Source organism: Sander vitreus, chromosome 16, assembly GCF_031162955.1.
Source record: "Sander vitreus isolate 19-12246 chromosome 16, sanVit1, whole genome shotgun sequence".
Lineage (NCBI taxonomy): Eukaryota > Metazoa > Chordata > Actinopteri > Perciformes > Percidae > Sander > Sander vitreus.
In genome coordinates, this window is record NC_135870.1 from 5,596,361 (window position 1) to 5,740,539 (window position 144,179).

At 39.3% G+C, this 144,179-nt stretch overlaps 5 protein-coding genes across 5 annotated transcripts; 1 reads left to right on the top strand and 4 right to left on the bottom strand.

The window, feature by feature from the left end:
* Positions 1-6,355: 6,355 nt before the first annotated feature.
* crhbp (corticotropin releasing hormone binding protein) lies at positions 6,356-12,042 on the bottom strand. The gene is made up of 7 exons (XM_078271355.1): positions 11,903-12,042; positions 11,694-11,787; positions 11,114-11,271; positions 10,387-10,597; positions 9,705-9,850; positions 7,730-7,847; positions 6,356-6,987 (listed from the first exon to the last, which is right to left on the bottom strand). Exons 1-7 carry the CDS (start codon positions 11,990-11,992, stop codon positions 6,833-6,835), a joined length of 972 nt encoding a protein of 323 aa, XP_078127481.1. The 5' UTR covers positions 11,993-12,042; the 3' UTR covers positions 6,356-6,832.
* Positions 12,043-32,448: 20,406 nt separating this feature from the next.
* On the top strand, positions 32,449-89,068 carry pde8b (phosphodiesterase 8B). The gene is made up of 22 exons (XM_078271131.1): positions 32,449-33,258; positions 45,477-45,533; positions 55,934-56,124; positions 59,854-59,913; positions 60,850-60,907; positions 61,208-61,296; positions 61,475-61,553; positions 62,722-62,862; positions 62,952-63,040; positions 63,129-63,183; positions 66,850-66,901; positions 68,616-68,693; positions 69,761-69,837; positions 75,134-75,298; positions 76,074-76,119; positions 77,264-77,393; positions 79,630-79,828; positions 80,858-81,075; positions 81,239-81,377; positions 81,931-82,098; positions 82,323-82,452; positions 86,034-89,068. The coding sequence occupies exons 1-22, from the start codon at positions 32,977-32,979 to the stop codon at positions 86,141-86,143; spliced, it is 2,613 nt and encodes an 870-aa protein (XP_078127257.1). The 5' UTR covers positions 32,449-32,976; the 3' UTR covers positions 86,144-89,068.
* A 5-nt stretch (positions 89,069-89,073) lies between these two features.
* wdr41 (WD repeat domain 41) lies at positions 89,074-103,099 on the bottom strand. The gene is made up of 14 exons (XM_078271132.1): positions 102,876-103,099; positions 102,694-102,764; positions 99,864-99,979; positions 98,904-98,952; positions 98,683-98,811; positions 98,501-98,563; positions 96,282-96,393; positions 96,085-96,147; positions 95,884-95,988; positions 95,587-95,771; positions 95,360-95,481; positions 92,735-92,820; positions 91,268-91,401; positions 89,074-91,175 (listed from the first exon to the last, which is right to left on the bottom strand). Exons 2-14 carry the CDS (start codon positions 102,739-102,741, stop codon positions 91,035-91,037), a joined length of 1,353 nt encoding a protein of 450 aa, XP_078127258.1. The 5' UTR covers positions 102,742-102,764; positions 102,876-103,099; the 3' UTR covers positions 89,074-91,034.
* Positions 103,100-115,711: 12,612 nt separating this feature from the next.
* otpa (orthopedia homeobox a) lies at positions 115,712-119,828 on the bottom strand. The gene is made up of 2 exons (XM_078271882.1): positions 119,265-119,828; positions 115,712-116,496 (listed from the first exon to the last, which is right to left on the bottom strand). Exons 1-2 carry the CDS (start codon positions 119,703-119,705, stop codon positions 115,978-115,980), a joined length of 960 nt encoding a protein of 319 aa, XP_078128008.1. The 5' UTR covers positions 119,706-119,828; the 3' UTR covers positions 115,712-115,977.
* Positions 119,829-126,364: 6,536 nt separating this feature from the next.
* Positions 126,365-142,295, bottom strand: tbca (tubulin cofactor a). Its single transcript, XM_078271595.1, has 4 exons — positions 142,157-142,295; positions 135,466-135,571; positions 130,252-130,338; positions 126,365-127,272 (listed from the first exon to the last, which is right to left on the bottom strand). Exons 1-4 carry the CDS (start codon positions 142,207-142,209, stop codon positions 127,192-127,194), a joined length of 327 nt encoding a protein of 108 aa, XP_078127721.1. The 5' UTR covers positions 142,210-142,295; the 3' UTR covers positions 126,365-127,191.
* Positions 142,296-144,179: the final 1,884 nt, after the last annotated feature.

Below are 144,179 nucleotides of genomic sequence, written 5' to 3' on the forward strand. Positions count from 1 at the left end.
AGAGTGAGTGAGCTCACACTCCCAATCCCAGTAAGCACAGACCACCTGGGTCCAGCAGCGTCAGCCAATCACACGGACACGTCTTTCCCTCAAGCAGAAATGCTGATATTGTCACCTTGGGGAGGACGAAAGTATAGACTCAAGCTGCTTTTTTTCTGAGGGTTTTCCTCTGAACGTCCCTGTTCCCAAAATACCCAAGCAGACAGTTAATTTGCGATGACATTCTCAGCTGTGATGTGAAGGAAAAATTACTGAAACTAAATACAGTGTGGTGCTTTTATGTGCGCAGATGGTGCTCGCACAAACCCTCACTGTTACAATGCAATGTGTCTGTGATTGGCTGTAATGGAGCAGGATAATCATCTCCCGTGAGAAGATGCTGTGCAGTAATTATGTTCTTTGTTTCATTTTCAAAAGGTTGCAATCAATCTTAAGTGTCACTTGATTATTTTGAAATGTGGATATTTATATTCTCATGCTCCACTTCCACACACACACTTTTCAAAGTAAGTGTCTATTCATTTCCTGTGACTCAACGTCATGTTCAGGAACTGGCTTTCAGCAGAGGAGACCCCCCCCTCCGATGACTGTAAAGTTTGAGTCATGTGTCGTGAGCATCTCTGATAGTTATCTGTATAATCATGACATCCTGTTAGTGTGGGGGACAATTACTGGCAATTAAGATATGCTTAAGTCAAAATTGCTTGCCGCTGAAGTCCACATGCAGCTCTTCAGGTGTGTGTGTGTGTGTGTGTGTGTGTGTGTGTGTGTGTGTGTGTGTGTGTGTGTGTGTGTGCGTGCGTGCATGTGGGGGTTACACAGCTGCAAGTATTAACAAGTTGGCTCTGTGTTTACAGTGTGTGTATGCATCTAAAATGGCTGTACAACAAACCAAACGACTTAAATGAAATGAAATTGTAAAGAGAGCGAAGATTAAAACCGACATGTAGCATATCAAATAAATACCATTCAAGAAAATCAAAGCAAAAAATACAATCAGATGCATGCGGATGAAAAAAAACAATGAAAAGGGCTGAAATGAATGTGTTTAATATTTATTCCTTTTTAGATTTACGTTTCATAACAAATAAAAAAGGAGACTTTAGAGAGTCAGGAGGACAGGATACACAGACCATATTAAAACAGCTGTGGATGCAGGCAGAGGTGAGGGAGGGATTTGTATGCATGTGTTAGCTGGGCTGGGCTAATGGCATCGATGTTTAAAGGATACTTGAGACACAGTGTTGACAGGATTTAGACACATTTATTGAGCAAAATGGGAGACGAGTGTTTTCTATAAAAAGTTAGGCTTACGAAATTGTTTCGCAGCATGTACTTCCCCGTGTGTACTCATAAGTTAACGATCTTTTAAACCTCCATTAAGGCATAATTAAGTGTTATTTTGGTTACTGCCCAGCTCTATTTTTAATGTACTAAAGATTTTGATATGAAAGAGGCATTTAAATTAAGGCTTTTTAACTTTGGACCTTTATTCTCTTTTAAGCATAGTTAAGTATTTAAGTAAATGTACTAAGGTGGGCTTTTTTACCACGCACTTTGTACTTCAGCTACACCACCTAAAAATCTTTCAACATCTACTAAAATACATTCAATATATGAGAAATACTTTTATAATTACTCTTAATGCCGATAATTAAGCACATACATCATTTTGCATGAAAACATAATAATATGTTACATACAACTAGAACACTCTACATGTAATAACAAACTCCAACAAGTACCTTTATTTTTAAAAACACATGCATAAATGATCTGCCAACCAATAGTTGCAAATAAAAAATAAAAAAACTAAATTAATATATTTAGTTTTGGTAGTTTTTACATTTCCACTCTGCATTTTATTTTCTATATATTTTTTTAATAAACTGTAGGAAAACTGAAAAAGAAGAATCAGTTGAAGTTGATGAATTATACAACATAAGACAAATGTAGATGCGTCAGGTGTTCCTCACAGTTTTATGCAGTAAGAAGAGTTGTGGAATTGAGGGGAAAAAAAAAAACATTGAAGCAAAGCTTTGCCAACTCTAATTATTTGTCTGAATGCCTTTACTGCTGCTTAGTAACAGATGGGGGAGGATCCTGTAATGAAGCACAGTACGTCAGGCAGAGCCAGATTTTCCACAGCAGCTTGCATTACCTTGGAAAACGGTGTTGCTATCCCTCGGGGGATGTTGACATGATCTCTCTCCCACATTGGGGGGAGGAAATGTGGGCTTTGCATCACCTGTAATCACTTCTGTGATTCAAACCAGACTGACATGATGTAAAAACAAACAAAGTTTGCTGCTGCACAGGAAGATTCATTAGAAAATAAATTGAAAAGTAGTTTGATCGTATTTATGAATTAATGATTAAAATTCATCCTGAGGACGACATACGTATGTTTGCACCAAATGTCATGGCAAGCCATTCAGTAGTTGGGGAGATATTTTAATCGGAGCTAAAAATGTCAACTTTGTTGATGGCGCTGAAAAAAGGATATCATCCTCATTTCCTTGAGTTTCATCCTCAGGGGACCATGAATGTCTGAACCAACTCCTTAGCGGTCTTATGTAATAGAATTGTTGACGAGAGATTTCACTAAAAGGCCGGACAAAACAAAAGGTTCTTTCAATTAATCTGCGATTAGAACCACCAATCACTGACCAAATATTCATGAAAGTCATTTCATAAATAGTGTCATTTCATAGAAAATAGAATAATTCAAAATATTTTTGATTAGAATAGACTTTATTGTCATTGCACAACCTTATGTACAACAACAAAAAATGTGTGCCTGAATATAACATATATTATAATAAATACACTAACATATACTCGTTCACAGTCATTTTCATTAAAAACCTAAACAGACTTATTAAAAATACCTTTCCTAAAATATGAACACAGCAGAGTATATTATTAAAGTAACAAATATAATTGTGTCATTAGTATGACAGTTTCTTGATTTTAGATGCACAGCACTCAAACATTAAGCATGCCCTTTAAGCCCCTGCTGAGTGATTGACAAAGTATTGATCATGTTGTCTCTCAGAAAGGCCAGATTCAAATGTCACACTTGATTTTCTCAATCTGTAGAGTAACAGAGGAGTTGAATCAAATTGTCATCATCACAATCAACCTGTCAGTCCAAAACACACTTCCTTTGAGCAACATTATAACTGTTTTGTATCACACAGGAATGTGAAGTGATTGACTCTACTGACAATTTATTAAGCCATATATGTATTCAATAAGTTACTATATATAATAATCCATAGAACATAACCTATAGACCATGTTGTCTTAGCTTGTTCATTGGTGTAGTGAATGCATCATCAGCAGGCTTATTCATTATCCTCATCACTGAGCACAGGGGGGATACACAGGACGCTGCCAGAGATAGTGAACAGATCTTCAAACATATGAGCATACGATATAGTATAATAACATGCAAGGATCGGATATGGCATATAATATAAATATACTGTATATATTTTTTTTTATAAACGGCGATGATATTTATCCTTTTAACAAAGTTTTATTTCAAAGCCTGATATATCGTCTATCTCTGTGCCATATAGCTCCATTGTTGTTTAAAACTGGGTGAGATGTTCCTTCTTTACCATAAAATACACACACTGTAGTTTATTTTGACTCAATCACACATTCACCATCCTGCCGCCACAAATACTCACTAGAGCAACTAATGTGGATTAAACCGCTGCTGAACATACAGTAGTCCCCAACAAATGCACAATTTTGTTTGATGAAAACTACAGCTGTTTTAGGACATAACTGAACCTCATTTTAAAATGAAAAGAATATATTTGTGACCCCTGTTTTAAGAGATTTTCCTCCTAAGAAGAAGAAACTCAAACTACATCTGTTTATATTCAAGTGACAAAAACCTCTATATTCCGTAAACGGGAGTAAAGGAGGAAGTCGTGACTATGTTAGTGTCACTACGCGCACATACTGGAAACCTGATCTGTTTTTAACCTATGCCCTGACCAATTTAAATTAGTGCAAGACCACTAGAGGCACTTATATACCCCACCACCACCACCACCACCACACACACACAAACACACAGATTTCTGATTACGTGGGTCGTCATCACACACTCGTTCATCACCAGCTGTGGCTGCCTGCAGGTGTCTGTCAACGATAATACACCTGCAGGCCTTTAATCACTGCTTGCCCCATTGGTTTGTTCCATTCAAGCCATCAATTTCGGAGATAACGCCCTCTGTTCTCCCTGTAGTGACAGTGAGGGCCGCTTATATACCAGAAACTGTGACATCATCCCACATCTGAAGGGGTGATGAAGTGGCACATGCTCCCCTGACAACTGAAAGGTCTCGTGGTTGTTTACCAAGACATGAGCCTGCAATGGGAATTACTTCTTATAAACAACACAGAACAGCTGAAATGTAACAGTTAATGGGTGTTTATTTGTATATTATTGCAAATAACTGAATTTGTGTAGCCTAAAGTATGATGTCAGCTGTTCAGTGACTGTTTACATCTTTAAACAACTAGAAGTAATTACAGCCACAGGAGCAGCTCTGCGAGGCTGTACTTTGGTGCATTAGTCCTTTGAGCTAAATGCTAATGTCAGCATGCTAACATGCTCACAATGACAATTGTGACTTGACAATTAGGACTTAACACAAAGTACAGCTAAGGCTGATGGGGATGGCATTAGTTTTGCAGGTATTTGGTCATAAACTGAAGTACTGGGCAAACTTAACCTGCTAGCCATCGCTAGAACCAATACTGCTAAACGGCTATAACAGTGATCCAGCGCGTAGAACACAGGAATGTTTTGATTGTCAGTATTAGAAATGGTTTAACTAGTCAGGATCAATGGAAGCACATTTCCAGGATAATTGCCTGACATTGAGCCGAAGGCGAGGACATCCCCTTGCGTTCGAAAACTGTTCGTTTCGGGAATCAACAACAAACTTCGAGCTAGCAAGCTACACGCTGAAACTGGCAAGTTTTGAAGTAAATTTGGATCCGGCAACAAGGCAGGCCTGCTTGGTTCTTTTGGGGAATGATTGTAAAGATTTACAAAGACTGTGTTTACGGCATATATTCTCTAACTGGGAAGTTTTGGGATCGATTGGCGGGGATTGCTATGGACTAAGTACACACGGAGATACACTGGTAAGAGCAAATGGCGTTTAACCATGTATCCAGCTAATTTAAATAGCTCACTTTACTGTATTGTGTGAGCAGTTGGTGTCATTTAATATTGTATGTGGCGTTTTCTTTTGCGGTGTGCAAATGTTCCACCAAAACAAGTTCCTTCCCGGGACTATTTAGCAGAGCCACCGTCGCTGCGTCCAGAGCTTAGCGCCGCCCAAGACGATTGTGATTGTTTTAAAGAGATGCAAACAACCCAGAGCAGTTTTTTTCTCCTATCCCAGTATGTATCTGTTGTGTAGCCGGACCTTACTCCACAGATACATGTCTGGCAATGTGAGACTATACATATGATGTACCCTACATTTAACTCCCATATACCACAATGCAGCGCGGTCGTGTTTTCCCAGAGGAGAAGAAGAAGCAAAAGCGAACCGCGAAAACTGAAAAGGAAAAATGGATCGGGCTTTCGTTTCTAAACAGTGGAAATGTAACATGCAACATATATACATATTTTTACTATTCTCCTGAGTGCTCGGTTTGCTTCAGGGAAGTATTAGAAGTATTTTTGTTTCGGTTTGTTTACATGTGGCTGGGCGCAGCCGCCTCCGTCACACAAATAACCGGCACATCTTCTGACACAAGTCACGCAACGATGTGTTTTCAGTGAGTGTCCGAAATCTTGTTTGGTCATTCTCTATGTAATTCACTATTTAATAAACACTATATAGTAACTGAGTGAATGAGGGTTTCGAACACAGCTCTCACTTACACATTTCAAAATGGCGGCAGAATGTGCCTTTAAAGATTGTGTAAGTGTCCCTCTACCTTGGTACGCTCGTGGCCAAACAGAAGCAGTCCTGTCTGGATAAGTGGAGCAATGAATACCTCCCATATGTGTTCCTCCATTGAAACTAATTGATTAAAAGTAATTTAATGGAGCTGTGCACAGAACAGACATAAATAGTTGCAGGAACTTCCGTTGAATACAGAGAGCCAGAAGAGGGGTGCATATCTAAATGTATTGGAAATGTATCTATAATATATATAATGTATCTATTATCTGATAAATGGATCAGATCACGGAAATAAATGTGAATGTAGTTCACAATAACTGTTCATGATTCTAAGTGGTGCAGTGCACTGCTTTGTTTCTCACTGTGGCACAAATGAAAACAGGAAACAGTTGAGTGCTTTGTCATGCAATATAATTTTATTACAAAAAGGTTTTATACAAATTTAACTGCATAATGGCAATGAACACTTGTATTTATTATACTGATAACACTTTACCTATTGCCCTCTATGTCATCTGTGGCAGGATGTGACTCAGCACATCGTGTATCATTCAGCAAAATAAACACCAGTAACATTCGTTTCAGCACCAGTCCCTTTCAAGAATGTTGGCCATGAACTCATATGTAACAAAATATCATAAGTCTTAATAAATACACATACTGTACACAAAGCAGAAATAAAAACAATAGCAACTCCAACTCAAACACAAAAGGACACTTCATATTTAGCAACGACCAGAATGAGAATAAAAATAAAAACGAGTCAGGGAATGACCAGGTGGATCTCTTGTTTTTTTTGTTTTTTTTTAATAAAATAATTGGAGAAAAACAATGTTTGCAGTCAAATGATCGTTTGTCACTTCATGATCTGTGTGGGATCAGTTGTTGAAGCAGAAATCCTCCACGTTGTTGAGTTTGATCGTCTGCAGTTCCTGGCTGTCCAGTAGCCTGTAGCTGAAAGACACTCGGCTGACAAACTTCCCGCTGGACACCATCCTCACCACTGTGTTATCACAGCCGACCTTCATGTGGGCTGCGGGGGAAAGGAGGAGAAATATTAAGTCTTAGTTCAATCAGTTTGGTAGTCTCGCATTGAGAAATCTCCACATCGCTGTGTGTACCCAGTGCTATAATTATGAGTCATATTTCTGTATTAATTGTAGTTGGGTATTGTTCTCTCTCTCTCTCTCTCTATCTCTCTCTCTCTCTCTCTCTCTCTCTCTCTCTATCTATCTATCTATCTATCTATCTATCTATCTATCTATCCTCCCCCCCCAACCTGGCTGCCCACCAAGAGCCAGGTACCGAGGTTTCTGCCTGTCAAAAGGAAATTTCTCCTCACCGCTGTCGCACCAAATGCATGCTCTTGGGGGAATTGTTGGGTTTTTGTAAATTATAGTTTGGTCTAGATGTACTCTATCTGGAAAGTGTCCTGAGATCACGTCTGTAATGATTTAATACTATAAATAAAATGTAATTAAATTGAATTGTGTCTGCGCTGAATTATGGTCTGGCTATACCGCTTATCTATTCTGGGATAAGGGGAAAAAAACACTCTGGCTTGGTTGTATTTCTTTAAACCAATCACAACCATCCTCGGCGGCACTAAGCCCCACATGCAGCGTGGTGCTCTTGTAAAACAGATAGCAGAAGGGGAGGGACATCTGGCGCGTGAGAGATGTGCTGGATGTCAGGCTTTATCCCAGCACTGTATATCCGGTAAGCCAGATTTCCTGTTTAATGAGGTGGAAGGGGGGAGATGCGTGTGTACTCACTGGGTCCAGTGAAGGAGATGCAGAGGTCTGTGATGGGCAGCAGCTTGGATGTGTCAATGCCGTTTCCTCCCAGCAGCTGCACAAAATCTCCTGATTCTGCACAACCAGGCATGGACCTCTGTGGAAATCAACACATGATGGCATTATGACATGTGGCAAATACTACTGACATTGAATTCATCACAGTGCATTGACGCAGATTTTTTTAAAGACCATGTTATCATTTTGTTTTAACTCTTAGAGCACTTGACCCATCAACAAGGGACCCTGACTGCGCTCTCAGAGCTGAGTTGATTGGTCACTTGTTTGTCATTCTAGCTCTTTTTTATAAGTCAATGCTATTGGTTACGCCTACATGTGTTTGTGGGTTTGACAAATATTTAAACAGTAATGAGTAGGAATCGATATCCTTAAAAAATGTTCGATAACGGTACCGATGCCAACACCGTGACTTCGATGCTGGTTCCTGAACGATGAGATTTACTCCTTAGGTATTGAAATTTGGTTTTGAATGACGAGGCATTTTTCGATACTTCTATACTACTTCTTAGTATCGATTCTCGATACTAAGGAGGCAATTCGGTTGGTGCCTAAAAAGTATTGAATTCGGTACCCAGCCCTAGTGATGAGGCGATTTCATCTGACTTCGTCTGAGGTAAATTGCTCAATAAAACGTTTTCAAATTAGCCTTTTTTCATTTCCTGAAAAACAACGGTTTAGGACATACAAGGTTTTCAACGACAGTGACAATATGATTATGTTCAGCAGCAAAAAAACAAAGTAGCTTGATATCCTTGGAACATAAGAAGTGTTAGGGAGCATCTGGATGGTTGAGTGTACAAAGCACGTGCAGGTCATGTCCTCTGATGGTCCTCTCACCTCAACCTTGCCATATAATTTATCTCTAACATTAAACCTGCATTAACTGAATTCTTGGCCACATGGGGGCAGCGGAAACGATCTGTAAACACTGACATATTATCGGCGTTTAAGTTGATCTGGTGAACTTGTTAGAAAACAGTTGCTTATTTACCGACCAGCAGATACAGAGCAACATTTTCTGGGTATTAATAGGCGAATAGCTGCCGTGTGACTATTCTCACCCGGGTGCAAATAGACACTCCCAATTATTTTTCAATTTCATTAACATTGAGAGACCATAACATGGTCTTGGCAAAGGTCTGTGCTCTGAATGATTTTCTAGTTTGGAGTTGTATATTTCTGCCCATCTGATGATTGAAAGCCCAACATTCACACTTCTTTTAGCTCTGGTTTTGGTCTCTACCAACTCCTGAGGGAAGTATCTGTCTCATTAGCTGCTCCACAATGATCACCAGCTCGTAGCTTATGGTCTGTGTCTGCTGTTTGCTGTTGGGCAGGTAGTGTATGGAGGGTTCTAGAGCTTTTTCACAAACAAAAACTACTGTAGAAATAACGCTGGCGAGAGCAGTAAGACTCAACCATAACAACGCATTCTAATGAACGGGTCCGTATGATATCGTACGAAAATGTATGCACACCAAAACGTGATGTGATATCCTACGAAATTAGGAGACTTTGAACCGGGTACAGAGCACCGTGAGCTGCCGCTCATTTCAAAAAAAACGTGCATGATTTAAAAGTCTTAATATCAGCAAGCAGGCAAAGCACGTGCAATTAATGTAGCATAAGAACTATAAAGTCAAGGTTTTAAAGAGTCAGTTCACTCAAATTACAACAGTTTTCAATCACTTTTTATAGAAAATGGGTAATAGTATGTAAGAGCTGCGATGTTTTGCGATTGCTGTTGTTTTCCTGATGTGATTTTTGGCTGCTTTGAGCACCCTGAACAAATTTCAATTGATCTCCCTCATACTGCAGTAGCGGAAAAACCTTGAGTAAAATGAGGTGAGGAGAATAATCAAAACATAGACAAGGACGAGGAAATGTTACCTGTGATATTGTACCGACATCAGTGTTTTATGTATTTGTTCACCTTGGGAAAGTTGTTGTAGTGTCCCAGGCTGAACTCAGAGACATCAATCTCCACTGGATAGATGATGGAGAAGCTGCAGTTCCTGTGCTGCTGCGGGATCACCATTGTGTAACTGCCCTCTGGTGACTGGGAGATGACATTACAGGCTGCGAGGAGACAGGGAATGGCAAAAACAGGGATGTTACAAGGATTTCCTGGATGGATTCTGAAGGTGAAGTAGGTGAAATACACACAGAAAAAGTACAAGCACAAACAGTTTAATGCAAATGACAAAGAACATAACCAAATGTAAAGGTGCTTTGATAATGAGCACCTGTTCTGACAGAGCAGATGGAATAAAACTCTTATTTATAAAAATGCTAGTTGTATTTCTGAGTGGAGTCAGGTCTTGTATCATGAAAGTAAATGAAGCGGTGGTTTTAATTTTAAAATCAACACATTTTAGTTTTAATTTGGCCCTTAAGATTTAGTTTTTTTGGTCTTGTCCCCTTATGTCATGGTCCTGATCCAGAACAGTGATGGCAAATTGTCCCATGTTGGTGCAATGGATGACTGAAGCACCTGCCAGGCTTGTATCATCACCAAAGACTCACACATTAATCACTCCACAAATGGGTGGAAGCTGAAGCGGCTGCATTTGTGTGCCTGTTTGCTTTTTTTTGTATGAATGTGATGTACTTACGGAAAGGATTGATGTGTTTCCTGACTGTCAGGGTGAAGCTGCTGCCAGCGTTGTGAATGCGGAAGAAGACCATGGCCACGTTCTGAGAGGAACGCACACTTCTTCTCACTGATCCTGAGTCGCAGTAATCCACATAACGCTCGTACAGAGGCAGCGGGTGATCCTGGGAGCTCGGGAACTTCTCTCCTTTCATCACCCAGCCGTCAAACACCTTCATGGGACACATTGACAGGGAAAGTAAGATTTTCAGTTACAGAGGCATTTGCACTCTGGCTGATCTTACTCTGTGGTAAACACATTGAACTAAGTAGCCTACTGAAGGTTTAGACCATCTTAAGTGTACTTAAGTGCTTGGTAAGTAAGCAGGTTATGTACAATTGCATTATGTTAAAAGGAGCTTTTTGTCTAATCAGGAAGTGTTTCTAAGCTTAGTCAAGCAAGTTGACTGATCCCAGTATGATGGCATGAAAACAAGCACAGGCTGTCACATTTCTTCACCAGAGATTACTGACTTTATACATAGTAATAGATTAAATAATAGACCTAAGAAGCTGTTTCTTTGTAACAGGAGTAAACAATATGTTACAACTAAGGCTGAAAATCTTAAAAATAAATCATTTTAATTTGATTTTTTAGCGCCACTTCCAAGAACTAGATGTTGTTTCATGCCTGACTGGAGTTTTAATAAAAGAAAATTATTATTTGTGGGACAAGTTTTATAGTTTACCGTGATTAAGTCCCCTCCCCTGCAGTCAATGTCAACATTGTCATATTCCACAGTGAGCACTTCGTTGGGCTCTGCCATGAAGAAAGCAGCACAGCTGAGCTGAGGACGCTCTGCTGTGAAGGTGAACTGACCCTCCACTGCAACCATGTCCAGACAACCTGAGGGACAGTCGCGCATCCGTCAGAGTACATATGCCAATCATAAACAAAACCAAAGACCAGGTTAGAAGATATATTTTGTTTCATTAAAACCTTACCAATAGATCAGTCTTTTTTATCCCCTTTTATTAACCTATTCCCTATTTCCCCTTTCCCCTATTTTACTCCTCTGCTATTCAAATACATTTGACATGTTATGCTAATAAAACCAATTGAAACTGGAAAACTGAATTAGAGAGAAAAGGAAGTGTCTTATAGCCTGTTTTATGTCCTGTTTAAAATTGACACTATCATTTTGTAGTGAAGACAGTGTATGTGAGAGATACATGGGTTATGTAAATGTGTCTATTTATCTCGTTCTCACATAGAAGTTGTGTCCTTTTGCAAGATATGGGCTAAAATATAGATTGCATATGACTTACGTAAAGGTCGTCGGTACATTAACACTTCAGGTGTTTCTCTCTTGAGTTCCGAGTTGAAAAATGAAAATAATTCATCTTTAGAGATCTCATTGGTCTGCAGAGAGAGAGACAGAGACAGAGAGAGACAGGGAGACAAAAGTGTGAATTCAAAGTTTAACAAGAATGTGAATATTTACAGAAGTGAATAACAACAAAGTTGAAGTACTTACCTCTATATATCTGGAGTCTCCCTTAAGTACAGACAGACACAACACCAGAAAGAACAGCTGCTCTCGGAAAGTGCGCTCCATAACGCGCATCTCTGTCTACAAGGCGCACCTGAGTGGAGAAAGTGTGGGCAGCTCTGCGACCAGCACTGCTTTTTATAGGACCAAGTGCGGGTCTGGTGTGTGACATGTCCGCTGTCACACACCGTGGATCCCCCCCTCCCCCCTCACTCCCTTCCCCGACCAATTACATGGTTGTGACGAAGGCAAGGATGGAGAAGCAAGTTGAGAGAGGGAGAGGGAGAGAGAGAGACCATCACAAACACACACACACACACACACACACACACACACACACACACACACACACACATACACACTATAGAGGTTGCATAAGAACGACGTATAAGCTGTTCTGTATATATAATATAAATCAATCCTAATTTTGTGTTAATTGTCATAGTTTGTGTGTATATATGTATATAGTAATGATGTAGAGGTTTTTTTATTTTCATATTGCTTAATAACTTTTGTTTTCATATGTGTGTTTCATATTTGCCATACAAATATATTTATATGATTAAGGTAAATCCTTCCTAATATTGTGTTAATGTTCACTGTTTGTCAGCCACAGCTGATGCCAAACGAGGCTCAAACAGCATAAATCAGGTATCAGTATCCGTCCTCAGTGCTGAGCATTAAACAGCTGACCCAACTTATTTTAATGCCACTACACTGTTTTGACTCTGACCGACCGGCCACTTTTTTTCTGCCTTCTGCAGGTCAAACGGAACAGACGATCGAGTGAATCCAGTGGAGCAATTCAACTTCAGTAAGCATTAGTATCTAACCCTACACAGGGCTTTCATCAAACCACCTACTGGGACAAAATAATCAGGACAAAGATTATATTTTATGTAGCCTAAATGTAAGGGGAGACACTACAGATGACTCTGGTGAAAAACTCAACTTCCCAAGTTGATTACTTACATTAGGACAATTTTTTTTTGTATTACAATTTAATACAATAAAATGTTATGTTTAAATGCAATGCTAACTTTTGGTGAATTTAGGAGAAATGTACAGACATAAATAGAAATAAAGTGTAGTAAAATAAACACCTAAATGTGTATTTTCTACTAGTCTGGAAGAACACGTTATGGAAGCAAAAATAGCCCAAAATCTACTACTAAAAACTAATATATTTGCCTGTAGTGTCTCACTTTCTTTACAGATCATGTGATATGATTGAAAGCTCCAGAACAGCTAGTAAATGGATCGTTAGGTGAGATTAGTATTCAGGAACAAAATGAAAGGGAAAATGTGATCCAAAGATATAAAATAAGCAGCGTGGCCAAGATAAAAAAACAACAAAAAAAACATCTAAGTAATAATAAAGTTTCCATCTGGGAGCCTCCATCATAGTGTCATGATGACAACAGCAAGTCTACTAAGAAATACAGTAGTTCTACTACTGCTGGCACTGCTTTAAATGAATACAATCAAACACAGCAAGCGGTCAAAGGTCAAACTTTTATTCTCTCCATATATATATCATACTCAGTATTCAGTTTAATGAAATTGCATTCCCTCAGGCCTACAGTGTACACTATAAAGACAGAGTACAGAACAGACAGTGGGCCTCATAAGGTAAAATACCGAACACACTGCAAGATTTAATTTGTCTAAGAGATTATGTAAAATATGGCAAATAAGAAGGAAATGCATTCCACTTGTTGTTGTTAGAGCTCAGGGATACACTCAGTGTGTTTTCGTTGTTTCCAAGAGCACTTCACAGGGCCCCTTTAAGAGATGTGGTGTGAGGATGTGTGGAGGAATGTATCGTACACCCATAAAACTCTTTGTGTTTATTAAATCATCAAATGCATTATTCTGCATTTTCTGTTAACTGTAATGTGTATTAATTTGTGAATGAAGAACAATCTTTTGCCAAAACTGCTGTTTGACTTTTCAAATCAATAAGTGAGTATTGCATGTCACAACTGCATACCGGTAGGCTGTATTTATCAGTGTTTTTTGCCATTCGTGAACACAAAAACATGACACAAGGAGAGCTGGGGCTAACACGTTCACACCTAAAGGTAATATAGAGTTTCTAATTAATCTTGAGCAAATGGGAGTACATCCATGTTAAAAATACAGTACATGAAGATAAGGAAAAGGAGAGATGGAGGATTGTGTATGTCTGGCTCAGTTGAGACCCCCCTGTATCTGTTTGACTGTCTGATAATAAAACTGGATGATGGAGTGTACATTCACACAACAGGGACATCATCAGGCAACAACCTGCTGGGATTTCTACAGCATTCACTTCACACCCACTAAGCTGCTCTCACGCCTGCTGTGTGTGTGTGTGTGTGTGTGTGTGTGTGTGTGTGTGTGTGTGGCAGCCCTAAAAAAAATTAAAAAAAACTGATCCCCCAGCGCTGTAGTATGGGAGAACAAACTACATCTCAAATTATGCACAAAATCATTGTCGTTGATTATGAACTGATCAAAAAGACAGGCAGGGTAATTTCTCTCATCATGCAAAACAAAAATTGTGATTGCGCTTCTACTGTACACATCTGGCTCCAAAACTCCACTGCAGCGTCTGTAAAAGAATTGTTTTTCTCGTTTATGGGCGTGAAAACAAAGCAGTGGTTTCATTAAATGCACTATCAACGAAATACTTGGTTGTTGAAAAGTTTTAAGTTACATTCATAGACTTTATTGAGAGTCAAGGGCACTCGTCTTCCACGTGTCCCTGAGGTTTGCAGGTGCCTCAGGCTGTTGAAAAGGTCACTGCATTCAAATGTTGAAATTGGCCCTCGGTGTAATTCACAGTCTTGGTGACGAGTTGGTAGCAAACATGTTTGCTACCAAGATAAGCTGGAGGATATACAGTATACACTTCACAATTCAGAGCATGGAAAATCCATTAAAATATGTTTCATACACCTAGAAGGCAAATTCAGATACAAGCTTGAGAAAATATAAGTTTTAGGTTAAAACTTCTCGCGACAAAAATTATGTCATTTGAACACCTGTGCATTTCCTATGACCATATCCTTGTGATGCCAATGATGCTTATGGAAGCCCTTCTCCGCCAATGTGATGGGAAAAATATCCTGTAAGTCATCATTATAATGACTTAGGTTCTGAAAATAATGACTAAATATCTCAAAATAATCTCAAAAATAATGACTAAATATCTGAAAATAATGACTTTGTATCTCAAAATAATGACTCAGTATCTGAAAATAATGACTTAGTATCTCAAAATAATGACTCAGTAGCTCAAAATAATGACTTTGTATCTCAAAATAATGACTTAATATCTCAAAATAGTGACTCAGTATCTCAAAATAATGACTAAATATCTCAAAATAATCTAAAAAATAATGACTAAATATCTCAAAATAATGACTTTGTATCTCAAAATAATGACTCAGTATCTCAAAATAATGACTAAATATCTCAAAATAATGACTTTGTATCTCAAAAATAATGACTCAGTATCTCAAAATAATCTCAAAAATAATGACTAAATATCTCAAAATAATCTCAAAAATAATGACTAAATATCTCAAAATAATGACTCAGTATCTCAAAATAATGACTAAATATCTCAAAATAGTGACTCAGTATCTCAAAATAATGACTCAGTATCTCAAAATAATGACTAAATATCTCAAAATAATAACTTAGTATCTCAAAATAATGACTCATTATTTCAAAATAATGCAAAGTCATTATGTAACATGATCCAATATGATAATATGATGATTTTGATTGTGCGAAATGTAGTTGCTGAGTCTGGCTCTTAAACCAAGATTTTAAAGGACGCAGTCAGTAATTAAAGATAATGACTAACATAGTGTCATTTACTGCAGCCCTCTCAGAGAGACACAGTTTTAGTTTAAGTCCAACAGTTTGGAGTATAGGCTGGGTTGCACTTCATATTTAAAGTACAAATGTATACTTCATGGGACTCTAAAATGCAACCAGATTACATCTTCATCTTTAGTTTCATTCAGTCATTTGTGCACTGCATTTAATTCAAGTGTTTATGTAAACTGTGTGTAAACAGTATAGGATGTAGAAAAACCACTCAGCAGATAAGAGGTGTCATAAACCTTAGATAGAGAAAGTAAACCCAACAATTGCACTGTGCCGGCTTTAATAGTTTTTATACGTTGTTTATTTTTATTAATGGTATGTCACACGTCATCCTCTATATGTGCCTCTACAACCTGATGTGTTTTGCAGGAACCAATTTGCTCACAAGGCCAAAGTGTTTTCCATCACAGCAAATATAGCAGTTTTATGGCATGATTTATATTAAAATACAAGCAACTTTTATTTTTTTTGAACTCACAGACACACTTTTCATTATGTCCACTAATCTGAGCTATTTTGAAATATGCATACAGGCCTTCTCTGTTTAAAACACTCATTAAAATTATTTTGTGGCTCTTGCGTATGTGTGTAGGACATTTTATTTGGCTTGTGGGTGAATTTGCAGAGATGCCGGTCATTTAACAGAGTCCTGTAGCCCTGAGAGGTCTGGCTGAATAGCAGAAGCCATTACTGGTGACGAAGCTTCATTAGGCTCCATCAAGTCAGATGCTCCCCATTGTGTCCTTTCTGGAAGTTATTTACATTATCTTTTAGTGGAGTGGGCTCTGACATAATTAATGTCCACTTTAGGCAAATTAGCTTTCTGATGTGCTTTGCGGGGAGGAAGTATTCACATCTGCATGAGTTGCAGCTCTCTGGACAAAAATGTCTCGGTTTAGCAGGAGTGCCACTTATGCTCGGTTGTGCTTTCAATGAGATTCATATTATAGGAGAAATCTGTTCCTTTTTTTCACAAGTGTATTTATTTCAGCATACTTTCTCTGACAACAGTGGCCTCAATACAAAAAATTAGAGCCAAATCATTTTTAAATAAGACTAACGGAGTGTGTTTAGACCGAACGGAGGGAAATTCTAGACATTGGTGTATAGATAGATAGATAGATAGATAGATAGATAGATAGAAAAGTAAACAGCAGTTTTTTTTTTTAATAAACATTACGGAACAAATGGAACTACATTGCGTTCTGCGCCACGTGCGTTATCTAACTTTAAAGGTGCAGTAAGTGATGCTGCGCAAAGATGGTTGATATTTGAACTCAACTGCCAAACAAATACAACCTCCCCTTCATAAGCTCCGCCCCCCAGATAACTACTGGCCAGCACATTCAAATGCTGCCTCCCCCCATTCCCCCCCCCCCCGCAATTGTATTGCTGCAAAATAGGATTGTCAAGCAGACAAACTGACTAACATATATATATATATATATATATATATATATATATATATATATATATATATATAATAGATCGATACTTGGCATCTGTGTATTGATACAGTATTGCCACGCAAAATATTGAGATACTATGCTGTATCCATTTTCCCCCCCACCCCTAGTAGGAATAATACCTATGGGAAATCATGTGTTTTATTAATTTGTACTGTCCCCTTTCATAAAATAAACTGAACTGAATAAACGACCTATATCGTTGTATGGTTTGGAGGACTTGTTGGTTTTCTTAGAGGTGTCCTCTGTCTGACATCTTTTAGACTAAAACCTAATAAATGTACCTGAAAACAACCAAAACCAATATGTATTCATCTGTTATTTTCAGATGACAATGCTTTATTTTTTTTATTAAAACTGAAACAAAAACAGACACCAGATAATCGCACCACACATGCCGATGTAGACGCTGATAAACAGCCCTCACATTCAGCAGAAATACATTGCATTTCTTATCACATGATAAACTGTCAGGTCTTATGGATCGCCTCCCGGCAATACATTTTGATGCTGGGACTAATATAAAATGTGGCAGAGGTAAGAAGACAGCAACCAGATCCAGGTTTGATCATATCATTTTGAGTTTACAGGTGCCGTCGCCCTACATCAGTGCTGACGTGCAAGATTTGCAGAGCAAGAGGCCTGAAGGAATTTTCTTTGTCCTAGTCTTGTATTGCCAGATCTTCCTCCGCGGCGCTGTGGAGGAAGGTCTGGCTAGTCCACACAGCATTCCGGGATGGGAGAAAAATGCGCTCTGGTTTATTGGCATTTCTTTAAACCAATCGCACTCGTCATGGGCGGCGTTGAGCACCGGGCAGAGCCACGGTGCCTCTGCAAAATAGCCTCAGGAAGGAACTTGTTTCGGTGGAACGTGTACGTTCAAAAGTTGTTTTAGTCGTGCAACAGAAAACTCAGATTGGACAGATAGTCTAGCTAGCTGTCTGGATTTACCCTGCAGAGATCTGAGGAGCAGTTAACCATAGTCCTCAGAAATCACCGGAGTTTAAAATTCCAACACAAAGAAAGCGGAAGGTAACGGACATCCTGCCGATCGGAGCAATCCCGGAAGTGGAACGTCTTGGATAAAGACTCTTTGTCCTGACATCCAGCTGCTTTGGTGGATAAGAAAAGTAAAAATCACAAACTTAGGGAGTCACTTTATACTTCATATATGTCACATATAACAACAAAACAAGATGAATATGAATGTATGCAGGCAAGACAACAACAAAAAACCTCATTTGTGAGAGACAAAGCGATGCAAATTAAACTAATCACTGATGAATGTGATCGGGTTTCACATGCAGCATTTACTTGACCATCTATTGAATTATGTGTACCGTATATACAATTTTGAAAACACTTTCAGGCTATAAAATAACTGCATCCGCTCCTCCATTTTCAATGTCCTTGTTGTTATGGATTCGTTGTTGGAATCAGTTGAAACGTTATTGACCTTGATGGTTGATGGTTGGTCATTGGTTGTACTGGTTTAGATTTGTAGGGATTGGTTGTAGTTTTATGTGTGATGGTACTTGTTGCTCAGATTTTATTAGTGATTGATAATGTTTTTTTTTATAGATGTCTGTATTTATTTATGTGGATTTTATTGCACTTGAACTTTATGATGGAATGAACTAATTTAAAAAAGGAACTCATTTAAATGATGTGATTTATGTATTCCATGTGCTTATTTTCAGTGCTCCACTTAATGTGGATTTCCTTTTGTAGTCTTTTGCTGTGCTGTGTGTCGGATTGTGTGATATCAATAAAGTTGAAGTTGTAGGCAGTAAAACAGCAGAGTTCTGCACTAAAAACAACAAGTAAGCCAAACATGTTAGCAGGATAAATTCAGATGGTTTGGCCTTTTTATAGGATTTGCAACATTTGGGAGAACGTATGGATGAAACCGACTGAAAGTGATAATGTGCAAATGTGTTTACTCAGACAGGTCTTCTGGTCACATAAGGTGTCATGGTGTTACAGTAATTGTATAGTAGGTGTGATTAGAGAGTCACTAGATGGAACAAAAGCTGTAATGAACTGCGACTCTTCAAACAAAGTCAAAGTCTGATCAAAGGTTTCTGTGACAATGAAGATGGGATCTCCACCAAAACATATTGTAATGACTAGTCAATTGTATTCACAATTCATATTCACTTTTATGTAATGTAATCATTTAATTTAAAAAGGACTGTTTACAACATGTCATTTGATGTATTGTACCAGAGTTGAAGCTACATTTAACAAACCTAAAGTTACTTATGTAAAGCTATTTTCATCAGCAGTCTCTTGGCAGATCACAGTTAGAACATAAACTCAAAACAGGAAATGTAATAGAAAATTACACATAGCAGTACATCACACACACACACACACACACACACACACACACACACACACACACACACACACACGTGCACGCACACACACACATATACACACACACCACAGTAAACCCTGTGAGAGAAATAAATCAGATAAACATTACACTACTGTTGTAGGCAGAGTAAGTGGTGAAAATCAAAAAGGCAATCCAGCAACTGAGCAAGCATAAATGATTGTACAGTGAGGGTTACATGGAGTATTTTTATTCAGACATCAAATGTCCTCATCAATTATATCAATTTTGCCCTTCACGTCTGCACACTGCCCTCATCTGTAACATCGCATTTCTCTGAAAATTCAAAAACATTTAGAAATGTTCTCATAACTAACAGGGGAAATGTGAATATCACTGTCGTCAGAACAAATTGCACATTTCTCTGACTTTTTCTTCACACCAACACAAGAAAGCTGATTTGAATGTACAGGAAAAAGGTCTGTGACAGCCTCATGACCTCAGACGTCATGTGTGTGTGCACACATGACTATACAGACAAACACAGCAAGTGTGAAAGCCTCCTTCTTGCATCAAAATGTAACACAAGCTGTGTGTGTGTCTGTGTGTGTGTGTGTGTGTGTGGGGGGGTGTGGGTGTGTGTGTGTGGGGGGGGGGGTGTTTGTGTCTGTGTGTGTGTCTGTGTGGGTCTGTGTGTGTAAGACGGATTCAGTTCAGCCATGCATAATTCAGATTTAGGAGAACAAAGGCCTGCTTATGTCATAACAGGGTAAGCTACACATTCTTGCAAGGTGAGCAGAAGAGACTGAAATCCAGCATCCTGGTAAACAGGATGAGAGCGCATTCAGCATCTTTAGCTATTATGTGTCTCCTACCTATTTTACACATTTATGTATCTAATAAACACACAAACATGAATACTTAGCATTCAATGTATTACTTTTTAGGAAATTATATTGGCTATAACTCAACAAGAATATCGCTTTGTTTCCTCTTTTTCGGTTTGTTTCATTTACCACCCAGCTGTTTTTTCTTCTTTTTTCCAGTTTACATTATTGTCTCCTATCAAAATGTGTCATCCCATTAACTCTGCTGCTGTGTGATTATTGACCAACATGAATCACTTTCTTTTGCATCTCATGTTTCTCTTCAGTTGTTTTCTTTGTTGTGATCTGCCTCTTTTGCCTCACGCTTTTTCACTGAGATAATCTTCATCTGTGTCACTTTTAGTCCAGTCATTTTAAGCCAAAATGGGGGTCAAGCTAGGCCAAATTGCAACAGAAGCTAACTAAATTGATTTTTGTATCCTCAATATGTCCTGAGTAAGGAACAAATAGCCCCAAAGAATCCCATTTGGCGAAAGTTTCGAAAAAGACCCAAATATAGCCTATTCATACGCCTATTCATTCTTTTTCTCACGTGAATAGGGTAACATTTTTAACCTTTAGATATCACCATGAAAATTACTAATCAGTAATTAATCAACCATAAGTTGATTACTTACACCAAGACAAACAAAAAATGTATTACAAGTTTTTTTGAAATTTTTTGTTAACATGGGCAAACGGTGCATAATCTAATTACATATGTGCTAATATGCATAAATACCACAACAGATCTAAACATTGTGTATAGCCAGGTGAAAATGTCTTGTTGAATCTTACAGTAAAATACTTAATGTTAAGGTCTATTTGGAATCCATTTGAGCATAAATACATAGAGGCAGTAAGAAGTACTTGAAACCAGCCTTTATTAATTATTATTGCAGAGATGTAAGGTGTCAACAAGATTAAACAAGGCATTTTCACCTGGCTATACCCAATGTTTAGATCTGTTGTGGTATTTATGCAAATTAGCACATATGTAATTAGATTATGCACCGTTTGCCCATGTTAACAAACAATTTCAAAAAACTTGTAATACATTTTTTGTTTGTCTTGATGTAAGTAATCAACTCAGTAATTTTAATGGTGATATCTAAAAGTTAAAATGTTTACCCTATTCACGTGAGAAAAATAATGAATAGGTGTATGAATAGGCTATATTTGGGTCTTTTTCAAAACTTTCCACTAATTGGATTCTTTGGGGCTTTTTTTATCCTTACTCAGGACATATTGAGGATACAAAATGAGTTGAGTTTGCTTCTGTTGCAATTTGGCCTACTTTTTTTTCATAAAATGACTAGACTATTTGTTGTGTTTTCTCACTTCCTTCTACACTTAGGCGTCCCCTCTTTTTCATTTTCAGATCACAATACAGAATAACAAGACAAGTTGTAAAAAATAAAGAAAGAAAGAGAAGAAACACAGCTGAATGGAGCTGATCAAATCTTATCTACCGTACTTCTCATGCCCTCTGCTGGCCAGCTGAGAAGCCTGGAAAGGAATTACATCCTTTCCAATAGAGCACTTTTTTACACTTTAACAGATTATGCTGATTATTAGAACTATCACACATCTATAGTGTTAAACCTTCTGATTAAACAAATAAAACAAATGCAACACAATCACAAAAAGTATCTGCCACATAATTTGATAAGAAGAGATAAAATCCTAATGCCTTATCATTGTAAAGACATAATAATAATAATAATAATAATAATAATAATAATAATAATAATAATAATAATAAGGGGTGCACAGGGTTGTGTAGAAGGGCCTTGCATAGCAAATGTGCACATTTCAGGGAATTGCTGATGTTATCCTATAAAATAAAAAATATATAAAAATATATATCATTCTGACATGCCACTCAACTGTGATTATCATCTACAGTTTAATTTACAGTACACATGAAGGGAGAAAAGTACATGTCAGTGGACCACACGTTTAGACTCTCGTGTCAACTGTTCAGGGTCAACAATGAACTGTCGACCTCGATGGACAGGAAGCCCTAACGGTGTTCAGAAACATTGCTGTGGATATCTATGGGTTGTATTTGATATGCTCATCCATATTTTGTATGTAAAAATAAGACAGTACGTATCATATTTATTAATCGAGCAACGCAAGGCAAGGCAGCTTTATTTCTGTAGCACATTTCAACAACAAGGCAATTCAAAGAGTTTAAATCAGTTAAAAACATCCATTAAAGTGAATATAAAAACAGCTGAAATAGAATAAGACGGGTATGAAATACATGAATAAAAGTTACAGTGCAGTAAGAAATAAACAATTCTTGTCGTCATCATCACCTGTTCTGTCTGTTGCCCTCTGGGAGGCACTACAGAGCACTCAAAGCTCACACCTCCAGACTGAAGGAGAGTTTTTATCCAAGAGCCATCATTTAACTGAACAAAATCAATCATTTCTCTACCTGGGTGTCATGATCTATATGTGCAATAATGCAACCCGTGCAATACTGTTTCCATGCTTTTACAATTGCTTGTTTATATATTTATTGACTGGGATGACTGGGCACGAGTGTATGTTGAAGTGTATGTTGGGGTGTATGTTTATGAGTATTTATTTGCGTATTTATTACTTTTAGTACTTTTATATTTGGGAACAGCAAATGTCGTTGTACTCAAGCTTGTGCAAAGACAATAAAGTCTATTCTATTCTATTAAAAAAAATGGCAGCATCAAAAAGAAAAGTCTTCAGCCTTGTTTTAAAAAAATTGAGTTGCAGTTAACGTGTAATGCAACACAAAATTGAAACGCACAAGTAAAATTGTACTTATAAACAGTTCTTTAGTAAATGAACTCACTCACTCAGTGCTGCCAAGTTGGAGTTGATGGATCTCCATACATACAGCAGCATTCACTGCATTCCAAATACTGTATAGTACAATACCATTAGTAGGGGTGGGGGGGAAATCGATACAGCATAGTATCGCGATATTTTCTGTGGCAATACTGTATCGATACACAGACGCCAAGTATCGATGTTTAATTATATGTGTTGGTCAGTTGGTCTGCTTGACAATCCTATTTTGCAGCAATACAATTGAGGTGAGATGAACAAACAGAGAAATGTATCTTTTTAGATAAAACGGATGTTGACAAAGTTTCCTTTTGGGGACATCATTTGAAATTTGGGAAAAATGTAAAGTTGGAAAAAAGGTAATACATTGCAATATATCGCAGAATTTCGCAAAATGTTTAAAGTCGCAATAATATGGTATCGTGACATAAGTATCGTGATGATATCGTATTGTGAGGCCTCTGGTGATTCCCACCCCTATCCATTAACTTCTTGCAGGTCTTGCAATTTCAATCTGCAACATGATTATGCACCACAATAGTCATGATTAAGATTCAGTTTTACTGTCTACTCAATTAAGAATGTAAATTTCTCTTTGTCTTCAAACTGCTTCACCATTTAAGGAGTATATAAATAGGTAAATATCATAGAGTCAGTAAAACAACACACAGCTTCTATGCCATTAAAAAGAACATTTGTTTATGTCTGGGAATGTTAGAAAACATAATTTACAGGGGGGATTGGGGGGTTACAACCCCCCAATAATCACCCCCTTAAAAAAAGCCTATTATAATTTCCTTTAAATGAATAAAGACATTTGCACCATAAATTGAAGCAGAAAAGGCACAAATTGTTGCAGAAAAAATCACCAGAATGCAAAAAAAATGAAATGTTTGACATTCAAAATTTCAATTTTGCTCAAAAGTGGAGCTCTGTGTTGACAGTGAGCATAAAACACGACAATCTCTAGTTATTCACGCCCCTCATCTCTTGTTTACGAGTGAGTCAGCCAACATCCACATTTCTTTGAATCCTCCCTCCAGAAACGTGTATAAACTGGGCCATGATCTGGACACACTGCAGGACATGAAACATATCCGTCGTGCTCCAGCTGCATTATGAAAAGCTCTTTGTTGACAATGTGTCTTCGTGTGAAAACAGCTTTTTGAGAAGAGATACGTTTATAACACCTCTTCATAATCATTCCCAGTTCTATGAATATATGCATATACCTCAAAAACATTTCACTACTGGTTGTTAACCTCAAAAAGGCAACTAATTGATGCACTCAGTGCCGCATCGGGTCATAGTGTTCTCTGCTGCTATACAGACAGATCCAAAATCTTGTTCATGAATTACAAAACCAGCCATTTTCCATTAAAGCAGGCCATTATTTCATTTGCCCACATGTCTGCACCCTGGACAAGACCTTTTCACAGATTTTCACAGATAAACATAAACATTCTAAATGGACCCAAGTTGATTTCCTGTTGCAGTGTAAGTGAATGGCATCAACTGACAGGAAGTTAACAAGGGGCCCAGCCTAGCAATGGAATTCCATTGAAAAGGTCTATAATGTCTGATGTTGATTTGAAATGCAGCCTTACAACTGAAACTATCTTCAGATCTCAAAATGAATGAATGAATGAAAAGCAACACTTTTGTTGAAGCCTTTTATCAATGTTTTTAACTTTTTCTTATGTTCTTGTCCATTTGTCAACACTTTTGATGCTTTTTTGAATATTTTGTGTTTTGTGTTTTCAACACTATGTAACACTAACTTAATAACTTTAGTTTTACACTTATTTTTGGAATTTATGGTCAATAAACCTCATTTAAAGGAAATTATACCTATTTTTTGAGTTAGAAAAGCAGAAATTAGGAATTATTTAGACTGAAATTAAAGGAATGTATGTTGATGGATAATCACAGACTGGAATATGTCAACTTTTACTCAATACTATGTTTTTTTTTTCAAATGCTATAAAATTGAATAAAACACCTCAAAATAAATGAAAGTAGAGATGTGTACTTGCCAAAGAGCGTTGTGTGGAATCATCCATGTTATTTTGGGTCATTAAAATTGGGTAGTTAAAAGTTAAAAAAACGGTTCAAATTTGACCCTAGGACAACATGAGGGTTAAAAGTGTCAATTCCTCAAGGTACAAATACTCCACTACAAGGACAAGTCCTGTATTGACAATTTCATGTAGGTAAAATAAGTCTTATTAGCAAAGTGTACTCCTCTGTTAGAATGGCTTCTGATGCAATAATACGTAAGCCAGAGTCACAAGTAGAAATAACTTCAATGGCGTTTTGTGTGTGTGTGTGTGTGTGTGTGTGTGTGTGTGTGTGTGTGTGTGTGTGTGTGTGTGTGTGTGTGTGTGTGTGTGTGTGTGTGTGTGTGTGTATGTGTGTGTATGGTAGTTTAATTATAAAATGCATCATATACTAAAAGTGGATATGTTTTGTACGGAAAATCCTAAATGTAGACTGCAATCTGCAAAGTATAGCTTTTAAATAAATATAGTTGCTTATATAGAATATTTACCTCTTAAATGTAGTGGAACTGAAGTATAGAGTAGTGTAAATTGGAAATACTTAAGTATCATTACCTCAAATTCTGACTTTACTTGAGTAAATGTAGGTACTTTTCACCATTGCGGAATACTTTCCAGATTAGGAGTTTGCACCCAAAATACATGCTGGTCTTATCAAATGTGATACTTTATAGTTTAGACTATACAACAATACATAACTGGACCTGCTTCAAACATTAAAATCAAATCAGGGGTGGAAGTAACAAATTACATTTACTCTCGTTACTGTAACAAAATCGTTTTTTCTACTTTTTGAGTCATTTAAAAAAATCAGTGGACTAGTACTTTTACTTGTACTTATTTATTTTTTTTATCTCAATAGGATGTTGAGCATTGCTGTAAAAAAACAAAACAGAAAGATTGCATATACCTTAATTAATCACTGATTTAACTCTTTTTTTGTTATTATTATTTGAAGAACAAAGGTACACCGCCAGCATAAATATGTTATGTTTAGATCAGGTGTGTGTGTGTGTGTGTGTGTGTGTGTGTGTGTGTGTGTGTGTGTGTGTGTGTGTGTGTGTGTGTGTGTGTGTGTGAGAGAGAGAGACGGAAAGGTGTGTCAGACGTTGTTGGGTGACCATACAGATGTGTTTTTTTTATGTTATCTGTTGACTGTTGGAGCAGACGATGCAAGGAAATGTCCCCTGTGAACAGACAATATTGTTTTATCTTATATTATCTTATGTACATACACAAAAAGTCAGTACCAGAGGTACAGAGAAAATATATGTAAAAAATAAATAAAGGTAATAGAAAATGTAATTAAATCAAATGTATCTTCGGTACATGAGAAATTTATCAAACACAAAATCAGTCTTAATTGCCTTCTTATTTTTAATGTCTCTTAAAGTGTTGCCGTATTGGTGCAGTTCTTGAAAAAAAGTGTTCAAAGTTTGGTTTGGAGTCCGGCCTTTTCTTCTTGTGAATGTGGATTTTTTTTTCCCAATAACAAGATTAACTGTACAAAATAAGCAATATCTTTGTCCATCTCATTGCCTTCAAAACAAATAACAATGTCTTTATCCTCAAACTGAATTGATTGCCCAGTTTTCCTTCTTATAAGATGTTGAACATCAATCCAATTTTTGTTTTAGTAGCCGTAGGCTACAGTGAAATAACAAGTGACAGATTGTTTCTTCTTCTAGTTCACAGAAAGTGCAAGAATATTCAATATCAAGTTTCAATCTCTTTAATATCCTTTTTGCTGTCGCTGATTTAACTCTGTGACGCAAATCCAACAAACCCACAACAGGTGCGTGCTGGATCTGGCTAGCATGGCTAACGTGCTGAATGCCAAAAAAAGAAAAGAAATGCCTGTTCACTTCACTGAGGAACTTTTACCTTCAGTGAGGAGTGTTTGTACAGTGGACAGTATGATAGTACAGAGAGGCTCAGGGGACTTTGGCAATGGAAAAAAATTGAACCTGGAGCAGATTTGAGAGGACTTCGACTCACGTTCTGACAGGTGAGTCGCTCATCTTGTGCAGAAACTGCAGTCTATCTTTTTGCTGTGATATGTGTGTGGATGCAGTGGAGTTTATAGTGCGTTGTCTGCTGTGCGATGTGTGTATCTGCTGTTGCTTCTATAAAACGACCGAGGAAGGTGGTTGTATACTAATAGTTCCATTTAGCTTCTGCCATGAAGTAAAGGCGCAGTATTTTAGCTCAACTGGTAGAGCGTTCGCCCCATGATCAGGTGTCTTACCTCCTACGACGCGGTTTCGACTCCGACTTGAAACTTGATTCTTTGCTGCGTGTCGTCCCCTCTCTCCTTCTTTTCCTGTTGATCTTGAGCTGTGCTGTCAAAAATAAATAGAGTCTGAAAAGGATAGTTATACCATCGTATACAAGTTTTCCCTTTCCCTTTTTAAGATAGACTAATGCTGTCATGTTTACTCAGAATAGCCCGCATTTAACTGACTTTTTTTTCTTTCTTTTTTTACTTGTATCTAAGTGCATTTTTAGCAAAGTCATTTTTGGGCTACTTGTATTTGAGTAAACATTATTTAAAGTAGCAGTAGGCCTACTGTTCATTGAGGATAATATTGTAGCTTTCTTTTTAAAATGTCAGTTTATCAGTAATAACAATTAGCCTAAATAATAGGGTACACTGAACATTTAACTGACAAAGTACTTTGATGCAGGACTTTGACTTGTATTTAAAGTGTTTGTTCTATACCTTTACTTAAAATATGATCTAAATAGGCTAGTTCACCCACCGCTGTTGTCATGTTGCTGCCGTACTGTGGGGACACTAGGGCCGCACGGACACCGAGCCTACTGGACGGTGCAGTTTGAACCGAGAGGGTTTGGAAGTTCAGAGGCCGAAATCTAACTAACTGTCCACCGCTAGGTACCTGTGGGACACCGCGTATCTCGGCAGCTATTAACGCGGTTATTAGATACAGTATTATACATATGCAGACCTATGTTTAGTGTAAACAGTTTATGTTACTCGTTATTTAGATTTTATATTGAAGGACAAAACTCCGTGGCTTTAAGACATGAGTGGACTATCATCAGAGGAAAGTGCTTTATTTCCAAATGGACCACAAAAGGTAGGAGCTTACTGCAGTAAGCAAAGTGCTGCTTCGTTCTTTCTGTGGAAAAACTGTAATATACGCTTCTTTTCCATTGAACTTTAATATTAGGCCTACATATTTTCTAAACAGGCCTAATTCATTTTCGGAATCATTAACAAAAGCCTACACACCTAAACCACTGCCACACTTCTTGCCTTTAACTTACAACTCATTAAGGAGCACAAAAAAGTAAGTAAAGTGGACGAGAGAGTGTGTAAGAGATGGCATGGAAAAATACAACAGCCTATTTTAGTGCCTAAATCTCCTAAAGTCTAAAACTTAAAAAAATTTTTTAAAAAAAAGTATTTTTTTTTATTTTTTATCAGGCTGTCCCATCTTTATAGTCCCATTTGCTGAACGTATATTTGCATTACTCTTTGTGTTCTGTGGACTGAGAAATATTTAAAGATATGCAACAACTCTAAAGCTCTATATAACTCTAGAAAAAAGCACATATGGAAAAGATTTATCAGCAGGTGGTTTAATGTGTGCGACTCTCATAATCGAGGTTAGTTAATATACAGTAGTTTGTTGTGTGGTCATAGTTTACATACTTGCTGAAATTTGTGGTTTGCCAAGACTGCCAACTAACATCTGGATGTTGAAGCGTAAAGCTATGGCTGTGATGGTGAACTCGGACATGTGTGAGGATATTTTAGATACATCAGCCTGTACATTAATGAGGAGCTTTAAAACAACCTGAGCACCAAATATCTGAGGCCTACCACCAGGGGGCTGTCTGCAGTCTCAACAGGAGAGTGCTGAAGTGTTAAATAAGATGTATTAGTGCTCTCGAATACAAATAACCACACAGACATAAGTTCATACTTAGAGTGAAATTAGTTTATACTTAAAGTGAAATAAGTATTTATATCATTTAATTAAGTAAAAGTAGCAATATCATATTGTATCAACTCCAGTATAAGTAACATCCCTGCATGTTCCTTTAGTAAAAATACATTTAAGTGTTATTAGCAAAATATACTTGAAGTATCGAAAGTAAAAGTATATTCACTGTAGAAAATATGGCCCCTGCCAATGTTAAACTATAATATACCATATCATTGGAGTATTTTTAGCCTTTTAATGTCGTAGCTGGTCGAGGTGGAGCTATTTCTTATGTTAAGTTGTATTAATCTAATGACTCATTTTATAAGCAAATCACATGTTCTGTATGTAAGATCTCAATTTGTAAAGTAGTTATAGCTGTTATGTGATGCAGTCAAAAGTCCAGTATTTCCCTCTGAAATGTAGTGCATTAGAAGCATAAAGTAGCAGAAAATGCAAATAATCAAGTAGTATAAAACTGGTATCTCAGAATTGTATTTGAGTACATGTTCTTAGTTCTTACTTTCCACTTCTGTGATCTTTCCCTCCTTCACGTTGTACACTGGAGTCATAGAAAGTTTTAGGACAACTTTTCCAGCTGTTATTTCCAAAGTATATGTCTCAGGGGATCCTCGGAGAGTCAATAAATCAACTCTCTATATTTATGTGGTTAAACTGTGGACGAAGTGATTCTGATAGTCTCCTCAGTGTCACTCACTGAAATGGTATGCTTTGCTAAATTCCCGACCTGCACACAAGCCAGGCCTGCAGTGTTGAATTAATTATTTTTTACTTGTTTCAGGGTAGAAAATATTGCATAATAAGTGTTTAGTTAAACACGTGACACATAATGTCCTGACAGATGAACTGTGTCTATAGGGAGGCACGTTGATCCAGTGTTCCCTGTGATGTACAGGAGATATTTAAGTTCATTCAAGCACCACTTTATAATAACTGATACTTTCTAAAGGGCCTATACATTGTAACTAAGTTTATAAATGGTTAATACATCATTTGTAATGCTTTATAGATCAGTAATAAGCAACAACAAAAAAAGGTCCACTTGGGTTGACGATGTGGAAAAAAGGTCTTGTCTTGGCACTAGTCGAGTGTATTTAAATGTTTTTGGCCACTTGAGGGCAGCAGAAACAACCTGTAAACATAACACTGTCTTTAAAGTTATGCGGTGAATGTTTACGTATTTGCACTCTCAGCAGATACCGAGCAACAGTGGCATCCATTTGGAGTCGTGTTTGTGTTCACTAGATGAATGTCAGTCCAATATTCACTCTCTTTTAGCTCTGTTATTGTTTTACACGAACTCCTATGAAAAAGATCTGACTCTTTAGCTGCTGAATGCTCCACTATGTTCACCAGCTAGTGGCTAACTGTGCTGTTTGGCGCTGAGCAGGTAGCGCACCGTGGATTTATCAGATCTTTTAGCTAAGAATTTGAATACGATTCTCCACAGTGCTGTGTCAGTGTTGCAGAAATGTCCGGCTGCACGAGTTATCATTCTGGTATCAAAAGACATTCTGGCTTGTTTGTATTTCTCTTGTTTATATTGCGCTAAGCCCTGGATGCAGCAATGTTGCCCATGCAGAATAGATAGCAGAGATAATGGGAGGAGAGGAGCATTCCTGCCATCAGGTGCTGGATTGGGGCAATCTTTATACATACATCCGGTAAAACAGACTAGTGGTAAATAACTGACTGATGAGATCGGTGAGAACAAAACAGTAAAGTTGTGGGCTGTAAAAACAAGTACAATGGGCTAAAAGATGCTAAAACGCTGTGCGGAGCTGCAGAGTCAAGTCATTCTTTGAGTTCATTCTTTGTCATATATGATATTTAGCTGAATATCTTTGGGTTTTGGGCAGACAAAACAAGCATTTGAAGACGTCTACTTAGGGTTCGTAAAATGGTGAAGCACCTCCGGTTAACCAAATGATTTAAGGGATACTTTGTGCAATCAGTATAGCCTGAGGGCCTGCCTCATTTATTTTGGTTGAATCGCACTAGAGTTCGTTTGCCCCGCTGGTGCGGTACATTTGGGCAGGTGTGAAAGCAGCAATCGCACTCGGGTGCGCGCCAAAAGAAACTTGCTTAATGAGGTGGTCTCAGTGCACTTTCAAAGAACTCTGGAGCGGTGAGTTTGTGGTGAGAACGTGATCCGACCTCGAACTGCACCAACTGTTTAGCCGCAAGTCTGAGCTTTAACGGCTCCTGTAGTCAAGTGTGCTTTGCAATCTGCGATGCGGCAGAGCATGCAAACTGCAGCCGCTTGCAGTGTTTCTCTCACAGAAATAGACTGCAGCCAAGCTCGCCGTCCGCCACTCGCATCTCCGTGGTCAAAGAGCCACCGCCAAAGTTGGAGACAGACACCGGCAGAGCAGAGCGAAGTCTTAGTAGAGCAGACATAGTAACGTCGCTCGCAAAACCATGTCTGATTATTTCGATGAAATGAGCTGGCTTGACCATGGAGATGTAAGAAATATGCACTAGTCCACACGGGACCTTCTTCCTGTATTTACTTTCTTGCTCCTGCCCCAGACACATCCGACCAATAAGAGGAGTGAATCAGCTGATTCGGACCAAAGCAAACAAACTACCGGTGTAAAAACGCCCTTAGACTTACGTATTCTATGCCCTTGTGGGATCTGCTTTATTTTTTTGTATGTCATTTTATAATTTCTTATATGTGCTGACATTTTATAGACCAAACAGTTAATCAATGAATCGACAAAATATCTTCCTAACTGCTTTGTCAAAGGTCAGATGTCAAAGGTCAGCCCGAGTCCTCCAGGACCACACACACACACACACACACACTAACACACACACACACTTGGACTGCTGCACAATTTTGGCAAAACAAATTAGATTATCTAAGTATCTTTTTATCAATAAATCTAATTAAAATAGAAGCTAAAAGAGAAGGATGGGAAGTGGTTTTTCATCGACCTTCCATTGCTTCTTTAATAACATTCAGCCTGACCCCTGGAGTCAGGGCATTGCCTCGGGGGAGGTATAGAGGGTCATGATGGACAGAAAGTAGTGATATAATGTTAGTGTGATGTAAAAAGAGAAAGGGGGGGGAGAGAGAGAGAGAGAGAGAGAGAGAGAGAGAGAGAGAGAGAGAGAGAGAGAGATGGACCGTGGCCAATGATCTGCAAGCAGAATAACTAAAGACAGAAGATATTTCATAAAACATGTCACAGAAGACGAGCGGAGAGACAAAGCCGGATAAAGAGGTTATGAAGAGCTGCCGGGTGGTAGTCCATTTAGTCATTTTATTCATTAGTCCGGGTCATTTCATAGATACGCTAGCGGATGGTACAGGCCATCATCAGTGAGGTTTAGATTCAAGCCTGAAACACCTTTTGTCCTGAATATGATATCGAAATCCAAGATCCTGCAATAGAGCTAAGCCTGAGGACGAACCGGATTCACGGCTCGCATGCCCCTCCTCCCCCTTAATGTACTCAAACGAAGGTGTGTGGAGGAAAGAGCGATTCGAGCGCGCAGCCGATGCCCGGAGAAAACGGCAGCCTGTGTGCAGGCAGCTGTGGACGACAGGAAGCTGGTACCCAAAAGCGTCGGTGTTTATTGTCTGGGATCTGGCTCTGGAGGCGCGTCGCCGCTGAGGTATGGGCTGCGCTCCCAGTATCCACGTCTCTCAGAGCGGGGTGATCTACTGCCGAGACTCGGACGAATCCAACTCGCCGCACCAGACCACCACCATCTCCCAGGGCACCGCGGCCACGCTCCACGGGCTCTTCATCAAGAGCGATGCGGCCGAGACCATCCCTTCCGTCATCGCCTACCAGAGCCGCCACTCGCGCAACAACTCGTGCCGGGATCGCAAGGAGAACAGCGGGGGACACATTCGCATCGAGGCCGAGACGCAGACCAGCCACACCAGCGTCAAGGTATGGCTATATACTGTGTAGCCTATACAGCCGGGGAGCGTTTAATAACGGAACCAAACACGATGATGCTGCTGTGACTGTGCCAGCAGCATCACCGGCTCGTGAGTGGAAATCACACGTGAGGAGGCCTGTCGGTTTGTCGGTTTGTTGGTTTGTTTGTTTGTTTGTTCGAGGCCCAAGCCTTTTGGTTCGTGCTTTTAATTAGTAATGACTTGAGTTCATTCAGTCTCCCCTCATTCACTGCCTTCACCAATCCCTCCCTGCAGCCACCATTGTGAAACAGTGATGATAATTGAATTGGCTATACATCTGTTATCACTGGCTCTCACTCTCATTGTTTCCCCAATGATGCATGCAATACATGACAGGTGGGCTAACAGGTTTAACTATTCCTTTAATGCAAATGATGTGCAGTTAGTCTTAGATCTGACCCATTTGACTGTAAACAATACAACAGATGCATGTCCAGTTCTACCATGGCAGCTCAAAAATGATAACACTTTAACTGTAACCCCCTCCCCATTTAGCATTCATTAGCACTAAATGGTTTATAACACACTATATTGTAGTTGTCAGCAAATATAAGGGCATCTTAAACAATTCTAACTGCTCACATGAAGACATTTGATATTATGATGACTACTATATTGCCATTTGTTGTCTGTTTATACACTCTGCTATGGGCGCTCGCATGAGGAGTTGTAGTTGTTAACAAAAATATTAATAAACACTTAAATCTGCTTACAACTAAAGTGAAATACCAGCTAGCAATAACAACAAACCATTATATATCAATCAATCAATCAATCAATCAATTGTAGGAGGTAAAGTGTTTCCATCCAAACTTGTTTTATAAAGAACAACTTTAACTCTGCTGGTGTGCTGAAGGTGAAGTTGTCCCAGAATTCCCTTTGCACGCTCTGCACTGTCAGCTCTCTCATGTGTGCTATAACAAAAGCCTGTTTACTGACTATTGTTTATTATCTCTAAGTGCAGCCCCAGGCAAAATGTTCCCAGAAACAGAATACATTGTCAGATGAGCAAATATATGCATCCAACTTTTTTCTTCGTTCTTAAGCAACAATGCAGAGAAAGTGTGCCTCAAAGGGCCAAGTGTCAAAGGATCATCTGTGGTTTGACAACTCTTAAATTCAGTTTACAACACAGGACACTTTATGGCCCTGACAGCTGTGCTTCAAAGCTAAAAGTATACCAAACTAGCTGGGAGACATTGTCCAATGCTGTGCATAATAAGCTATTAACATAAGAAAGATAAGGCCATAAAGGGAAAAAAAACAAGTTTGTTATTTAGTTAATAGCTCATTACATTCATCTTGGGAGATGCTACATGTAAAAGTCAAGTTGTTTGACAAAAAAAAGAACCTTAACTCAAGTTGCACTTACTTGCTTTTACCAAAAGTTCCAACCACATATTTGTGATGACAAATTAGCGGTCTGCATGATTAAAAAAAACAAACTGTAAATAAGTGGACCTTGAGTTAAGATTTTGTATGGCTTGTCAAAAGTCAAGTTGTTATGGGAGATGCTCTTAACGTAATAAACCAAATGAATAAGTAATAATAAGTTAGTGTGAAAATTAAGAATGACTATTGTCTGTCGGCAGCAGTTTTCATGTGGGGAATCAGAACCTCAGTACAAAGATCATAAGGTTGTGGAGTTGTGTACACGTCTTTTCATATCTTTTGTGTGCTTTTTACTTGTTGATGGATCCCTCTCATGAGGGAGCATGTGAACAGATACTTCTTCATATTTATGATCGAACCCCAGAGGATATAGCTGTGTTTTTTTAAGAAGTAGTGTAGCAGATGATCTTGTCATCAGACTTTCGGAATAGATTAACCCATTCAGGCCTAGATTTACAAAATGAAATAGACATATTATATGATTGTTTTACCCTTTTCTGTACGATTTGACTTTGCCAAACTATACTTTTTGGATCTTATGGTTTAAAAAACTGACATTATTTGGTATTTTTAATAAATATTATGTAATTAATATACTTCTGGACTGAGCTTTTAGCCTTCAGAGGCCAACCAGGGCCATGCTCTTTAATTCTCACATTTCATTAATTTATGATACTTGTCTCCTCTGACCCTAATATGGAATAAAATTGGCACAATATGAGTATCTGGATTGAATGAAAGTATTTAGTCTAACAGCTGAAATGAATACTCCAATAATATTTAGGTCCAGAAATGTAATAGCTTATATAGATTTGTGTCATTAGTTAAGTGTGTGTCTGTGTGTGTCTGTGTGTGTCTGTGTGTTTGTGTGTGCCCTGTGTGCCCTGTTCCTAAGCTCTTCCTCAGTTCCCCTCTTTCTCTGAGGACTGAGAGAGTATCTAATTATTATTAAACCCATCTGGCATTCCCTGCAGGATTTGGATAATCCTGTTGATCACACTCCTGTGTGTGTGTGTGTGTGTGTGTGTGTGTGTGTGTGTGTGTGTGTGTGTGTGTGTGTGTGTGTGTGTGTATATATATATGCACAAGTCATGTGTTTACCCCTCAGGTCAGTACGGCCTGAATTATCACTTTCTTCATCATCGTCGCAACTACCTCTAGTTTAGAAGCACAAAAGTTCAATGATCATTAACAATATAGCTTCTGTGTTTTGAAAAAGAAATGAAAAAAAAACTATCCTCTCGAATTCCATCATACAAATTTATAAAACAACCTTTAATATATCCTTCTTTCACATGAAAAAGAACTGTTTCCAAAGCCCCTTTAGCCTGTTGTGCAACTTAAGTTTCCTAATATTTCAATACTTAGGCTACAAAGCCCAACAAACATTTTGTTAACCATAAATCAAATGTAAATGTACACGTGCAAACGACACCCTTTGACCTCTTACGTCATGCAGAGGTTGTGTCCAGTCAGTGGCTTCTTCTCTGAATTAGCAGCTGCAATAGCAACATTTTCTAGTGGACTGTTTTTTTCAGTGTCCAACCTAAAAAACAACAACACATAAACATTGGCCGCTGTCATCGAATGGCATCTCATTTGCCGTTCTATTTACCCATTCTATTTCTATGATATGTACATACCAAAACTGAGTGCATAACCTTTGTGATGTACAGAGCAGTACAGGCATCGCATTCTCTCATGCACTTCCGTATTTATCCTCATCATACACTCAGATTATTGCACTTGTTTACACACATCAGTGGTATCACGTAGGGTATGTGATGTAACTATTCCTTGTGCTGTTTGAGAGAACATGCACGTCCACATTAGGCCAGAAAAATTCTCAAAACCTTATCTTTTCCTTACAGTTTCTGTGTGCGAATAATCTTGGGGAAAATAACTTTTGGAAAACATTGATGCACTCTGTGTTTTCTCACACAGTTGTGGGAGCAGTAATGTGAGGAAGACAACTATCTGTTGCTTCTAACCCTCCCGGTGAGCATCATTTTAAATGCCAGTGTTGAAAAAGAAATCCACAATCCTGTCATGCAGGCCTTTGTTTGCTGGAGCATGCTGAAGAATCTGCTATCACTGTTTAGTCTGACTGTAAATGGATGCATTCTGTGTGGAAGTTTGCATCAGTAATGATGTTAATGGTTATTAAATTGCCATTTAGCCTAATTGCTTGTTATTTCAGATTATTTATTTTTTTGCCAGTACGGAAGATTTTAAACTAGATGCAGCTATTAAAAATGACTTTCTTACAGTCAGTTTTACAGTTTTATGGTTTGTTTGTATCTTTGTACAGCAGTTAGGCAATAACAGTTAAACTGGTCAACAGCGAGTATATTTACGATTAAGAGATTTTGCCAGTGTTACTATTGTTTCAGCGTTTGAGTGTTGATTGATGGAGATCTTTACGAAAACAACGTCAAAGCAGTAAATTGAACGCACATTGTTTGGAGCAACATTTTCAGATAAAGCTGTTGAGTGTGGACACAGGCAGTCTGAGTTTTGGATGCAAGACGGGGGTGTGTGAGAACAGGAATGTCATCCCGGCTGTGAAGTGGAAAATAGTTTGACTGTTGGACCGGGACAACTGTTTACATGCAAAGAAGTTCCCGTAGGTGTGTGTTTGCATGCATGTTATCTCACTGGAGCATAGTTTTAATTTTTTATCAAGCGCAGTCAGGTTTCCATGCTCTTTTTTTGGTAGTTTTGAAATGTAGTGCATCAGAATGATCAGTACCAGGGATGGTGGCACTTAAATGTTGGAGGGCAAGTGAGTCCTGCCCCTTAAACTGTGGATTTGATTTCTTGAGACGTATTCGGATGCTGCAGATTTTTGGGAGGTTTCCAAACTAGATTCATGCAACGCAGTTGGGGGAATAACAGCCAATATCAAATCGGATAAATAAATATTAAAAGAGTCGAGCAGAATTGTATTCACCAGGATTAGCCTGGATACTCATTCAAAAATGAGTCATAAGTGAGTGATTGAAAGTATACGTCTTAAAAATACTTCTTTATTTTCCATGCCAGCCAGCGAGCTGATTTGCCATATTTGGACAAGAGCCCGAACAATACTGGATGTTTGACACTGCATTGTTTGAGAGTTTACATTTAGAACAGATAGAAAATGTGCGATTATTCACGAGTTAGCAATGGACAATCATGCGAATATTCTTGATTTAAACATTTGAATCGATTGACAGCCCTACATATAACTTAATCAAACATTAGTATACCATTTAAGTATACATTAAATTTGGTTATTTAAAAATTGTGACCAACATATGTCCCAAGTGAGACATTTTGCAGTTGTATAAATCCATCCTGGCGCCGTCAGGCTATACTTTGAGCTAAATGTTAATATCTGCATGCTAACATGCTCACAATAACAATGCTAACACGCTGATGAGGAGCTGATATGTTTACCTTGTAATTGAGACACTTTTCTAAATCACCACAAACATATCTTCAGCATTTTTGTAGTGCAATTTCTTGCTGGTAATTGGCCTATATGTTTTGCGAGGAGCTTTGAGCAGTGTCGGTCACTTTTAGTGGGTTAGCAGGCTAAACACAGTCAGTGTACATTATCTAATAAAGCAGAGTAGAATGTGTTAGCACTGTACTGGAGCTCATTGGCACCATTCGTCCATCCGTCCATCCATCGTCGTCCAATTATCTGGGATCGGGCTGCAGGGGGCAGCAGCTCCAGCAGGGGACCCAAACTTTCCTTTCCCGAGCCACGTTAACCAGCTCTGACTGAGGGATCCCGAAGCCTTCCCAGGCCAGGGTGGAGATATAATCTCTCCACTTAGTCCTGGGTCTTCCCGAGGCCTCCTCCCAGTTGGACATGCCTTGAACACCTCCCTAGGGAGGCACCCAGGGGTTCTGGCATCCACCTCTGCTGGCTCCTTTCGACGCAAAGGGGAAGTGGCTCTACTCGGAGTTCCTCACAGATGACTGAGCTCTTCAGCCTCATCTCTAAAGGCCAATTTATGCTTCTTTTTTTTATGCGTTAAATCGATGCCGTGGGTACGTACATAGGTACGGACCCTACGCCGTAGCCTGACGTGCACGTCTCAAAAGATTTAACTACACGTCCCAGCGACGCACACCGCAACAACTCTGATTGGTCCGCTTGGCTGTGGCTTGGTAGCGTCGCATTTCCCCCTACTCATTTCCCCCTACTCATTTCCCCCGACTCATTTCCGGGTTCTCCTTTTCCAAGCTAATCACTGTCACTCTTCGCTCACACACACACACACACACACACACACACACACACACACACACACACACACACACACACACACACACACACACACACACGCCGGCCCTGCTATTCTCTTAAAGAGATCGACGCACACACCAATGCACAAGTATAAACTTCAGGCCACTTACGTAGGCTACGGCGAAAGCTCTGCGTGGAGCCTCGGCAAAACCATAAATCCCGCTTAAGGGAGACGCCAGCCACTCTTCTAAGCTTCTACCCGAGATCTAGATCTTTCGGTCATAACCCAGCCTTCATGACCATAGGTGAGAGTAGGAACGAAAATTGACCGGTGGATCGAGAGCTTTGTACCAGAATTTTAACTTATTGTCAACTGTGAATGTTAGAAAACATAATAAAAAAAGAGGGATTGAATCTACTGCTGTTACTATGTATAATAATGTTCTCTACAGTGTGCTATTATTGGTACCGTGAACATCATGTTTGAAGGTTGCAGCCAGGAAGCCTGCTCACATGACAAAGTTGACGCACTTCACAATATCAGTTGATCAGTATGAGCTTAGCGTGACTTCATGCTGTGGAAAGAGGGCTAAAGAATAAGGTGCCAGTAGCAGGGTGCAGACTGAGGCTGACCTCAAGTCCATCCAGGCCCTACAAAAGGCCACCTGCACCGCAGATAAGACGAGGCCTTGTTGCAAGGACTGTGATTCCCGTGAACGCCATGGCCTGCTGCGAACAATGATGAGTAATACAATATGATAAAAGCTGACTGCTTGGTATTTATCTGGCATTCTACAAAATAAGTCAAATAACATTTCAGTGTGGTGCAGGACACAGATCAAAGGGACCTAATGCACAGGATCAGAATATTTAACCCCTGCATTGAAAGCCACAATGACGTCATACTGTATCATTTCTGATTTTTAAACAGTTTGTTGAGGTTTAAAGTAAGAGCCACGCAGGGTCAAATCTAGATGAGGAATACACCCATCTTTGTCACTTACTCAAAAATGATTAGACATTGGCCTGTAAGTGTAAACAACTCTTTCTGTTCTCCAGCCACAATGTAAACTTACTTGTCATCTTTATAATCTAACATCATTGTAAACAGTGAAAACACCTTCAAACGAATACATTTAAACATATAACTTTGTTGAGTTAATTGCATTCCGAAGAATAAACTGCAAAGAAATGGTGGAGCGGGCCTCCACAATGAAAGCAATGTTTAATCTGTATCCTAATGTGTATACAGTATAGGCAATGACATGATGTACCCAGTGAGTAATTAGAGGTTTATTTATACAGCACCTTTCAAAGCCAACGTTACTGAGTACCTCACAAAAGCAATAGAATGAGCTGGATTGACTCCAAGAGGACGGCAGGTCCAAAGCAAGAAAAGTTTTAGAAAGTTAGCAATTAGTTGAAGATCCAAGTCAGAGGTTTTACAAACGGAGTTAAAGTGGTGGTGCAGAGGGAGAGACGCGAGGCAAAGATACTGCTTAAGCTGCATGCTGGTGTTCTGAAAACAATGGCAAGTTAGTTATTGTAGTTTGGCTGCTGATTTTGCCCGTTTAACAAAACCCTTTTTTAGTGGCAGTAGTGGCTGTCACACACAGCTCAGTCAAATCAAACACACAGACGTGATGCATACTGTATATTTTTTAGATTCATTGTGACAAAGAGTGTTTTCACATATACTCGTCTTTAAAACTTGTGGACCAACAGAAAAGGGACTCAGTTCTTTGTGCGTTCACATTGTCCGTTTACTTTAAAGAGGACTCAGTTCTGTTTCTGGTCCACTTCAGCTCTGATGGGGTCTCAGGGCTAAAATACATTGACAAAAGGAGAAACGAACCCAAAGCAAGTTGTGTGCACAATTCACAGGTGAAGAGAACTGCAACGCGGACTTGAAGCAAACCATACTCCGACCAACTCCAGAGGAGGTTATGGGAAATGTAGTTCCAAAACGTAACCATTGCAGCTATATAGTAAAATACTTTTTATCAGTAGACCTGTCTCATCCATTGGAATAGAATTACTTTATTGTCATTTCACAACATTGTACAACGGAATTAAGCTGTAATCATGATGGTGCATTCACACATACCAAACAGTGATAAAAAGTAGAGAAAAGAATATATTATGTATATTAAAAAATATGAATTCTGTAAAACAGCTGTGATATTGCACATTTTCTGAGTTGTAGTGGCCCTATAATACAAGTAATACGTCACAAAGAATATACAAAGGTGCCATTGGAATGTAAACATCCGTGCTGTGTTCTATATATAACATATGAAGGTTGGAATGTAGCTGTAAGTATTGTAGTGCTGACAGCCAGTGAAGACAGTCGGTGTTGGTGTTTGGCAGTGGTCAGTTCTCATGTGGCTCTGCGATGGAAGCTTGTCTGTGATTTAAAGGACCTGAAGCGTCTACCATAGGGCAGCAGCAGGTCAAACAGATGGTGTCCAGGGTCAACATTATTAATGCATCAGACTTGCACTTCCGATGTATAGCATCTTACCAGGATTTATTATTGTAAATGTTTAGATACTACAGTTCTAGTTTCAGATTAGTTACATTGATAGTTGAACTTGTTTTTATCATTTATGTTCATTGTATTGCTTATCTACCTTTTTGAATGTTTTTGCAGTATGTTGTGCAATCTCTATATCAGATAACAGATATCTGCATATGAATGCAACGGGACAAGATTTTGGTATCTCACGTTTGAGTGTGCTTTGGTTGCAGGCAGGTAAACAGTCCATTTATAGAACAAAAGAGGCGAAACGAATTGACCGAAATGCATTCTTGGAACCTATCGGCTATTGTCTGATGACGATTTAGCTTTTTATTAGCTTTTTTTATTATTTTTTATTAGGTTTTATAACCTATTTATTTATCTTGCTGTAGTCTCGCTTTGCCAGATCTTCCTCCACAGCGCTGCGTTGGAGGGTCTGGCTAGTCCACACAGCATTCTGGGATGGGAGAAAAATGTGCTCTGGTTTATTGGCATTTCTTTAAACCAATCACAATTGTCATGGGCGGCGTTAAGCTCCGCGTGGAGCTGCTGCAAAATAGCCTCGGGAAGCAAACTAGTTTACTGTAACAGTGCGAATTACCATTGAGATTCATAAACTACTCCATCTTCTGTATTTTTTTTTATGTTAATATACATATTCAGAATTACTGAAAACAAAAATACCAACTAATCTGTAAACTGTCTTTGCAGTCTTTCTTTTTCTCTCTCCTCCAACTTTCTATACACTTTTTGTCCTCTTTGCTGTCTTTCCCCGCCTGTCCCTGGGTTGTCTGAATCCTTATGAATGAAGCGTACAAGCAAACTTCAAACTCATTCTTTTCCACCTCCATCCATCTTGCTTCTACCATTCATCTTAACTGTGAGTCCCTTTGTCTGTGAACTCCTAAATCTCCCTTCATATATTTCCCCTTCCTGTCTTTCCTTCAGGATTTTGTCTACTCTAAGAAGAGATGGTTTCCTACAGTATGACAGCTTCACCCAACACTTCCTCCATCATAGTCTTAACTCCACTGACTGATGTCTCTCCAAATTGTTCCTTTAGCAGTAATTACTGTATTGGCCCCATTTCCACTGCTTTCTTCCTGTTCTGTTTCACATCTGGCTGTGTCGTCCTCAAATTAAACACAGTTACTCATTTTCTCATGAAGCTCAACCCTCAACCCCGCTTTGACATCTTTGAAATCTGTGCTTCTTGTTGTTACTGAAGCACTCAACAACGATTCAGTCCCCTTTTGTCTTTTTATCTCACAAGTCTTTTGCCTTAAACACTGAGCATCTAGATGCTGCTTGCCTCTCTTACTGGCTTGGTGGCTCTCTGGTTCAGCACTCCCTTCATCATCTCTTACCAGATCATCTCCCTTGGGTCATCTCTTACCAGATCAACTCCCTTGGGTCATCTCTTACTAGATCAACTCCCTTGGGTCATCTCTTACTAGGTCAACTCCCTTGGGTCATCTCTTACTAGATCAACTCCCTTGGGTCATATCTTACTAGGTCGACTCCCTTGGGTCATTTCTTACTAGATCAACTCCCTTGGGTCATATCTTACTAGATCGACACCCTTGGGTCATCTCTTACTAGGTCGACTCCCTTGGGTCATCTCTTACTAGGTCAACTCCCTTGGGTCATCTCTTACTAGATCAACTCCCTTGGGTCATTTCTTACTAGATCAGCTCCCTTGGGTCATCTCTTACTAGATCGACACCCTTGGGTCATCTCTTACTAAATTGACATCATTACTTCGCCCCGTTAGACCTCAGTTTTTGCAGGGCAACCTAATAGAGGCACCCAAACTGTTATATGCTCCTGTAGCTCTTTGCTCAGAGCAAAATAAAATGTTTAAATGGACACCAAGTCTTCCAATTTAATGAAAATATAGTCTATATCCACGACGTTCCACTTCCGGGATTGCCTCCGGTGGAAATTCCACCGGATGCATGTATTTTCGCCGATGTTCGTTTCCTTCCGCTTTCTTTGTGTTGGAACTCTGGTGGATTTCTGAGGACTATGGTTAGCTGCTCCTCAGATCTCTGCAGGGTAAATCCAGACAGCTAGCTAGACTATCTGTACAATCTGAGTTTTTCTGTTGCACGACTAAAACTACTTTTGAACGTACACGTTCCACCAAAACAAGTTCCTTCCGGCTTAGCTCCGCCCATGACGATTGGTTTAAAGAAATGCCAATAAACCAGAGCATGTTTTTGTCCCATCACGGAATGCTGTGGGGACTAGCCAGACTCTCCTCTGCAGCGCCTTGGCGGATGGTCTGGCAAAGTGAGACTAATGAAAATAAATTGCACGTAGAGCACGCAGAGCAATTACCCTCCAACACATACAAACCTGTATACGTTTGCATTAACAGCATACAGACATCATAAACAGCCTTCACACCTGCTTCCTGATAACCATGATGCATTTTGTTTATGGTAGCAACAAAAAAATCTGGCAGGCCTATCTTTGATTTGGATTTTAAGGAAAAAGAAGATTTCTACACAGACGTCGAGACATATTACTGGGCACATTCAATCAGCTTCGTGAGTGATGGGTTCTATAGGAACAGACACTTTTGGTTAGTTTTTGTTATTTTACTTTTTTTTCCTCTTAACTTTGACATCCAACAATGCTCACTTTACATCTGCTCATTCAATCTGAAAGTGTGTGTGTGTGTGTGTGTGTGTGTGTGTGTGTGTGTGTGTGTGTGTGTGTGTGTGTGTGTGCTTCAACAGTTATTCTATATCTTTTAAAATGGCCTAATGTTTTATATAATATATATAAAGACAACATGAACACTACACAAAAAATTACCTTAAATGTGAATGAACTAAATCAGCATCACTGCCAAACATGTGGGTCATATTAAGTCACATGCCAATCACCAGTATTAGTCAACCTTAAATACCCTGAACTGTCTGTCATGGTGAGTGCAGTGCAGTTGGTGTTCCAATACTATTGCTCACAAATGCTGCAATTTCTTAGTATTATATTGCTCTATTGAAGCAACGTAGATGCATGCTATCCAGATGCATGTTAGTGGCAGGTTAAGGTTTGTCCACCTTTCAGCCTAATTACCACTGACAAATAATACTGACGTTAGGTTGAGTCACCATCCCGTGTTTACCTCACTGCTTTAGTCATACAGAGGCTTAAGTAGAGTTTGTGTGTCGCAAGCGTTATCATGAAGCTTGTGCCTCTAGTAGAATTACCTGAAATCCCCTCCCCCACCCTTTCTTTCTGTTTTTGTGGATGCCTCATGGATGTTTGTCTTCAGCTGGAAGGAGAAGTTAATCTAGAACATTCCCCATTGGGTTATGAGTGTGTGTTTACGAAGGCAAAACCACATGTTCTAACAAAGATTGTTCAATAAAAAAAAAAAAAAAAAAACTTACTCACTCTAAAATATGGTTAATTCCTGGGTATGACACACAGAGATGAAGTGGTGTCTACTATGAGACTGTACAACGCTGATTCATTGTGTGTTTTAAAGTGTGCTGTAAGAATGTGTTTGCGTACGTATGCTCAAAGCATGGGGTTAAGAGGCCGGCTGAAGCTGCCCAGGCAGGGAGCGTAAAACGCTCACATGCATACAGCTCAGATGCTCCTGCGGTGGGATTATGCAAGTAAACCTGTGAGTTCAATTGGCAGGTGGCTGCTAATACCTTCTAAAAGAGGTTTGCAGTGGACCGCTCCACTACATGTTTTATATCTACGTCTAAAGCGTAAGAAAAGGCGATCACAAAATCTGTGTTAAAGAACCCAGATAGTTGTTGTATTAGGAGGCTGTTTCTGTTTTACAAGGAATTACTTGTTTTATTGCTGCATGGACTCCTAAAACAAAGAGGGAGGTAAGAGAGAAGATTGAAGGTGGTGAAGTGCAACAGGGACAGACAGGTCGTGCAAGAAAAAAAAATGGTAAAATGGTAAGAAGTGTTCACAGCTTCTTTTGCTTTGTGTGTGTTATGTGTTTGGTTTGTGACAGCTATTCACACGCCGTCTCATCTGTTGCCTGCAGGTTTCATCTACAGAAGAATGTGTCGGACCTATGAGACTGACTCAAGAGCCCATTCAGGTAAGAAACAGACGTCTGGGATCATGTCACTTTTGTCATGTTTTGGAAGACCTGATGTTCAAACACAAGAAGCTAGTTTTGGTATTGCTTGATGCATGCACTGCATTTGACCAGGTTGACTTTCCTTGACATATTTTCACGTATATAATGCTGCAACCTTCATTATACCGATATCGATTAATCTGCAGATTATTTGAATGATTAACCAATTAATCTATTTGTATATGAAACGCCAAAAAAATTGTCAAATTCCCATTACAACTTTGCAGAGCCGAAATGTCTGTGAATGTCTTCGAATGGCTTGTTTTGTTTGACCAAATGACCTAAAACCCTTACTATCAGTTTTACATTGATATGTAACAATGAAAAGCAGTACTCCCTCTCATTTGAGATGCTGGAATCAAAGAATATTTGGCATTTTCTACTATTTTTGTTTGAAAAATGACCGGAACAATTAATTGATTAACAACATACAGGAGCTGCCGAATATTTCTCTGTCAATCAACTAACTGTTTCAGCTCTACATGAATAATAATGATGATTTTAGTTATTTCCCTAGTTTTGTATGCTTTGTTTTCTTCAGTTCAATAGAAATGTAGCACTCAATACGCAGCTATAGGAATAAAACAATCCCCAACCTTTGAATGGAAATAGGATTTGAAAATGTTATCAGTCCCACTCTCCTACTTTCAAATCTCCAGTTGTTTATACAGGACTTAGTTAGATACACTTTGCCATTTAAACAAGGGAGTGACCAATAAGACTGTTTGTTTGTACTCTTGTGCTATGTTCGGGTCACATTGGGAAATATGAGCTTTCTACTGGGAAACATTAACTTTCTAGTGGTAACTCACCTCCTATCTTGTTTTGCAGGATGATGTTTACATAAGATAATAATACAAACTTAAAGGAAAGGTGCCCATATGAAAACTGAAACAGGTTTTACTTGTTCATACTGGACATTAACATATCCTTTCATAATGTGATTCCAGTATATGTGATGCGGTACAAAAACAAGTCTTTGTTCTGTGCAAAAAAAAAGTATTCAAAAGTTTATGTGAAGCTAAGCGAGGCTTCAAGAGGATATCTCCCAAAGTTAGTCTTTAAGAACAAAATATCCTCTTGAAAAACAGTGAACCTATGCTTTGAAAAATATCTCCCCAATTTGTTTTGTGAATTAAAATTTATAAATACTAGGGCTGGGTATCGCCACTGATTTCCTGATACGATTGACTTAATGTCGATTTTGGGATATTTCAGTTGCAAAACCAATTTTCCTTGAATATGAAAGAGATTCTACAGTTGTACAAGGTTCCCTCTGACCTGGTGCATTATTAAAAGTAAGTGCTCATATTATGCTTTTTGTCTTTTTCCCTTTCCTTTATTGTGTTATATATCTTTCTTTGCATGTTATAGGTTAACAAAGCCCAAAGTCCACCCCAAAGGGACTTACCATCTCCAACAGAAAACACTGTTCACAAACTGCTCCAAACAGCTCTATTGTAGTCCAGCCTTTACTTCAGAGACAAACGTGGTCACTTTGTAACACGTTATAATGCTCGCCTAGCTGTTAGCGTGGCACGCCCTCATACTCTGCTTCTGACTGGCTAGTAGGCCTTACCTAGGTACTGTCAGGGCATGCCCTCATACTCTGCTTCTGACTGGCTAGTAGTCCTTACCTAGGTACTGTCAGGGCACGCCCTCATACTCTGCTTATGACTGGCTAGCAGTCCTTACCTAGCTACTACGCATGTGCAACTTCCAACAAAGATGGAACAGAAGTGAGATGTCTCACTCTGTAGCTAAAACAGAGAGCTCAACACACAGGGTGAAAAGAGGAGCTACAGCAATGTGCAGTACAACAAATATATGGTGTTTTTAGAAAATGAAACCATGTAAACCTATTCTGGTACAACCTCTAAGTACAATTATGAACCTGAAAATGAGCATAATATCAGCACTTTAAGAATTGACCCCAAAGCAGTTACATTAATACTCTTTTTATTTAACATGAACACACTACAGCAGTCAACACAATAAAGTGCAGCTTTACAGTACAGACTCTACAGTCAGAGTACTGAGCAACATTTCATTCAGATATCTTGAGTTGAGATGTCAAGGGACCCCTCTTAAAATGACCATGCCAGTTTTTCTCTCGCCAAAATGTAGCCTTCTATCTTTTGAGCATTTTTTAACCCCCCTCTTCCCAACAAGCTAGCATGACAGTCGGTACCAATTGATTCTTTAGGTCTTCTAGTTTCATATGATAAAGACAGAGATCCATTCTGGATTTTAAGAACCGATATTGGATCATTCAATTGAAAATCAATTTGAATCTGAAGATTGGAAAATGGCCCAAAACGGAAATCAGTCAGTATATGCCATATTACACTGTATGACCTATTTGCTGAGCTGAGCATACGTTCATTAACTTTACATCCATAACTTTGAGAGGATATTGTATTTGTTGCCTACAGACACCTTGTTTATACTCTTTGGTGTCAGTCCTGCTGGGATCTCGCCTCTCAGGTTCTTGGCTATGTTGCAAGGTTAGGTAGGGCTGAGTCAGGGATTGTCTGCGCTCATCCTCTGGTTAAGGATTAGGCCATGTGCTAGTCAGATTTATCCTTATGTAAGTTCATGGAGGTCACCAGCTGCTTGACATGCAGATACCACAAAGCACTCCTCTGTTATATATATATATATATATATATATATATATATATATATATATATATATATATATATATATATATATATATATAATATCGCAGGGGGGCACAATATTTGTTAAAGGCAAAATATTAGTGGTGGCGGAAATAGTCGATACAGCATAGTATTGCGATATTTTCCGTGGCAATACTGCATCGATACACAAACGCCAAGTATCGATCTTTTATTATATATGTGTTTGTCAGTTTTAGGATTGGGCGGTATCCAAATTTTGATACCGTCAAACCTCCTCCTTATTTTACCGCGGTATACGGTACTACCATGACTAATTAAACTAAACCAAACTGTTGGCTTGTGCACCGTTCAGAAACTGAATACCAAACACTAATACTGACACAATAATAACATAACAACAACTTACAAAAAACTACTTTCTCCTCCACACTGTCACGTGATGACAACCACACATAATTACATAAATTATATTTTGTGGAGTGCAAGCGGGGCAGACGTGTGCTGGGGGGGCAGCAGTGCGTGGACAAACTGCTGCCAGTTGGCGAGGAAAATCCTGTCTGCCTCCACAGCCAGCGCCCGATAGTCTCTGGAGGAAGAAAGGGGGGAGCAGGCCAGTGCGGTGCGCACGGGTGCTGGAAGCTGCCGCAGGAAATGTGGGCGAAGAGGAATGAGGGATCCGCCGCACCCAGCACAGCCAGCATCCTCTCCGTTAACTCGGCCTGTCGCCAAGGCCGTTCAGGGACAGCAGGCGGTCTGCTTTCTCCAGCTCCGACAGTTCAAAGAGTTCCAACAGGAATGTTTTGAGTGCGTCGTACTTGCTGTTAGCCGGAGGAGCCTCCAACAGCTCCATAGCCCTGGCTGTTGTTGAGACATCTAAGGCTGATACCACGTGGAAATACTTTGTAACGTCCTGTGTTATTCCTCTGAGCTGGAACTGGGCCTCGATGTGCTGAAACCACGGCCGTGGGTTGTGCTGCCAAAAGTCCGGTAACTTGATGGTGGCCGCGTAGATTGCACCGACATTAGCCGTGCCGCTAACAGCGGCCAGCGCCGCCGCAGCAACAGCATTTTCACCACCGTCGTTGTTTGACATAATTCAGCCGTTAACCCGGAACTCGTATATCATAACACCTCTCCCTTAAAAGTACAGTACCTTGGTGAATGTCTCTTTCAGTCTTACTTGTGGGTCACCACAATTTAATATTTAATCCTTGTCTCCTATATAAGTGCATTGCATTTTTTTTTATGACAGTATTGAAACAGATACCGTTGCTATTTTTAGACCCAGCGGTATACCGTATTACCGTATTACCGCCCAACCCTGGTCAGTTTGTCTGCTTGACAATCCCATTTTGCAGCAATAAAATTGAAGTGAGATGATCAAACAGAGAAATGTATCTTTTTAGATAAAACAGATGTTGACAAAGTTTCCATTTGGGGACATCATTGGAAAAAAGGTGATACACTGCAATATATCGCAGAATATTGCAATATGTATCATATCGTATCGTGACATAAGTATTGCGATGATATCATATCGTGAGTCCCACAAAATATTTGTCAAACCCTTCTGAATGAAGTGCGGCTGCAGAGACGTCCCAGCCTACCTTTGTTTTGTACAGATCTTCGCAAAAAATCACACTATAATCATTTTTCTTTTTTCTTTTTAAAATATTTTTCAATGAGCCCTACTTTGATTTAATTTAGGTTGGAGCTGTGCTGATGTGAGAGGCCTGGCATGCCACTCATGTTCAGTATCCTGCTCTCTCCCTTCGCCCTTCTCCTCCTCCTTATCCACCCTTGCCAAATAACATCGCACCAGGAATATGTGGCAGCGTGCCGGCAGTTGGAGGGATCTTTATTAAAAAAGCCTTGTAAGACCTCGTCTCATGCCCCATGATACCCTTAAACAGCTCTCCTAAAGTTGTACCTCCAGCCTTCTGCCGGATCCATGACCTAACCCGCCCGCTCTCCTGCTTCACTCCTTCCACTGGAAAAGAGAGATGAAAAGAGAGAGATAAAATGCTCTGCAGGAGAGAGTTATATATATAGTGAGTTTTCCTTGACATTTACTGTTACTGCCTCACAGCCCTGGAGAGTTTCAGGCTCTCCAGATACCTCCTCCTTCAGCTTATCTGATGATTCATGTGTTTCGCTCATTGCACGGATAAGTGAAGGTAAAGTAACTCACGTTGTGTGTCATTAAATTTCACGTACGTGTAGCTGAAGCGTTCATGTATCTTGTTTGAAAAAAGTTTTGTCATTCTTTTGCGACTTTAACCTTTTTAGTATCCACTGTTTTTCCTGCAGGATGCAAACACTATGTAGAAAGGTTACACAAATATGAACATGGTTCCAGTTTCGGGTTTTCTGGAGAAAATAATCAGAAGATTAATCGATAATAAAAAATAATCTATTGATGCAGCCTAAAGTCTCATCTTTAGTGTTATTGTGGTCATTTTCTAAAAGAACGATGTGTCTTAAAAGTAATCCAGATACAATGCACGGCAGAGTAAACAACTTCGAAGCATTCTGGCAGTCCAACAATGTACTAAATCCTTGAAAACCTTTTTTCCAAAATCCTGCAATGGTCTAACCATCCAAAGGAGGAATGGGTGTTGAAGGGAAAACAGCTTGATTTATAGCCTGTACAGTGTAGTGTGAGTGTAGCAAAACTCATCTGGGCTTTTATAAAATACTTTAGCTTTAAAGTTCATTCTTGAACTTAACAAAATAATCTTAACTCCAGGTCCACTCACTAGCTTTCACTGAGGTTTCAAATAGCGTTGTAACTAATGATTATTTTTATTAACAACTTTAAGATTATCTTGTAGATCAGGGGTCTGCAACCTGCGGCGCCGGAGCCACATGTGGCTCTTTAGCCCCTCTCCAATGGCTCCCTGGCTTTGACAAAAAGATTATGTGGAAATAAAAACGTCTATTTCTTTTTACATTTTAGTTTTAAGCTATCATTGTTGTATGTTTTTCTTACATTCTCTAATTGTGAAAATATTAACTGAATAAAAAGAAAAAAACATTTTTAAAATGTCATGACGTCAAGTCACTAACAGCTTGGTGCCTTTTCTTTTTTGCCGAATGGACCGAATCTTCGGTGGCCAGTCTAGCTAGGCTAGAAATGGATTCCACATTAAAAAAAAGAAAAATATCGGAGTGAAAAAGGGAATTTAATGAATGGAGGGATTGTGCCCTGCTACACCCTGCAGTGCCCTGCTACGCCCTGCAGTGCCCCGCTATGCCCTGCTATACCCTGAAGTGCCTGGCAATGCCCTGCTACGCCCTGCAGTGCCCTGCTACGCCCCGCTACACCCTGCTACGTCCTGCTACACCCTGTAATGCCCTGCTACACCCTGTAATGCCCTGCAATGCCCTGCTACACCATGAACTACTACAACTACTATTTCTAGTCATCTTACCCCCAACCGGCACCGTCAGACAACTGCCCACCAAGGTCTGTCTGAGGTTTCTCCCTAAAAGGAAGTTTTGAACTGGATAAAATCCCCCCAAAATGAGTTTAGCGGCTCCAGACAGATTTGATTTGTTGTTGTTTTTTTAGCCAAAATAGGCTCTTTTGATAGTTAAAGTTGCTGACCCCTATTTTAGATTAATTATTTGTCTCTATAAAATGCCACAAATAGTGAAAATTACAGTTTCCTAAAGCTCATGTTAACATGACTGCTTGTTTTAATCAATGACTGTTTTTTTTTTTTTGCTTAAAAAATTACTCTAATGATTCATCAATTATCAAAGTGGCTGCTGATAAATTTTTTTCGATAACACCTTTTGGACCTTGAGTTAAAATATAATTCTTTTTAACATGTTATGCAACATACATGTTATGTTATGTAACAAAATGTACAAATTACACAATAAAGAAAGCAAATCATGTTCAAAGTTTTCTTAATGTTTGAAAATTACTCCAAAGTTCTTTCACAACAGAACGTCGTATTGACAGGTGGATTACTGTATATAAATTAAGCTTACACTTTTCACACATTTTATTCATATTTTCCTACAACGTGCCCTGAAGGTACAGTGTGTTACACAACAACATGAAAACCTAAATCCTGACACAGGATCTCCTCTGTCATATAGTCTCTGACACGCTCGGACTCTGTTACGCTGCCTTAGATAAAGTGTTCAAAGCCAGTTAGCCCGAATGACGCCTCTCTGTGTTTGGGAATCTCCCGACGTCAGATGGCATCTGGTCTGGGTGTACAAACAGGGCGGATTAACCTCTGAACTGAAATGAAAATGTGAGTGAGCTCGCAGCAGCACTCAGGGAGAAGTCTCTGTGCCAACTAACTGTATGTGTTTTCATACACAGCCTGAAGCCAACAAGTGACTGTGTTGTCTGTGCAGCTAAATACATGTACACTAAAGTTTAAAATCACCTGTTATATTGATATCTTTCCTTCAATAATGGCTCTTTTAACAGAGAAAAAAACTTTATTATTTAGACATCAAGTGTATTATTTCCATTTGAAATAGTTTTGGCCCCAAAAGGAGAAGACTTGATTAAAACTTCTATTTCGTTCCCACAGTGTTGCATGACAGAAGAATACTGTTGGAACTATTTCTTCCCCCAAATACCTTTACCCAAATATTTCTATTGTGAACTTTGAAGAGGAGCTTTGCTAAAGCAACACGTTTCCTGTTAATTCCAGCTTGTTATCATCTGCATCATTGTGCACTTGACACTGAAACAGGAAGTGGTTCCCATTTAAATCTGCACACATTTGGATGCTAAGCTTCCAGTTTCTTTAACCAATGACTGGTGAGTTCTTCTCTTCTTATTCAGCTGTTGCTCAGAGGGATCTTTGTCTCGTTCTGCCCTTTCAATTGTCAGTCTGGGTGAACCATTGTACAGCGTTTTGTTCTCCATGAACGAAACAAAAATACTTCTATTTGTAAAGAGGACTTTCTACAACCTGAAAGCATCAAAAAAGATTCAGAAATATAGAGTATTCCTTTCAGACACAATAAAGAGTTCCTGGCAGAAGATTCCAAACTTTTGAACGGTAGTGTAAGTTAAAATTATGTATTTGCTTCAGGTAATTGTGTAAACATACATTCATTTGTGTATCATAAACAGTGAGTTACATCCAGGGAAGTGTGTGTCTAAGACAGACGTGATGGAGTGCAGCCATGTTTTTAAATGTGTTTGACTGTGTGCACATCAGTTGGGGTGTTAAGACGTTACGGCGCCTCCTACCAGGCTCGTTGCTGGTGACTTATTTGGGTGGCAGGTCAGAGAACTGTGCAGCCGGCGTCGTCCCAGGGTGGACTGGGTGCTGTGTGTGTGGAATTTCACATGTTAGCACCATGGTTACACAAAGCAGTGCCATGGTTACACAAGCCATCACAGGATCAAAGACTGTGGACTTTCACAAGCACTCACCAATAATAGCTCATTTTCTCCCTCTGTCCGCTTCTTCTTTTACATCTTCTTCTTCTGCCGTTCTCACCTGTTCTTTTCTATATTCCAGTCTGTGCTATCTCCAGGTGTGGAGGACTTCATAGATAGAAACACTATCCTGTGCCTGTTTAGAACGGGGTCGATTGCTTGGCCTGTGGTATTGCTGCTTGCACATTTCTCGAGAGCTGCTCTTCCAAACAACTTCCCACTCGACACTGCGCTTCTTCGGGCCCTGAGCAACACACCTGCAATGACATAGTTGCGTCCCCTAGCAATGCTACAGTATACGCATCATTTGCAAACCGCTAGCTATTTGGGACCAGCCTTTTTCCTGGGAACAAAAGCGTTAATTCTGAAAACAATGCATCACTGACGCTTTAAATTTTTAAGTTTGCTACAATGTGACATCTCCGGTCTCTCATTCATCATCTGCTCTGAATTTACTGTAGCGAGCGACGGAGAGCGAGCTGTACCCAGCATGCCATTTGGCAGTGCAACGGTTAATAAAAAAAAATCCCCTCTTAGTACACTACATAGTGTGCACAAAACACACTACTAATAAATATGTCCCATAGATCTCAAGCCCCCAATCGACACTGCATTTCAATGGGTCATTAGCAATACAGCCGCTAAGTGTGAAGTCGATCGGATTAACGGTTGTCGTGAAAATTGAAGGACAGACAGACTGAGACTCATTCCATTTTAGTCAAATGAAAACAAGAAGTGTGGGGAGTCTACTTCTTTCACCCGCTCACTTACTCTCTTTTCTCTCTCTCTCTCTCTCTCTCTCTCTCTCTCTCTCTCTCTCTCTCTCTCTCTCTCTCTCTCTCTCACCTCCATACACTCCCTCTGTCACTCTATCCTTTGTTGTCCTTAGAGGGAGCCAGGAGGTGATGCTGCTGCGAGGCAGAGCTGAGTACTGTTGGTTCTGGCTACAGCCCGTGTGTGTGTGTGTGTGTTACAGTATTTGTCTCTTACAGTGTTGCCTTTCGTTTCCTCACCACTGTACCAAAGGTGGCTGGTGTGTTTGTGGTCAAAACACAGTGTGGGATCGAAAACATGAGTCCGCTCTCCGCAGGCTTCATGTCTGTTGGTGTAAAACACAGCTCTCAGTTGTGATTATGTGCCGCTCAGTTTATATTGAAGGAATAATTCACGATGAGAAGACATGATGTTTACATGACGTAGTCTGTTGTCACCTAGTTGCAGTGTTTAATACGACCATATGTCCAGAGGGTGAAGGAGAGGGTCAGTGGATTGGAAGTAAAGTAGAGCATGTTTTTGTCCCATAGATATTGTTTCCAAGAACAAAACTTGTTGGCAATGATTCATAACCAGGACTGTCTTGCTGTGAGACAACAAAGCTAACCACTTAGCCAGCGTGATTTCTTTACTTCACCAGCACTTATTTTTCTCTGGTTTTGATATTTGTTTTTAATTCTCTGTCAGTAAGAGGTTTTGTAACATGCCCTCCACATCAATATCAAATTATTTGTATTCATAACCATTCATTTTAACATTTTGACACATCTGATAAGCTCTTAATATTTAACAAAATGCTTGTGGTTTTCATGCATCTATCAATCTAATCCACACCAAATTAGCACCAAATGCTGGTAAATATATATATATATATATATATATGCAATATGCAAGTGGCCGGTAGATTTGCTTAACTAACCAGCCAAAGGAACAATAGTAATCTATTGAGTGGCTGATCAAATGTGAACATTCACTAGCCATGTGGCCAGTGGAATAAAAAAGTATATTTTGCACACTGATCAACACTATCAAAAGTATTGGAATTATTTTGTCATTGTGGTTGTCTTCAAAGTCTACACCCTGTTGTAAAAATGTTCTAGATACAATGCCCCACAAAGTATAACTCTAACCCTAAAAATATGGAGTCTCGCTAATGTTAAAAAATAGTCTACTCTCAAAAGGGAGGTGGGTGTTTAAGGGTTAAATATCTCTTGCTGAGTTGCTGTCAATCCAATCGCAAATGTACGTCTTTTAGGTCTTAAAGGTTTGGCAGTTGGAGCAGTTACTGTATTATTCAGGCCCATAAATGTCAGTAACCTTAGTAGGACTGGAGCCTTGGTGTCAGAAGTGTATATTGCAGCTGAAGTCTGGTTCTTGGATGTCTGCTGCTCTGGAGAATGTCCTGTCTGAGTAATAAATGTCGTTGGGACCTACTAACATAGATATCCTATAATTATCACTGTAGTAGCAGCACTATCCCACCCAGGCGTCCATTCCTTCCTTGTCTCCTCAGGTCCTGCTGGTGTTCGCCAAGGAGGACAGCCAAAGCGATGCCTTCTGGTGGGCCTGCGACCGCGCTGGCTTCAGGTGTAAAATCGCGCGGACGCCCGAGTCTGCCGTCGAGTGTTTCCTGGACAAGCACCATGAGATTATAGTCATTGATGGACGGCACTCGCGCTACTTTGACCCCGAAGCTGTATGCAGGTGAGCCTCACCCGTGTGTCTGCTGTCACTGCTTCTGTGGTTTGTTTCTTATTTCGTCTTTGATGCAGAATGTCTGCTCTGACAAAGGTTGCTTAAAGCAAAGATCCTCTATATTAAAGATAGCGCATTTCGGGCAGCGCCAATGGTATGAAACGGTACACACTTCCTGTCTCCTAAAGAGGCGTGGCCTCATTTGAAAGTGTAGTGAACTTCATGTGGATGGATGAAAAGCTATATTTGTATAATTTATTAATATTTTCGTTTGCTAACGTTAGATATTTACGCGGCTAAAAAACATATTTAGCATCACGGAGATTAGCTTTGTTGGGGTGTTCACCAACGTTATCTGACGTTAGCTTCTCTCTGTTGCCAGATTTCACGAGGGTTTGGTCCTGAGACAATTTTAGTATCCGAATGTTCTGGAGATATGTGGCTTGTGAAAAATGGGTCCAATATCTACTTTGGTGACTATGGAGAATAATAATCACTCATAATCTGTGTTCACGTTCACTTCTCCCATTGGAATCAATACACTCAGGACCTGCGGCTAGTGTCCTAAAGAGGCGTGGCTGTGGCGGAGCCCACGTGACACAGATACAGGAAACTACTCTGAGTTGGTTCTAAACCGTCTCTGCTTAAAGCTTTAGTGCGTAACATGTTGATATTAATAAACGTCCGTTACATTCAAGCAATTGCCAAATGCGTTGCTACAAAGCTAACTAAGACTTTCAGCTCCACACAACTCTCTCTGTATTTCTCAGTATGACTATGTTCAGAAGATTGTGTCATCCAGTGACTTTCCTGCGCAGAAACTCGAGTAAAGATAATTACCTCTTCTGAAGAGCCCATCATGTTTTTTTTAATCCTCCATGTCCTCCTTAATAATAAGTAATAAGTAATTAAGTATAAGTACATAAGTATATATAATAAGTAATAGTTGGACATCTTTCTGAGATTTGCATGAAGAGATTGATACCACAGTCATGTCTTTACAGTACATATGAAGAGACAGACGGTTAGCTTAGCACAAAGAATGGAAACAGGTGGAAACAGCTAGCCTGGCTCTCTCAAAAGGTCAATAAAATCTACTTTCCAGCTCCTCTAAAACTCACTAATTAACAGACGTCCAACCAAGATATAGTCTGGCACACAAACAGCCATATAACTCGTAACTACCACTGCTGAGGAGGTTATAGTTTCGGTTTTGTTTTGTTTGTTTATTTGTTTGTCATTAGGATTATGGAAAAAGTAGTGCCGCAATTTAAGGAAACTTGGTAAATTTGTTGAATGGGCCAAGAAAGAACCCACTAAATTTAGCAACGGATCTGAATCACGGGACAGATACACAGATTATCTTTTCATTTTTATTAACATTACGAGATAGAGCATGGCCTTGGCCGAGGTATGCGCTCTTGAGTGCCCTTCTAGTTTGTCATGTGTTAGTTAGAGGTGCTGGTCCGTGGATTTTGTTGCCTTTTGACAGAGCTGGCTAGCTGTTTCCTCCTGTTTCCAGTCTCTATGTTAAGCTAAGCTAAGCTAACCAACTGCTGGCTGTAGCTTTATATTTACTGTACAGACATGGGAGCGATATCTATATTTTGATCTCTCAGCACGAAAACATTATTTCTCAATATATCTACTTTAAGTATGAAATTGTACTGTGATTTCCTAAAGGACTTGAACTGCTACAGTAATCTGGTTTCTTTACTGTTTGAAAGGGCTTCATCTGCCAAAAGGTTCAGATCATTACCTGTAACACCGATCATGTAATTCTTCACTTCAATCACAAAACAATCAATACGTAAATTATGAGGGTTGTACCTAAAACCAGTTACATACAATAATGTCCAGAGTTCAGTCTGTCTAAAGTAGTTCTGCTGTAAATAGCTTTGGGACGCTGCAGTCGAGGGCTTGTTGGTGCCATCTGGTGTTCCCTGAGGGCACCACAGACATCTGCAACCTGAAACGGCACTCTGAGTTAGTCCGGTAACTGTTGCCCAGTTCAGTGTTTTGCTTTAAGAAGAAGAAGCAGTGGACATTGGATGTCACAATTCATAAGTGGCCATTAAAGTAGAGTGGCACTTGAGTGAGTCTGAACGACAAATTGTAAGTTTGTTTGTTGACATGAAAGCTGGATGGTGGCCCAGGGGAACCAAGAGTAATACACTTGCAGAAGCCTTTCCTCCTTCTTTCTTGTCCTGTTTTTCCACAGAAAAAGCCCCACTGGCCACTTTTCAGAAACCCCCTTTTGATTGTAGAATAACCTCAGTCCTTCCTTGTTCTTGCAAGGTGTCAAGTTAAGTTCATACTGGCATTACTGGTCTGTGCTAAGTTTGTCCCCTGTTACTTTCTGGAGTTATTCAGGAAGTTTTGCTAGTCCTATATTTTTCACAAATTTGTACATTGTAAACTGTTTCTTCCCACATATAGGTGACATTTAAATTCTAATCAATCTCTGATTTTTAGGGCTGGGATACTTTTAGGCACCGATCGAATGGCTTCCATAGTATTGAGCATTGAAAAAATGCCTTGCCATTCAATACCAAATTTCAGTACCTAAGGAGTAAATCTGATCAGCGTTAGTGAGCCAATAAGCATGCAGCATGCTTCTACAAAGATGCAGGAAAAACTATGTAACGCACAGAGACGGGGCTCACGTGTGTTGTTGTATTTTGAGAGGCTTGACTACAGTGTGTGTCACATAGGTGTAAAAGAGCTGAAAAATAACAAAAAAGAGTTCTACTGTAATGTTGTAATTTGTTTTTGTTCAAATTGATTTTATAAAATTGGTATGAAAAAAAGTTTAGGAACTGGCATTGAAGTCAAATTCTTGAAGTTAATATTGGTATCGAAAACTTTTGAACGATACCCTACTGATTATTACAAATAACTTATAAAAGATGGATATTCTTCTTACTTTTTAACATCTGTGAACAAAGGACTTGTGTTTAGAGCATTTCAATGGGGATTCCCATGGCTCAAAGAGTTTAATGTGTGTCCCATGGTTGTCTTAATGCTGTGTGAATACCCTCTAGACATCATTACAAGGTCTGTAAAGTGCTTTTATTGTGTTGCCTGTGATATAGTGCATATTCTTCATCTTTAGCTAAGACTACTTCTGTGTTTATTGCTGTCATGATTTTTAGCAGACTTTTTGGCTTTAGTTATTGTTCGATACAGTGCCAGCCCATCCAAAGTTCCTTGAAACACTAAAGGCCACCGCCGGATATTTTGTAGAGTGATTTATTATAAGTGCTTCATTATTTCCGCAAGTAAAGGAACAGACTCATTTGTCTCTCCTGTCTCCTGATTACCACAGTTTGGCAGCTGCTCCCTGTTTGTCCGTTGCTCCTTCACTCCTTTTCCTCGTCACTGTTATTTCTTTTCTCTCTCCTACCATAACCCCCACACCCTCACGATGTCTGCCATCATCTGCTCCCTCTGTTCCTCCTCATCCTCCACCTCCGTGCTACTTTCCTGTATGTCCTGCCAGCAGTTGTGGCTTTGTGACCGAACCTCTGAAGCACATGTTGTGTTTGGTGTGTCTGTGTAAAGCACTGAAATGTTCTGTTCCTCTTTTTGTGGCAATGACATCACCCCCAATCTGCCCACATGTTGAATCTGTACCTGAGTCCAAGACCCGTCTCATGTGCGCAGTGTAGATGAAATGAACTCCTGTTGACTGACACTCCTGCTGACTTTTCATTTCTGCATTTCTTTCACTCCCAGGTCGATCCGCGAGACAAAGCCCTCCGAAAACACAGTTATTCTGGCCATTGTGCCACAAAAGTAAGTTTGATTTTAATATCCTCTGTGTTGTAGGTGTTTTGCGCAATAATGCCTTGAAGTAATATTCGAAAACTCTGAAGATTTTAATTTAAATAAATGTCTGTTAAATCATTATCTATCGCCACAGCCCCATCGATTAGGGATCGACCAATGATGGGCCTAGCCAATTATCAGGGCCGATATCTGGCAATTTGCAGATTATCTGTATCACTGTTGTATTTGACTGATAACCAATGAAGTTAATTCATTAAAAAGTGCTCTACTTTGGCTCGGCTACAGCTCTGTAAGGTCTGCACCTGCAAACAAACTGTTAGCACATTACAACTTCAGGAAGCTATATTTGTTTTTAGTTAATTCTTTTTTTTTACTGTGTATTAAGTTTAAAGTTTCAGTTGTATTAATGAATTGCTTAAAGCATTTAAAGAAACTTTTGAGTTGGAGTTTGTAACATTCCAAATTGTTAATTTTGACTAAAAGATTTTCTTTTTTACTGTACAGCTAATACATGTCAGTTCCAAATATCGGTTTCATTAACTACTAATAATCCGTATTGTTATTGGCCTTAAAAAAAAACACACAGTATCGGTCGATACCTACCATTGATTATTTGATCATTATGATTTGATCAGATTTGATTGAGAGTGACCAAACAACCCACCAAATTCAGAGTTAAATGTGGTGCATGGAAGTACGTGGCATCACCTTTTTTCCAACAGAGCCCCACACACTTAAAACCAAGTTGGAAGATCAGAGAGAAATGTGAAATAACCAAAACTTTGGCAGACAATACCGTGTTAATGTAGATTTGCTCACAGTAAGAAGCTGATTGAGAAAATAAGTGTTCAGGGCCTTTTAATCTACATTTCCATATAAGCGTGTTTTCTGAAAAATGATTGTGGTTTCAGATGGTAATAATTATTTTCTGTCAATGAATAGACCGGCTGACCAGGACGAGCCATCTGTTCTTCCTCTCCTCTGTGCAGGATTTAGCAGAGTACGTCCAAACAACTTGCCTTCTCTTGTGACTGTGTGTTTATAGCAGACTGACTGAGTTAGCCTGGTTTTCTGATAGCTGTTTTTTTACTAAAGCATCTAGGAGAGTTCAGACACTAAAATAGCAGCATGTTGCCCGTGTTTGAAGGAGGCACTTATTGTCAGCGGTGTTTGATGGTGTGAAAGTGACGTAAGAGGTTGCAAAACAAGTCGCTACTGAGTAAATCCTGACTCATTCGATTTTCCACTCTCCTGTCTCTCTTTCTCCTTCAAACAACACTTAACCTTGTTTGGCCTCCAGAGGTTTGTGGAGAACAGCAGTGTGACAGCCTGCTACAATGAGCTCATACAGATTGAACATGGAGAGGTGCGCTGCCAGTACAAACTCAGGTACAGCAGAGGAAAAAACACCTTAACCACAGACACACACACACACACACACACACACACACACACACACACACACACACACACACACACACACACACACACACACCATGCAGTCAAACTTACATGCACAGACAAATATATAAAGTGGTTGTGTTGAAGGCTTTTTATTGATCCACAGGGCTTGTAACTCTGTCTTCACCGCTTTGGAGCAATGTCAGGAGGCTGTAGAGATCACGAGTGAGGACCACATAATACAGGTAGGGATAATACACATGCACGTGAATAAATACGCGATCAGATTGAGCAACATTTCAAATTTCCTTTAAAGTGCTGGTGATATTCTATATTTTTGAAATCCCATGAAAAGACCAAAGCCAATAATATACTTTGTCCTCTCAATACTATCTGACTTCCGCATCCTGCCTGTGGCAAATCTTAAAAAAAACAAAAAACAGGTCCCAAATATAGTAGTTTTGATTTTTTTAATCTACAGTAAAAACAGCTGTTATAAGTAAACAGGACTCAAATAGGATAAACAGGATTAAATAGTGCTTTGTTGGGGACTATTTTCAGCTTTCGGATATAATGGATATAATGCACTTGCGCCTTTTAAGCAGCAGGACGGTGTTTGTGGAATCATTAAAAAATAAACTACAATTTGTGTGTGTTCATCGTAATGAAGGAACATGTCACCCAGTGCAACCGTGTGGCTAATTGATGTTTAAATGGCGCTCTCTGGCTCAGAAGAATTGGTTATATCAGGCATTGGCTACACAGGCGATACCTGTTAGCAGTATCAATTCATTGTTGGTTTGGTCTTTTCGTTGGGTTAGTCAACAATAAGAAAACTAAAGAATATTACGAGATTCTAAGACCTTTTTTAACACACCATTTATGGGAGTTTTTGCCTATTTTGGAATTACTACATGGAAACGCTTAAAACTAAAAACCTGTCAGGCCAAAATGCATGCACAGTACGAGGCTGCATTTGAAAGGTAGCATCTTCTAGTTTCTGAATATGTGTTTCCTTAGCATGTGGCTATAACACAGGCTAATCTACATCAGTTCAAACATGGCTCATGTTGTCGTCTATAATTAGTAATTTTGAATAACAATAGATAGGACATGCTTTATGCAAATCACCACATCTTCTCCATCGTGTCAACCACACCTGTATAGAATTCCAGACTTCTAGGGTCTAACCTTATGGGAGCTATAGGTTTTTTAGTTTGTGATGTCCCTGGATAGACACTCTACTATAGACTATGGGATTTGTATAAAAAAGAGGTATGGTATTTACTGTAACTATATACAGTAAAAAATATAAAAAAAAAAAAAAAAGGAAGAAGCTGGTAACTGGCGGGCAGGTGTTTTTTATGTATTTATTCTACTCTCTAACTCTACATCATCCTGGTTTTGTCCCAGTACGTGAACCCAGCGTTTGAGCGGATGATGGGCTACCACAAGGGGGAGTTAATCGGGAAGGAACTGACCGAACTCCCCAAGAGCGACAAGAACAGAGCTGACCTACTGGACACCATCAACACCTGTATCAAAAAAGGAAAGGTGAGTCTCACACATCCATCAATCCATCTACCCATCTGTGAAATGAGATGCAACTGTACCATTGCCTGACTGCTCTGTTGTCGCTGAAGGAATGGCAGGGCATTTACTACGCCAGGAAGAAGTCAGGCGACAGTATACAGCAACATGTGAAGATCACACCTGTCATCGGCCAAGGAGGGTAAGCTAATATTAATCAACCCAACGTGCTTACTGTTCATTTCCAAGAAATCAGAATTACTGACTGACTCCTATCTCGCTTCCAACAGGAAGATTCGGCATTTTGTGGCCATCAAGAGACCTCATATTGACAACAATAATCAGGTGAGTCAAGTCATGATCTAATGTGTTTCACAGATTAATGCTAATGCTAACTCAAACTCAAATTATTTGAGTGGAGTTATCATTTGAGTTTGTAAACTCGAACTGCAAACTCAGCAGCTGTTTGGAGAAAGAAATGCTGCTACAAAATATAATTTAAAAGACTTAGACTTCTAAACCCTCTTTTGAAGATTAAAGTCAGCTGTTTTTATTCTGTTGTGGAGTTTGAACAAATGTCTATTAGCAGTCCTAATGCTACAGCAGAGCTTGGCCCAAACAAGCCTGGTGGAGAAATAAACGATTGAGTCCAAACTTGACTCAGACACAGATTGCAAACTCTGCTGGCAGTAAGTGTTACATAAATGCTTCAAGTGAACTGTAGGCTCAAAGTGTCAGATTTAAATACTTCAACAGGATATGTAGCCTCACAGGCTTCCAGCTCTGTTGAGCAGCGTGCACACTGACTCTGAAGCAGGTGTGCCGCTGCTCTCAGCTGGGTTCCAGGCCAATAACGTCATACTATGCTAAGCTATGGCTAAGCACCAGGATCCCCCGCTAAGGCCTGGCAGTGCTAGCAGCCAGGCGCCAGGGCTATTTATACCCCGGGCAAAGCTGCACGGAGACTAGCTGTAGCTCATTGCTCTCTTTCATCGTGTGGACATAAGGTGAGTCAGCCGTTGGCGTCTGCCTGCCAAATGGCATTCATTCCTGCCTCGGATTGGGAATCCTTAGACATGGCAGCGACTGATCCCATTCTCGAAAGTCATCCCCCCAACCGGAATCATGCAGCGTCAAACCAAATGGTATTATCAAGGTGTCCCCTTTTTTAAAGTGCCCATATTATGAAAAAAACACTTTTTCTGGGATTTGGGGTGTTCTTTTGTGTCTCTGGTGCTTCCACATGCATACAAACTTTGAAAAAAATCCATCCATGCTGTTTTGAGTGAGATACAGTTTCTGAATGTGTCCTGCCTTCAGTCTCTGGGTGAGCTGTTCAAAATCGGCACGACTTGTGACGTCACAAGAGCCACGAGCTGGCTAACCGCAACCGTTAGCTCGTAGCTTTAGTCCTTAGCATGCTAACGCTAATGCTAACGCTGGCATGCTACCTCGTTCTCAATAGCAAAACACTCCTATGACACACACAAGTTCACCATAATCTACAAAAGAACTACTTCCATGTGCGCCCTCGTTTAGAAGTCTCCCAGCTAATCCTGCCTTGTAACTGACCGAAGTTGGAGAAACAGCCTCTCTTTTACTGTCTATGGAGCTAGCCAGCTGACATGATCTACATCTGAGCTACTGCGCATGTGCGAGTGCAATCAAAGATAGTACAGAAGAAGAAGAAGAAAAAAGAGGTCTCACTCTGTAGCTAAAACAGAGACCAGCTGAAAAGAGGATCTGCAGCAGTGAGAGAGAGCTGTGCAGTACAACAAAATATGGTGTTTTTTGAAAATTAAACCATGTAAACCTATTCTGGTACAACCTTAAAATACAATTATGAACCTGAAAATGAGCATAATATGGGCGCTTTAATGCATTTTCAACAACACATATGATGCAAAGTAGGAACAAAAGTTTAGTATTTGATGACATTTCAAACTAAATCACGTGGTGAGGCACTGCGTCTTCACTATTTGAAAACCCAAGGCCACAGAGGTCCCCTCAGGATACCACTGATCTGATACTGTATCCTTGCTCAGGACATTTTCCTCCGAGCACTTAAAACCACACATTATTCCTCATCTATTCCCACCCAGACGTTTGGCTGAAGACCACGGTTTCCATTTCATTGACTTGTTTGGTTAGCAGTATTTGTCTAAGCACTCCAGACATACAGCAGGTTTAGGGTCAGTTTTGTTTGTCTTTCCCTCTCAATTAAGGGCCATCATAATCTCAACTCTTTCCCAGCTTTAGTCAAGTTAATTCAAAAGATGTTCTATGAGACGTCTGTTTGTGCCTTGCAGCCCAAGAAGCTTATTAAGATCTAGCCAGCAAAATCTGGCAACCTTGTATGTCATTAGAATGTAGATGTTTATACTGTCTTAATCCTATTTACTCAGTATGGGAAGCACTGGAGACCAGAGAGCAAGCGACTTCAATGTAGGGGTGTGGGGGTGCTGTATAAAGAGAAAATGAGCATTGTGTGAGAGTTACGTTGGGTCAAAAAAAAATTATGTAATTGACCCTTCTCTGTATCACAATAAAATAATTCAGATTTTTGTACATCAAAACAAATGTGTTTGAATGAGCACATTCACCATAACATAAATGTGGATGGTGTACTGTCAGCAAGATGTAAAGGTGCAGTGAGTCACTGGGTGAGGAAAATCTTCTGTAACCGGATTAAACCAGCTCTACTTATCCATATCAACATAACCTCGGTGTGACTAACCGGATGTACTGTACCAATTGTCACCTGCATGAGTATGTATTTAACGATCGTGGTGAAAAGTGCTGTAAAGTTCAGTTATAAAATGTAAAAAAAAAAAATTTTACATGATCATTTACCATAACATTTATAAAGCATCATTCTTGTGAATTTTAAGCAGCTATTTAAAGTGCTCATATTATGTTTTTTGTCTTTTTCCCTTTCCTTTATTGTGTTATATATCTTTTTTGTGCATGTTATAGGTTTACAAAGTAAAACAGCCCAAAGTCCACCCCAAAGGGACTTACCATCTCCAACAGAAAACACTGTTCACAAACTGCTCCAAACAGCTCTATTGTAGTCCGGCCTTTACTTCAGAGACAAACGTGGTCACTTTGTAACACACGTTATAATGCTCGCCTAGCTGCTAGCGTGGCACGCCCTCTGCTTCTGACTGGCTAGTAGTCCTTACCTAGCTACTGCGCATGTGCGACTCCCAACAAAGATGGAACAGAAGTGAGAGGTCTCACTCTGTAGCTAAAACAGTGAGCTCAACACACAGGGTGAAAAGAGGAGCTGCAGCAATGTGCAGTACAATATATGGTGTTTTCTGAAAATTAAACAACATAAACCTATTCAGGTACAACCTCTAAATACAATTATGAACCTGAAAATGAGCATAATATGAGCACTTTAATATAATCGAGAGATTACATTTTTTTTAATTAGATGATAGTACTGTAAATGTTTTTTTTCATGCAAAATAAAAGCTATCAGAATTAGACATATTCTGACAAATTGGTGTTTGATTTCCACTTTTAACGTTCTGTTTTGGGCTCAGCTCCTCACCTGCTGACAGTGGTGGAAGAAGGACTCAGATCCTTATGTAAAAGTACTAACACCACACTGAAAATACTCCACTACAAGTAAAAGTCCTGCATTCAAAAACTTTAACTAAAAGCATGTATCAGCAAAATTTACTCAAAATATGAAAATGACTCATTGTGCACTTAAAATGTTCCCTGTCAGTGTTTTCGTGTTATATCTGATGTTTCTGGATTATTATTCCTGCAGCAATAATGTGTGTGTTGCATTTTACTGCTGTAGAGGTTAAAGGTTGTGCTCATTTTAAGTCCTTTATATACTGTTGGGTGGTTTAATCAACAGAAGTAATCCTGCCAGCGTGTTGCTTTCCAGGATCAGGAAATTAGGCTGATTATGTTCCTCACAGCGAAAGCGACTCTTGGTCGTCCAAAACCTCGACTTTAATCCGCTCCTTCTCTCTCTCTGTCTGTCAGGTCCACAAATTCAACAAGGAGGAGAGATGCAGCGGGGAACATTCTCAGTCCGGTAACTTACCACCACCTTAACCCCACATTCTTTAATGTTGACAGGGTTTCTTAATCGCTCACTACTGTACACTGCCATTACATTTGAATCACAGAGCTGAGCTTTGGAGCCCTGAATCTGACTAGACTAAACTAATTAGACGCGTTAAAAATATAACTGCATACATCAGTTAATAACATTGTTAGTTGATATTTAAATTAGGGCTGTCAAACAATTAATTTTTTTAATCGCGATTAATCGTTGAATTTCTATAGTTGATTGCGATTAATCACATGTTTTATCACATGATTAAAATTCTATTATTTTGCATTTCAGAACAGTTTTTAAGTACATATTAACAATGGAAAGCAATTTTTACCAGTGTATCTTGATTGGGAATCAAATGAATGCAAAGAAAGTTACTTTACGAACTTGATTTTAAGATTTGTAATTATTTATTTACTGTGTAAACAAAAGAAAAATGTGTGACTCTGTCATTATTGCACAATTCCTCCAAGTACCTAACAAAAAAACTAAAAATCCCTATCCTTACCAGAGTCAATATAGTGTTTAGTAACTCCTAAATAATGTTGATTACTCACTGACGTCCAGTGATCACCGGTTAATGAGACAGCGTTTGCAGCACCTTGCAGCAGTTCCAGTGTGGCTGCTTTCTCCGTGTGGTATGTATATGGTGAAACTACTGTCTCCCTCGACGGCAACGAGACAGGTCAACCGTAGTACGTCTTTAAGAGCCGAGTCCTCTACGATGCTGACAGGTCTGCAGTTAGTTGCCACCCGTTTCGCAAGAGCTGTAGTAATTTTTTGGGATTTGGTTTCATCCACAGGTCGGCGAGTAGCACTCTCCAAAATAGTGCTTTGCCTGAGTGGGTAGCATGCTAGCGGGTAGCATCACATTAACTGTACTACTATGCTTAGCTCCGTAGGTGGTAGCTCAAGCTTGACGTGCTTTGGTGATATTTTAATTCGGCTTTACACAACGTGCATATGGCTTTCGACTTGTCTACGAGCCGTCCGGGAGTTTTGGAAAATAAAAAGCTCCATTCAGAGTTATTGCTGCTGTCTTTCTCCAGCCTTGCCTGCAGCCTGCAGCAGCAAGATGTGATACGAGGAAGTGGCAGCTTGATGATAAGTAACGGTGCTGCAAAGGGTCAAAATATTAGCCTGTTAGGCACGACGTAAAGCCGAGTGAAGTGTAAAATAAATTAATAAATGCCTGCATGCAATTAATGCGATTAAAAAAAATGAACGCGTCACGATTAACGCGTTAATGCTGACAGCCCTAATTTAAATGGAGTGTTAGTATAAAGAAATTGAAAGCTTTACACTTTTTCTTTAAACTCATATTAGTTAGTTTTAAAAAAGCAAAACATTCTTTTCAAGTCCTTTCATTTTCTTTTTCTTGTTTTGGTCTTGGCACACATTTAAGAATTGATGTATTCCCTATTTTCCCCCATGCAACATTCCTCACAGCTATTGCGAATTTGTGTTCAGATGGTCCGATATTTATTTTCCAGACAAATGGACACTCGCGGTAGCTCGGTGGCTTGAATGTAATGATGTTACATGGGACTTTCAAACTGGGGCAACATGTAGAAGTGCTTGAGAAAAAACAGAGCACTGCGACTCATCTATATCAGTGTAACTCTGTCCCTTCATCAGTCTAAACGTGTTGTACATTTAATGTCCATTACGTCCCTCTGTCCCTCTGCAGAGTGCCATTGTCTACGTCACCGCGACAGGAGGAAAGATTCTATTGATGCCAGATCACTCAGCTCTCGCAGTAGTGACGGTAAGACCATTCAAAAAGCATTATCTTTTATTTGGGCCTCAGTCTGGAAAATTGGGCCTCCAGTTTTTGTCACTCTGTAAGAAAGATAATGCAGAAAACAATGTTAATAAAGTAGAGAACAAGGTACAAGCTGGAACGCAAAGGAAGAAAGGGGAGATGAGTCTGACTGTGTTGTGGTTGGCACTTGAACGAAAGAGATCCTTAAGAGAGAAGTCGTGGGCTGATTACATTATACATACCTCCCTCCTCACAGCGGCTGAGTGCTACTTTGTCTGCTTCTTCTTCAATCAAACCACTTTCTTTCTTTCTCTTCTCATCCTTCATTATCTTTGTATTAACATTTGCCCTATGTTAACATTTTCTTCATTTCCTCTCCTTTTTTGTACGTTTACTATTAGGGGTAGGGTGGAAAAATCGTATGAATAGTGATTTTTTTTGTGACAATTTTTAAAATTGATTCTTTTCCCTAGAATCGATTTGTTTTAAATTAATTTTTTTGTTACCAATGATTGACCTAAATATTTTCTGTTTGTACGGTACGGCGACTACATCATATCCGTTTTCAGCAAAACACAGTGGAAGCAGAAAATCCAGAAAATCCATGTCATGTACTTCTTTACAAATGAAATAAATGTCAGATGGACTGACTGACGTGTGATGTACATTCTTTTAAGAAAACAACTCATTTTTAGAAATGTCTCATGATATATATTGTCTCTAGAAGTGTATTATTCAACTTTTGTTTTGGTTAAAGAAGGGGAGTAAAATCGCAATCCTCAATACTATTGCATCGCAATGCTTCTAGAATCGCAATAAATTAAAATCAGAATACAAATCGAATCGGCGCCCGTGTATCGTGAAAGAATCGAATCGGGACGAAAGCATATCATCCAAGCCTGATTTTCTATATGTCCTTTCCTTTGATGAGCACTAACAATTGCAGGCATTGTGATCTATTTTTTTCACATTTACAGTATTGATGACAATAATTATTAGACTGTAGGGGCTGTCGATCAACTAGCCCCACTATTATGGTGCATGAAAGCATTATTTTCTTTTAATTGCAGCTTCCGGTTTGCAGAACCGAAGATATTCCTCCGTCGCCAGGATTCACTCCATGACTATCGAGGCTCCCATCACCAAGGTACGCTGCTTTCAGCATTCAGTTATTTAGCATCATTATTGTCCTGCTAGGGCTGAGCAATATATCAATATAAATCAATATTGTGATATGAGAATAGATATCATCTTAGGTTTTGGATGTCAAATATCGTGATATGACACAAGTGATGTCTTTTCCTGGTTTTACAGGCATGCCAGTAAAGTGATGTCATTTTCTACACTAACCAGACTGTTCTAGCTGTTACATTACAACACTGTGTGGCTATAATGACTAAGTGGCTAAAGGCAAATAATAGAACAAAGTACAAATACTTCACTACTGTACTTAAAGGTCCAGTGTATGGAGTTAAATCAGGGCCAAATGTTTTGTTAATTTGAAAAAAATATATATAGTTGAAAAACTAAAGCTTGAAATTGAAAATTTAAGTTTTGGTCTAAAACTTGAAAAATAAAACCATGTATTCAAACTAAATATAAGTGTACCAATTTTTCTTTCAGTTTGAATAAAATTTAGATTAAATTCTGGAATTATTTTGAATAAATTATTAATTTTCATTTTTCACTTTTATATTTGTTTTCAGTTCCACATTTCATGTTTTCAGATTCAAAACTTATTTTTTTTACACCTTCAAATCTTTTTTTACAGTTTCAGTTCAGTTTTTTTCAGTTTCAGACTTTTGGCCCAGATTTTGCGTAGGGGGCCAGACTGCCGAGTGAATACTGTGGTGCATACATTCAAAGTCATACGTGGAAGTGGGAGAAGTCATTGTTCCTGCTGAACTGCACAATCTGGCACAGTGTATTGCTCTTATAGTGTAATTGGTACCACGTGTTGTCCAAAACAGTTTTTTAAAAGGAACTTTGTCACTGGCATCAGTTTGTTTAGTAAAAATCACATGTATATGGTGGATAGAAAGCATTCAGTCATAGTTCTCGCAGTAACACAATTTCCTGAAGGCAACATGACTGAGGAGAGTCTTCAGCCTTCTTTGTTAGGCTGTCACTCATAATTCCACACCCCTCTGAGTGAAGCCACGCCCCCTACGCAAAATCGGGGCCAAAAGTCTGAAACTGAAAAAAACTAAACTGAAACTGAAAAACAGATCTGAAACTGAAAAAAAAATATTTGAAGCCGTCAAAAAAAAATTTGAATCTGAAAACATGAAATGTGGAACTGAAACCAAATATAAAAGTGAAAAATGAAAATTAATAATTTAATCAAAATAATTCCAGAATTTAATCTAAATTTTATTCAAACTGAAAGAAAAAATGGTACACTTATTTTTCAGTTTGAATACATGGTTTTATTTTTCAAGTTTTAGACCAAAACTTACATTTTCAAATTAACAAAACATTTGGCCCTGATTTAGCTCCATACCAGTGTGTAATGTGTTTAGTTGTTCATTATCAAAATCTGTGTTGCCCGTTCACAAACTTGTCCTTTTTCATGAATATTTACCACCACCATCAATTCCAAGTATTAATTTTGGCTTGAAATTTTACATTTGCATGAACTGGGGTAGACGCTCCATATTCATGCGCCATCTTGAAATACGTTGGACAGTAGAGGACATACAGGACATATTGCTCCGCCTTTTGCGTTTTCGCTGTCACATGATAAACTCACAGGTGCTGCTAATGCTGCTTATGGGTATTGTCGCTTCCCGGCCCCGGCAAGTTTGAAGAAGGAAACATGGAGGACCACACGTATTCAAAATCCAAATTTCAGGAACAGGTGTTTTCTTTTTCACCCAGAAAAACAAAAAGGATATTGAAAAGAGCAAGAGACCGGCTTTTTGAAGCGTGAAGGCTACCGTAGCTGTAATACGTACTTTGAACTGCGTGGCGTGAGAGAGTTGATTGCGATATATGATATCAACGCTAGATGGGAGAAATTCCCACTCATTGGACCTTTAAGTAGAATTTTCACGTATCTGTACTTTACTTCATTATTTATATTTCCGGAAACTTTTAATTTTACTCCACTACATTTCCCCTAAGCATCTTAGTTACTCGTTACTACAAAAATAAAGATCAGAATAAATTTGTTACACTGGAAAAAAGCAGGTTTTGCGAATCATTGTTCCTACATTGCCAAGAAATGCACGCTCCAAAAATGACTTTTGATACTTAAGTATAGTAAATATCAGATACTTTAAGACTTTTACTCAAGTAATATTCAAAAAGGAGACTTTAACTTCTACCAAAGTCAGTTTATGGTAAGATACTTATACTTTTACTCAAGTATTGCTTTTTAAGTACTTTATACAAGACTGTATCCACATTACTCATGATTATTTATCACAAATCTCATTGTGTAAATATTTTGTGAAAGCTTCAAATGTCAACCCTACAATATCGCCGCAGTATCGAGATTGAGGTATTTGGTCAAAAATATTTTGATATTTAATTATTTTCATATAGCCCAGCCCTAGGTCCCACCCAGAATAAAGTAATGGAAAACTTATTTTTATAAATGATTTTCATTCTTAGTGCCTTTGGGCACTAAAAATACAATTGTTATTTTCAACTGATCACTTATTTTATTTTATTATGCGCCTCTACTAAACGTCCATTTATAGTAAACGTGAACTTTCATATACACAGCCTGGTTATTTTCTTTCTCTATTGAAGTCATATAAACTAATTTTAATTGCACACCTCTTGTATGGATGGCAAATGTGTAAAACTTGAGCAATATAACATTTAACATTCTCATCTTTTGGTGCAACGGCTCAACAGTGGTTTTGGGTGATGGAATCCTATTTTGTGGAAAAGTATTTCCTTTACACGTCAATGCTCAAAACGTTGCACCACCCTCAGTTCAGAGTGAGGTTTGTCTGTTACTGTGCTTACATTTGGTTTTGTTTAGTCGTTATTGGCAGGATTAGCAGAACACTCTAGATTTACTGAACTCATCACTGTTTTTTTTTTTTATGAAAAGCATCTCGAAACTCTTCAAAATGTCCGAACAACCATACTGATATATAATATGCAATGTAAGAACATGAGATTTATCATATTGACGTCAGTTTATTATCAGTAAATGTTGTATTGTGTGGCAATGTTCAGTTTTGGGAGACAGATTGAGCATGTTTAAAAAAAAAAAAAGATTTACTTAATTTTGTTCAGAAAGCTCTCTTCTACACTGAAAAAAAACGTTGGGTGTCTAACATACTTCAACAAAAGATCACATCTCAAAATGTTGAAAACCATGAAAGGGTTAAAGGAAAACTATCCTCTGCAGCTGCACAATTTCATACTAAATCCCTCATGCAAGTTTTTGCCTTAAGTGCTTTAAAACACTAACGTTTCTTCCAGTGTAGAATCACTCAGTAGAGCTCATTCCTCCACCAGCAGTCATCAGGTTGAACATGTTGGATTTTCACCAAGAATTAAGTTCTTTTATGGCCCATAACCAGCTTTATTTTACATCAGCCGATACACACAGGTTCATGAGACCTGTCTGTTCTGATTCTAGCATGTCAGCTGTGGTGGAATATAACGAAGTACAAATACTTCGTTACTGTACTTAGGTACATTTTTCACGTATCTGTACTTTACTTAAGTACAGTCAATAGTGCATACTTTTGACTTTTACTTCGTTACATTTTGCAGCAATTATCTATACTTTCTACTCCACTACGTTTCTACAACGTTCCGTTACAATTTCGTTACATTTTCTGATCAGTTTTTCGCGATATTACGAATCCCACTATGGCCACGCCAAGACCCGCCCTTCAATAGCATTTCTTGGCCAGGCGCGTACCACTCCCAGTACTACCGCTGCTCTTGTTATTGCTGCTGCTGCTCTCGATACTCTGCTTGGTCATATGTGAAGCATCCGTTCACATAGGGTTAATATACAACCCGTATATTTATCTTAAAAACACTTCCGGTCCTCCTCAGCTGTGAAGCCACGTACTTGTTGTCCAAGCCCCTGTGTTCTTGCTAAATAAATGTGTGCAGCATTCACTGTACCGTGGGAAATAATGCAAAGTCGAGCTTCATGCAGATCACCGTGATAGATAACCAGAATTGTAAGTCAGAATGTAAACTGGGCCACAGGTGGTAAGCACAATTACATTAACATAAAACTAACTTTTTTTTTATTATTAGAATATAGACATTAAGAGAATAAATCGTTATGCAAGTACTTTTACTTTTGATGCTTAAAGTACATTTAAAATCAGGTACTTTTTACTTTTACTTAAGTAGGGTTTTCATTGTTGTACTTCTACTTTTACTAAAGTAAATATATCTCTGGTTATTTGTACTTTTACTTAAATACTGAGATTCAGTACTTCCTCCACCACTGCATGTCAGTAAGTTATTCCAACACCGCATAGCCAATCAGTGGCCATTAGAGCTGCCCTTTACTGTCTGTATGTTGTTTGACTGAGCCCGCAATGGACGGTTTGCCTCAAATGGCTGCTAATAGGCCGCTTTTATTTGGTATTTAAAGTTACCACTTCACTTACTTTTACACACTATCCTCATTTTCGTATGTATACAGTGCTGTGTTTTAGTTGTATGTATGTCATCCCATTTTATCTTACATCTTATTGTCCTTTTATCTTATTTTATCTTATATGACTAGTGCTCTTAATGCTGAGCTGACCCGTTCCCCCGCCCAGTGCATATGATTAATAAAATAAAAGTAAACTAATAACTAAAACAATAACTGTTTTGGATGAAGCTAAATATTTAACTTTGTTTAACAGAGGTACTGTATTTCTTAAGAATGAAATAAAACAATATTCAGTAAAAGAAACATTATCATTGTTTCTGTGCATTCTAGGACGCCAACGTTCATAGGATTTTTGACGGCAATAATGTTGTAAAAGAGCACTATGTCTGTGTATTCATTGTTCTACTCCACTAGTGACATCAGGGCATTTTTGGTACTGTGTATATTTGATCATCACAGAATTGTTTTTGTTTTTTCTCTTGATTTCTCCCTGACCCGGCTGTCCTGATGCAAAGGTCTAGGGGAGCAGATACTGTGAGCAGTAACAAACGCAGATCAAGTTGTATGCTTGATCACAGTTTTTTATGATATACAGTACATCCCACAGTGCCCCACTCCCCGTCCTACTGCAGGTCCTGTGATGCTCTTGTTTGTTTGAGAAGCAGCTTTTTATAGCCGTTTTGCCCGGCACAAGATTTCTCCAGCATCACATGCACATCTCACGGACACATGCACAATGAAAGGCTGTTTTATATATAGCATGTCTTGCAGAGGGCTCTCACGTGTTTTGAATGCAGTGTCTGTTTTGGAGCAGAAATAGAGACTGTTTCTTTTTCCTCTTCCCAAGGTAATAAACATCATCAACGCAGCCCAGGAGAGCAGTCCGGTAGTGGTGGCCGAGGCTCTGGATCGGGTGTTGGAGATCCTGAGAACCACCGAGCTTTACTCCCCTCAGCTCGCCTCCAAAGAAGATGACCCCCACACCAACGACCTGGTCGGGGGGCTCATGAATGTAAGAGGCCGTGTACTGTAGATACTCAGTGATATGCTTTCCAGTACACATGCTGGAAACTCTTTATAAGGAGAAACATGGAAAATAGTATTTTTTTTGGGGAGGGCATTTCTGCTTTTATTAGAGAGGAAAGCTGAGATATGAAAGGGGAGAGAGAGGGAAGACATGCAGGAAAACCATCACAGGTCGGATTCAAACCTTGAACCTTCTGCGTCGAGGATTAAACCTCTGCACATGTGAGCCCGCTCTACCAACGGAGCTAATCGGCCACGAAATAGTCTTTTTTTAAAATCACATTGTAAAAATGTTCTTACCTCATGCGTATGAAATCGAACATGCATTCTTGTTGAACCAAGGAATATTTGGCTTCCTAATCAAATCTTTATTTTTGGAGTGCCAACAGACAGTTTATTTATTTATTTATTTATATATGAATTTGTTGAATAAGAACAACTATGTGTTGAGTCACTGCACACAGATGTTCGTCTTTCTTGGAATTTTCTGATCCATCAGTCGGCTGCAGAAACCAGCAAATACCAAATTATACTTTTTTGTTGTCTATAAAGCCTATGAAAAAGACCAAAACAAACAATCTCAAAGCCTGATCTATCTTCTTCCTCTGTGCCATAGAGCATCATTATAGTTAAAAAATGCATCAATGTGCCACACTGTTGCACTGGGTGGCATGTTCCTTCGCTACCATTAACACATGCATTCAATGTTCTTCTACAATACTTAAACCATTTCTTATTTTTGTTTTTTTGTTTTCCTCCAGGATGGGCTGCGGAGACTCTCTGGGAATGAATATGTCTTCTGCAAAAGTAAGTTTGAAAGGACCAATGAAATATCCCATTATATTAGTGATCAATAAAATAATAATGATAGTAGTAATACAATATAGTTACCTATAAAGGCCCTGCACACCCACAGAACGTTTGACTCAATGTACAACTGATATGCTCTCATAACACACACAATAAGTCAATCATAAACATGGTTTTCCAAGTAGTACTCGTAATATCTAGTTTAGCATAAAGACTGAAAGCATGAGGAAACAGCTAGCCTGGCTGTGTCCAAAGTTATAAAAAAAGAAACACCTACCAACACCTCTGGCGTTAATTAACACATTAATTAAACATTGTGGGTTTATTCGGTACACAAACAGAAATGTAAGAAAAATGCTAAATTGTGGTTTACAGGGAGATACCCAATGTAACTATTTCTGGCCGACCAGTGACTTTGGTCTTTATGTTAAACTAAGCGAAGTTAATCAACTCCCAACTCCAGATTATTTAACGCACATATATAAAATCATCTATGTCTCTGTAAGAAAAGCTTTTGGCAGTGCTCTGACAATGACTTACCTTACTTCACAGGTTCACGCTGTGAAGATGACTAAGAGAAGCCAATCAGTGTTTAGTTCATTTAAATCATTTAAGAAAAGGGGTACAGACGTTTTAGCCTGTGGCCCTCCTCATCACTTGAGTGAATCTCATGAATAAATATTATTCATATAGTGGTTACCGACCAGATGAATGTTCTTTTAGAGTGTGAATTCTTCCATCTGAGTTTATTACGTAACCCCATTATAATGATTAAAGTCACAAGTGCACTTACAGTAACTGAGAGAAGATCTAAATCAAGAGTTTATTTTCCAAGAAATTGTCTTCTCTTTCACAGTAATCTTATCTCAGAGCTGCAGCTACTTCGGCTCTCCTACAGTTCTTTAAACAATCTTATCACACACCATCTTTCTACCACCGTCTCAAGGGGCCAGGTTTACAAAGTGAAACACTCAGCCAGTATGTTTGCACATGTGTATAGATATCAGAGAGCCAAGATTGGCACAGCCGTTTGTTATTTATCCTTCAAACCCACACAGAGCTCCCTCTCGGTTTGCCCCTTTTATGGTCAAATCACCCTAAACTGTGTATGTGTGTGCACACTTATGTGCCTATCTGCTAGATATGAGCCAGAGCCAGCTGGCCATCCCGGTCACACTGAATGACGTCCCTCCACCCATCGCAGAGATGCTGAATGATGAGGAGTGCTGGGACTTCAACATCCTGGAGCTGGAGGCGGCTACACACAAGAGGTACGAAGAAACTGAAAATGTGGAGAAAGACTGCCCATTTCTTTGGCTCAGAAAAGGCAATATATTGCTTGTTGCATGGTAATCATTTCATTGAGTTATCACTCCAGGACTTACTTGGACTTACATTTAATGTGACATTACACACCCTGCTACTACCTGCAGTGTCCTGCTACGTCATGAACTACTACAACTACTACTTCTAGTCATAGTTCCATTATCTTTATTGTGATTAGAATTTCCACCCCCAACCTGTACCGTTAAGACAACTGCCCACCAAGATCCTGGGTCTGTCTGATTTTTCTGCCTAAAAGTTTTTCCTCGCCACTGTTGCACTAAATGCTTGCTCTTGGGGGAACTGTTGGAATTGTTGGGTCTTTGTAAATTATAGTGTGGCCTAGACCTACTCTATCTGTAAAGTGTCTTGAGATTTATCTCTTGTTATGATTTGATACTATAAATAGCATTGAATTGAATGTTTTGCATTCTCAAAATTGGCAATTGATATCTTCCTACCATTAAGACATTTGCATAAATCTCCTCTGTCTACGGTGGACGGCAGGGGCAAACGCCCTGCAACTTAAGAAAACACATGCAAATAGATATCTTCATTAATTTGACAACACATGAGCAGCATTCAGCAAATGCGCTGCAAATACACACAACACAACCAAATAGATAAACGATTAAACGATAAAAAACGATGCAAAAAGAAAAGCACACAAACCCCGAAAACAAATGCAACAAAAAAACGCTGCATCCAGATTACACAACGGAAGTTCTCCAGACCTCTAGAGGAAGCAGCTAGTGGAACAGCTTGGTTTTCGCCTTTTTATTAGAGTCGGGTATGGCTGCAGCCTCCATAGACTGTATATTAAATTCATATTATTATTAATAACATAATATATTAATAATATACAGTCTATGCTCCCGTCTCATGCCCTCCCGGCTGGTGCCGTCCCCGAGCTTCGGCTTTTCAAAATAAAAGCTTGTGTCTGGTCCCTATGTCTTTGTACTTTGGTGTGTTGGATGTTTGTGAACTAAACAGTACGGCAGTCATGCTAATGAATACAATAACTTTTTCAGCAGATGTCTTACTTACAACACGTTGGAGATAGCAAAGCAGTTTTGTGTTTATATGTGCAAGCGGGACTTATTCAGTTTGATAAATCCCACGGTAAATTGGCTGGTTTACTAAACAGGGAGGGACTAGAAATCCTGTCTGTTTTTTGTATTTCAAGAGCAAATTGCTCCACAATATGAATACAGATTGATCACTTATTTTGTTGGTAACCGTTGTTGTACAATCACAATATTACACTTGAGGAAGCCTATACTTCAGTAATGCGCCTTTCGGACCTCGAAATTAAACCCTCTCATGTAATATGGCTTAAACAAACGTCAACGTTAAACGCTGATGCAGTTTTAAATGTTTTATTACCACGAGTTTACAGACGTCTCTGCTGATTGAGTACCTGTGACCTGAGCCGAGACACACTCACCAAACGAGAAATCTCATAGACTTAATATTTACAGTCTATGCAGTGTCGCTCTCTCTCTCTCTCTCTCTCTCTCTCTCTCTCTCTCCCTCTCTCTCCCTCCCCATGGGGTCGAAAACCAAGCTGTTCCACTAGCTGCTCCCTCTAGAGGTCTGGAGAACTTCCGTTGTGTAATGTGGATGCTGCGTTTTTTTTGTTGCATTTGTTTTCTGGGTTTGTGTGCTTTTCTTTTTGCATCATTTCATATTTGCAGCTCATTTATTTAGCTGTTTTGTCTATTTGCGTGTGTTTTCTTAAGTTGCAGGGCGTTTGCCCCTGTCGGCCACCGTATCTGTCTCCTGTGAATAGTGAAGGAAAAACAGTTTCATCGTGATCTTTACTTAATAAAATACAAGTATGAACATTAAAGGAATGGATCAAAATTTGAGGAAATGCGTTTATAGACTTTCTTGCTGAGAGTTAGATGAGAAGATCAATACCACTGAGGGGTATCGATCTTCTCATCTAACTCTTCAACCCACAGCTTTTCTCATATTTCGGAATTACCGCAAATTAAATATCAATTAATGATCCATTGTATTCTAGGTATAAGGATGAAGATATTCAATTCATAATTGAAATATACATGTGCGAAAAAGATATTTTAAAGTAGATGAGGATGCAGGAAGAAGGGATAACAAAGATACCATAATAAAGCAGAGAGAAGTACTGAGTAAAGTCTTTTGTGGGATCCTCTGCAGACCGCTGACTTTCCTCGGGCTAAAGATCTTCACGAGTTTCGGCGTGTGCGAGTTCCTGAACTGCTCGGAGGCCACGCTGCGCTCCTGGCTGCAGCTCATGGAGGCCAGCTACCACTCCTCCAACTCCTACCACAACTCCACGCATGCCGCAGACGTGCTGCATGCCACAGCCTACTTCCTCCGCAAAGAGAGCGTCAAGGTTAGAAGAAAAACAGACATTTGGAATGACTAACCTGCAGTATTTTAGTAGCTGATATATTGCTATACTATAAGTGTAATGTCTTACAAGGCATGCCTTCCTAGTATTCATTCTACTAATGATGTTAAACATATAATGCATGTCATAGCTTCCATTGTTTAAATCAAGGTAAAGAGATCTCTTATGATGAGGACTTTGAGACTTGTAACCACAGTTATATATGAGATGGATCCCACCTGTTTCTCCTAATGTGATTTCTTCCCTTTCCCCCCCAGTTAAAGGGCTTTCTTTGCACATTTTTACCTTATCCCAATTGAGGATAAGGTAAAAATGTGCAAAGAAAGCCGTGTGCTGTACAAATGATAAAGCCCTCAAAGGCAAAGTTGTGATTTGTGATTTTGGGCTGTATAAATGAAATTGACATACAACCACGTAGCTTTTAGCCAATAAAACACATGCAAAACATTGCTTCTATAACACAAGAATCACACTAACAAAGCATCGACATGAACAACAGTAACTGTGCTTGGACTTCTGCAAATTCCACTTTTGGTAGCTGGACTTGTGCTTGTTTGGAAAACAGATAAAGTGATTTGAAAAACATACAGAATGCATTTGTATATACATATGAAATATTAGAGGCATATACATTGATGTCTACATTTTCTTAGCCATTGTAACTGATCACAGAATCATACCAAAGCATAGGAAATACAGTACAAAAGAGGCGTCTTCCCGATGTCACTAAAGGCCACGATATGTTCCAACTGTCAGATAAAACCAAATGCAGTACGTTTGAATGTCAGCCAGGATGGTAAAGTTGTAGCTCTGGCTGTTTATTTAAATGTGCAGCTGCAAAATGTCTAAGCTGTAATATCCTCTACAGGGATTCTGTATTGAGCCTACTTTATTGACACTGTCATCCAAACCAAAGCCCAAAATCCAGCTATAATTTCTTAATGTCAGAGTATGAAAGGCGTCCACTCATGTTTTACTGACATCCCTCCGTGTCTCTGCTGTTTTGTTCAGAGCAGTCTGGACCAGCTGGATGAGGTGGCAGCGCTGATAGCGGCCACGGTGCACGATGTGGACCACCCGGGCAGGACCAACTCCTTCTTGTGTAACGCCGGCAGCGAACTGGCCATCCTCTACAACGACACAGCCGTGCTGGAGAGCCACCACGCGGCCCTTGCCTTCCAGCTCACCATCCGAGACAGCAAGAGCAACATCTTCAAGAACATAGACAGGTCGGTAGAGGCAGCTTGTGGTGGTTTGTATTGGCAGCCTGATGGCATGCTTTGTGTTTGTGGAGTTATTATGGATTAGAATAGTGTGTGACGTTATGGTGTTATTGGTGTATTAGCATCAGACGTATCCAGATCTTAACGTTGTCCCCTCCACTGCTGACAGGAATCAGTTCCGAACACTGCGACAGGCAATCATTGACATGGTGCTCGCCACAGAGATGACCAGACACTTTGAGCACGTCAGCAAGTTTGTCAACAGCATCAACAAGCCGATGGCGGCCATAGAAGAGACCAGCTCAAGTGTAAGTGTGCTTTTTAACATTTTAAACTTAAACGTGTCAGAAAGACCAGAAAAGATGCTTTATTTTTACAGGTCTGTTATTTGCTAATAATTTCTTCAAAGATTTCTGGAAAGTACTCTGCTAATTACTTATTACAGGGAGAATGGAGACAAAGATATGAGAACTATGTTTTAGTTCACAGTTGTCGTTGATTTCCACAGGAATTTTCTTAAAATTCATTTAAAGTAAATATTCATTCATTATTAATTTCACATTTGAAACTGTACTTTTCATATATGTTTATTTAAAGCTAGCCTGGCGACAAAATTCACATTTGACCTACTACGCACTGTCTAAAGACTGTGGGTTACACTAGCATAGCAACTTTATTTAATTGGAAAATGTATGAATTAAACACTTTTTTTTACCTATAATTGTGCCAAATTACTTTGTTTTTTTCAAGAAACGTTCAAGTAAATTTAAAAAAAATGTGTCTCTGTAAATGTGTGTATAAGTAAACGTGTTATTTCTATGTATATTCAGATGCTTATGTATTTAGTGTCTTTAATTTTAGAGCGTAAACAACGACTGTGAGGGCCAGGCCAACATCAGGAACTCTCCAGAGAACCGTCTGCTTATAAAGAGGATGTTGATCAAGTGTGCAGATGTGGCAAACCCCTGCAGACCGCTCGAGCTCTGCATCGAGTGGGCTGGACGAATCTCTGAGGAGTACTTTGCACAGGTGTGGGGACAACAATAATGCAGCTCAATTAATTAGAAGAATGCATTTGAAAGCTGAGAACAATACTGTATCTGTAAAGAGAGGCAAAGCATTTGTTTCTTTTGATCCATTTTAATTGTCTCACTTTGCATAATTTCTCAATTATGGCCACTCACATTCAAAGCTCCAGATTTCGCTTGAGTGTTTGAGTGCTTCGTTGTGATCTGTGTGTGTTTGCCCTGCAGACGGATGAGGAGAAGAAACAAGGGCTGCCAGTGGTGATGCCGGTGTTTGACAGGAACACCTGCAGCGTGCCCAAGTCTCAGATGTCCTTCATGGATTACTTCATCACTGATATGTTTGACGCCTGGGATGGTAAGAACAATATTTTCTTTTTTTTTCTTCTCCTTTTTTGACATACTATACTATGACTTTATTCGACATACTATACTATGACTTTATTCGTCATACTATACTATGATTTCTTTTATCAATCTACGTCCCCCTCAAAAAGTCTGATTCTTACTCTGTTAACCCACCGCTACAGTGTTTACATGACATTAAAGCTTGGATGTCTTTACATTTTCTACATTTTAATGAAGAAAAGACAGAAGTCTGACTATGACTTTTTTGACTTTCTTTGACGTACTATACTATGACTTTTTATGACTTTTTCGACATGCTATGACTTTTTTCTCGCTTTTTTCAACATACTATACTATGACTTTCTTGACATACCGTACGGTCTTTTTTATGACTTTTTTTCGACATACTATACTGACTTTTTTTCGACATACTATACTATGACTTTTTATGACTGTTTTTCGACATACTATACCATGACTTTTTTTTGACTTTTTTGGACATGCTATACTATGACTTCATTCGACATACTATACTATGACTTTTTTCCTGATTTTTTTCGACATACTATAATATGACTTTATTCGACATATTATACTATGACTTTTTAGGACTTTTTCAACATTCTATACTATGACTTTTTTTTTTATACTTTTTTCGACATACTATACTACCGGTATGACTTTTTTGAATTTCTTCGATATACTATACTATAACTTTTCTACATGTAGTAACTTTTTTCAACATACTATACTATGACTTTTTTTGATATACTATACTGTGATTTTTTTTTACTTTTTTCAACATGCTATACTATGACTTTTTTTGACATACTATACTATGACTTTTTTTTTTACTTTTTTCGTTTACAACTTTTTTATCAACGTTTTTTGCTATAATAATGACTTTTCTCACTTTTTTTCGACATACTATTCTATGACTTTTTTTTAGACTTTTTTCAACATGCTATACTATGACTTTCTTTGACATACTATACTATGACTTTTTTGACTTTCTTTGATGTACTATACTATGACTTTTTATGACTGTTTTTCGACATACTATACTATGACATTTTTTACTTTTTTGGACATGCTATACTATGACTTCTTTCGACATACTATACTATGATTCTTTTAACTTTTTTCGACATGCTATACTATGACTTTTTATGGACATGCTATACTATGAATTTTTTGGACTTTTTTGGACATGCTAGACTGACTTTATTCGATATGCTATACTGTTACTTTTTTCAAATTTTTTTCAACATGCTATACTATGACTTTCTTTGACATACTATACTATGACTTTTTTTTACTTTTTTCGACGTACTATACTATTACTGTTTTGACTTTTTTCGACATGCTATACTATGACTTTTTTTTTACTTTTTTCGACATACTATACTATGAATTTTTTCGACATACTATACTACGACTTTTTTATCAACGTTTTTTGCTATAATAATGACTTTTCTCAACTTTTTTCAACATGCTATACTATGACTTTCTTTGACATACTATACTATGACTTTTTTGACTTTCTTTGACGTACTATACTATGACTTTTTATGACTGTTTTTCGACATACTATACTATGACATTTTTTACTTTTTTCGACATACTATACCATGACTTTTTTTTGACTTTTTTTGGACATGCTATACTATGACTTTATTCGACATATTATACTATGACTTTTTAGGACTTTTTCAACATTCTATACTATGACTTTTTTTATGACTGTTTTTTCGACATACTATACTATGACATTTTTTACTTTTTTCGACATACTATACCATGACTTTTTTTTTTACTTTTTTGGACATGCTATAATATGACTTTATTCGACATATTATACTATGACTTTTTAGGACTTTTTCAACATTCTATACTATGACTTTTTAGGACTTTTTTCAACATACTATACTGTGTCTTTTTATGACTTTTTATGACATACTATACTATGACTTTTTAGGACTTTTTTTTTTTTATACTTTTTTCAACATACTATACTACCGGTATGGCTTTTTTGAATTTCTTCGATATACTATACTATAACTTTTCTACATATTATACTATGACTTTTTTCAACATACTATACTATGACTTTTTAGGACTTTTTTTTGACATACTATACTATGACTTTTTAGGACTTTTTTTGTGACATACTATATAATGACTTTTATTTAATTTTTTACGACATACTATACTATGACTTTTTTTCTCATTTTTCGACATGATCTTTTTTACTTTTTTCAAAATGCTATATTATGATTTTTTTCAACAAACTATACTGTGTCTTTTTTATGACATACTATACTATAACTTTTTAGGACTTTTTTCAACATACTATACTGTGTCTTTTTTATGACTTGTTATGACATACTATACTATGACTTTTTATACTATGACTACTAAAATTGGTTTGACAACAAAAGAACTAATCTTAACCACTAACTTTTTTTGGGAACTTTTAGCCACACCTCACTCTTCCTCAGCAAATGTTTGTTTGTTCACATTGCTGTCAAAGACACAGACGCAGCTGACCCTAAGACTTTGTTTCCTTTAATTGGATTTCTTTTTCAGTTACAACTTAAGCAGAAACAGAACTAGCTTGGATCAAGACCTCATATATCATTGACTACATTTCTGATTTGTTTAGCAATTCAAATGGAATGAATGAAACTAAAAAGTCAGACAAAACACAACCTCTTACATTCAGATCCTCACCCCTGCCCTCTATTACTGCCTCCAATGATTTCTTAATTTTTCCTGGCAGATTGCAGGATAGGCAATCACAGAAAAGGGATGAGAAGGAGGAGATAGCATGATGCTTATAGCTCCCCATTCCCACTGAATTTCCCTTTTAGTTGAGTCTCCCCAAGAGGGAACTTGTTTACTGTCAACGCAGCTCTGATGTCATGGAAAGATTCCAAATGCCAGTGGGACAGAGAGAAGCTGTGAGGGCGTCAAGGGAGTTGGGAAAATAGTAGAAGGCATGGGGGTTCACGATCACTCGGTGCAGGGAGGAAAGAGCACTCAAGATGGATTTCTCTTAAACAAAAAAACACACATGCAGCAGCTAGGGTCACTGTCAGGTCACCGCAGGTTCACTGTAAGTTCCAGAGATGCAGCTTGGGTCATCAACAAACCAGAAAAGAGGATGTAAACAACACGGAGAGAAAGCCAGAGAGACCTTTTCACCCCATGAGTCCTTGAATGTGGGAGCAACATTGCAGAGCGTACATAACATTAGCCACTGTACATGAACTACGCACGCACGCACGCACGCACGCACGCACACGCACACACACACACACACACACACACACACACACACACATATCCTAATCGCTTATGTGGAATGATAACAGGAAGTGTCTGATAGCAGGTGTGTCATGTCAGTTGACATTTCACCATATTTGTTTATTCCTGGATTCTTTTTTTTTTTTTGTACAAAAGCCTTACATGAGAATCTTTAAATAGAGTTTTTTGTTGCTGCAATTGACCTGATCTGGATGTCCAAATATGTGTCCATGTCTGTTTTACTTCGAGCAGCTGAACTTTTCTGTGTTTCTCCCCCCCCAGCCTTCGCCTGCCTGCCTGGTCTCATGGAACACCTGTCGGAGAATTACAAGTACTGGAAGGACTTGGACGAGATGAAGTGTAAGAGCCTGCGTCCTCCCCCTCCTTCTTGACCAACCCCTTGTAGCCTCCTCTCATCCATCACTCCAAGCAGGGTAGGACAGCGAATGCAGCCCTGCGGTGAAACAATTAGTCTCTTCAGCTGTGATTCGACGGAGCTCTGTGCCCTCCCAGGCGCCCCCGGACACGTTCATGGCCTCAAGCTGGGCGATCGGGGACTCTGAGAGCAGACATCACTGACTGACGAACACTGAGACGCTGTTTCAATCTCAAATCACAGCCTCTTTTCTTATGTGGTTATTGGTGGAGGTGGTGTTCTGCCAGTGGAGAACAGGTTGTCATTTGAGGGCCCTGTCGACTTTATCCCGTTACGTTTTCCTAATAGCGCCTCCACAAAACTCTATGGACCTCACGGCTCACTTGACAATCTGTACCATACAGTATAACACATCTGAAACCTGCACTTTAGCTAATCAAGACATTTTCATTTTGAGCATCCTCTTGCCGTTTTTGCTTTTTACCGCTTTTTTTTCTTTGAACAAATCTTTTCATTCTACGTCTGTCTATTGCTGTAAAAGAAACATGGTGAATGAGATGGTGACCAAAGCTAGAGGCTCTGAACTTCATGCTTATTCCTTTTCAAATTGCCAACTTGTGAAGGTGCTCAGCTGGAATTATTCGTTCATATGAAGTGTGATACAGTCTACACTATGAGAGACTCTTTTGACTTGTGTCTGGGACCAAATACTTAGCAATCCCTGTTAGCCATGTACATAAATAACTTGCTGGAAATATTTAGGAATCTAGAGCTGTAGAGACAGTTAGCCAAGTACCAGGGTCCAATCAGAGGGGGAGAACCAGCCAGCACACAGGTTTTCTAAATGATCAGCCCCATATACAGAGCCGACATCGAAGAAGGGCCTGCATTTGTGATGAGATCATGTAGCTACATAACAGCATCATTGTCCTTTGTGAAGGTCTTTGTCAGAACAAATGGAGGAGCAGAATTGCACTGTATCAGAGCTGTTTAAGTTAGCTGTAATGCTTTCATCAAATAATATACAAATATCAGATGTTACATAACTTTGTGACACTAACTGTAGACATTTGCATACAGATAAGAAACAAATCTGACTTCCAAGTATCTGAACAATGTTAAGAATAAGCTTTCTACGTGAAGCTACACTGACTGTTGTACAATGGTGCACAAATCCTGTAGAGGCCATGTAATGCTGTTTGTCACAGCAGCGAGTAGCTGTGTTGGACCTCACAGCGACCTGACAGGTGTATGAAGGAGCATCGGATCCATGTTTGGATCCAGCTTGTAAAATCAGCAGCTGCAGAGCGCATCGTCTGTCCACTTCCAACATTAATCAGCTCCGGCTCTCACAGGGTGTTTGTTAAAACCAATTTTACTGTATCTCAAAAATCCTCCAACTGCAATTCGCCTCGCAGTCATTTGGCTCGGTTTTGGGGAGAAGTCTAGTCTGTACATGATTTTCAGATTATTTGGATTCAAAGAAATAAGACAAAGGCCATCGGATGATGAGCTCTGCATGATGTGTGTGCCCTCTGGTGGCTACATTGGGGTGTTGCCGTAGTGGTAACTTTAAATCAGTGTAAAACGGTGACTCATTTGTCGGATCAGTTATTAACCTATTAACCCACTGGGACTGGGACTAGAATAGACAATGATTCAGCTTTAATAGTTGAGGAACTGAACCAGTATTACCTCTTAGTTAAAGGTGCTCTAAGCGATGTTGGGTGACGTTACTTCTTGTTGACGTTGGAAGTATTTTCAAACAAAACGGAGGCTAGCTCGCCCCTCCCTCCTCCTCATCCCGTCCCCTCTCCCTCCCTCCCGTGCTTCCTCGCACTAACCCCCCCCAATCCCCACCCCCAAAATCCTTCTTGTCGGTTATCGGCTGTAACGCTGGAACACTGTTTATGTTTCGTGGTGCAGGTTGGTGCAGTTTGTTTTTGTTGCCGTTTGTGGAGCCTGGGCTGTCTACAGAGACCGTGTTTTTTTGGGGGGGGTTTTTTACAGTGTGTTCAGGGGACAGGCAGCTAGTGGATAGTGAGGAGATGTTTGCTGTAGGTGACAAAAAACGTTGTAGCCTAAAAAAACGCATGACATCACTTAGAGCACCTTTAATGCATCTGTGTATCTTTCAGAGCACTTTTCTTCCACTTTAACACAGTTTGTGAAACAGTTTTGGAAAGCCCTTTAATATTATTTCATAAAGAAAATTGGACTACAAATCAAAATAGTAATTAGTTGTTAAATCTGCAGATAGCCATCAACTATCAGAGCTGCTTTGGTGAAATTGTGCAATGTGATTATTATATATTACCAGTTCTAGTCCCAAGACTTTTACTCCAGGAAACGCACATTACAGTATTAACCAAATGCACAGAGAGCTCTTTACTGGTGCCTTATTCTTTGGTCATCTTTACACAAACATAAGTATTTTTTTTTTTGGTAGAAATAGTTCCTCCTCTCCTTTAAAGAAAGAAAAGCCGTACATGTTTTAGATATTTAAAAAAAGGATAATATGACCTCGGATATGTTCTTTATGGTCCGTTCTACAGTTTTAGGTTCAACTTGGTGAGTCAGTGTTAATAGTTCTCACATTTGATCCTGACGCTGATTCAGGGGAAGTTGGATCGGATGTGAATTCCACTATTGGTTTGTCAATTATTGTTTCAGTTCGCTTTAACGAGTGAGAACTGGTCACTGGTCATCTACGTTCAATGTATTCATAATGATATGAAGTCATTTTATTATTGGCCAAGGTCTTTAATCAACGCCTTAATCTTGTCATTGTCTCAGTGTTTAGATCTGCTATTGTTACACACTGTAAACTACCTAAATGTACCTGCTGTTCTTGTAAATACTCACCCAATATAGCATTGTTGCTTGTTGTTTTTACATTTTTTGCTTATGTAACTTCTTTTTGGGCCGTTAAGTGTTGCAGGGGTCTACAGTGAGTTGGAATGTGGCCCCACCTCTAAATGTTTAATGACTGCTATCTCTGATCATGAGAAGATATTTTTGAATGAAGATTTCTATTCAACAAAGATAGCGATGCTTTCAATATTTCAGATTTAATATTGACAAGGCTGACAAACATGCCTTTTTCTGTGAGCAGCAGTGACTGGAATGTGAGGATGTCAATTAGGTCGGATGACAGCCAGTCGCTGAACGCCTCGCTTTGAGTCTACTGAGGCAGAACCAGATTGTAGAACAGCTTGTTATGTAATAATGAGCCTTCATTACTTACAGTGATCTCTATTTCCTCTCTATTTCTCTATTTCCTTTCATCTCTGACACTGATGGCCGTGGCTGCATGCCAATTCTGTGTTGTTTTCTATCATTTATAAACAGAACAATAATTAGAAAGTGACAGTTATATACAGAACAAATTATTTTTCAAAGAAAAACAAATATTGGCCATGAGAACTGTAATGTGTGTTTTAAAAGACTATACTGCCCCATGCATAGTAGTGAAAAAAAAAAGCTTTCCATCAGACTTAAAATGTTTGTTTGAAAAGTTGAATTTAGTTTGCTCTCTGGATTATGATGTCTTATTTTGATGTTCTCTGTCAAACACAGAAATGTATCGTGAGAGACGATTAAAGCATTCTTTAAATATGAAGTCGTTACATGAATTGACAGCGACAAATTTATTGGAATAGTTTGACACTTTAGCAAACACACTTATTTGCGTTCTGGTAACGAGTTAGGCGGGAAGATCAATCAACCAGGAGATGGATAGCATTGCTTAAATAAAAACTGGAAGCGGAGGAGATCAGCTAGCCCTGTACCAAGTTTAAAAAAATCTGCCAGCACCTCCAAAGCTCACTAATTAACACAATATGTGTTGTTTGTTTAACCTGAAGCATGAAAACTACAAATTGGGGGTTTACTGGGGGTATGTGCAGGATGTAAGATAGACCGATACTGGTTCTTCAGGGCCGATACCTTTACCGATTATTAGCAGTTGATTTTGGAATGTTACAAACTCAACACAAAACTTTGTTTAAATGCTTGAAGCAATTATTGAATAAATTAGAAAGTTTCAACATAACACACAGTAACAGATAGTCAGATGGTGTTGTGGGCGGGACATTAAGTCAGGCTCAGTACTAATGTAAGATATCAATTAGTGAGCTTTAGGGGTGATGGTAGCTAGCTGTTAGCCCGTGTTTCCAGGCTTTATTCTAAGCTGAGGACTGTGGTTGCTCAGACAGCAGCAGCCAATAACATACCTGCTCAGCCCTGACAGGGAACGTCCCGTACAAGACACCTGACTTCACAACATCACAGCGGGAAAACACTTCAGGCTGGAAATAAAAATGAAGCAAATTGTTTGTTTCTGAGATGAGGTATTCAGTGAGTTTTTTTATATTTTTTAATTTAAGCTAAATACTTTCAAGGCAAACAACAACCATTACATTATCATTAAAAGCAAACAACAATCTTTACAGTAAAGTCAAATGATTTGAGACTAGGGATGCACCAATCCGACTTTTTCAGTCCTGATACATACAGATACCTGGGCTTTGGGTATCGGCCTATACCGAGTACTGATCTAATACCAGTGTTTCATTAATGAGCTGTATGTGTCACGGTGTGGAAGTGACACATCATTCTTTTACGTGTTAGGCAATATCTGGCTTGACTTACACATTGCTTTCCTAACTTTGTTAAACAAAATGAAACAAATAAATACATACATATATATGCATTTACTGAATTGTTATTTATTATTAAAATACTAATAATAAAGAATTGACTTGAATAGATCGGCACCATTGTCACGGATACCCGATCCAGCTTTTTGAGTGAGTATCGGATCGGTGCGTCCCTTTTTGAAACCAACGTCACCAGGCAGCTTCACATCTCTGCTTTATTTAAGGCTGCAGTTCAAGGGTTGAAGGTCAAAGTCCTCCATTCTCCTCCAGTTTTTGGAAAAGTGCCAGGCTGCGCAGGTGGGACTGCCGTTCTCCGTTCTTCCACAGAATCAGCAGGTGGTCTGTCGAGCAGGTGACCAAACCGTTCTCCCTAAAGCTCACGAACATCTGACACAAGCACAAAAAGGGGGGGGTGTTAAAGCACTATTGTGATACTGTTTTGAAGTAGAACACACGTTCGGACATCATTGGGATCGTACCTGGACTGCCCCCGAGTGTCCAATCAGATCACCCGTCAACTCCAGCGTCCTGATGTTTGGGACGTCCATGACCTTCTTTGACTGAGGACCGGTCTGTTTGTTTGACCTGCCGAAAGTCCACATTCCAAAGAGCCCTGGTGTATTGGACAGAGAGGAAAGACTCATATTTAAAATGAAGAAAAAAAAAAAATTGATTAGAGAAGACAATAAAAAAAAATACAAAAAATAGATCATGTGCATCCTGTTCTTGTTACTTATACTATGGCAATGGGTGGTTACTAATGAATAAAATATTTTTCTAGGAATGGCTAAAAACAGCAATTACATCATTAGAGGAGAAAATCCATCAGAATGTCTGAGGGTGAAACTACCGAACTTAAAGCTGCTCTACTCAACATGTTTTATACTAACAATGGATCAATTTCTATCAATATTCCTCAGATGTCAACTTTGTTGTTCAATTTCGATCTAACTCAGCGGCAAGCTTTGGAAATGACTTATGTAAAAATCGTGTTTTCTGGAGAGCTGTAGGAGACAAGTTGTAAACACAACATTAACGTATCGTCACCTTTTCAGTTGATATGTTGAACTTGTTAGCAAACAGTTGCCTATTTACACATCTAGCAGTTAGGGAGAAACAATATCATTCATTTGGAGTCATGTTTGTGGCCACCAGATGAATTTAAGTCCAATATTCTCTCTCTTTTAGCTTTGTTTTTGGTCTCTACCAACTCCTGAGGGAAATATCCGTCTCTTTAGCTGCTCAAAGCTAGACTATGTTCACCAGCTTGTCTCTTACTGTTTGTCTGCTGTTTGCTGCTGCTTTTTCTCTGAAAAACAGCTGCCTGCTGCCGCTGCAAAACAACACCGAGAGCAGTGAGAGTGAGTCTGGGCTGGAAAGCTTGGAAACCCAAGCAGTGGGGAACTACATAAAGATTTGTCACTGCGACCCCTTCCATACTGGCAAATACACCAGGTTGAAATATATTAAAAGTTTTATTTTTAAAGACTACAGGATATGCAAGTCATTGATTTTCCTGGAGACACTAAACAAGTGATAGACAAATAATTGGCCTTTGGTGATGATTAGCAAGTAATGTAGCCTGAGTGTACTCTCCAGAATCACCACAGCTCCACACTGACTGCAAACAGCTAGACCATCAAAGACAGCGCAACCACACAGACACAAACTCAACTTTAGACTACCCCACTTAAGCAGAAAACACAGCCTCTCTGAGTGCTGGTACAGTACTTTCCTTTGATAAACACAATACCACATCTGGACTGCATTACTGGCACCTCCAAACATCAACTATACACACACACACACACACACACACACACACACACACACACACACACACACAAGTTGAGTGCAGGCAATTTTCCTCAGTCGTTGAACTTTTCTGATTTATACTTATGTATGTGATCTATCACTGGGAATGGAATCCAGTGTGTATGTGTCACCTGGAGAGGCTGGCTCAGCAGGCAAAGGCAGGTCTTGGATCTCCCACATCCTCACACTGCCATCTTCAGAGCAGGACATCAGCTCGCTGAAACAGAGACAGTGTCACACCAACATTTAGTCTAACGGCAGCTTTATCACAAGCAGTACCTACTGTGTGTATTCAACACACATGTCTAAGAAGAGAATTGACCAGGACACACACAGTCTCTTGCTTTTTTGCAGGACTCCTTATGTTTGTAATGTATGTGGACCTTCAGGATATCTGGAATAAGCCAATGCTGAGAAATGACATTCAAATTAATGATTAATTAATTAAACAGAATCATATATTCAAAATTTTTTACAGAAAAAACAGAGGTCCTGGGGACGGTTGAGACAGGCAGATATAAAGGCTTTGTGCGTTTATATTTTTTGTGATCTTGATGTAGTTGAGGAAGAATTTAATTTTGTGTTTCCTTTTCAACATAGTGACCTCAAGAGTCCTTTTAAAAAAAAAAAGGTTTTATGTTGAGTTGGCTTTTTTAATTTTGAACTTATTTTGGTGGGATTTATAGACAACGCATGCTGGCTGAGACTGCGAGCACTGTATCCTTCATAATGGGAAACTTGCATTACATAAATGTAATCTTATAAAATGTTCTCTTTTTTAATTTATGGAACTGTATGTTATGATTTGCCATATGATCTTTTTCTTAGTTGTTGCCATCTAGTGTCTTGTAAGCCTAGAAAAGATGAGCACTAGTTGGTGCAAGACACCAATATAAACCAATTTAAGCTTTAGTGCGTAACTTTTTTATAATATTAAACGTCCGTTACATTCAAGCCATTACCAAATGAGTGGCTACAAAGCTAACTAAGACCATCAGCTCCACACAACTCTCTCTGTATTTCTCAGTATGGCTATGTTCAGAAGATTGTGTCGTCCGGTGAAGATATTGTATCATGTGGATGCGCTGACAGTGTTGTTGTCATTACTTAAGAGTTCCTCATGGGGGAGACAGAAACTACGCACTATAGCTTTAAATAAGTAACTGTTTATGTTAGTTGTTTCCTTTTGTACATAAAAAATGATGGTTAATATTGTACAGGGCGTGGTCCGACCTGTGACGATTTCCTGCATGTCTTCCCCCTCTCTCTCCCCTTTCATATCTAGCTGTCCTATCCATTAAAGGCGGAAAAAATAATCTTTAAAAAAAACGGTGCACCACGATCCAGACAGCATAATCTAAATACTAAAAGTACTCCGCTTTTGATTTAGAAGATCATAATAAAAAAAATCTAATAACGGTATTGTGACGATCTTTAACCACATTTAGTAAGCTTGCTGCATGCGATTGTATTTCACACCACCTTTTTATTAAATCGGAGCCATTAAAGAGCCATTTGAGTCGTTAACAGGAGTTCTGCGCTTCACTGAAGGAATTCAAACTGCTGATATGATCTAAACTGGTTGTTTTTAGTTTTTAAGCAAAGAAGGAGGGCAGTGGCGCACTCATGTGGATGAAAAATGGATTACATGCTTGTTGAACTTTTCAGTTTAGACCAGTGGTTCCAAACCCAGGGGTCGGGACTCACACTAAGGGTCGCAAGATAAACCTGAAGGTTTGCCAGATTATTAACTGAAAAAAACATAAACATATGTATAATACACAAAACTATGCCTATTTCTTTAGTCTTACCTATAATATTTGCTTTTTGCACATTACTGAACCATTTTAAGTGTTTGGGATTCTAATATTATAATCAAATATTCTAATAAAATGAAAAATAAATCGGTCTTAGGTTGAACTGGTCACAGCTGGTAGAGATATGCAACTAAGGACAAGGGGTTAAGATTGTTTTGTTTAAAAGGAACATGCCGACTTATTGGGACGTTAGCTTATTCACCGTGTCCCCCAGAGTCCATACGGTGGCCAGGATAGTTCAGTCCGTAGAGTGGACGCACATATATTCACATATACTCATGCCGCGACACAGAAGGTCCAGGGTTCGAGTCCGACCTGGGACGATTTCCTGCATGTCTTCCCCCTTTCATTGCTTTCCTATCATTAAAGGCGGAAATGCCCAAAAAATAATCTAAAAAAAAGATAAGTCCATATTATTCCCTTCTTATCTCCAGATCCTGGAGGTAACCGGCTCCAACTGGCCTACTGCTCCCAATAAGTGACAAAATAACGCCAACATTTTCCTATTTACATGTTGTGATTTGTATAGTCACAGCGTGTACAAATAACAAGGTCACATGAGACACAGCCATCTTCTAACCGTATACAAACTGGGAACTATATTCTCAGAAAGGCGAAGCACTGCTACTTCTGCTACTTGGGCGGAGTGATTTGTTCGCAGCACCTGAGAAGCCCCGTGGTGAGGAGCAGAGAGTAACAATGGTGCTTTTCAGGTGTTGCGCTAATAATCACGTAATAAACACGTATTTGTTCTGTAAAGTACTTGTAAAGACAGACAATAAAATCTGTGAGTCGGGCAGCAAGACGCTCCTCCTCTGAGGGGCTCCCGGTGTGGTATGGTGCGTGGCGGAGGACGGAACAAAAGCGGAACACAGCCGGAACGTAGCAGAGACGCGCCCAGTGGAAGATGCCCGTAGGAGACAGGAACTGATATCGTACCTGTCAGATAACAGCATGGTGTGTAAGACATTAGAGTCATGGGCCACTTTCCTGTAGGCCACCACAGTCTTGGTCAGAATGCTGTACACATACAGACCGCTGCCCACAGCTGCGAGGATGTGCTACAAAGCACACACAATAAAAAGTGTTGTTACGATAACAAAACAACATACTAATAATTTTAAATGATACCCAATAGGTGCATCCACTCATGCTGTCTTCCTCACCGTTCCATTGGTGGTCAGATGCTGAATTGACATCTCACTGGGTTTGGGAGCAGCCAAGCGTATTTCGGCCTGGGTGCAAGCTTGTGACTCCTCCCACAGGATGTGCTCATAGGCCAGGATGTTCCAATCAATCGCATCCCATAAGATCAACTCGCCCGCATGGGAACCGCTGGCAAAGAGCCCGTCTAAGGAAGACACAGAGCTAAAGTCATATGAACCAATGCAATTTCTCAATATCTCAAAAACTGAATGAAACCATTTTTTCAAAGATGAGTCAGCGTTTCCTGACAGACTGACCACTGACGTTGATGAGAGCTCGAATCCTGTCCTGGTGGTCGGACAGACAGCGGATCTCAGCCACTGACAGGGAGGAATCAGTAGAGTATGTCAGCCTGTAGATCACTGCAAAGAAGGAAATATAATGGTCAACATTCTTTAGAGCCATTTAGTTTGTATCTATTTGCACATAATGAACAACAATCAAAACCCCTCTCATACCAATCTCTTTATCCATAGCAGCTGCTATGCAGTTCTTGGGCAGCTCTATCAAAGCAGTTATTCCTAAAATCCAAAACACAATGACAACATTAATCAGTTTGTGTGCAAAAAGCAGTGTCAGGGGTGAGCATAGTCGGTGCAACAATCAACATGAGAGGTTGATTGTGACAGATATTTTTTCTTTTGTTTCTCCTCACCAGTGTCGCTGTGGTTCTGTCTGTGACACTGCAGCTGAAAGTCTTTGTTCCACACACACAGTTCTTCCCCGCCGGAGACCCACACACACAGCCGCTCCAGCACCAGCAAACACTGAGAGAGACACAAAGACGTATCAGCTCATGAGATACATGTAATCTCTCTCACACACACACACACACACACACACACACACACACACACACACACAACACACACTATCAGCGAAGAACATAAATCAAATACAATTAGCCTATTGATGCTGCAATTAACCCTAATCAAGAGGAGGCAATTACAATTTTTATCTTAAATCATAACTAGCAGAATAACCTTTAGAGTTAAACATGTAATTAGTATGTTATGTATATTGCCAATCAAAACTTAATTGCCCAAAGTTGGATGACTGGAATATCCACACAAAAATGTAATGTGAAGGACTAAGGCGTCCTGTATATGCTCTATATTGGTATGTATAGTATGGAGCATTTCTGCAGATATAACTGTTGTTAAACTTTCAGTTTGTTTTTTTAAGATAAAAAATATTTGCTTGCATGATGCATTTCAGACTTGTTCTTGTAAGGGAATAATGGTTTATACAGAAACCAGGTGTAACATGAAACACTGACCTGCACAAAGCAGATGTAGGAAAATTGGATTGTGTACTCGTTCAAAATTACATAAACAGCAGTTTCTCAAGTTGTTGGCTTAAAAGAGATGAAACCTTATACTTAGCATATGACTATGCGCTGTTTTGTGTGCATAACTTAAGCAGAGTGGAAAACAGCCAACCGAGACGAGGCCAGTCAGGCGTTGTCATCTATTGTTCATACGGCCACTTTTTTTACAAGCACTATAGTTTTTATACAAGCATTATCCAAAGTCAATAACATAAATGCTTAAAATAAGTTATTCCACATGTTCTAAAAACCATAGCTGTCATCAAAACTGATTTCCTTTACTTACCCAGTGCCAATTGGTAGTTCTATGCCCAGGAGGATTGATATGAATGGACCACTTTTTCAAACATGGACAATGTAACATCGCTGGCTTCATCTAGCTGTTAAAGTGATGATTGTCATTCAGACATAGGTGACTTTTACGGCTTTATCCAGACATGACGGGACCATTAGGGAAGGTGGAAAGTAATGATCTATGGGCGCTTTCACACCTATAGTTCGGTAGACTCGGTGCGAAGTTGCAACATTGTTGCATTTTTCATTTGGTCCCGTTTGCTTTCACACTGCATTTTGTCAAACGCACCAAACACTGTAAACACACGTCATGCGATCGAAACGGTCGCTTGTTTATTGGACAGAATATCCAAAACTCCCCCGACACTTCTGGTCTTAAAATTAATGGAGCAACACCAAATTTACAACGTCTTGGGTTTTCTGGTTCTGCTTTAAGTGTTTATAATATTTTAGAAGAAGGCGAACAATGTGAGCAGCTGACAGACAGCGAGTGAAGAAGAGAGAGAGATGATGATGATGATGTGTTGTAACACAGACGACCAGCGATGTGTGCTTAAACAGCTTATGGATCTGAAAGTTATCATCCCTTAAATCATATAGAAGTCTGTAAATTGTGTGCAAGGTTGAAATTGCAGGCTAGTAAAAGTTTTTTGGATCACTTCCTGTATTTGGGTCGGATCGCATTCTCACCTGAAGTACTACTAGATATTAGCAGTGTAACTAACCATTATTTTAATTATCAATTAATCTGGCAATTATTTTCTTCATTAATCACTAATGAAATAAATGCCAATCACAACTTTGCAGACCAAAGTGGCATCTTCAGATGTCTTGTTTTGTCTGACCAAATGTCCAAAATCAAAAAAGGAATTTGGTTCCTATTATATATGATCAAGAGAAGCAGCAACTCATGACATTTGAGAAGCTGTAACCTGCAAATGTGTAGCATTTTTCACTGTTTTTGCCTGAATAAATGCTGGAAACAATTAATTGGTCGTTATAATAGAAGTCGATTATTTTTCTGACAATGTTCGTGTGTTACCTCGTGCTGCTGTAGCTTTTATGTCAATCTGACAGCATTCAATTCAGACTTGTGTTGTGCCTTATGGAAACGTTATTAGGTCCGACCTAGTAACATTGGCATTGTGACTTTGACGTAAAAGTGACTTATTCAGACATGAGACCCACATGCAAACTACCATTACATTTATGTAACAAGGTAAATGTCCAAAAGGGGGCTTATCAATTACCTTTACAGAAGACTGAAGATCTGAAATGGTCTGAACCCTGTTGCCTGTATCAGGGTCCCACAGCTGACAAATCAGTTTAAGGGAAATCCAGTTTGAATTACAAACACAACGATAACATAGGAATGATTTTAGCGTGTGTCTGAATGTAGGCGTCTTTGCTGTGTAGTTTGATATGAGGATACACTGAGACTTCGGTCTGAGGAGGCTGTGATGAGCGAGGTGTGCGATGTGAGTCCATTATTACAGGTGAAGGTGGTTATGGCTGTTATTTGCTGGGAATGGCCCCTCAGCTCCTGCAGCCTCTCCCCGGTCTACCAGTCAGAAGGGGAAAAAAAGCAATTAGTGCCACTGTGTTGTGTGCAATTTTACAATGCACTGAAATAATCAACTTGCAGCATATTACCTCAACATTCCACACTAAAACAAGGCCATCGTCGCCTGCTGACGCACATCTGGAAAACATAAGTGAAAAGGTACGAGTTCTTTTTTGCAAGTAGACTCATACGTGACAAAAATACTTCAATGCACTTGGCAGGCCTCATCTTAGACGTAGTCAAACACACCAAGTTAATCTCTATCTGTGGGAGGAATCATTTCCCGTAGGTCCATCACCACCTGAGAAATCTTTTTTTTTTTTTTTTAAAACATCTGTCCAGGGGCTTTCCACCTTCACTTGCCCTCTGACCCTGAACCATCCACACTCCCTGTTCCCAAAATCAACAGACAGGATGACCGGATAAAAAAAAAAAAAGAGATAAAGTGAGAAGAGAGGAACTGTCAAGGATATATTTTCAGACTTCAAAAGCAATCTGGAGAGAATTTTCTGGCCTTTGCCCCTGACTGTGGACCTGTGTGCGGAGAGGACGAGACCCAGAGGAGGAGGTTATTACTGGAGGAGACCAGGCGTGAAGCAAACACACACACACACACACGCACGCGCACGCACACACACTTAGTTCTGTTATAAATCCCAATGTGAACACTTATGCAGACCCACTCTACCGTGCCAGTGTGCAGCATGCTTCCACAAAGCAGCGCAGAGTGGAGAGCAGGTGCAAAACCTTTATGTGTGTGTGTGTGTGTGTGTGTGTGTGTGTGTGTGTGTGTGTGTGTGTGTGTGTGTGTGTGTGTGTGTGTGTGTGTGTATGGACAGCATTAAAGGGCTTTGGTTATACTGTACTGTGCACACACACATAATCACATAGTGGTGATGATTGGGCTCTTGTCATGCTCTGTAAGTTTTCTGTAGGTGAGGATCTACTGTCAATCACACAGGGATGGAGGCCAGCCAAGGGTAGAGAGGAGAGAGGTTAGAAAGAGAGAGGGGAAAAAAGGGGAAGAGGGGGGGTTGTGGTCTGCTTACCTGAAGTCATCAATCTGCACCAGAAATCGAACAATGTCAAAATGTCCTTTCAGCACCTGCAGCTCAGTGAAGCAGTTTTTGGGCTGTTCCTCTCCGATGCACAACACGGAGCTTTTCTGCAGACATAAGAGGGAAAGTAGTGAGACAAACAGGCTAAGGTGCAGAGGTAGACAGTGGACTCAGGCTGAAAGAGTGTAGAGCAGGGACAGATAGTGGTGGAAAGTACATTTGCTCAAGTATTATACTTACTACAATTTTAAGGGCTTTGTAGTTTAATTTCCTGCTACTTTATACTTCTGCTCCACTACATGTCAGAGAGAAATATTGTACGTTTTACTGTACTACGCTTATACGACAGCCACGATTACTTTTCAGATTAAGATATACCTTTAAACTATATGATACACTTATTATATTCAGTGCATTGTTAAAGATGAAAGCTGTGGTTCCCAGCCTTTTTGGTTGACTTTCCCGCTCTAAACTTCTTAGATGATTTTATTTTCAAAGCCCAAAGGGGTCACATGATCCAATATTTAACAAAGAAACAAGGATTCTGCTAAATAAATAGCAATGTGTGTGGCAGAACTTAGTTTTTTTTATTCTTTCCAACGTGACTAACAATCTCATGACTCCTCCAATTTATCTTGTGACCTTTTAAAAGGTTGAGAACCACTGGACTAAACAGCTTAACTGTATATAAAGTGCAAAAGAACAGAATAGTTCACTAACACACAAGAACAAAATACATGTATGAAAGTAATGACAGGAAAGAATTAGACATAATCAGAAACTATTTAGACATCATGATTTAAATATGAGGACCATTTTTTCCCAAAGCGAGCTCTTGATAACATGTAGTTTGGCATGTAAGAACGAGTACATGCAGGGTTCAAAAGTAACTTTTTTGTCCACCAGCCAAACGTAGGCATGTAACGATTACCAGTGTAACGGTAAACCACGATAAAAATGTTGACGATAACAATTACTGTTTTCATTTAAAATATCATTATTATCACGGTGGATTACCACGGTGTGGAAACCGTGTGTTTTATCCTTCCCATTTTCATCCGAGTCTCCTGAAGTTGCCGCGCAGGCGCACTGCGTAGCGTCCAACGTGCGTTTCTTGAAGTTGGAATCATGGCGGAGGGAGGAGATGACACCTTTGATGTTAAAAGTTGCCCTTTTGATAAAGGGGGCAACTTTTGCCTATATTTTTGTAATATAATAAACACTGTTACACTTCCTGAAACAATTTCAGCTTGTGTAGGCCTATCAGTGCTTTCTGAACATATTGAACACACTTTTAAGAATACCGCGATAATACCGAAAACCGTGATAATTTTGGTCACTATAACCGTGAGGTTACATTTTCATACCGTTAAATCCCTAGCCAAATGGCTAGTGAATGTTCAAATTTAACCAGCCACTCAATAGATTGTCACTGTTTTTTGGTTGGCAAGTGAAGCAAGTCTACCGGCCACACACATTTTACTAGCATTTGGCTGGTGGGTGGTGCTAATTTTGAACCCTGAGTACATACATTGTTTTGTTTTGTAAAAAAGAAGATGAGATGGTCAACTTGTCTGGTATTATAAGAACAAATTAGAAAATTACATTTGAAGTTGATGCTGAAAGATGACGGGAGAGAGAAATATATGTATACAAACATACATACATATCTGATCAATACTGATGTGAAAAATGTTGTTTTCTGACCAGGGGAATAGAGGCCTCTTTACAATTTGACAAGTTGAAACAGCGGTGGAAGAAGTATTCAGACATCTCACATAGGGCTGAACGATTAATCGTTTTCAAATCCAAATTGCGATTGGAAAGAACGTGATTAGCTAATCGTGAATGTGCAATATTTAGTTGAATGTTTGGTGTTTCATATTATTTATTCCTGTTATTATTATTATTATTATTCTTATTATTATTATTATATGTACTGTTTTTTATAAGATAAATGCTGGAATAATGTTACAAATCACTTGGAACGCTGGTGATATCACGCTAGAAATTCATATCCATGTTCCTCGCGTAAAGATCAAAATCAAAAGACCTTTATGTTTCCCGTGAGGGAACTTCATTGATATAGAGCAGTTTTGATGGTGTATCATTTTATAATGTTCCATGACATGTTTTATCTGTTACACAGACAATATTGAACTTTAGTTAAACTTTAAAAAATAATATTCGCAAATCGTATTGATTTTTTTTTTTTTTTTTTTTTTTAAAATATCCATACCACAATTTAAAATACTCTGTTACAAGTAGAAGTCCTGCTTTCCAAATCTTACTTCAGTAAAAGTCACAAGTATTATCAGCAAAGTGTATTCTAAGTATCAAAATAAAAGAACTCACTATGCAACAATGTAAGCAGCATTGTAATGTTGTAGCCAGCTGCAGTAGAGCTAATTTTACTAATTGTTTACTGTTGGGTGGTTTGATTTTCTGTTAAACAATATATCGTATTATACTTATTATATGTTTTTAAAATCTCCATCTGCAAATTAACTGCACCTGTCTTATTTCCCTCGAATGCGGTGAAGTTGAATCATGAAGTAACATAAAAATGTAAATAAAAAAGTAAAGTAGCGTTACAAGTACCTCAAGTATAAGTACATGCGTAAATGTACTTAGTTACTTTCCACCAATGGTCGACAGTCTTACAAAGAGATGTATTTGCCCAAAGCATATTACCATAAATACAATATGGATATACCATGGAATAATATAGAGATGATCAAAAAGACAAGCTGATTAACAGCTGACGTTAGCCTTAAATATTAGCTTTACTGAGGTAACGTTAGCTAGCGTTACATCTTACCTCCGCTGAACCCTGAGCTTCTCGACCACCAAGAAACCACCGAAGCATCGTGTTTTATCGGTTAACGTCAGCTGAAGGAAACAGAAAGAAGCCGATGTACATATTTATCTGAATATGAGCCAAAACAAATCTGGACGTGTAAATAAAAGCACAGCAAACAAGCTAACGTTACATTATCTCACCACTCATTAGCGTAAACAGAGAAACCCGAGACGCTTCCGCTTGCTCAATTATCGTCCTTTTTTATCACCCTTTCGAGAGGATTTTGAGATGTAACACGCTTCGTTTTGTTGACCGGATAATTTCACCAAAAATCTAGCGTTAATACAGTTAAGTATGTAAGCTAGCTGCATGTTATTCCTGTGTCACGACAACAACAAACCATTCATGTGACTCAAACTACGGACGCCTTGGTTGGACAAAATTCATTCAGTCCAAAAAATACTGGGAAGTGAGTATAACAGCAGCTGTATAAAAACAATGATACAGTCATTGGTTTAACAGCTGTTGTAATTTTATTTTAAAGTTGTTCCTGTGCATTTTTATAAAGCTCAAAGGCATTTACTTGTGTTGTATTTGATTCATTTATCAAGTTTTCCCTCCAGACAGATATAAAAATAGGTAGGCTACTCTGTTTTGAATAGTATATAGTTTTTCAACAAAAAAATGGTCAAATTACCTCCTCTAAAAGTATTGAAAATACATCTAGCCTACTTTATATAGGTACTATCACTGTACAAAAAAGTGTTCAAACGAAGGTAATCAAAAAACGGTACATCACTGAGAACATCAGCGAAACATTCATTGAGCTCTTCTCCTCCAAACCCGCCCTTTCTGGGGTCTCAGTCACTGAGCTTGTAGACAATTTTAATTGTAAAATTACAAATGTTATTGATGCCATTGCTCCCATTAAGGTAAAAACTGTCTCTGATAAGAAAAGATCTCCATGGAGAAATGCCAAACTTGTAAGATCCGAAAAAAGAGTGTCGAAAAGCTGAACACAGGTGGCGAAAAACTACTCCGCAGGTTCATTATGACATCTATAAAGAGAGACTTTGCATTTATAATTTGGAACTGAGGAATGCAAGGCGGTCCTTCTTTTCTGAGATTATTGCCAGAAACAATAATAATTCACGTGCTTTGTTTGCTACTGTTGATAGATGTTGATAACAAACCCTCCGGTGCCAGTAGTATCTGAATTTTTATCCACCAAGGCCGAATTTGCCATCTTCTTCACAGATAAAATTCAGAAAATTAGACAAACAGCTAGTGCCTCCATATCAGGCACAGGACCTATGTTGTCACACTGTCCAGGAAAAACAGGTCCCAATATGACACAATTTCATAAGATTAGCCACAACAACCTGGAAGACATTATGAAACAACTAAAAACCTCCTCCTGTTGTCTTGATGTTCTACCAACAGACGTTTTCAAAGGTGTTTTCAGTTGTTTGGCTGCAGATGTTCTTGTTGGTAAACAACAGTTTTGATGTCTTCCAGTCTGGTTTTCGACCACACCACAGCACTGAGATAGCTCTTGTTAAAGTCTTTAATGACATCCACTTAAACACAGATAGTGGCAAAACCTCAGTCTTGGTGTTGCTTGATCTCAGTGCTGCATTTGACACGGTTGACCATAACATATTACTAGAACGATTGAAAAACTGGGGTGGCCTTTCTGGCTCAGTTCTAAACTGGTATGAATCCTACCTAAAGAATAGAGACTACTTTGTGTCTATAGGCAATTATGTATCTGAATATACAAACTTGACGTATGGTGTTCCCCAAGGCTCAGTTCTGGGACCTCTTCTGTTCAACATCTACATGCTTCCTCTAGCTCGTATTATGGTAAACAATAAAATAAGTCACCATTATGCCGACGATACACAACTTTGTATAACTTTAACACCGGAAGACTATAGCCCAATACCGAAATTAACGAGGTGCATTGAACAAATCAACAACTGGATGTGCCAACATTTTCTTAAATTAAATGAAGGAAAAACTGAGGTGTTAGTTTTTGGAGCAAAGGACGAACGATTAGAGGTCAGCACTCAACTTCAAGCGGCAATGTTGAAAACAACAGACAAAGCCAAAAATCTAGGTGTAGTCATGGACCCAGACCTGAATTTCAATGGCCACATTAAGACAATAACAAAATCAGCCTATTACCATCTTAAGAATATATCAAGGATTAGAGGACTTATGTCTCAACAGGACTTAAAAACAGAAAAACTTGTCCATGCTTTTATTTTTAGTAGACTTGACTATTGTAATAGTGTCCTTACAGGTCTCCCTAAAAAATCAATTAGACAGCAGCAGCTGATTCAAAATGCTGCTTCCCGAGTTCTAACTAAGACCAAGAAAGTGGATCACATTGCTCCAGTTCACAAGTCTCACAAGTCTTCATTTACATTGGCTTCCTGTGCCTCAAAGAATAGACTTCAAAATACATCTGCTGGTATATAAATCCCTAAATGACAGGTCTGCTTGTTGTCCCCAGAGTCAAAACTAAACAGGGGGAAACAGCGTTTAGTTTTTATGCTCCATATACAGTATTTGGAACAAACTTCCAGAAAGCTGCAGGTCAGCCGCGACTCATAGCTCTTTTAAATTAAGGCTAAAGACCTTTCTTTTTGATGTTGCCTATTCTTAATTTTTATATTGAACTGTTAATTTTATTTCGTATTAATTTTATACTGAACTGTGAATTGTATTCTTGTATTTTATCTTGTCTTATATTTGTATTCGTCAATATTTCACTTTATTTTTTCATTTCCTATCTTGCTCTTTGCTTTTTAATGTTTAATTTTTTATGTAAAGCACTTTGAGTTGCCCTGTGCCTTGCCTTGCCTTACTGCTTCACCCTCATTGAAAAATCAAAATGTTAACCCTACAAGTTTTCCCAGGACACACATTTGGTCTTCTGCTTTATCAGTATAAGTAGGCAAAAGCAAAATTATAATAATGATTTATTTAAGTACAAGTTACATTAAAAGTTAAAAGTTTTGTATGAACTGATGTAAGCATTTACAAGTATTTTGTCAAACAGCTGTGCAAGAAATAATAATTTGAAAAGTAAAAAAATAAATAACCTGACAAATTGAAATGACATTTGGTTTCGGTGATTATGTTATCGCTCATTGTGTGTCAAACTAAACCTACTCAACTCAGTTCCCTGTCAATTTCAATTATAATACTAAGAGGAGAGAACAAGCAAATGTATTGGAATTTAGCCTGAAGTTGGGGGTGGAAACACCCATCGGCCTATTAGTACAAAAAGTATCTCACATTATTACAACACACCCAAACGTCTATTATCTGTCTTTATATGCACTGAAGGTTTCAGGTTTCCACATCACGTGTGTGTAAGTTGCATATTGATTGTACCACAATTGGCTTCCAAACTAGTTAAAATCCTGCTTGGATGTACACAGATTTAAGGTAAACGTTTAAGTATTTGTAAGTATTCTAGTGTCAAACTCTGCACATACATCATTCTGCACAGGGCAACTCAAACATCCAACAAACAAGAATAAAACATTTTGAGTGTCATTCTCCTTTTTACTACTAGATGGCAGTGTGTAACAATCCCATGAGATCAGAGTAAGGTTCAATCCTCCCTTAGCTAGGAAAAAACAAGTAGGCCTGTTTTTACAAAATGTTTCCCTTTGCGTTTTCTAAGTTATATGTATCATTCCTAAAAGACTAAATCAACTCATTTTATTGTTTCTCTTGTATGAGTTAAACACTCTACAGTTTGTCTTACTTCCCCTTATTTCTCTCCGCCACCCCATGACTTCTGCATTGATGTTGACCTGCTCTCCCTCTATATCTTCCTCCTCCATTCTCCTTCTCCTCCTTTCGGTGTCTCCCCTGTTAACACACAGATACACATATCACCTTAGCTGTGTCTACTCCTGCTCCCCGATTGAGACGACACGCAGTGTAGGGCCTGTGACCTTCATGGTGGCTCAGATCTGCGGCTGGCACTGATTTCTGATTTAGTGTCGATCCGCCGCGCTTGTCAGGGGCTGCGAGGTGCTTTCCATGCGGTAATAGAAAAGCTCAAGGGCAGCTAGAGAAGGGAGGAGGGCTAGGGAGTGGGATTGGTTGAGAGTGAATGGGTTTTAGATTTGGGGATGGGTGACGCTCTGTTTGTTTAACTGTCTGTCAGATATCTGGATGAATAGGTCAAATATGTAGAGAAGTGTTTCCAGTCAGTATATAATGAATGCAAAACATGTGAAAGAATGTGATCCAAGTACAAGACTTACAGCCATGCTAGCAGCTCTGTGAGGCTGTACTTAGGCACAGTGGTGCTTTGAGCTAAATGCTAATGTCAGCAGGATCATAAAAAGATGGCAAACATGCTGACATTAAGCATGTTTACCATGTTCACCATCTTAGTTTAACGTCTTAGTAATACTTACTACTTAGCACTAAACACAAAGTACAGCTGAGGCTGGCGGGTATGCCACTAGTTTAGCAGGTATTTGGTCATAAATCAAAGTATTGGACACATCAAAAATTTGACCTGATGATAGCGTTAGATGAAAAGTCAGAGAATCAAAGTTACTACAATACATCCTAAGGGGGACATGAATGCCTGTACCAAATTTCATAGCAATCCATTCAATAGCCAAAAAATGTGAACCTCATGGTGGCGCTAGAGGAAAGGTCAGGGGATCATTGAAGTCATTAGGATTCATCCTATGGGCACAATTAATGTATGTACAAAATCCCATGGCAATTCATGTGATAGTTGTTGAGATATTTCAGTCTGGACCCAAGTGGTGGACCAATCAATCAACAAACAGACACTGTCATCACACTCAAAACTACAAAAAGGGAACCTCATGGTGGCTCTAGAGGAAAAGTAAGAGCATCAACAAAGTCATTAGGATACATCATCTGGTAACTAATCTGTACAATGATGTACCAATTTTTCCAGTAGATGTTGAAATATGTCACAGAATAAGTGAAGAACATGACATGTTATTGTACTAAAGGAAAAATCAGGGAATCACCAAAGTCATTAGGATTCCTCCTCCAAATTTAATGGTAATCCATCCAACAGTTGTTGAAGTATTTCAGGACCAAAGTGGTGGACCAACTGACCCATTAACAGGCCAACGTTGACACCATATGGCTAAAAAATTAGCACATAGAAAATGCGGTTACACTTTACTTGAAGGTATTTACATAAGAGTGACATGACACTGTCATGATCGTGTCATAAACGTTTATGAACAAGTCATAAACGTTTATGACATAACGCTTCTTTTAGTAAGTGTCATTTGGTTTTTGTCATGACAAGTTAGGGTTAGGGTTAGTGTTAGAGTTAGGGTTAGGGTTCATGTGTCATGACTGTGTCATGACAGTGTCATGTGTTCATGACAGTGTCATGTCACTCTTATGTAGATACCTTCAAGTAAAGTGTTACCGAAAATGCTATATGGCCAGGATGGTGCCAGGAAATGAGACGGGAAAGTAAAATTATAGAGTGAAGAAGAGAGAAAAGATAAACAGAGTTAATAAAAAAAAACAGGTGAGCACAGACAGGGAGGTACGGTAGAGATTCTGGAGTCCACTGGGAAGAAATGGGAGGGAAAAGTAAGTGGTCCCTGAGGGCAGCGGCCTCGGCCTGGTGTAGACAAGGTGTCAAATATGACCAATGGCAGGAATCAGCTAAGAGGTGAAGTCATGATGCGATGTCCACCAAAACCTCCCAGCACTGAAGACCAGAGTCAGAGCAGAGCAAAAAGTCTGCTTGCTCCCTCTTCTTCAGCGACAGTGCCTGATCTCCCCTATCTACACCCTGTAAGGAAAACAAATGGTTATGATGATGGAAAAGGAATTAAGCTGTAATTTAACAATGGGCCAACAACGGTATTCAATAACGGGCTCCCTCCCTTGCTGTACGGAAGGGTCTTGTAGAAGAGAGAGTCTCATTCTTGACCAACACACTTGACTGTCCGTCTTCATCAGGCTTTCGCTGTGTTCTGCTTTACCTAGCATGGCCTCTGCCTCACATGGGATCTGCACCCAGACCTCAACACGCAGGAAAGGAACTTTATAAGTCCACAGCTAATGATTCGTCCGTAATTCCTGCTTTCTTTTACAAAATATATGACTTTTTTTATGTTACAATATTTCCCTACTTTCCCTATAAGTAAACCAAACGAAAAAAAATGAAACTTTATTCTTAATTCATCACATACACACAGTGTGGTGAAATTGAAATACTCCATGAACCCATCCTAAGTATTATTATATTATATATATTATATAAGCTATTTATACAGCATCCAGAGAGGAACTTAGGGTTCAGTGTCTTGCTCAGGGACACTTTGACATGTGGCTCAAGGAGCCTCAGATCGAACCGCCAATCTTGTGGTCGAGCGACCACTCTACCGCCGAGCCACAAGCCATCCCGCCATAGACACAAGCCATGTCTATTTATTCCACAGAAATTTACAGTAAAAAAAGTAAATTCTAAAACAGCTTGGCAGTGTACTTTTTTTGCAACCCTTACTCAAACTGAACTAAATGGAGATTTTTTTGGGGACTATTTTCAGCCGCGGACACATTTGGTGTATTATTGAATATTTACAGTTTTCAATGGAAGTGAAAGCACTTGTCAACAATAGAGCTCTGTGGCACAGATGAATAAACTTTGAAGTTTTGACTGCAATCATCCCTCGTTCCATATTGGCCATGAAGAGACACCTTCCTAGCACGAGATGTAGAAATTACGACTCTTCAGCAGTCTGAGTTGCACAATTATACTGGATATTTTCCACAGTTACAGCCTTTTCAGTACAACTTGTCCTCCTTGGAGCAAGGAAACACATTCAGGGAAAGAAAACAGTCTAAACAAGCTCTTCTGACATGTTATCTGACTATACGTCAAAAGGCAAAAACGTTCATACTTCTTCAGAATGGACACACTTGAAGTTGGGGCGTCAAACCCATCATAGAGCAGGTGAGATGCAATGATCGTGCAAATGAGGATAACAGTGCAAATTTTCTGATAGTCTTTCTCAAATGCATTCATGGTGTGTTTTTTTTTCTCACGCAAAGAGATGAAAGTAAGTGTGTAAAGAATAATAAGTATTTTTTTATGAGAGGAATCCACCTTCCCAATTTCTGTGTTAAGTGGCCGCGCTTGTCGGATCATTGGTTTCGGAAAGTATTGAAAATCTTTCAGACACAGCCCCCTCCTTCTTGATCCCAATGTTGGAAAGACGCTGTTGTGACAAGCACTTTCTTTCAAGCTAACTATAGACTTGAAAAAGTCTGAACTTATCCTTTAACGGTCTGCCATTTCTCTCCTCCCACCTTAGCCATGCAATTTAATGTTACAGATTTTACTTGCAGGTTTTGAAACATCTGTCTCTGAGACATTTGCCTCTACCTTGAAACAATGGAGGTGGATTGATTTTTCTTTCTTTTTTTCTGTGGTGCACAAAAAATGAAAAATGGCATTTAACAATTGAACAGCAGCATCTCTTTCCTAAATCCAAGCCTCTGTTTTTCTAAATCAGTGGTTCTCAAACTTTTTCACATCAAGGAACCCTAAACTGACACAAATTAGACCATGGGCCCCCATCTGATAAGGCTTTTTCCAAGGGACCCCTACCTGATGGAATTTTTGCTTTTAGATGTTTTATTACAGAAAGTGAATGAAACCCATGAGCAAAATAGTCATACAATATGTCATTGTGTTACTTATGGATGACATTATAATGAAAATAAATGAGCCCCCTTTTTGTAGGGGACTCCCTGGAACCCTTTCAAGGACCCCTGGGGTCCCCCGGACCCCACTTTGAGAACCACTGTTCTAGATAATCCACAGACCTTACTGTCTACAGATTCATAATGACTTTTTCTTTAGTAAAAAGTAGTTAAACCAAAACTGTCCACGGAAAATCCTTTAAACCTGTATGGTGACACATGTGCCATAAGACCTATTTAAAACAAAGTGCATGTGGATCTGATTAGAATATATATGGCTCATAATCCAGAGGGTGATGGTCTAAAGATGACCAGGGAGGATGCCTGAGTGTATTCAAGCTTGTCACTTTGATTTGTCACATGCGTATGACTGTAATTGCTGTGTTTCAGTCATCATAGGTTAATTATCAGCCTTGACCTATTACATACACACACACACACACACACACACACACACACACACACACATGTGGATGGAAGGATTGTTTTTGTATAACCCCAAAAGTTAGAAGACATACAGCTCAGTAATGTAAGGCTGCCACTTCTCTTTTACTCTGTATCATCTTCCTCTCTGTCTAACTGATCGTCACTGTCTGTCTCTCACTCTTCCTTCCCTCTCCCTCCTTCCCCCGATTCCTCCCTCCCTCCCTCCCTCATTCGGTGACCCGCTAATGTTCTGTTCATTTTCTCTTATGAATAGATAATGGGCAAAAATCAAATCTCTTCATTTGCATGTAATACAATTAAGACCTTTTCAAACAATGACAAATGGAGGGAGCAGCGAGATGTCAGTCAGCCTCGTCACAGAGAGCAAAGACGGCATCGGCGAAGCCCTCCGTTTTAACGAAAATTAATATAAAACCTTCAAATAGAATTTTCTTGCCGCCATCTGGCATAACAATCACCAAGACACTCCTAGACTCTGCCTGTCAAATAAAATGAAACTGCTCATGAATTTGGATTCATAACGCGGATGTGAAACCACCAACATACAGTACCTCTACCCCCCCAAAAACCCAAAGAATTAGATTTTTTTCCCTATCAATAAATTATGGGATGTGTGACCCAACATGATCTCAATTTCTCTTTGTCTCATTGGTTGATTTAAGGACACGTGAACTTTGGCAAGCAGATTAGGATCATGTCGGTGTTCCAGCTGCTACTTAAAGGATAGGTTCACAATTGTTTTAAGTCTTTCTAAAAACAATTCTTACATGCCCATATGTACAATATAATAGTTTTTGGTTGCTGTATTTGTCCATACTCTTCAAACTGGCCCTGAAGAGATTCCCTTCATGCTAAGCTAAGCTAAGCTAAGCTAGGCTAAGCGGCTGCTGGCTCTAACATCATAATTAACACACAGACATGAGAGTTGCATCAATCTTCTCATCTAGCTCTCAGCAAGAAAATGAATATAGGCCTACAGCATTTCCTAAATTTCTCCAAATTAAGTTTCAAGTTATTTATTGTCATATATGCACAGCAATTACAGAAAAGCAGTCGTTGGCAATGAAGATCTCAGGCTCCCTCCAACAATTCTCATTAAATATGTAAAAAGAAAAAATGTAATCAAAGACATAAAATGGTGCAGAAGATCAATCAAATACATGTATTAAATGATATAATATAGGCCTATATTTGTGGTAGACAGGTGTACAGTAATTGCAAATTCTTAAACTGTAATGTAAACAAGAGATGGGTGGCAAACATCACAGTCCTTGTTCTGTGCAAAGTGCATTCCTAGGTTCAGCTAAAGTCAATAATAGGCTTTGAGTTAGCCGAATGACATAAGTATCTCTCAAAGTTAATCTTTTTAGAATGAAATTACCACTACTTTTCTCCAACACTGTTTCATGCTGGGCTGTGGTGTAAATATGGTAACAGAAAGAAGCAATTTTGTACAAAAAACATTTTAACTATGGAAGATATTGACTTGATATGACCAATTTTGACTGCTGAAGTCTCATATTAGCTTCAGGTAAACTTTCAGTTGTATTTTTGCACAGAATAAGGACTATGGATTTCATCACCTAGCTCTTGTTTTGAGACAGACTCCTTTAGCTCTAATCCTTTAGATCAATAGCTCAACATTTTTGGGAAATATGTTTATTTGCCTAAATATTTCTTGCCATGGGTTAGATGAGAAGATCGATAGCATTCTAATGTTTGTACGCTAATTATAAAGCTAGAGCCAGCAGCCGGTTAGCTTAGCTTAGCATAAAGAATGGAAACGGGGGGAAACGGCCTGGCTCTGTCTAAAAGTAACAACATGTGTCTAGCAGCACATCTAAAGCTCAAATCGATCAGATGTCTATTTTGGCTCTGTATATTTCATCTGTCAAGAAAGCAGATCAAATGTCAAACTATCATTATTTTGTTAAAATAATCTCAATAATGTGGACATGTAATTAATTTGATTACTAATAACAGTCGCCTGATGTATAATCATGAATATAAATTCACATTATTTTGTTCAGAAATTATGAAATCTTACAAAATTATAAACATGTGGACAGAAACACAACAAGCATATACACACACACACACACTCTCTCTCTTTCTCACTTACACACACACACACACACACACACACACACACACAGGAAAATTAATGAGCTCTCATTCATAATCCAGGGTAGAGAGAGCCATATTCACCCTTGGATGGTTTATTGACTGATTTCATTTATTTGTGTGGAATAAATAGGAGGTAAACATTGGCTCGCTCTCACATTTTCCACGACACACTCGCTGCACAGCATTCTGGGAGAAATGATCCCACCAACAGCAGGGTCACTGATTGGCTACCTCGTCATTGTGTGACAAATTACCCAATAAGAAATAGGTTACCCATTTCCACAAACTAATTAACCTGGGTGATAGTGAAACAAATTATTACATTTATGTAATATTATTTCACATCTGTCGCTAGACTGCAAAAATCTTCATCCCCGTGCTCCCCCCCCCCCCCCCCCCCGATCGTCAAAGCCCTAAACCTGTCTCTGACTTCGTTTCCATTCTGATAGACATTCAAAAAATTAGGAGAAAGATTTGCATTTGGAGCAGAGGTGTGGCTGTATGTGTGTAGTCTTGGGGGGGGGGGGTTGCAAACTGCTGCATCCTGTGTGGATCTGGCCTGAAAAGAAGAACTCAGCAAGAGAATTGACTAAAATGATGTTGAAAGCCAAAATATCTGCATTTGCAGCACAAGTTCTGTACAACAAGAGAGCCTTAGACATGATGCCACAGCCCTGCCTTCGTGTTTGAATCCACCTTCAGTTACTGTGTGAACAAAGCCTGTTATTAATATATGAACTATGGAAATGTCAACAAGACCTTTGTCAAACACGGGTTTGCTGTATGTGTCACATAAGGCCCGGAAAGCAGCTGATTATGTAATGTAAGAATTTTAAACCTCCTCTTGTTTCAGGCTTTATATTAAGCCAGTTTGAGATTATTATTTTGTGGTTTCAGCTAAAAGATAATGAAATGAAGAATAACACATTTGGGTCCTCTGCTAATTTGTCAGTTTGGTCCTGATTGAGTTTGACACCTCTGATTGCTGAATTACTAATTAAGGAATTGAATGTTTTGTGTGGAGAGGCTCCTTGATTGCCCATACATTTTTATATGGTTACACTCCAGCTATTAGAAGAGACTCTTGTCAACCCTAAAAAAGAAATGCATAATCAAATCAGTTTCTCAGTCTCTTCGTTCTGTGTGGATAAGAAGTGGTGTGGTCCTTTACAGGGCGATTGGTTTATGTTCCATACAGGGACAGCAAAACTGCTTTCAGGAGCCAAAACATGGAAGTTCTCTTCACGGTTTTAACCAGGACCAGTTAGGCAGAGATGGAGGACGACTCTTTACAAACGTAAATGTAGCAGTACCACTGTATAAAAAATACTCCATTACAAGTAAAAGTCCTGTATTCAAAATTATAAGGGAAAGTACACAAGTATTATCAGCCAAATGTACCTGAAATATCCAAAGTAAAAGTAAACTGTCGGAGTGCTATATTGTTATGTTCTGTTTTGTTTTGGATTATTATTACTGATGCATTATAACAGCAGCATTTTAAAGTTATAGCTGGTTGAGCTGGAGCTTATTTCGACTACTTTAAAGGCGGTTTAATCTTTAACAATGCTTCTTTTATGCATATTTTATAAACTGCTCATACTCTATGATTTCTATGTACATTTTAAATCTGCAAAGTAGATGCTATCAGATAAGTAAAAAGTATTTTTCCTTCTGAAATGTTGTGAAGTAGAAGAGTAGCATAAAATGTGCTACTTAATACTTCTATTAATCAACTCATTTCCACCTCAGGAGGGTTGCATTTCTGACCAAAGCTTTATCACTAAAGAACAGAATACTTTCACTTCTAAAATGTCACTTCCTTTGTTAAATGCTGTTCATTTTTAGCTTTAAAATGGACTTCCGCCATCTTTGCTGAAAAAGTCATCCTCATGTCGTCACTGACTGTAGATGGCGTCACTCATCTGGCACGTGATGTCATCGATTAAACAGAAAGGTGTTCCTTTATGGATTGAAGAAATGTGTGTACTTTTAAAGTCGGATAAACCATTTAAAAAGCACATGCCAAGTGGACGTTTTTTTGGCCTGCTTCAAGAAAGGAGGGTTGATTCAGGATGTGACGTAATTGAAAATGATTTTTATTTGATCATTTACATTTAATTGATATAAACATGTCCATGAAACAAAATGGTTCAAACATTTAAGAAAGTCATAATTTGATAATAAGCACAGACATACTTTTGGAAACATAAGTTATCACAAACTGACCAAATGGGAACAAGAGTGCTTCCGCTACACAAAACATCCTATATAACAGATTATAGTTAAAGTCAGTTTCCATGTCTTAATTTATAGTATTTCCCTTTGTTTGTTTTTTTGTCTTCATTGGACAGCACATGCAGTCAAGTCGTCCTCCGTGATGTCCTGATTCCTGTCACATCACCTCCCTTCTCTCTTCAGGTGAATCGTTCGTGTTCTCATGTTCTTTTAAACCTCCAGGTGTCTTGTTTCTGCACGTCCACCGTGCATCCTTTTCGCCCCTCGGAGTTGCATGCTGTGCAGCAGGTGGAAAAGGGATCTGCAACCTAGTTTTTGTATTTCAAAGTATCCACAGAATTTGTCTTGAAAAACCGTCAGTCACCAAGCAAATGTCACTGAAAGCCCTGCGACAATAAAGGTGCCAAATAAATAAATAAATACAGAACAAATAAGTTCATTTAAATAGAGAAATAAATAGTTGCCATAAGATACATGCGAAATAATAAATTATAGCTTAAAACAGAACCAGTCCGACGTTTGATAAAGGCCAACAGGCCGGATAAATAGCTTCAGTGTTCCCTTTTGTTTGTGATTTTGGAGGAAATTAAAAGCCAGGCGTGCTCTGCGATTTCGAGTATCCTGGTTGTATTTCTCCCGGTGCACCGTTTGGATGGATTGGATGAATAAGAACTAAATGCAGAAGATATCTGTGTGAGTGAAAGAAAAGCTCTTCACTGTGGCCCCTCGTTCCTAGGTGAAACTCATGGATACTGTGTGCTCCAGCGCTTTGCGGCGCAGCGAGGCGATGCTTGTCCCTCTCCAGACTTCACTGTCCGGGGAACTACACAGCTGAGGCGAGTGGGTCACGTTGGTCGGGCCCGACAGGGACGCGGGTACCATCCCGGGGAAAGTGGGCTGGTAGAGGTGTGACTGAAGCCCGGAGCCGTTTGACATGTTGGATAGACCCATGGAGTTGGGCGGCGGCCCGGCGCCGAGACTACACTGAGACAGGGACTGCGCCATGGCCTGCTGGCGGCCCAGAGAAGGCGGTAGCTGCAGTTGAGACACGCCGGGCATCCCTGCCGTGGCCCAGCGGGTGTCGTTGGCGTGGAAGGAGCACAGGCTGTCGCCCATGGCCGCTGCTGCTGCCGCGGCGGACGGGAACTGAGACAGGCCGTGGTGCGTCGGCAGCAGAGTCCCCGGAGTCCGGAAGACATTGGTGGTCTTCTTGCGCTTCTTCCACTTGGCGCGTCGGTTCTGAAACCAGACCTGCAGACAGAGATGAGATGAGTTAGGAGGAGCGCATGTAATGGCTGCCGGTGCATGGCCAGGTCATGTTATCAGAGCTGTGAGCGCACATAAAAAGGTTATGACATCAGTCTGTGATCATCATGATAATAATGCGAAGCACCAACAATAAATCTGTTGCAGAAAAAACACGGATTTATGCGTTTGTTTTTCAGGGTCTTATCATGTTATAACAACGAGGCATCCATTTAGGCTACATTGTTCACAGTTATGCGTAAAAGTCTCCAATTAATACAAATAAATAAATAACAGACGGTTATATTTTATTTTGATTATTCTATCTCGATCCGTAACATTGAAAAACGTGCAAGAAACTTGGACACATGGTCTTACAGGGGTTACATTTCAATACGGGTTTCTAGTAAACTGTTATTTTGTATGCCAAATAGTGCCAACATTTTAGAAATTAGGGAACTATTTTCCCTAATTTTGCCTTAAATAAATTGTCATTCCCATTAATATTTCCATGTGCAATTTGCCTATCCAGACTTTTCAGAGATGCAGAAATTATGTTTTTTAGGCCTATGCCAGTTTTATTTTGGTGCGAAACATAACATTTTTAATAACATAATTTGGCCCCAAATTATTTTTTTACGGCTTTGGGAGGAGCCATTGCACTCCGATAATATATACAGATAATGTAATTGCTGTGACAAACAGAGTTTATTCCGGGAGTCCTTGAGCGTCTGGTTGGAGCTCGGTCGTCTATGATTAATGTGAAGATTTGCTTGAGAAAGTGGAGGCGCAGTAATAAGAACGGGACAATCTCACTCTCTTCCCCCCGCGTAGCCAGCCGTGAAATCCGGCCTGAAATGCATTACACTTCAAAGGAAAGAAAATGCAATTTCTCATTCCGTTTAAAAACAGAAGACAGAGTGCACTCTCAGCGCGTCCGGCATGAAGACGTAGAGAGCAGTGACAGGCTGACTCTGGAACTGCTTCTTTATTTCACCACCATCGCAGCAGATGAGCGTCATTTCACTAATTCTTATTTTATGGAAATGGTAGGCCATAGAAACTGAATTGACCCATGCAATAATAATAATGATTATAGGGGTATTATTTCACATGTGAGCGACCCAAGTGCATTTCCCATTGCTGTAGTTAATAAGGCGGTGGCGCCATACTTCCTAATGTTGCTGATATTTTATGTGTGCAGACTGGAAGTGACTGAGGGCATTACTGAGGAATTCAGCATTATAAATACACAGGGTTTTTGTCTAGCTTTCACAGTAGATTCAGGTCTGTTAAAAGGTCGATGTCAGTTTTAAATCTAAAGGCGATTAAACGAGTGTAATGAAGCTGCAATCATCATTTGGTTCCCTGCAGGTTAATTACATGAGAATGAGATGGACATGATGGACATGATGGACACGTGGGCCAATTCTGAATCAGGCAGAATTTAGAGATTATAGTCACTAGAAATAATAACACAGTTCTGCAAAACAAACTGCTGCAACGAGACCTTTAGTTCAATAAAACAGAATACACAAATACGCGTTATTGTTATTAGGCTGTATTATAGGTCTCACATTTCAAATCTCTGAAGTGAGAGGACGATAACAGCATTTGTTGTAACGAAAGTAACGAGCTGTCATGTTGAAGCCTCGTTATGTGCACGGAGTGTGTGTGTGTGTGTGTGTGTGTGTGTGTGTGTGTGTGTGTGTGTGTGTGTGTGTGTGTGTGTGTGTGTGTGTGTGTGTGTGTAAAGAACGTGTTTAATAATCCACAGGGTCATAGGTTTGAATCTCAAGTCCAGACAAAGTCACTGCACTTGGGCAAGGCACTCAACACAAACACACACACCGTGCACATAACGAGGCTTCAACATGACAGCTCGTTACTCGTTACTTACTCGTTACACACCTGAACGCCTGTGTGTTATTAAAAATACCATGACATCATATAATGACCAAAAATAATAATTGTTTTCAGATGCGTTAGTTTTTTTTAATTTTTTTTTTTATATATACAAAATACATTGTGAGGTAAAAATCTGGAATATATAATAGAATGTGTATTTTGTATATTAATTGTTGTGCTTCCTGCTGTAGATTATTATTTCAGTGTAACCGAAACTGTTAACTGGAGACGGAAAATAAGAAACGTCTTTCGTTGTTTCGTTGTTTTCTCTTGTATAGCCTTAAATAAATAGCAGAGGTCCTTCCAGCCTATTCAAATTAAAACTTACTTTTAGTTTTTCGAGAAATAAAATCTTAACGCCGACGGCTGAAATGAGAACATTTATTTTTCTACATTCATGGTAAAATAAATGGCAATTTTACTTTCAATAGGCTATTGATAAGACATTATCGAGGGAACATTTCGAATGTGCAAAGTCATTTGAATACAATTTAAATTAAAATGCTCAAAACGTGAACACAATACGTAGATTTTTCAGACACAAAATAAGGAATAAAAGGCTGCTGTCAGGAGAGAGATTTAATGTGTAGGATAGTTACTATACAGTATCGTGGCTATTAGCAGGTTTCTTTTTAATGTGTCTTTATTTTTGAGTTGGAGATTTTTTTTTCCATTGATTTAAATTCGGATTTACTGTCCTCAACTGTCACAGTCTACATGTGATGCTGCTTTATTTATCTTAACATGGAAAATGTCAAACGGCACACGCGTCACTGTGGTTTTGTCTCTGATGCTTCTGAATTGTGTCGACCTTTGATTCATTTCATCCACTGTTAATTCAATATATATACTTCCAGCCACCCTACCTGCACTCTGGACTCCGTCAAGCCGATCCTCAGAGCCAGCTCCTCCCGCATGAAGATGTCTGGGTAGTGCGTTTTGGCGAAGCTCCTCTCCAGCTCGTTGAGCTGCGCCGGGGTGAAGCGGGTCCGGTGCCGCTTCTGTTTCTGGCTCTGCTGCCCCCCTCCAGACTGGCTGGAGTTGTTGCTGCTGCTGCTGCTGCTGCTGTTGTTGTTGTTGTTGTTCTGCTGTTGTTGCTGCTGCTTCTCTTGCTCTTTGCTGTTGACCTGCACCGCGTTGGATCCTCCGCCGCTGCTGATATCATCGCCCGGGAGCATCGTGGCCCCTTCCACGCCGTCCGGGCCCGGGCCGAGCTCCCCGGAGTGTCCCGGGTCAGGTCCCCCTCCGCCGAGCCTGCACTTCAAAGCCTCCCTGTGGCCCAGAAGCTCCGCCGCGGCATCCTTCATCCCTGCACAGACACAGACACAGACATTTGTAGGCTACAGTAAACACTTTCGCTAGGAGGAAAAAGGGGACATGGTTAATCAAATACAGCACATAGGGACATAGGCTATACTTTACAGGCAAAAGACAGAAATTAGAAGCATCAATACTGCACACAGGGAAATACTTTACAGGCAAAAGAGAGATATTAGAAGCATTATTTTTTGCTGCAGTAGAAAACGATGCACATGCATTAAACTATATCCAAATTGAATACAGAGATGCAGAAATAAAAAATAAAAAGCAATGAGTGCAGCTCTTTGAGAGAGACAACTAAACATGCAGCATGCACATTACAATCTGCTCCTTAAATACTCTTAATGCAATTCGATCACGCCGATATCTTAGGAAATTGTTAAATCAAATTACGCAGTAATATAATAATAATAATTACTTTTCCAATGAATTAAGCGAGTTTAGTTCACTTCAGTCACATTAAGATAATATAAGAAGCAAATTGACAATTTTCAGAGGTTGATTTAAGATTAGAAGTGGCTCCAGCTTACAGTAGAGTTGAAGACCGGAGTTTGGTGATGATAACTCACCGAGGCGAGCATCCAGGAGGTCGGCATGAGATAGCATTGCGCACCGCTCCAGGGCGAAGTGCTATTCCCACAAAAAAAAAAATCTCTATGACTTTAACCTATTTAGGAAATATATATAGCCTAAATGAAAGCAAATTCGGTTTGTGGTTAAAAGGGAGGTTCGTTGCATTATAATGTAGTTTAGAAAAATGGGGAGGCGCTTAACAACGGAATGAACCCATGAGCTTCTCCAAACGAGGACCAATCAGAGCTGAAGCTTGAGGTATGTCAGCTTTAGCCCGAGGACCCCCCCCCCCCTCATCCTCTCCCCCCCCAGCACCCCTTCCTCCACCCTCTCACATCCACAAGTTCATTCCTCCTCATTCCTGTAATTGGCTTTGATTTCTCCTCCAAATTACATCCAATAAAATAATCTGATTTAATATCTGTGGGAGTGCTTCGACCCGTTCGAAAAATGTTGGATCACCACAATATTTGTTTAATTGTGCATGCTGTTGTGTTTTTATAGCACGAGAATAGGAGTTATTCATACGAGGAGGAAGCACATGGCTGCATTAACAGATGTATGGATCATACACGGTAACACCTTGAATGTGAACTTGAGTCAGTAATACGAAGCTGCCTTTTATTATCATTGCCCTTTCTTCTTCTTTTTTTTTTTTTTTAAGTCTCCATGATGATATTGTTGACCTCTTTACAACACTAAACGCCTCTTGGAGACCAAGTGAACCTCTTCTAATATCCTTGATTTCCCAGTCAGCCAAACAACAAACTTTATACAGCCTAATTCTAACCATGGCTCATTTTCAAGGCCATTAGGCTTTTATGTAATTAGTGCCGACTCCATACGCCTTTATTGCAAAATACCAGAGTAAGATCAGTATAAATTAGTGGTAATTTACTAGTATTTAGGCCCAACTGTCAAGAAGGGAGGGACTTGGTATAAATGATGTGTGAGCAAATTAATTCGGCTTAAAGTGGAGGGAGTTCAACATGAGCTGTGAATGCTCGCCTTTGATAAGGGGACACAGTTAATATACCCGAAAGGTTGTGAAGAAGCTGACACCAGAATAGATAGATTGGCAAACACATGATCATGTTTACTACACGTGGAGGAGGCCTTTTATTCCTGATTTTTCATAATATGTCTACATTTTTCTCAATGAGACATGAAAAAGTTATTTAAAAAAGGGGCTCATTTTGTCACTGAATAAACCACCATTAGACTCAATTAGCACAACAGATTTTTGTCTCTCTCTCTCACACACACACACACACCAGTCTGCCAAATAGTTAGGGACTAAAAAATAAATAAATCAGACATGCTTGAGACAGATGTCGGGACGTTTTGTGAGCGAGCAGGTTTATTTATTATGTGCTGGAAAAAAAAAAAGTGGTACAAAGGAGGCGTCCGAGCGTGAACCCGCGGGCTCGTTTGGCTTCTTTTCTTCGTCCATCCAGGCTTCAATCGCCTCTGCTCATCTTCTATTTGTCTGCAATCTGTTGGCACGATACGACAGACCGGGAGGGATGGAGGGATGGATGGATGGAGTTGAGTCGTGTGCGTGCGGGACTCTCTTTCAGACGCATGGAGGATATGGAGAAGATTTCGTCTCTTTGCGCTGATGTCTGCGTCTTTCTTCCGAGGAGGAAAAGAAGAACATGCGCACTTGGGATATGTCTTGTCCTATTCTTTATCGAGGCTCTAATTCTTTTAGAAACTGGACTTCAAGGTAGACTTTAACAGATTTAAGACTGGAACTATAGTTTTGTAATTCAAAGTATTCTATAGGATATTTTAGTCCAGCATATACTACATTACCGGGTTTATTTTTTACAGAATTATGAAGACCTTATTGCCTGTTGCTATTTGTATTAATAATGATGTAGCCTACTTACATTTACAGAATTGTTCTCGTGCAGCAGTCTTTTTTGGCCCGCTGAAAGCCTATAAGCATCATTTAAAATCATCACATTGCGGGATGATGGATTGCGCGCTTCATTTTACGACTTTTCAATATCTCAGTGCTTTTATAACGGTACCAACAAAAGTGAATGACTCATCTCGTGGCAGCAGGTCGTATTTAACCCAAAACATACATACATACATACAGAGAGAGAGAGAGAGAGAGAGAGAGAGAGAGAGAGAGAGAGGGTGATGAGGAAGCCTGAGATATTTGTTCTGAAGGGCCAAAAAACAATACAAATAAATAGTATGTCTGATATTTCTTTTAATATTTATAAATAAATAAAAATAGGCAACACGGGTTTTTTTCCCCATTGTGATTAAGTGAATTATTCTCCAAATAAATATAATTTTGGTCGCTGCATGGAATACAATTTAGTTTGTATGTAATCTTGCAAGATTTCGTGATTTATTTGGAAAACGTGGATAATAAAAAAAACAATGTATTAAGTGTATTGGAGATGTATAGGAGTTAGGCATATTATTATTATTAGTTTTTATGTTTTTGTTTTTTTATCTGTCCCAATTTTCTGTTTGATAAATTACTCAGCTTGGAAGTTGCTCTTCCTGTTAGATGCAATGTATTTAGTTCAACTAATTCAAAGGCATCTTTTCACTTATATCGTGTGTGTGTTTTGAAGGTTTTGCTGAGTTGATAAGGCTGTAATTAGGGTAAACAAGGAGCACAGCACAGTTAGCTACATCTCTGCACTAACGTGCTCCTATCAATCTTATATCCATGACATAAATAAAAATAGAAAAACAAATTCGCCCCCTGCAAGTTAATGCGGTGCATCTGAGCGGAAAGTAGACATTTTCACGCGTTGTGGAGATGAGGAGTGACTTTTAATAAAAACAAAACCGCAAAAAAAAAATAAAAAATAAAAAAAACATACAAGTGTGATAGACACTGATGTAAGTGGTGTGTTCAGGCTGAAGTTTCTGAGGCTTTTTACCTTCAGATCCATGTGTGTGATAGTTGCTCTATTGTTGCTGTTGGACGAACAGTTGGTGGCAGGCGGGGCTCGAATCCGTGACCTCTTGGTTACAGTACAGGCTCTCCAAACCACAAGGCCCGAGTCTCGCTCTCTCTCTCTCTCTCTCTCTCTCTCTCTCTCTCTCTCTCTCTCTCTCTCTCTCTCTCCCCCTCTCTCCTCGCTCCCTCTCTCTCGCTCCCTCTCTCTCTCTCTCTCTCTCTCTCTCTCTCGCTCCCTCTCTCTCTCGCTCCCTCTCTCTCTCGCTCCCTCTCTCTCTCGCTCCCTCTCTCTCTCTCTCTCGCTCCCTCTCTCTCGCTCCCTCTCTCTCGCTCCCTCTCTCTCTCGCTCCCTCTCTCTCTCCCTCTCTCTCGCTCCCTCGGTCCCTCTCTCTCTCTCTCTCTCTCTCCCTCTCTCCCTCTCTCGCTCCCTCTCTCTCGCTCCCTCTCTCTCGCTCCCTCTCTCTCTCGCTCCCTCTCTCTCTCGCTCCCTCCCTCTCTCGCTCCCTCTCTCTCTCTCGCTCCCTCGGTCCCTCTCTCTCTCTCTCTCTCTCTCCCTCCCTCTCTCTCTCTCTCTCTCTCGCTCCCTCGGTCCCTCTCTCTCTCGCTCCCTCGGTCTCTCGCTCCCTCTCTCTCGCTCCCTCTCTCGCTCCCTCTCTCTCTCGCTCCCTCTCTCTCTCTCTCTCGCTCCCTCTCTCTCTCTCGCTCCCTCTCTCTCTCTCTCTCTCTCTCTCTCTCGCTCCCTCTCTCTCTCTCTCTCTCTCTCTCGCATTCACTCAATTAGAGATTTCTGAGGAGAAAAACAATCGATCTTCCATCTGTACAAGCCCCAGTTTAACAAATGAGATTCTTGTTTCATGCAGCTGATTTGGTGACAGCCTGGGGGGATTAGGAGCAATAAGTTGCTGTGTTGAAGAGGAGAGGAGCTGCAACCACAGCGGGCTGCTCTGCGTCCTGCAACCAGAGGAGAAAGTTTGACACGGACAAACTTTAGCGGCAGAAAAAAAATCTGCTGATTCGCATGAGCGGAGAACGCACCAGTCCTACTGAACAGTACTACTGAACAGTACTACTGACCAGTCCTACTGAACAGTACTACTGAACAGTACTACTGAACAGTCCTACTGTGCCGCTACACAGGGAGGCGGCAACGTACCGCTTCCACGTCGTCAAAATTAGGACTCGTTAATATCGCCCACAGTTGAATAAAAGTAGGGTACTCACTGTGAAGGTAGTATGTCCTCTGTCATTAGGCTACATTAAACACACATACAAATATTTGTGTGTGTATATATGTTATATATAATAGGCATATATATATATATATATATATATATACACACACACACATATATATACACACACACATATATATATATACACACACACATACCTATTGTATTTATGTATGTATGTATATATATCAGTTTTTCTTATCACCTAATATAGCTTATTGGATCATTATAACTGATGTATCAACATGTAAGCAGATTTCTAATGTTGTAGAGCTCATTTTATATTCTGTTTATATTATAAAATGAATGCATTGTATTTGATATGGTCATTACCTTCATCTGCACAGTCTATAGTAAAAAGTGAAATATTTCCCTCTGTAATGTAGTGGAGCAGAAGTATAAAGTGACATCAAATGAATTGACCTTAAGTACAGTATAGTTGATTAGAACATTAGTAGTAGTTAGTAGATTGGAAAAGGCAGGTGAGCTTGCTCAGAGGTCGTATACAGGCCGATCCTTCATTTAGTGCTCATTTTAAAAAGTCGGGTTCCCTGATAATTCACAGCAGATGAGTCAAGTCGTCTTAAAGCAAAGAGGTTGAATCAGTTACTTTTGTTTGAGAAATGAGTAACAAGGCAGCCCCTTAATAGGCTAGGAAGTAATAAGTGATGATGGCAAGTTACTATTTACTCAGCACTGTATTTAAGTAGAATTTTAAAGTACTTGCACTTAAGTATTTCCATTTTATATTTTCCACTACATTTCAAATTTAGACAATATTGTGCTTTTTACTCCACTATATTCATCTGACACCTAGTTAACAACATTTTCAGAGTAAGAGCTCACATACACAAACGAGATTAGTTTATAAAATAAGATGTATTTCAGTAGATGCAACTATCCACCACTGATTAAAATGTGCCCCACCTCCACCAGCCATAAATGCTTTCAACTTTATGCTTAGTAAGAAAAATCTAATTAGGCTAGATAAAAACTCTGAACTGAAAGGGGCCATTCAGCTACCTAATGAGCGCTTTTATTTTGATAGTTTTGTCCATTTTGCAGATAATACTTCCATATATTCCAATTATACTTTTAGTTAAGTAAAACATTTGAATGCAGGAATTGTAACTAAGTATTATATCAAAAACAGTTTTTGAAACATTTGTATGTATGGAAATAAATCAGTGGAACACAAACTCTCCAACATATTTAGGATTTGAAAGTCAATTTTCGTATACAGCGACTCAATCTTTCGTATACATTGACTGCTACTTCAGTATAGGATCTGAATAGATGTTACAAAGCCACCACATGTTCAGAGCAGTGAGCTCCGCAGCCCGCTCGGACCCATGGTCACATAGACCCAGACGCAGCGCCCCGCCGCCGCATCTCATGCCTCAATTAGCGCCGCTGCCCTCTGCACGGACTCGATTAGGCCGTGATTTATCCGAAAGAAATATAATTATACCTCCAAATAAAATAATCAGCATTGAAGAGCGATTTCCTTAACGAGATGGAGCGGGGTAGATGTCACGCAGTAGCAGCGCCTCATTAGGGCGGTAATGAGACTTTGGGGTGATCCCGATAATTATCGAAATCTGTAAAATAAGGATCAAGTCAAATGTAACCTTAATTTGTCTGGCAATTGAGTTCATTTATTAGTACGACTATTTAGGAAGGACTCTCTCAGCATTAATACAAGGTGCGGTTATTTTTAGGCCATTTGGATAATAGATGGAACTGCTGCAGGGACAGACAGGCCTGTTTAATCATTCATGGCCATAACCAACATTTGTCTTTTGACTGACAGGGTTTCCCCCAAAGTGCTTCTCTTTATTGTAGCTATCAACACACAATCCATTTCACTGCTCTTAACAGGATAATACACTGTGCAATTAAATCCATCAGGTTATGGCTGAAACCATCAGTTTATTAATCGATTAGCAGGTTGAAAGAAAATTACAATCCCCAACAATTTTGAGAATCGTTAAAACATTCACTGATTTGAGTTTCTCAAATATGATAATTTGCTGCTTGTCAAGTTGTTTTACATCGTGTGTTTTGCACAGAGAACACAAGCTGAGGAAACTTTTTTTTCCTAATATTTCACAAACCAAGCAATTTATCGAAAGAATAATCCATTATTGAAATAATCGTTACCTGCAGCTTTGGTTAGTATTCTGGGATGCATCATCATTAAGTCCTGCGGGGGTTAAGCAACTCAGACACATATAAAAGGAATGCAAAATGTATCTGAAACGTTTTAAGGTAAACTGTCACTTCATAAAACCACTACAGTGATCTCCAGTTTTTCACCATTCACAATAGTCACCAGTGTAAAGCCTTCATACTTCAAATCCATCCAGCATTGGACCCACACCATTGAAAGTGATTATAGTTGCAGAAAAGACAAACCCGTGTGTATTTAATAATGTCTTTGAAGTCCAAATTGTGTATCAGTATGACGAAATAAATGTTAAGAAAAACCCTCTACTCCTCTGCTGTAATAAACTGAATGTTTCACTGTGTTCTTGTGGGATTTTACACACAGGAGGAGTGTGATCAAATGTGGTGGCACGTTAACAGTAAACAGTAGAAATAATTACATCAAGAACAGACAATGTGAATGGATTCAGTTGGCCTCCGCGGTTCCAAACAGGGCCTGACGAAAGGAATGGACATTTAAAGCAAGTGAATCTCACAGTGAGAACAGAAACAGATCAGAAATCATCCTTCAAGCTTCACCGAGTCCAATACACTTCTAGCCTCTTTGTACTCCTCTGATTCACCCAAATCCTCTTCGGCTTCCTGAAAAGACACAAACACAAACACACACACACACACACTTGTGTTTTATTGCCATTTTAGAACAATATTGCCACCTCCTAAACCCAGAAATGAGGAATTACAGCTTGCTACTTAAGAATAAATCCACAACTCTCCTCAACTTTTATTCTGTCGCCGTCTATATAAACAAAATATCTGAACAAAAGTGTATGTGTTTGTATGTCACTTTGTGTTGTCATAAAACTTAATGCCTGAGATCATATTTTCACTCAGTATCATGTTACCAGGATCTACATTTAGCAGTTAAGGGATGACGTGACTGTACGGTGTCCGTGTCCTTTAATTAAGCGAGTGTGTGAGTTCTTGTGGTGGTCACCGAAGTGACAGCGCTGCTAATGAACTGTGATGAGCGTGTGCATATGTGCATGTCTGTCTAAAAGGAAGAAAGGCTGCAGGATGAGTGATAGGTGAAGGGGACATGTTGCTAATTCCAGGTTACCTCCCTCTGCCTACCATCCAGCTCTCATGTGAGTGACTCATACCAACAGCTGCCTGACTGTTGCTCCGCATTAATTGCGATGACCCTGAGACATGCATGCTTACGTTTGCTTCTCACCATCCCAACTTAAGTCCTGAAGGGATTAGACACACACTGCGGTAGTACGGATACACCGAAATATGGTTAATTAATGTAACATGTGATACTTGAGCATATTCACATATTCAGTTCACTGAAATCACAAACAAGCAATTTACCATAACCCCCTGTGGTATGTGGCCAAGCAGATACTTTCTGTTTTATTTGATTCAGCTTTGATTTTTCTCCCATTGAGATGTTTGCTACCACACAAATACAAAACCACCCTGGAGTTAGAAAACCAAAATGGGGGCAGCACCGTTTCCAAATTTCTCCATTTTAGGGGCTCTGAAACCACGGAATAGTGTGAACGTGAGGTGTAAACGTAGCAAAAGATATTCTTTTTTTTTTAATCCAAAATGTAGCGGTGTATATGTAGCCAAAGAAGTGACTGGAATTCGGATTTTCCACTCAACATGTTAGCCTGACTAACAACCTAAAGCTCTAAAGCTCTCTGTGAGCGGTGCTTTAAAGCTAAATGCTAACGTCTCCATGCTAACGTGGTCACAATGATAGCAGTTATAATGTTCATCATTTTTGGTCCTAAAACAAAGTATTAGACAGATTCAAATTCTGACCTGGAGATAGCACCAGAGGAAACATCAGTGGATTACCAATCCATGAATTGATCCAGTAGATGTTGAGATATTTCAGTCTGGTGGAATGACTGCTCAACAGCGACTACGTTTACATGCACATAATATTCCGTTTTTTGCCCTAATTCCGAAAAAAAATTATATTCAGACTAAGCTCTAAAATTTACATGGCTAATGAAAGCAAGTATTCCACTAATATTCCCGTTTACATTTAGCGGTGCAAAACAGGATTTGTTTTCAACATTTACCAGCAGTGGCGGACTTGTTGGACCGTGTGAACACAGCCTCCCTCTTTCATTCCTTCAACCAGCTTCTCGAAAAGGTCGGCGTAGCGATGTGTGCGAATATCCAAAAACCTGTTGATATCCAAGTCTTTGATAATGTTTAAAAGTAGCTGTGTTTCTCCTTCTTATCGGGTCTGCAGCCTTGCAAACTGTTGGCTGGTTGGTTTGTTAACAGCAACCATAGCAACGCACAGAGATGACCATAAGCCGTAAACAGGCAAGAAGCCGTAAACTGCGGTAAAACCCCGATTGAGACGCATATTCCAAATGTGCTGTATATATGTCCGAAGAACGCCTCTAAAACCCGAATAATCAAGTAATATCCCACGTCTTAATCAGAAAATGCTATATTTGGAAAAAGGCCTTATTCGGAATATCCAACCGGAATATGCTGTTTACATGACCTGTATCAAAGTCGGAATATTGTCATATTCGGAATAATAGTGGAATATTGGTGTGCATGTAAACGTACTGAGTGATGTCCCTACATATATGTCACTGGCGTGGCTAATAAAAATGGTTAAGCCAATTTAAACCAGCGTTTTGAGAGATTTTGTGGGCTTTTTGTGTGCTGCTACCTTTGTCGATAACTGTTTTCACAGGGCCTGAAAATGGTTCAGTCTGCAATCTTTTGAGCACCACAAATCCCATTCAGCTCCTTTGTATTTAAATGATGGCAGAAGTCTAATATTTGCATGGGCAAATACAAATGGAAACTCTCTCCATGGCAAGATACCACTGGGGGGGGGATTATTTTTGGGATTTGGGTGAAATAACTTATTCTGTGTTTGGTAAAAAATGTATTTGGATAGTGTTGAAGCATTGGAATTTAAACATATTGCAGTAAATGTTGTGTTTGTTTGTCCACCAATAACACTGTAATGAGTATTAGATAGTCAAACCATAGTGGCATAGCAAAAATGTCTTCATGCGTTGTCTTATTTATAGTACTGCAGTGATGGAAGCTAGCTTTCAAGACGGCAAACATATTGTGCAGTCCTACGGATCGTTTCAGCCTCTATTTCGCTCAGTGTTTTAGTTTTAAAAACCATTAAAAAAAGCTGTGAACTAACCCAGCACTAAACAGCTGACAGACAAAGTTAGAGACTTCATCTAGCAGCTAGATTTGTCAGGTGGCCAGAAACTCGGCTCGAATTGCGTTGCTCGTTTTCTGCCAAACCCATTTTCGACACCATTGCAACCATTGTAAATAAGGATACCTCCTCAATGGTCTTTCGAGGTAAAATAAAAGTGGATTTGTGTGAAACACAAGCTGTGGTTTAGGCTAATTCTATAATAAATAGTTGTTTTTGTCATTATGTGTCTAAAATATCTCACAAATACAATAACACCAGGTAGTTTTTCTACAAGGTTAAAAATTTGTTACAGTAACAGCAAAAAAAATAGATGGATTGAGAGTTTAATCAATACAGTTTTGTCCTGTTGTGAGCTGAAACGGGTTTTTTACCCTTGTGTTACTTACTAATAACTGAAGCAGATCTCCGTGTGCTATGGTCAGACGGCGTTTGCAGTCTGGGATCATCATTCTGGCCTCCTGCAATACCTCCACCTGAGACCACACAGAGACCACATTACCACTTTTTTTTTGAATTGCAACCACCGTTATCATTTTTCATTACAAAAATCAACACATCATCGAACACAAGTATAAAACATTAATTTAAACAGCTAGCTACAGGCATATTCATTCGCTGCATTTCATTGTAGCCTAGATCCTGACAGTAACCTGCAAGGTGTCCCACAGACACTCTGCTGTGGTTAACATCTCCAGACAAGCTGGCGGTATGAAATATGTTATTGAGTTATCGATCGGGCAGGGAGTTGGGCAGCGGGGGACCACCTCGATCTGACTGCACACCTGGATAAATGAAGAAACCCTGAGCCGAGGGCACTGTGATCAGGCGTAAAGAGGTATTACTACGCCTGGAGTGAAACTGTGTTACAGCCTGGGGAACTGTCGCAGCCGCGGCTAATGTGGAATTCCCCCAGCTGGCACCCTAAAGAGCAGAGAAGAGTTGGCTAACGCTGTCAGACACACTCACTCATGACAGATGCTTCCTCACCTAGCCCTCTGTCGAGCTGGAAAGTCAGAACATGAACGCAGTTACACACATGTACATTACACGGCTATGCACACTAACAGGCAGTCAGATGAACTCATACACAGGCCGGCTGGCAGACTAACTGACACGCTGAAAGACGGTAGAGACAACTAGTCGAGCTGGTTGCCATCTAGATGTGACAAGGTGAGCCAGACTAAGCAGAGGAGTGCTGCAACAGAGAAAAGTCATGGTGCCCTCCCAGTGCAGTGGAATGATCCCATCAGTGCTGGATAAAGATGACACTTACAGCGTATTGATTCCATTAAAACAAAAACCTCTAATCCATCCTGCCTCAGACCTCTCATCTCCAACCATAATCCATCTGGCCTCCCAATCCCCCCATTTAACACCAGCCAAGCCTGCTGCTCAGCCTGAGCCGCCGCTCTATGAATGAACAAACAAAACAAAAACACACTAAGAATTTTAATGTTTCCAGTAAACATAATCAGAAGCGGTGCCTGCTGTGTAGTTCCTCCCTGCCTGGAACAAGTAAAAGAGAAATCCACTGGGACCCAGTGCTCCTTGCAGGGCTCAACGCTAATTTTTTTTCCCCAAGGAAATTTTTGGAGCACATAAAGAATTTTAGGGGCGCAATGAAAATGTATCAAATAATGTGTTTCTTTCATAAAATGAATACGAGGAAACATTTACAAGCAAAGGGATTTCATTTATTTGAATAGAACAAGTAGCATAAACTAGGTTTTTGATTATTTCTACATTCAAACAGCATTTATTTAACATTTATGTAATAATTAAAACATGGTTCAAGGTTCATTTATTGTCATTGTACAACAAATGTCCCGCTAAATCCAGACAGACCTTTGGAGAATTCACTCCAGTCAGCTAATAATTAAGCTAAGGTAACTGCTATTACTGTTGGTGCACAGTGATACATTTTACAACATGCGTTACAAATACAAAACGTTATGAAGTGTAATGTTTTCTATTTTCTATTTGATTTTGCGCGAAGCCAAGGGCAGCGCTTCCTCCGTCTCCACCGCTCCCCCCATAGAAAAAGCAACGGCACAACCAGCGCAGAGTGGTTCACCACGGATCACGTGTGGCCGGCTTTACCTGTACAGGGGACGGCAGAGAGACGTCGCCTCTGTAACATGCTCTGCTACTTGTTCAGTTAAAAGGTGCAGTTAGTGGGTGGAAGGGGACGGGATGAGGAGGAGGGAGGGGTGAGCTAGCCTCGTTTTGTTTGACAATACTTCGAACGTCAACAAGAAGTTACGTCACCCGTCATCGCTTAGAGCACCTTTAACAGGGATAGCAATGCAGATAAAGCGGTTGGAACTTTGGTTACTTTTTAAAACGCCACGCAGGCAACGCTCGCAACAGGCTCGCTGCAACATAATATACTGACGAGCCGAGAGCGGCTGCTCAGACAGGCTGTATGTGCTCCAGTAAAAACAGAAATGCAACCATGTAAAACTAAATGTAGAGAAGCTCATGGGAGCTACTTGCGGCCACATCTGCAAAAAACAGCAAGTATGAAAATAACGTTAGGTTGTGCTCCTAAATACATTTTACAGTTCGCACACATCTATTTTTAGTCGGACTGTAGAGCCCTGCTGTGGAGCAGTACTCGTGGACCATGCCCACATATTTTGGTCTATATATATATATTCAGCCTTTTTTGGATGAAGTGGGGCATTTAATGTCAAGGATACTGGGTTTTAGATGTAATGTCTTGTTTCTCTCTTTTTGGAGATATGCCTAAAACGTTTGTGTTACAGTAGAAAAATAAAGAGCAAATGCTGGCTTCAGAGAAACCCCCTACGCATGAAATCCACACTTCATAGAAAATAATGACCCACACCCTTCTACTCACCATTCTGTGGTGAACAAGACTTAAGAGTCTACAGCCCAGCAGCTCTGTGAGGCTGTACTCAGGCACAGCTGTGCTTTAAGCTAAATGCTAACATGAGCATGCTAACATGCTCACAATAACAATGCTAACCTGCTAAATATTAGCATGTGTAATCTTAGTTTAGTGTGTTAGCATGCTAAAATTTAGCTAATTAGCACTCAATCCAAAGTACAGCAGAGGCTGATGGGACAGCCATTAGCTTTGAAGGTATTTGATCATAAACCAAAACATTGGACACATTTAAATTTGACCTAATGATGGGGCTGGTTGAAAGGTCCGAGGATCACCAAAGTGATTACAATTCATCCTGAGAGGTACATGGATGTCTGAACCAAATTTCACAACAATTTATCCAATAGTTGCTGAGCGATTTCACTTAAAACCATACATTTGCAACTCATGGTGGAGCTAGAGGAAAAATCAGGGAATCACCAGTCACTAACTATCATCCACTGGGGATCATGAATGTCTGTACAAAATGTCATGGCAATACATCGAATAGCTGTTGAGATATTTCAGTGTGCACCAAAGTGATGGACCAACCAATCGACTTTGACATCCCTGGAGCCACAGTGCTAGCTTGGCTAAAAATATATGAAATAGGATTGTTACTCTCAGGAAACAGACACTGATTGATGCCTTTTATTTAACATTCATCTTAATTTCACCTTCTTGGCCCAAATCCCTGTGCAATGAACTGTACCCGTGTATCTGTCTGTGTTAATTGATGACCCTATCGTAGTCCTTTTGTTGTCATTCTGCATTTCAGTTTCTGTTAAATTTAAAAATGTTATTAAAAAAAAGAAACGTGTAGAAGTGTAAAAAGTCTCCGAAAAAAAGGTGTTTAATATGCTATCAACACATAAAGCTAGCCAGCACCACGTCTGTCATACATAGGCCTGTCACGAGAACACATTTTGCTGGACGATAAATTGTCCCAGAAATTATTGCGATAAACGATAATATTGTCGTTCTGAGACCATTTTCATCTAATATAATGATAATGGCATAATAATGCAGGTACACCTTTTTGAAATATCCACAATGTGTCTTTGATCTCCTTTAGCATGTCGTCTTTCACGCTGTTGTACAGTTGTGGAAATGCCGTTTGTGACACGTATGTTCTCCCAGGTAATTTGTACTGGCTGTCAGATGTTTGCAGCATTCCTCGAGTGTTTGTGCGATAGACTACAGACTCTGTACTACATTTAACAATTATTTATTAAACACCAAATATTAAATTTAAATATATAATTAATAAATTATATATTATATATATATCTATCTATCTATCTATCTATCTATCTGCCACATGGCGAGTAAATGTTTGTATCAAAATAGTTCTGTTTTTCAGTCTTCATTTTGGCGAAGGTGCAGCTACTTTCTTCTGCTCCTCTGCTGTCTGCAGGTCGGAGCTTCGCAGGGGTGGGCCGACACACACACACACACACACACACACACCCACACAAACAAACAAACAAAACAAACAAACAAAGGCGCACACACCAGAGGCCAGCCACCACGTCACTTCTGTTTACTGATAGCTATCGTTTACCTCAGGCTAATTAATTAACTAGTAAGTGGCGATTTTTGGCAGCCAGCCTTCCAAAAGAAAGCACAATGAAATTAAATAACCGATCATTAACTGTTGACCGACAAGCAGGTAACGGAGTCTCAGTTCACCGTCTGGGAGCCTCTGACACACTTTCTGCACTCCGTGTCCGCGGACAGCTGTAGGCTTGTACCGTTAATGTTCTGTGCATTGTCGGACACATGCAGCCACTTTCCTGAAACCGCTTGCGAGACTGACAAGTCCACAGCGGCGTGTTTTTCCGAGCCTCGAGTCTCCACCGCCTCCACCTGCAGGTGGTCAACTGTGTGCTTTGGAATGAAAGGGAGAAAACAGGACGCCGAGTAACACGGCGGATATCGCTCATATACTTTTTTTTTTGACGCCGCCTTAACAGCAAAGTGCTGCGGGAAACCCTGCTCCAATAACCAGCGTTTTCTGTCTCTCTCTCTCCGCCAGGAGTCCCGCCTCCCCCCCACACAAAGACCATGCGACTGACAAGAGGGTTCACTCCTCGTTACGCTAAGGAACCGAGAGTGGTCCTCCAGTCTCTTTGGTAGAGAGCGAGAGAGAGAGAGAGAGAGAGAGAAAACAAACAAGCATGCAAATGGAAATTATCGCGGCCGGAAAAATTAGCTCATTTTTTTTTAATCGTACAATTAATTGATTTATTGACTATCGCGACAGGCTTAGTCATACACATTTTCAAACCCTGTACTGCTTTCGCCGTTGCACACGCAAATGATGGAGGGATGCAGGTGGAGTGAGAGAGAATGGAGAGGAGGGTAGGGACACTAAATTACCAGCACGTGTCAGTAATTATCAAACTCCTCTAAAGTAACATGATATAATTACATCTGCATCAAGCAAATTACAAAATCACTAATGATTCTCCTCTCAAAACCTAATTCTTCATTATCAATGTGGACTGACCTCATTACATCAACGAAGGGCTACTCAAATCATCAAGATAGAATTCACTTCCTAACTACGGGAGAGCAAAACCTCTTCACTCACTGGCTAAGATCAACGGGAAAACGGTTGATGATAAATGGATAATGCAAAGGTTTTCAAATTTAGACACATGGTTGTTTGGTATACAAGAAGCAAAACAGAGGACCCCCATACCTGTTTCTTGATGACATACTCGCATCCTGCCTCGGCTTTCAGGCGCTCAACCTTCTCCTCCTGCTGGCTTAGCTCCTTTTTGTACGAAATCTCCTCTTTCACCAGCCTGCAGACAAGAGAGGAAAAGACAGTTCACAGTTAAAGGCAGTCACACAGTGTTGTTCCATCATACACCAAGCATAAACGCACGGCCTCCCAGACAGATAATATAGGCCCGAAGCATGAAAAAAGGGCGGGCTGTGATGGTCACCTTTTACAGACAGGGCCATCTATTCTCATTCTCTTCAACGTTCCTCTAACTCAGGGGACACAGTGAGATCATCTCCCGCAGGATGGCAAGATACACACCTCAATAACAACAACCGAACACATCATTCCCCCTACCTGCTGCTACACAGAATACTGGCTTCTGAGTACAAATCACCCTCATGCTTTGATATGAAATCCTAATTTTTCATATGCAGTATATTTGCAGTTGGATGAATTTGAGGGATCAACTAATCAGTTATTTGACCAATCGCTTCAGCTATAATCTAATCTGATCTAATGTGTATATTATATCAGAATCTCATTGGTAATGAAACATTCATCCAACAATAATGAACACGACTAAGTACAAATGTGATAATTCTAAATATTATCACACAGACAAATATGTGCTTGGTTTATTTCACGTTCATGTTGTGCAGCTTTTTTTTCAGAGACATTTAAATACACTCAGTATTTTATTTTATTTTTTAAATTGTATAATTTTTTTTCTTCCAAAATATTCAAACTAAGACTCTGCAGTGACACAGTTCACATCGAGACCATTTCAATACTGACAGGGTTTTTCCAACCGGTTTATAAGGCTTAAGCACAGCACCCGAGCCGTTTTGGCACCACCTAAGCCCAATGAATGTAACTATGTGACTTTTTACAGATTTAATGATTGTAGTTGGTCACTAGTGGACTTTTTTTGGCAAGTTTTGTCTTTAAGCTTTTTTTGAGCATTATTGAGTGTTGAGTAAACAAGCAGCATCCACACATGACAAACCTTTTGTTGCCCTTGTTAACTGTGTGCCTTTCAGCTCATACGTTATCACCGTGCTTATGTGACTTATGAGCCACCTCTATCGCCTCCAACTCACTCACACACATACACCCACACAGTACTAGTCTTTTTAGTGATTAATTGATCCTCAATTTAGTCCCTAATTTGGACCAAGTCAGGTGGTAAATGGGCCTCTTTTCCATGATTGTTAGTGAAAATGGGCTTGAGTACATTGATAAATTTTGATTATTTATCAATTACGGGCCAAATGGAACTAAATATATTATTATTCCGACCCTTATTGGCATAATGGAGTTTGAAAATATCACTATTGATAATGATTCCCAACTAATAGTCTTTTTCCGCCTGTGCCTGCTTGTCGGAATGACAACACAAATTAAATTTTTCATAAAAATCAGCCTGCGTGTGCGTAAGTGAGTGATCCGTCATTAATCAGTAACATTACCGGAGACCCTTCCCTCCGTGTTGCGCTGCTCCTTGCTTAGCCAAGGACGCCAACATCACTCTGTCATATTTTACATCAATTACCACTCATTCTTATAAGGTTCCATCAAGAAGCTTTTAAACAGGAACCATATGCAATAGCAGCTCCTGCCTTCCACTCTCATGCTTGATGCAGAGTGAGTGATGTCACCGGTTTAGAGTCAAAGAAGGTGGCAAAGAGAGGGGGAAAGATGGAGGGAGGAAGGCTGGAATAATTTGAATAAAACTGAAGGACAGTCTAATAACAAAATGTCCATTCCTCCCCTTCCAGTCCTGATGTTAATTTCTTATTTCTCCCAGACTGGAGCGCTGTGTGAATGAGGGGTGGGGTCGTGGCTGGTTTTAAATAGACCTGCCACCTCAGGCTTAATGGAAAAGGCAGCTCTCTGGAAAATAGAAAAAAAAAGGGAATTAGAGCCAGCCGACACACACATTCGGCCGCCTCCTCTAGCACTGTATTTTTGAGCCACGATGTAGTCTGTGCTGGGACCGGAATGACAAAGGCAAATTACTGTTGTCATTTTATTAAGGGCATCCGCCTCGCTAGGGCAGAAAAGGCACTGACTGGAATGTGCAAAAGCCATTGGAAATAGGCCTGGCTAAAAGAGCAGGCAGGTTTCCTCTCAACTCCAATATATAAAAAGGGAGGAGGGAGGGAGCAAGGCAAACGCAGAGAAGAAGGAGAGACAGAGGAGAAAGAGACCGAATGGGAGGGACACGAGATTATGAAGACACAGAAAGCAATGACAGTCTGTACATTTAAACCTAACAGCTTGATTAAGGGTCCACGTCAAGATAGGACTTTTGGCCTAGAGGAGGTGAGCTGTAATATCGGTAGTATCAAATAGTATACTCAACCTCAAAAACATCAGAACAGTAGTTACTGCTTAATAAAGTACACTATTGTACTATTGCCTTTCCTACACTGGACACTCTGCGACATTATCCTCTATGGGAAACCCAGCCACCGTCATCAGCACCTCAGGGAGCCTGTTAGTAATCTGACCCTCATCAAAACACAATCGATAGCACATTCCACTGTCACCCATGACAGCAGGGAATTAGAGGTCTGCCTGATCGACGAGAGATACTCTCACAGACGGAGCACATTATCCCACCACTCCTCATAATATATACAGTATTTTCCATTTCAGCATGGTAAAGTATCTAGACATTTAGCTCAGAATGGATGCCAACTCTTTTAATAGGCCGCCTTAAACCGGATGATGAGCTTTAGAGTTCCTACATCGTCCAAGATGTCACGTACAAAACAGATTTATTTAGCGCTGCCCCCTGAGAGTCAAATATTTGAATCATCAGTCGGCGAGCCCTCAGTCAACTGAGATTCTTCAAGAGAACGATAATGTTATCTTCTGCCTTGTGCTTAGAAGTGGTGAATTTCCAACTCACAGCAACTTCATACGGCTCTGGCTTTTGTTTAATACCTAGTGTCGGGAAAACAACGTTGTAGTTATTAGTGTAGTAGGGTATTGAGTTATCTTAGTGAAATGCTCTGAGTGAATAAGTTGGGCTTTTATTGTGAAGGGTAAAACAGAAGAAGTGAAGCTGTAGGGTTATGCTGCAGTTGTGGGAGTAAATAAAAGTGCGTTGGCCATCTTGGTGCACGCTAGTTCAGATTACGGAGCCTCCATGTTTTTATTTGATTGCCCTTAGCTACAGTAGTTAGCACGTATTAGCTCGGACAACTAACTTGGCTTGTTTACTCTATCATGTGAACGTCTCTGTCACCCTGAACCCCATTCATATCTGGCAGTTCAATAAAGTGCGGCTTAAAAGTGAACACCGAAAAAATACTTGAAAAAAAATAAAAATAGTAACAAATAGTCGTATTGAACAGACAAATCCGATTCGACTGACAACATTTTGAGTCTGGTACAGCCCTAGCTTGATTAAAAGGTATGGTATTTCTATTCATTATTCTTTTGTAAATTCTTAGGCTAAATCCATAATCATCTAGAAAACGATGCAGACGGTGAAGAAAAGTGAATGGAGTGGGACATTAAATTGTTTAAAATAGTGAACATGAGATTTAGGCAACGCATATGGAGAGTCTTCGGTCTTAGTAGCTCTCAAACATCTTGTGGATGCACACTGATGACATTGTCTTTGACTAATGCCTGTTTTTGCTGTAGATGTCTTTAGAAAAGAAATGTGGGTTGTAAAAGCATCAAAATTGGACATATTTTTTAAAGTATTACTGTTATTTAATCACTTGATTCCTGGAGGTGAGATATTTCCAATCATATGTCATATCACATCTACAGCAGAAGCAAATACTAAATCAATTTATTGACAGAAGATTCATTTGGAACCATTTTGATAATCGACTAAGTCATTTTTTTTAACCAAAGGTGCCATAAATTCACTGATTCAAATGTGAGGATTATATATATATATATATTTTTTTATTTTTTTTATTTATAATATATATTTTTTTATTTATAATTTATATATATATATATATATATATATATAAAAAATAGTAAATTTACTGTCTTTGGGTTCTGAACTTTCTGATAAAACGATAAATCAAATAAAAATATGCAGATTAATATAACTTAGCAGTAACTGAGCTTGCATCATTCAGTGTTTGCTGTTGTGCTTTGCAGAAATGCAACATCATACCTGTCTTTGTTTGCGTTTCCTTTTGACATCATGACATTGACAGAAATGTGTCCAAAATAAACAAAGTCAAGGAACGATCAGACCAGTTTATTTTTGTTGATATCATTAGTCCAAAAAGACCACTTAACTCTATTGGTATCTTGGCAGATCAAACATTGCCTTCTCATGATCACAACTTAGACCTACATAACAGTTGATCATTTTGCCAGCAAACTTTTCCAGCTATAAAAGTTTTCAGGGTATAAATATCCTACTGTTTTACTCTATGCTACTCACGGCAGCTTAGTTTAGTCTAGGATTTAAATCAGGATAGAATTTAGTCTAACGCTACATTTGCATACTTTTAACCACTATTGTTGGTGGATCATTTTCAATAATTCCTTCACTTCCCATCTGTTACTACGCAAATATTAGTACAAGCTTTGATACTGGTGTATTTTTCTTAAGTATGAGCCATGATCAGAGCAGGATCCACTGTAGATTCCAGTCAAACAGAATATGAAGAACGCTTACTGTACAAGATGAGACTAACACTGCACTGCATTTATACATTTGTGTTTCTCAAAAGTAATAACACATTTCCTGTGCTTTCTGGAGATGTTTTGAATCCAACTGTCACTCACTGACATCACGGGGGGTTAGGTAGTTTAGTGATGAGAATCAGATGTTAGGGCTGCTCGATTATGGGGAAAAATATAATCACAATTATTTTGGTCAATATTGAAATCACGATAATTTAACATGATTACTTGTTGACTTCTGGAAAGATGTTGCAATTATTGAACTTAAAAAACAGTGGAAAAAGTTAAATAAAACCAATTAATACTTTTCCTATTGAAACTTTATTTTTTCATTCAGAACACGAGAAAACAACTTGAAAAAAACGTAATGAGCTAAATCCTTGTTTTTCTCGATTATTCTGTTTTTGTGATCATTGGGAGCTGAAATCATAATCACGATTACATTTCGATTAACTGCACAACCCTATGAGATGTGGTCTCATTGGTTTGTTCGAATTATACAAATGTCTTAATAATCTTGCAATTCTTGTTGCTACAGCACCTGAACAAAGACCTAGCAGAGAGCTTGATTGAGGTAAAACATGAGTAACAACCACTGTGTTAACTAAGCTGAGGTCATGGAAAAACAATCTTTTCTGTTAGATTTTCTCTAAAAAGTTAGATAAATTAGAAAATGAATACTAAATATATAACTGCAGTCATTCACCAGATACTCAATAGTAAATGCCTCAGAACAAAATGATGGGGAAACAATTGATCAAGAGATTTGGCTTAGAGGTAAAACAATTGTCAGATAGGTAACTACAAATCAATTAAGGAGCAAAATTACATGTTTTAGTGTGGAAAATAAAACTATATTTGACAATCTATAGAATATTAGTATGATGTGCTTAGTCACAGTAAACTTGTAGGCCTAACATCCATGTGATGACCATAGGCCACACTAACAGTAGAAGAAAGCTACATGATGCAGTGTCATGACTGTGCAGGTATTTCCTACATCTTCATAAATGTCCACAGTCAAGACTGAGTGGGGGAAAGTAATGTTATATGGAGATAAAACAAGGCTAGACAGGGCTGTGTTAAAAACAGCAGTGTAACATTAGTTTATCTTACCTTAGCCAGTTTCAGGGTGAATGTTTCTATAGCTAGCAATAGTTTATTTAACTGCAGTGGGCCTCATCAACGGCCCACTGACAGTCTCTGACACACTCTAACCCCTCAGTTACTACACGTTACATTAGCACATCCTGGACTATTAACCCTGACCATTGCACATGTTAACATTACACATAATGTGAGCTTTTCCACATCTGCCCTCCTTGTTTCCATTTTTTAAACAGTTAACTTTATATTGTACAGATTGTTATTTTGTTATAGTCTCATTGTGCATACTTTAAATTTTAATAGAAATATTCTGTATTTATGTTCATGCCTTTAGCAGTACTTTGCCTTGTTGTGTATTCGCTATGTGTTTACTGTATGTACCAAATATACAAAGGCAAATTCCCTGCAAGTGAGAACTTGCTTTGGTAAGTTAATAAATATGATTCTGATTATATCTGATTTTTGTATTTAACGTTAACGTTACACCAATTTAAGTGAATACACTATCATAATAAAAACAACGTCAACAACAACAAAGGCCCTTGGTTGCGAGTGGCCTCTTACACCAGCATAGCTACATGACAGTAACAAAGTAACGTTAGCACCCGAAGCAACCGAAAACAACAAAAGAACTGGTTTCAGACTATAGGCCGCGCAACAGCACCGGAGTAAATTTAAAACCTAACGGACAGACATTCCTCCATGCGCGGTGTGGGTTAATGCCGAGCCAGCTTGTCCGCTCGGCTAAGCTAGTTAGCTCGCTACCATAGCTGAGCGCATAGCTTTATGTATATCTATGTAGCTTAGCGTAGCTATTGTACGTAGTTAGCTTGCTTGACATGCTAAATAGTCTTAAACTGAAGCGAAAAGCCAACCTTACCTCTTAACGATGCCAGTTTTAATCTTAATTTGCCGTATTCTTGGATCTGCCATGGCTGTAGATTGTGGCTAATGTACGCAGTTGTAACGTGCGGTGGCTAACTACTAACTGACAACGGTGTGCAGCAGAAAGTCAGTGATGACCAGCTGCTCGTAGATAAATCGATGTCTAGGAGCGGATGATTATCGAGTGTGTGGATCACAGCAGGTCCAGTATGAGAACCGATGAGAACACACTTTGGGCAGTGAGCTCTGGCCATTTGTTATACAATTACATTTAAAAAACATATATGATGAAAAAGATACTATGAAAATAAGTCATATCTCATAACAAAACACAAAAGTTAGGACTCTATGCAGGACAAAAATCATACAGTAACCTATGAAGGAGGATTGGAGTCTTATGACCATGACTGGTCAACTATTCTTGCACAATTTCATTGTACTCCTTCCTCTGCCTTTATATGACTTCTAATTATGCATTTACTACATTCTTGTTACACCCAGTTTATCACCATTTCCGTCTATTTTGTATTATGTTATATTTTATTCCTTATATACTTTGTATTTAGATTCTCATTTTGTTGTTACTTGTGTGATCTTCCTTTTTTTCTTATACATATTTTATTAGCATTGTTAGAGGGAGCCTGGGACCTAAGATTTTGATTGCCAACAACTGCTTCCCTGTAGGCCTAATTGTTGTGCACATGATAAATAAAGACCTTGAACCTATTTTATTATACACAGTGGCAAGATAAGACAAGATAAGCCTTCTTTGATCTTCAGAGGGGAAATACAACTAGTAAAAAATGTGAAATAAGAGCAATGAAAGAGTTACGAGGTAAAGTGGCATACAGCTAGGAGTTAGATGTACACCATATTTTACGTGGTTTTTACATGGACATCTGAGGGCATAGCCAACTTCTTTTGTATTGTTGTGTTTGTTATGTACTTTTTTATTTATGTAACCTAATGTTGTTTATACATGTATCAAAGCTGACTTCAAACCATCTGCCTTGGTTGTAAAGCACTTTAGGTCAACTTAGGTTGTTTTAAATGTGCTATATAAATAAAGATGACTTGACTTCTAAAGGACTGTTCTGTGACATGTGGTGCATTCTTTTACATTTGGAGCAAGGTGGAGGGACTCATTCAGCTTTATAACAATACGTTTTATAAATAAGTGTAGTGATGTGGGAGGAATGTATGGTCCAGCTATAGTTCTTCCACAGTGAGATAAGCCAGTTGAAATGGTCAGAGTAAGGATATCACTCAGGTGACATGACCAGCCACGGGAGGAGTCCATGAAAAAGATCCAGGACAGTGGGAGCTACTTCTCTTATACCTGGGATTGGTTGGGCCTTCCGTCGGAAGAGATAAATGTTGTCAAGGAAAAGATCATCAGGGATGTTGCCCTGTTAATAATTCTTTTCTTGGGATCTCTGGAAAAGGGATATATAAAAACTGTTACTAATATACATTGTGGAAAATTCAAAAAGTACTGTTGTGTGTCTTCATATGTAGGCGTGTTTAAAAATCTTAAAATACCCAAGCTTGGTGGAGACCCCTGATGTAGTCAATACAAACTTTTCTCTTAAATTTCTATCTTAGATTCTATTTGAAAAAAAAATATTGAGGACATTATTGACATTATTAACGTTATTATGACGTAATTGACAGATTTCCCTGATTTTGACCAGAATAATTTATTTGATTCAGAAGAGGTGGAAATAGTGCACAGTGGCTCACGTATCACACACAATAATGTGGTAGTGTTGAATTAGATATTCTTAGACAATATCTCAGCTTTGTTACAGTAATGAAAAGTCATTGCTTAAAGAGTTGTGTTTTGGTCAGTTATGGGTCAGGGAGCAAATATGTTTCTTGACTTCTTAAAGTGCCCATATTATGAAGAAATCCCTTTTTCTGGGATTTGGGGTGTTATTTTGTATCTCTGGTGCTTCTACACGCATACAACCTTGGAACAAAAAACATTCATGCTGTTTTGAGTGAGATACGTGTTT

Excerpts from the sequence above, each read along its gene's own strand:
- tbca (XM_078271595.1), bottom strand. The coding sequence starts at position 142,209 with ATGGCAGATCCAAGAATACGGCAAATTAAGATTAAAACTGGCATCGTT. Across the intron at positions 130,339-135,465 it reads AGTATGTCATCAAGAAACAG|GTGGAGGTATTGCAGGAGGC; the intron begins GTATGGGGGTCC and ends GTGTGGTCTCAG. Across the intron at positions 127,273-130,251 it reads GAGATCTGCTTCAGTTATTA|GAAGCCGAAGAGGATTTGGG; the intron begins GTAAGTAACACA and ends GTGTCTTTTCAG.
- otpa (XM_078271882.1), bottom strand. The coding sequence starts at position 119,705 with ATGAAGGATGCCGCGGCGGAGCTTCTGGGCCACAGGGAGGCTTTGAAG. Across the intron at positions 116,497-119,264 it reads TGACGGAGTCCAGAGTGCAG|GTCTGGTTTCAGAACCGACG; the intron begins GTAGGGTGGCTG and ends CTCTGTCTGCAG.
- crhbp (XM_078271355.1), bottom strand. The coding sequence starts at position 11,992 with ATGCGCGTTATGGAGCGCACTTTCCGAGAGCAGCTGTTCTTTCTGGTG. Across the intron at positions 11,788-11,902 it reads GAGACTCCAGATATATAGAG|ACCAATGAGATCTCTAAAGA; the intron begins GTAAGTACTTCA and ends CTCTCTCTGCAG. Across the intron at positions 6,988-7,729 it reads CATCTCCTTCACTGGACCCA|CCCACATGAAGGTCGGCTGT; the intron begins GTGAGTACACAC and ends TTTCCCCCGCAG.
- pde8b (XM_078271131.1), top strand. The coding sequence starts at position 32,977 with ATGGGCTGCGCTCCCAGTATCCACGTCTCTCAGAGCGGGGTGATCTAC. Across the intron at positions 75,299-76,073 it reads TGGTCGGGGGGCTCATGAAT|GATGGGCTGCGGAGACTCTC; the intron begins GTAAGAGGCCGT and ends GTTTTCCTCCAG. Across the intron at positions 79,829-80,857 it reads TCCGCAAAGAGAGCGTCAAG|AGCAGTCTGGACCAGCTGGA; the intron begins GTTAGAAGAAAA and ends TGTTTTGTTCAG.
- wdr41 (XM_078271132.1), bottom strand. The coding sequence starts at position 102,741 with ATGCTTCGGTGGTTTCTTGGTGGTCGAGAAGCTCAGGGTTCAGCGGAG. Across the intron at positions 99,980-102,693 it reads AAGCTCAGGGTTCAGCGGAG|AAAAGCTCCGTGTTGTGCAT; the intron begins GTAAGATGTAAC and ends TTATGTCTGCAG. Across the intron at positions 98,953-99,863 it reads GTGCAGATTGATGACTTCAG|ATGTGCGTCAGCAGGCGACG; the intron begins GTAAGCAGACCA and ends TATGTTTTCCAG.